Source organism: Diadema antillarum, unplaced genomic scaffold, assembly GCF_040938485.1.
Source record: "Diadema antillarum isolate AM-2024a unplaced genomic scaffold, OU_Dant_1.0 seq00000203_RagTag, whole genome shotgun sequence".
In the NCBI taxonomy this organism is placed as follows: domain Eukaryota; kingdom Metazoa; phylum Echinodermata; class Echinoidea; order Diadematoida; family Diadematidae; genus Diadema; species Diadema antillarum.
The window spans coordinates 537113-681291 of record NW_027271262.1 but is presented as its reverse complement, the minus strand read 5'-3'; the positions used below and the strand labels follow the sequence as shown (position 1 = coordinate 681291).

The 144179-nt window shown below is 38.9% G+C and overlaps 1 protein-coding gene across 1 annotated transcript; it reads right to left on the bottom strand.

Annotated features, from left to right (window-relative positions):
* Positions 1-70266: 70266 nt before the first annotated feature.
* LOC139728822 (synaptotagmin-15-like) lies at positions 70267-130666 on the bottom strand. Its single transcript, XM_071639757.1, has 6 exons — positions 130563-130666; positions 119073-119166; positions 118764-118979; positions 90460-90820; positions 83053-83179; positions 70267-70763 (listed from the first exon to the last, which is right to left on the bottom strand). The coding sequence occupies exons 1-6, from the start codon at positions 130633-130635 to the stop codon at positions 70456-70458; spliced, it is 1179 nt and encodes a 392-aa protein (XP_071495858.1). The 5' UTR covers positions 130636-130666; the 3' UTR covers positions 70267-70455.
* Between the last annotated feature and the right edge of the window lie 13513 nt (positions 130667-144179).

The window sequence follows — 144179 nt, the reverse complement described above, 5'->3', positions numbered from 1 at the left end:
ACTAAATATTACCTGAAACAAGACAAAACAAACCAAAGGCACAAGAACACACATTACAATCTATAAAAAAAACTGTTTGTTTATGTTTGTTGCATAATACAGTAGGTTATTGTTTGTACTTATCTATTTGTGTATTTTTATCGTCCTAATCATTGCACGTATTTCCTTAATTGTGCCTTTGAAATTTGTGTTGAATTCTTATTCTGTTGGAAAGCAGAAATAAACCATACCAAAATAAACCAAAAGAAAGAAAATGTTCACATCATCCGTGGTTTGGAATATAACTGACGATGAATGACAAATAATACTAAACACTTATGACACAGTATTATCTACACGCATCATAAGTTGACATCATGACATCCATTTCATGGTTGCCATTATGGGAAAAAAAAAACACGTCGATTTTCTTTCAGATAACTTTTAGTGAAAAACAAAGAATGATTTATGATAATTTAAACGGTACTTCTTCCTGACAATTAAGATTACGTAAGGAAACATTTCACACAAAAATATGCCAGATTTGAGACAAGCATTAGTTTTACGAAGTTTCGATCAGCTTCACCAGAGCTCTGCGTGTAATTTGACGTAAGGATGGTATATTGTGCAGTCGTAGAATCATTGAGGCTTGTCTGTTCTCTCTTCTCATGTTCTTTCTCATCGGTAAATTTCACCGGGGTTTCAGTAGGATATGTGAAGTCACGACACAGCTCAGGGGGGTTTCACACTGTGGAGCCGAAGAACAGCAGTTGATAGAATAATAGACGTTCATCCAGAAAGCAGCTTGAATATGATCCACTTTATGTTCGAATTGGCTATAAAAGGGTGCCTTTTTGCCACTTTGAAAGCAGTTGATAGACCCCCCTGGATCCGAATCCTTTCCGAGAGAAGCCGTGCAGTGTACCTCTTTCCAGTCTTGCGAATACAGAGATGACACAACATCACACTCAACCGGTAAAGGAGGAATAATTACATACATATAGACATCTATGACATGAAGATGTCTGTCATAATCAGTGCCTTCTGCAACAACCATAAGATATGGCCCTTCGTCTTCTTTCCTCACATCTTTGACACTAAGGATCACCGTCAAGTTATTATTGGTGCTGTGTACTGTCACTTTGAACCGATCCCTCTGTCCTGGTTCCAGGCATTGTTCATCCACCACTGCTCCGTTTTGATAGAATAAACAAGAGAGATACCCAGAATACAATTCATAATCGAACGCTGAACTTTGAAGGGACAAGTGGAAAGTCATATCATTATCCGTTTCCAGGCAGACGTTGTACACCTGTACTCCAACCGTTTCAAGGCCAAGTAACACCATTATCAGTAACAGGTGTCGACCAAAAATCTTGACATAGGCCATGGGGTGAAGCTGAAAAAGAGGCTTAGAAAATGGGTTTCGTTCCAGCAACACTGGCACTACTTTCTGAATGCGGAAATGTGATGTTTTGTACATCCTAAATATACTGTAAAAAGTTCTCCTCGAAATATCCTGCAGTTTTTGCGAAAATCCATATTTTATAAACTGCGACCAGCAGCCCAATACACATATCGTAATGGGGCTGCGGATTGTAGCATTTAGGATCATGACAGGGAAGTATCGCGGACAAATGTCAACCTTAAATCGAACAAAAATTCTTCAATTTGAAGACTTACAAGTAAGGTTGAAGTATTGACAACAGGGTTCGTGCAAGGTTTGGTTCTACATATAGTCATTTTCTGTTCGATTTGATGACTTAATATGACTAGGTCGAGAGGAATCTGGGAGAGCTACGCTGAATTGACGGTCAGCGCAGGCGCACACATCACTGCGCACAAATTTCGTATCCATTGACTGGATATTAGATGTCTGTGTGTGCATGCGCTGGCCGTCAATTCAGTGTAGCTCTCCCAGTTTCCTCTCGACCGAGTCACATTTAGTCATCAATTTGAACAGAAAGGAACTATTTGCAGAAGCAAACCTTGCACGAACTCTGTTATCAATACTTCAAATTTATTAATAAGTCTTCAAATTGAAGATTTTTCCCGATTTTAAGTTGATATTTGTCCGCGATAAAATATCCGTCATGATCCTGTATGCTACAGTTCACAGCCCCATGACCCTATGCGTATGGGGCTGCTGGCCGCAGTTATGCGTATGGGGCTGCTAGCCGCAGTTATGCGTATGGGGCTGCTAGCCGCAGTATAGTTCTCATAGTGTTTCTAAGCTGAAATGCATACTAGTACACATTTGTAAAGCACTGCTTTTAGCCATATACCTAGAAAAAAAAAGTGAAGTTTTGGTTTAATAGTTGCATTATATCTCATGTTTCAGCTTTTCCTGATGCTGGCTATGCAAAGGAGGACAAGAGCAAAGTGGTTCAAGACCATATTATGAGAGAGAGCACTGACTGACCGTCAGAGGTCAAGGCAAATGCCTTATATTCTGTTCAAAGACATGTTATTAATCAAATGACTAATCATTCAAGGCAAAAAAAAATTAAAAAAATCAGTGTGTTTGTTTGTGTGTGTGTCCGCGTGCATGTGGGAGAATCTTATTGTACACACACACACACACACACACACCCTCACATGCACACACACATACGCACACACATAGTTATGAAGATTCAATATACCCAAGTGTATTAAAATATTATTCTTCATGCCTTGGCCATTTATCACATCAGCATCATAAAAAAGATTATCATAAACATGAACACACACAATGATATAATACATGTACTGATCAGTGCATTACACATACACAGGTGCACAAAAACGCTGACATATCTACACTCACACGCACACATACAAACTCATTTACACACATGAGACATTACTATTAAACAGATCATATTGTTTATCAGTAAACATGTTTTTCTTTTCTTCTTCTTCTTAAGAAGCTTTAATATACTTAGATCACATAGCAATCACGTTGTTCATGAAATATTATACATTACTTTAGCACTAGAAAATTTAATCTTCATAAAATTTCCTGAAGTTTTCATTGCTATCATTAGGTTACAACATGGTGGGACACTACCTCCTTTCATGTAAGATAGCTCAAAATGATAATCAGTCAAATTTTCTAGTTTTAATAAATTTCCTGGAACATTCCATGGTCCAAATATCCTTGAAAGGGTGTAAAAGTTTTGAAAAATGCCAATATATAAAATAAAGGCAAAATTATAGTTTACCCATTCATGAGTGAAAACTGTTGGATTCTGCATTGGAGGCAATGTGTACCTGAAAATCTTGGAGAGAATAAAACAGATTTGGCATTAAAAATTATGATAACATTGCAATTGACATCCAATATCAGAGGATCTGTGCAAACCTGACTCAACTTATGCACAATTTTCATTTGGCTGGTGTGTATTAGTTTTAGCAAACTGATTTTGTACTCACACCTACATTGTACTGACCTTTCCACATGAACATTCTGTTTCAGTATTAATAATAGTTACATATTTTTTTCCCCAGAGTGGGAGAAACAAATTTTAATCGTAGTCATTCAGTTTTATGAAAAAAAAAAACACACTTAGGAAAACATCTTTGTTCTTAGAATAATTCAACCCTAATCAAATCATAATAGTGGGCAGAAATGTTTGCTATAGGGCGAACAATCACATACTGAGGCAAGGAGTCAAAACATGTTGCATAAACATTGGCATTCAAAATACAGGAAGCAATCTGTATTACAAAGACACTTTATCATGCACAACTTTGGTAAGATGTCAATTCTTGAATATCAATCACATTGACCAAAGCATTGGTGCATATACAGTACATTCTGTTGTTTCTGAACTTTGCACTGAAGTTCTTTGTGTATGTGTGTGAATGTTTCAGTGGTGTATAGGCCTATATATTGCTCCATTTTATCAAGGACAACTTATAGTAACATGACAATGTTTTCATGCTTCAATATCAATCATATTAACCTATTTCCCTTGGCAAGTAATGAGCAGGTTGACTCTGTTGCAAATGATGCATTTCACAGGCAACACAGCAGAACCTGAAGAGCTTCCAGAAGAAAATCTTGATCTTGATGTGAGCGTCTTAGGGGAGGAAACAGATGCTCCTGCTGACGGACCAGGCTCCTCCTTCAGCTTTCGTTTCCTAGCGAGATTCAGGCGTTTGCTATCTATAAACCTCTTGTAGCACGTTTCATGGAATCCTATTTAATACAATGGAGAAATGAACAGCAATGATTAGCCGTTGGATTTTGTTAGGGGGAAAAAAGGCTAAATGCTAGAGGGAGGGGTTGAACATTACACTCAATATATCATTAAATGTACGGTAGACTATTGACTGCCAATATTTGAATCTTGTAATTACCAATACACAGGCCCTAGTACTATGCCAGGTAATCATTAACACCTCATGATCATTGTCATCATCAACTACTTCAACTTGTACTTGCAGTGCAATTACTGATTTTAAATTACATCTACAGCTTTTAGCACCTGATCACATGCAATATCAATTATCATAATTATGAATACAACTGCCTTATCATCATTAATACTAGTAATCCTTGGCCTTTCACTATCACCACCACCCACTGCTTTATAGTTTGGCACAACATAATGGTAATCATATGTTTTAGGGAGTTTAATTGTTGCAATTATGTTATTGTCATTGTTGGTCTTTTAGATCTATTTATATCAAATATTAATAAGTTAATTTAATGAGATGCTAAATGTGTGTTTTGAGGGAGGATTCGCCAATTTCGGGGTGAGAGAAACAGGATGGATTTTTAATATTAATACTCCATGGCCATGATTATGAAAATATAAATTTACATGCAGTTTAGACCTTTTTCAATCCAGTCCTGTGTGTCAAGACTTTTACAAAACAATATCACCGATCAGCTACATCAACCTAACCTGGGCTGTACATAGAACAACATGTAAAATTACATCTAACGTTAGGCGACATTTTATAACGGCGCTATGCCATGCCAAGGTGAAATTCAAGATAATTTATCTAAGTAACAGACACGCTAACGGCTAAGCTACTGCATTAGCGCCCATTATAACATACACAAGCAACGTTCATAACATAGCTATTAAACGTTGTACAATTGTACTTGTAGTCATCATGGTCATTAACATTATGAGTGAGACTGCACTGCAGTGTCGACTGCTACGACTCGACTGTACGCACGTAAACTAACCTGTAAATTATCCTACTACGTAGGTTGCAGTCAGTCCCCCTGAGCAGCTGAATCACTTCGTTCTGGTCTGCGATTTCACGGTCTCCCCCACTCAATTTGATCCACTCTTTGGCACACAAAATAGGTTTCGTCTATCTTAGGTTTGTCATAGCCGTGAAATTTTCAAACTTCATCGATGTTACATGCATAATAACGCATAATAAGTTTCGGCTGAGCAGACGACGTAGACGCGTCGACAGGCTCACAGGGGGCGGCCATTTTGACTCGTAAACAATAATTCTCGATTCGGATTGGATAACATACATCACATGATCGTTCGCGAATGAATATCGTACACGGCAAAGTGTACATATTCAGCTCCTCAGTGACAAAAAAGTTCACTGTTTCCCCCTAAATTACCAAAATACTGCAGGAGGGTTTGTGTCGAACTTTTTCCTGTAGCCTTTTTGGTTATTTGTTTACACGTAGCTGTGGAGACATTTTAGTGCCGCAGTTGTCGGAACGAAACAAGCGAAAAAACCAGCTCACCCCATGGCCTAACAAGAGACGGCGTATATCTTACAAAGGTAGCCATGTGATTACAATAAATTGACTTTGAGATATCACAGATAACACGACGTTTGACGCAAGAATTGGTTGAAGACAAAACCCAGAATTTCAGGTGCATTGAATCATAAAACCTGCAGGAGTTGTTTCATTTGGCGTGGGGGTTCTCGCGACAGCCTGACAAGTTATAAGGTTCGTTAATGTTTAACAGTTCACCATTAGTCACGCAAGTGTTATTGCTGTATCGGGTACTGGTGGGTTACTCTACATCACATTTGCATTTCACTCTTTGCAGTATTATATTCAAAAGTTTTGCTGGATGTAATGAATAGAGCAAATTCAAACTCAAAGATGGCGGAATTTTGTGTTGATTAAAAAAAATTGAACAAACTTAATGTTTGATAGCGAACAAAGCATGTGAGTTTCTCAGACTTTCGTTTCGATGAAAGAGAGTGACAATTTCTCATTTTTTTTTTAACAAGAGAGTGGCAAATTCCCATCTCTCTCTCTCTTTCTCTCTCTCTCTCTTATAGCTTTACTGTACTGGAGCAGGAACTCAAGGAGCATGAATTAAACGTTGGTATTAAATCCGTCAAACGATGCAAGTTTGTTTTAAATCATTATTTAATTCATTATCAACATTTCGGTTTCTATCTTGACAGTTTAATACACGGTGATGACACAGCGATGATGTGGATATCACATGTAGCCAGTCCTGGTGAAATGTCTATGAAATTATGCATGATGTGAATATCTGCGATATAAAAATGTCAGACAAACAATCAGACAGAATACTCAACATACATCCAAGAAAGCAGCTTGAACGTGATGCATTATACTTTCGGATTGGTTTAAAATCTTAATCTAATCCTAATCTATCCGAATCCTTTCCAAGAGAAGCCGTGCAGTGCACCTCTTTCCATATGCAGCCTTGCAAATACGGAGACGACGCAACAGCACACTCAATCGATAGACACAATGGTATATGCGGTACAATAACAACATCTGAGGAGTGATATGAATAATTATGAATATAAACATCTATGACATTAAGGTGTCTGCCATTATCTGCGTAACAACCAACATATCACGTAGATGTATAGGGGCCTTTGGATTCTTTCCTCACATTTTTTTAAACATTAAGAATCACCGTCAAATCATTTTTTTTTTTGTGCTGTTTACCGACCCAATCGTCCTGGTTTTAAGCATTGGTCATCCACCACTTCTCCATTTCGATAAAAGAAACAAGAAAGGTACCCGGAATACATTTCATATGCAAACTCTGAATAATCAAGAGGCGAAAAGTCAGATGATTGTCCATTTCCGAGCAGGCGTTGGACACCAGTGTTCCTGTTGTTTGATGGTTAACCGACACCAGAACCAACAACATGCGTAGACCCACCATCTTGATAGGAGACAGCGTACTTTTCGCAATGGTCAGTTAATCGACATCGAAATATTATAAGAAACGTATTTTCTATACGAGAATTGTTTGAATAAAAATCCTGGATTTCAGGTCATGGAATTAGAAAATAAATGGCAGTTCGCCCAACGATGGTATTCGTGGTAAGAACATACAATGTACATGCTGGACAGCATAATTTGTTTTGTCTGAATTCACACATGCAAGTTATTCTCTATTTCCTAATGATTTATAAATGGATAAGTTGTAATAATGATTACGCACTGCACTGTTTTTCTACAACTGCTTTTTGGGGAAGAGTAGAATGACCAGGTTTGTATTAGAGGCCGCTTTTCATGTCTTGAAATCCTTTGCACACTCTTCACTTTCAAGTCTAATAACTTTTGAAAGGATGACGCTACTGCTTTGAAAGTTAGGATTAATCATGGGCAGAATGAGCTTATAAGCCATTCTCAATTTTAGCTTCATTTGATAATCCCTTCATTGTTGTTGCTCCTGTGGTTTACGTCCTTTGTTTTGTCCCTTTCAAGGCACAGCTAGCACGGCTTGGTAAAGATTATGTGCTCGAATAGACCGTATACATTAAGAGCCTCTTCTCAGTTCACGCTTTTCCAGAGTGTTTGCTTTCTTTCCAGTCTTTAGGTAGGTTAAGGGAGTCTGTTTGAATTGAGTTATACATCATTTTAAAGCTTAGAGTCTGCTCTTTCAGATCTGCCCTTGACCTGTTAACCGAAAATCCATATCTGGCAACTTTTTGTTGGTTTCGTGGTGTAGGGTCACATATTAAGAAGAGAGATGAAGTTTGAGGTGTGATTTTTTTTTTTCAGTTTGTCTCCCTCTAACAAATTAAATTCATAAGATCGAATTGCTGATCTGTAATGTCAGAAAAAAGGGACCACGGGACTCGAACCTGTCTTGTACTGTTTCCGGGTAGCCACACTACCACCAGTGTTACTTTGTATTACAGTTCACATTATGGTGATAGCCGGTCCTCATGGAGTGATTGTGTAAATGAATATATATATATATATATATATATATATATATATATATATATATACATATATATATATATATATATATATATATATATGTTTAATTCTAAAATCTTAGTGCTGAAAGTGCATTATGCTTCCATCAAATTTGGTCCTGTTTTGTTCGAATAGTTTCCTGTTATAATTGTCAGGAGTAAATTGTCTGGACAAAATAAAACTCAGAATTATAGTAAATCATTTTATTCTTTTTTTTTCTTCATGAAAAGTATATCGAAAGAAGGAGTAACAAAAAAATATTTCCTTTCATTAACAATGACAACTCACTAAAGGAATTAAGATAATCAAACACTGTGCAAGAACGATTTAGATACTAATTGTCATAGGTATCATTTCTCATTGAGTCTTATTTGCCTATAGTGTCGAGCTGTTGGACTGTGTAGCTCGTGGGGTGTATGACTCGTGGACCGTATGACTCGTGGCTACATGGCTCGTGGGCTTTACGATACTCATGAGCTGTATTACTCGTTGGCGTCGGACTTGTGACGTGTACCCATGCATTTCATAATCAATTTGGAATTATTCAGGGGCGAGTAGAAAAGTCATATCATTGCTCGTTTCCAGACAGACGTTGTACATTGTATATCTGGGTGCACTTCACGAGCAGCCTACCTTGCCAGGAGACAGCATATCTCTAACAAAAACAACCATTTGATTTCAATAAAGTGATTTATTGCAGACAAAATCGTAGAAAACAAGTCATGGATTTGTAAAGACAAAAAACATATTTCAGTTTGAATTTTATATGCATGATGGCATGATAAAATACTCTGTTGTTGTCTTTTAAAGTCGGACGATCGTCATCCCTAATGGTACGTTATTGCGTAACTCTTCCGAACGTACGAAATTTGTGCATGCAATTGCGCAATGCCAGACTGCAGTGCTGTCCATAACGTGTGGGACAGTGCTGTCACTGAGACACATGTGTGTGTGTGTGTGTGTGTGTGTGTGTGTGTGTGTGTGTGTACGTATCATACACAAACTTTGTGACCGCGAGCTGCGGTGATTGGAGGAGAGATGCTAGAAGACGCATGGCTCTTTTGGCTTCTCTTCATGCGCATGCGCACTGTGAGTGTGCGTCCATTCGGCACTGATCGGAAGCTCTCGTGGCTCGGACAGCCATTTTGGGTCAGGTGATTTTTTTATCCCAGCGTGTGTTCGCTGACCCATTGAGCCACTTTGGAATTATTGTTCTTTCACCTGAAGCCAGGGCTGATTTTCAAAGGAGTCCTTGCCCTACATAAAAGAACACATTGTGTCAGTGTAGATATAGCACATTATGGTACATAATGACACTCATAAAATCGACATAGTATATACAAAAATGCATTGATGCTTATAACATTCCACACTGAAATCAAAGTACAAATATTTGCTATCATGAATGTGTTACTTTACAAAAAAAAACACCTTAATCATATTATCAACAAGCAAAGCAAAAGCAAACAAAAAGAAAAGAAAGGGAGCTACTACAGAAACATGTTAGAAGAGAGGTGAATCATATCAATAGGTTTCGTTTGGTGTAGGCATTGTTCAAAATATCCTACAAGATTGGACACATTTGATAAATATTTCTTACGAGCAGAATCACCATTCAAAATGGTATTTACATGGTGCAATTGATACAGGCAGATTCATACTCTGGGTTAGCAAGTACATTCGTAAGTTTAGCTCCTCGATAAGTGAGGGCTCTTTTACCATAATCCTCCTCGTTCGTAAGATATAGAATATCCTCAGGCCTGATCGAGTACAGGAACTTTCAAAAACACTTATATATACTGTGAGACGGGCAGAGCATGATTAATTACCCCATACAGTGAACGTACAACGAGTTTAGACCAACGAACCTTAATTTTATCTAACTCTAAAGTGTCATACGTACTCTAAAGTGTCATGGGAGTGATAAAAATACGACATTCATCAATCTTGTCACGTTCAATATTTAAGTGTTGGCTTGTCCCAGTGAACATTACTCAGTATTTATTAGAATTTACCATAAGCTTGTTTTCATAATCAATAATATTATGATAGATTTGATTAAATGTGACCATGCATCACAAACGAACAAAAAGACTTACACCTTGATTTTACGTGAGGATTTAAAAAAGTTGAAATGGTCGACTGATTCAATATTTTCTGAAAAAATACCCTTCTTCTACATTATTCTTAAGTTTGAGATCATAATATGCATCGGAAAGTGCATTTTCAGCAGTTTTTCTACAACCGTCTTTGTTTTTGTAAAGTATTGAGATCAGGTATGTCTTAGAGGCCCCTTTTCATTTCTTGATAACCTTTTGCACACTCTTAACTTTCAAGTCTAGTAACTTTTGAAGGGATAACACTATTACTTTGCAAGTTGGCATTAATCATGGAAAGAATGTGTTGATAGAACATATTTAATTTCAGCTTAATCTGATTATCTCTTTATTGCTGTTACGTCGGTGGTTAACACCCTGTTTTCTGTCCCATTCATCGCACAGATAGCACGGTTTGATGAAGATTAAGCGCTTGAAAAAACCATTTACTTCAGAGGCTCTTTTCTCGGTTCACACTTTCCGAGAGTGTGTGCTTTCTCGCCAATATTTAGAGAGTCCATATTAGGAGAGTCCATTTCAATTGAGCTATACATCATTTAAAGCTTAGACTCTTTCAGTCTCTGCCCTTAACTAAAAATCCATGTCTGACGACTTTTTGTTTGTTTTGTGATGCATGGTCACAAACAATCTTTATTCAGCTTTATTCCAATTCTCTAGGATCTTTTGATGAAATTAATAGATAAGTATCATTTGCACATAATGCTGATTCACATAATTTCACGCTAATTGGTACATGTCTAACAAACAAAGTAAAGTAACAGGGCCTAATGATGACCCTCGTTGGTCTTTTCATCAGATAAATGGTCCCTCATAGAAGTGAATGTCTTTCTCCCCTGAAAATAACTCCTGAACCACTTCAGAGTGGTTTCATTAAAAACACTATTTTTCATATTTTTTCAACAAAATATCTTAGTCAAATGTGTCAAATGTTGTTTTAAAATCGATCATTACTAGACTAACTACCTTCTCATTATTGTTTTTTTTAAGCCATTTTTCACTCACATATTAGAAGGGCGGTTTCTGTTACATGCATAACCCTGAAACCTGATTGACAATCATTTCGATATTTAGATTTAGATCTTTCTGTGAAATGCGTAACCCTGAAACCTGATTGACTATCATTAAGGTATTCATATATATATTTTTTTTTCTGTCAGATATTAGACTACTTGATCAAAAGCGACTATTCCCATTATTTTTGCGAGGATAGGTGTAACAGAAATGGGGCAATGGTTTTCCATGTATGTTTTTTTTCACCCCATCTATGAATGGGGGTTTCTCGTGCCTCAGCTGGACCTTCTAATGAGATTCAAGTACCGGTGAATTGGGATAATGTTTTGCGAAAGAAATCACCGCTACAACTCTGCAAAAAGGTCCTGTGTTAAATAGTGAACATTGAGCTGGTGTTAAATTTTCGGTGCTCATTTATGGTGTTAAATTAACACCTCCGGGTGTCATTTCTAAATTTTAAACTGTTTTTTGAAGAGTTTCTTAGTAGCTGCACTTTTTGTCGATTTTTAATTTAAACAAGACGATCAAGAATTTTACATTAAAATACTAGATTTTTGAAAAAATGTGAAAATGAATTTACGCCAAAGTAACACCAGCTGGTGTGGTCTTTTATTGAAGCTGGACGGGTGTTAAACCAATTATATTAACACCAACAAATATCAAATCAACACCATGTGGTGTCATTTTTTAATTAACACCAGTACAGTGTCAAAATAACATCAGGTACGGTGTCAAATTAACACCACGAAGTGTCAGGTGAACACTTTCCAACACCATCACAGTGCATTTTCAACACCTGTGGGTGTGGTCCTTTATTGAAGTTTGATCGGTGTTAGATTTAACACCCGTGGTGTTAAATCTAACACCGATGTTTTTACAGTGAACAGCTTTTTGGCTTCTCCTGGATTAATTTTTGCATATTGTGAGATATGAGAAAGTAAAAAGAAATCGGTGCGTAGCTTTGACATCATTATTTCCCTCACTGTTCCTCCACTGCGGAAAAGTGCAAGTTGAAAAATTGGTCTCCGCCGGGAATCGAACCCAGGTCTTTAGTATGGAACGCAAACACCTTAAACCGCTCGGCCACGGAGACGTCAAAGCGGTTCTGGCAGACCCAGGCTCGATTACCCGACGGACCAACCCTTCATACATACATACATACATGTATCCCATTGACACGAATGCAGTACGATTTTTTATTTTTCACCAGCACGGCGTCTTCGCTTTGTGAGAAGACTCACGTGCCAAAGAATGGATAGGGTGCATCTCAGAACATGGCTACACTTACAAATTGTACATGTAGTTTTAGAAGAAAATTAGAAGACATGAACTTGGGTGATAGGTCAACCGCGAATTGTAAACTGCTGAAATAATTTGTGACGGATATAAACACATATATAATATCAGGCCATTGTTCGAGGCACTGGTTAAAATATATGCCTTCGGTGACTTTGAATTTTTTACCCTGTTTATTAACTATTTTGTTCACGCAAAAACACACAGATGTACATCACGTAACACAATAATAAAAAAAAAACCAAACAGAATCGTTGAGTCTCTAACAAAGTAAGTTATTAATGTAAATCAACCAACTTGCAATGATACGTGGGGCAAATAGTTTCTGAATCATTCTTGCGCATTGTTCGATTCGCCGAATTCCATCACAGTGTTGTTTGAAGGGCAAACAACGTCATTTTCGTGTTGCTCCGCCAAACGACATAACTTCAACAGCAAACAAACAAACAAACAAACACATAATTTTTAAATGATATTTCATTATGACAATTTAGATTAGGGAAGGAAACTTTTCAACCAAAACAGCACTAAATTTGATATAAGCATTACTTTCACAAGACTGCGACCACTTTCACCAGAGTTCGTTGTGTAAGTTGACGGGAGCACAGCAGTATACTCAGGCATACACTGTGAAGTCGTAGAATCGCTGAGTCTCTTCTCGTGGCCTTTCTCATCGACGACTTTCCCTGTCGTTCCAGTAGAATATGTGAAGTCAAGGCAATGCTCATGTCGTTTCTCACACTGTGGTGCAGAAGAACAGCAGTTGATAGAATAATAGACGTCCATCCAATAAGCAGCTTGAATGTAATCCACTCTATGTTCGGATAGGCTATAAAAGGGCGCCTTTTTGCCATTTTGGAAGCAGTCGATAGACCCCAGTGGATTCGAACCCTTTCCTAGAGAAGCCGTGCAGTGCACCTCCTTCCAGTCTTGCGAATACGGAGATGACACAACAGCACATTCAGCTATTCCAGGAGGAATAATCACATACATATAAGCATCTATGACATGAAGATGTTTGTCATTATCAGTGCCTTCTGCAACAACCAGTAGATAGGGTCCTTCGTCTTCTTTCCTCACATCTTTGACAGTAAAGATCACTGTCAAGTTATTTTTGGTGCTGATTATTGTCACTTTGAACCGATCCCTTTGTCCTGGTTTCAGGCATTGTTCATCCACCACTGCTCCGTTTTGATAGAATAAACAAGAAAGATAACCAGAATACATTTCATAATCGAGCGCTGAACTATTAAGGAACAAGTGGAAATTTATATCATTATTCGTTTCCAGGCAGAAGTTGTACACTTGTACTCCGACCGTTTGAAAGCAAAATAACATCATTGCAGCCAACAGATGTAGAAAGAGAATCTTGACAGGAGACAGATTTCTCACAGAGGTAGCCATCTGATATCAACAAAGTGACTTTGAAATATACAAAAATAGCAGGACTTTTGTTGCAAGAACTGGTTGAAGACAAAATCTGGAATTTTATGTCATGGAGTTGATTATCAGCAGATGTTCCACAGATTTCATTCGTGATCACTACACACTGATCAAACAGTTCGTTATAACGTTCATAAAGACGAAGGGAGTTGGAATGGGGTTTTGCCAAACACTAAGTGTATGGCCGACTGCATCAGAACATGACTATCTCGAAAGCGAGAGCTTTTTTTTTATGGTACCCGTCTAAACTGAGGTTTGTTAATGTTTGACTCATTGCAGCGCCTTACTAATAATTCTTTGGTCCCATAAATGTTAATAATTCATCGATTACCCCCCCCCCAAAAAAAAAAAAAAAAAACAAACAAACAAACAAACAAACAAAACTACAGGATCAAAGTGACTGCATGAGTGTTCTAAAAATCTCTGGTAAACGGAAATGAAGTACTTTTCGAGCTAACGAAATCCGGCCCGAAAATTTATTTAAAAAAAAACAAAAAACGAAACTTCTTTTTTCTTCATCTTCTTCTTTCTGTCAAAGATGTGGAATCCTGAAAAATTTGAAGAGGAGGTAATAAAATATCTTAAAATCATCGAAAAAAAAATGAAATCCGTAGATTGATACTTGGCATTCCTTCAGATGTTAGTTTTGAAAGCTCAATCCTCAATCAAGATTATTTCATCTTGGAAAAGTACCCAGCACCCAGTGGTACCCAGTCTCTCTTTCACTCGATAGTCGATTAAAACGAAAGACCCGGTTGTAAGACGTAAGAAGCCTTTTTTTATTATAACTATGTTGTTGTTTTTTAATCTCTCTGTCCGAATCTCCAAATAAGTGATTCGTTGGAGTTTCGGACCTAGAAAGTCATTGTACTGTGAACCTCGTTTTAGATGGGCAGAAAATAAGTAAGTTCCCTATAATCTACACGATTCCAGGCTCCAACCTTCGCCCACTCCTTTCATTCTGTTTGAACAGATATGACAATCACAGGTAAATCTTAGACACACTAATTCTATAGCATCTTGCAGCTTGACTGTAATTCACTCTTTGATCGGATTGGCTATAAAAGGGCGCCTTTTTGTCATTTTGGAAGCAGTCGATAAACCCTTGTGGATACGAATCCGTTCCCAGAAAAGCCGTGCAGTGTACCTCTTTCCAGTGTTGTGAATACGGAGATGACACAACAGCACACCCAACCGGTACAGGAGGAATAATTACATACATATACATATCTATGACATATAGATCTTTGTCACTATCAATGCCTTTTGCAACAACCAGTAGATAGGAACCTTTGTCTTCTTTCCTCACATCTTTGACAGTTATTATTGGTGCTGCGTACTGTCACTTTAAACCGATCCCTCTGTCCTGGTTTCAGAGTGGCAATTAATCATCTCTCTTGCTCTTTCTCTCTCTCTCTCTCTCTCTCTCTCTCTCTCTCTCTCTTATAGCTCTTGCTGTACTGGAGCAGGAACCCAAGGTGCATATAAATTAGATTGGTATTATGTCCGCCAGACGGAACAAGTTTGTTTTAAGTCATTATTTAAATCATTATTAACATTTTTGTTTCTATCCTGACAGTTATACAATGACACAGCGATGACGCGTATATCACACGTAGCCAGTTCTGGTGAAATGTCTATAAAATTATATATGATGTGAATATCTCCGACATAAAAATGTCAGACAAGCAATCAGACAGAATACTCAACATACATCCAAGAAAGCAGCTTGAACGTGATGCATTCTACTTTCGGATTGGTTTAAAATCTTAATCTAATCCTAATCTATCTGAATCCTTTCCAAGAGAAGCTGTGCAGTGTACCTCTTTCCAGCCTTGCGAATACGGAGACGACACAACAGCACACTCAATTGATAGACACAATGGTATATGCGGTACAATAACAACATCTGAGGAGCGATATGAATAATTATGAAGATAAATATCTATGACATGAAGATGTCTGCCATCATCTTTATCTGCCATTATTGTTGAAAAAGCAACAGCAACAACAACGACAATTCCATACCATAGAGTTAACTTTGAAAGGAAAAAGTTTACTTACTAAAAGGAAAAAATAAGGAATTGTAGAGATTTAATCTATAACAAGAGCCTTTTGAGATCAGCTTTTCGGACGAATATTATAAGACAAAGTGAATAATATGTTTGCAATCGAGCATAGCATGTGATTTTAAAGAAACGAAGTGGAAATTTCTTTTTTTAAAAAACAAAACATGTTTATGTAAGCAGGATAATATTAAGAAGAGAGATGAAGTTTGAGGTGTATTTTTTTTTTCCAGTTTGTCTCCCTCTAACAAATTTAATTCAAAAGATCGAACTGCTGATCTGTAATGTCAGAAAAAGGGACCACGGCACTCGAACCTGTCATATACTGTTTCCGGGTAGCCACACTACCACCAGTGTTACTTTGTATTAGAGTTCACACCAGCCGGTCCTGATGGAGTGATACATACATATATATATATATATATATATATATATATATATATATATATATATATATATTAACACTACCGCCACTGTTACTTTATATTAAAGTTCCCACTATGGGGATAGCCGGTCCAGATGGAGTGATTGTATGAATAAATGAATATATATATATATATATATATATATATATATATATATGCAATATGTTTAATTCTAAAATCTTAGTGCTGAAAGTGCATCATGCTTGCATCAAATTTAGTCCTGTTTTGTTTGAATAGTTTCCTGTTATAATTGTCAGGAGTAAATTGTCAGGAAAAAATAGAACTCCAAATTATAGCAAATCACTTTATTCTTTTTTTTTCTTCATGAAAAGTATATCGAATGAAGGAGTGACAAAAAAATCTTTCCCTTCATTAACAAGGACAACTCACTAAAGGAATTAAGATAATCAAACACTGTGCAAGAACGATTTAGATACTAATTGTCATAGGTATCATTTCTCATTGAGTCTTATTTGCCTATAGTGTCGAGCTGTTAGACTGTGTAGCTCGTGGACTGTGTGGCTCGTGGGCTGTATGACTCGTGGACCGTATGACTCGCGGCTACATGACTCATGGGATGTATGATACTCATGAGCTGTATGACTCGTTGATGTCGGACTAGTGACGTGTACCCTGCATTTCATAATTAATTCGGAATTATTCAGGGACGAGTAGAAAAGTCATATCATTGTTCGTTTCCAGACAGACGTTGTACATTGCACTTCACGAGCCGCCTACCTTGACAGGAGACACCATATCTCTAACAAAAACAACCATATGATTTCAATAAAGTGATTTATTGCAGACAAAATCGTAGAAAACAAGTCATGGATTTGTAAAGACAAAAAACATATTTCAGTTTGAATTTTATATGCATGATGGCATGATAAAATACTATGTTGTTGTCTTTTCAAGCACCTGAAAGCATGTCATTGTTCTGCAAATATTATTCTAAACACTTTGGAGTTATTGTTCTTTCACCTGAAGCCAGGGCTGATTTTCAAAGGGGCCCTTGCCCTACATTAAAAAAAAAATACATTGTGTCAGTGTAGATATAGCACATTATGGTACATAATGACACTCATAAAATCGACATACATACAAAAATGCATTGATGCTTATAACATTCCACACTGAAATCAAAGTACAAATATTTGCTATCATGAATGTGTTACTTTACAAAAAAAAAACCTTAATCATATAATCAACAAGCAAAGTAAAAGCAAACAAAAAGAAAAGAAAGGGAGCTACTACAGAAACATGTTAGAAGAGAGGTGAATCATATCAATAGGTTTCGTTTGGTGTAGGCATTGTTCAAAATATCCTACAAGATTGGACACATTTGATAAATGTTTCATACGAGCAGAATCACCATTCAAAATGGTATTTACATAGTGCAATTGATACAGGCAGATTCATACTCTGGGTAAGCAAGTAGGCCCTACATTCCTAAGTTTAGCTCCTCGAATAGTGAGGGCTCTTTTACCATAATCCTCCTCGTTCGTAAGATATGAAATATCCTCAGGCCAGATCGAGTACAGGAACTTTCAAAAACAGAACACTTATATGCACTGTGAGATGTTTAGAGCATGATTAATTGCCCCATACAGTGTACGTACAACGAGTTTAGACCAACGAACCTTAATTTTATCTAACTCTAAAGTGTAATACAAATTATTCAAAGACAAACTCGCGGTTTACATTAATCTCAATGCTCAATACGAAGGGATTCATTAAACTTTGCTAAACTTTTAGTTCATTGAGACCAAAACGAACCAGATCAAGCGGAACCACAGTCATCAAAATAACATTTATTTATTGATACATGAAATGGTAAGGCAGTATACTGGTTGATGAACTAGCGTAATCACTTCAACAAATGTACACTTGTTATAACTTTCTTCTTGACATGTTCATCATGATTGTTTCATGAAATATTTTGGTCTATTCACTCCTAGACATTTCCAGGAGTGACAAAAATACGAAATTTGTATCAATCTTGTCACATTCAATATTTAAGTGTTGGCTTGTCCCAATGAACATTACTTAGTACTTATTAGAATTTACCATAAGCTTGTTTTCATAATCAATAATATTATGATAGATTTGATAGAATGTGACCATGCATCACAAAACGAACAAAAAGACGCACCCCTTGATTTTACGTGAGGACTCAAAATAGTTGAAATGGTCGACTGATTCAATATTGGGTTTTTCATATTTTCTGAAAAATACCCTTCTTCTACATTATTCTTAAGTTTGAGATTCAAATTCTCTACGATCTTTTGATGACATTGATAAATAAGTATCATTTGCACATAATGCTGATTCACGTGATTTCATGCTAATTGGTACATCGCTAACAAACAAAGTAAAGTAACAGGGCCTAATGATGACCCTCGTTGGTCTTTTCATCAGATAAATGACCCCTCATAGAAGTGAACGTCTTTTCCCCCTGAAAATAACTCCTGAACCATTTCAGAGTGGTTTCATTAAAACCACTATTTTTCATATTTTTTTCAACAAAATATTTTTGTCAAATGTGTCAAATGCTGTTTGAAAATTGATCATAACGAGATTAATTACCTTCTCATTATTGTTTTTTAAGCCATTTTTCACTAGAATATTAAGAAGGGCGGTTCTGTGAAATGCATAGTCCTGAAATCTGATCGACAATCAGTCAGAAATTCATATTCTGTCGGATATTAGACTACTTCATCAAAAGCGACTATTTCCATTATTTTGGCGAGGATAGGTGTAAAAGAAATACGGCAATAGTTTTCCATGTATGATTTATCACCCCCTTTATGAATGGAGTGGGAGTTTCTCGTGGATATTTCCAGTCTTTCGGTACATTGCCAGTTCGGAAAGATTTGTTGAGAAAATGTGTGATCAGGGAGGAATTTGCTGGTGAATTATCGGGACCAGTGGCTTTATTGAGCAGGAGGTCCTTCATAACCGTTTCTACGTCACATGCCAAAACATCCATGAAGACAAAAGGAATTCCATTTTTAAAACGCAACATATTTTTCTGTTCTTAGCACTCTTTAAAGTATTATGTAGAGATCTGCCCATGGTTGGAAAATACTCATTGAAAGCGATCGACATTTCCTGGCAACAAACGTCACTGCCATTCACCATTACAATAGATATGGCGACATTGCATAGGAATTCGTACAGTACATGGAGAATATAAACAGCTGCAGCAGAAGTACCCGGTCAAAACTTTGATGTGAAATCAGCGATTCTTAGAATGACACCAAATATTGCAAATCACCAACATTCCCTCAATATCAAAACTAGAATTTGTATGAATGACACATTATGGCACACTAAATATCTACTCTTGATCTATTCACGACGAAAGAAAGATAATACATGGTCGTGAGTAATGATTCATACATGTAAGTAACTGTATTTGGTGTATGTATGTATTGCACATAACAACTGTACTCTAGCGAGGCGATATAGCTACAGTGGTGATCCTCACCATAGTAGCGACTTGGCGAGGACGAAAGTCATTCTTTGGAGGGATGGTATTTCGAACTTCCTGAGAATATAGCTGATTGCAAGTTTGTTTCTTTGATTTTTTTTTCAAGTGTTCACACTATTAGAGGTGTCGTGGCCGAGTGGATAAGAGCGCATGTTTCTGAATCTCATGAGTGTGATTTTGGTTCGTGGATTCGAGCCCCACAAAGCCAGACACGTTTGCCCTTCAGCAAGGCACTTAAACCACATTGCTGCTCTCCACCCAGGAGTATAAATGGGTGTCTAGTAGAAAGAGAATGTTAATGTTGGTTGATCAGCATGTGTGCGCCTGTAAAATGGCGACCGGCTGGAATGCTCCCCAAGGAGTGGAGAGTGAGCACTGTCAGTGCTGGCGAGAAATGAAAGTATCCAGACACCGGGGTAATAATAGTATGTATGCGCTTTCAACACTCTATAGAGTGGATTTGGCAAAATATAGATTCATATTATTATCATTGTTATTATTACTGCACTGAATTATGAGATATTACATCCTCACAAATTATTTCTCGTCCTGTTATTGGTCGAGGGCAGTGAAAGTGACAAATCGTATTTCCACCATGAAAATCCCTATCCCGTCAGAGTCCTACTACTTCCCTGTGGAAATATGAATATATATACTAGATGTTACCAAAAAAAAAAAAAAAACCATTTCCCACTTTTCATCCTTAATAGTTAAAAATATATATATATATCAGATCACACTGACATTGATATGAGCAATAGCGGAATAGTGTACAATTTTGTTGGAGGTAATTTGAAAATGATAGTGTAAATCTGTTTCATTAAATTCAAGATTTATTTTGAAGTTAAGTTTCAGATTTTGCTCTGTTTTAAATCCTCTGTACAAAATTCTGATTTTGCACAGGGGTCAGTTGGCGTGTACGGCAGTGTGTGATTAACACCTGACAATGATCCTTAACAATGGCCAGGATTGGAATGCTCTATTACAGTAATTAAGACAAATTTCACTGTCACAGCTAGTCTTAATTCATCCTGAAATGTAGTGTATGCGAGCACATGAAAACATGTGCTTATGTTTTTCATGTGCATGTATTTTACCCATTACCATGAATTCAGACTAGCAGTGCCCAGGCAATCCATTATGAATTATTAATAACCCATCCATGCATCTTGCAGCAAGAGCCGAGAAGCCTAGTCAGCAGAGCTCTGAAAAGGTTGTATTCGTTGTATTCATATCTATTGTTCAGGGTCATTGTAAGCACACATTCACATACACATCTTTGTTTCTAGTGTAAAGTTTAATTTTATAAAGAGGGTTCAAATTTGACAAAAATCTGAAACTCAACTTTAAAATCAATCATGAATTCAACGAAACTGATTCATTCTCTCCTATTCAAATCGCCTCCAACTAAATTGTACACTATTCAGCTATTACTCATATCAATGACAGTGTTACCTGATGTATAGTTTTCGAACTATTACGGATCAAACGTGGGAAATGTTTTTGTAACACCAATTACATACTTACATCTCGCTGACGATTTGCTAAACGTACCAATAATACGTCAGATGCGCTTATTTTAGTGTATCCGATTGACACGAATGCATTACGATTTTTCCACTAACACGGCATCTTTCTTTCGCGAGAAGACTCACATGCAAACAAATGGGTATGGTGCATCGCAAACCATACATACACTTACGTGTAGTTTTAGAAGAAAATAATTAGAGGAAATGAACTAAAGCCCCTTTTACACTTTCACGGATCGTCGATCCGGGATCATCCGTACTGTTTCCGGCATGGCCGTGTTGGCTCCGTGAAGTCATCCGGCATTATCCTTGATCATCTGGCATGTCCGGGGAAAAAAATTAAGCTTGCTAAAGCCCCTTTTACACTTTCACGGATTGCATCACGGATGACCACGGATCGTCGATCCGGGTTCATCCGTACTGTATCCGGCATGACCGTGTTGACACCTTGAAGTCATTCGGCATTATCCTTGATCATCCGGCATGTCCGCGGAAAAAATTAAGCTTGCTTAATTTTTCGTCCCGGACATCACGGATGAAAATCAATACAAACTCCTCCTTGTTGGCACCGTCTACTCCGTGTTGCATCCGTATTCCTTCCTTGTAGGCACCTGCTACTCCGTGTTGCCTCCGTGAAAACATCGGGACGTCCGTATTAGCATCCGTGCTCTTCCGTGTTGCCTCCGTATCGTTTCCGCTGTGGTCCGCGTTCATTCCTTGTCTGTCCGTGTAGGCACCCTACTTGTCCTTGTAGCTTCCGTACTTGTCCGTGTAGACACCCAGTTGGGATCGTATTCACACCGGCATGCCGCGGCATTGAGAGGAAAATCGATATTTTGCATGCCGGAACACCACGGATGACGATCCGTAGTCATCCGTGAAGAAATCCGTGAAAGTGTAAAAGGGGCTTAAAGCCCCTTTTACACTTTCACTTATTGCTACACGGATGACCACGGATCGTCGTCCGTGGTGTTCCGGCATGCAAAATATCGATTTTCATCTCAATGACGGTGTGAACACGATCCCAACTGGGTGTATACATGGGCAAGTACGGAGGCTCCACGGACAAGTACGGTGCCTACACGGACAGACAAGGAATGAACGCGGACCACAGCGGAAACGATACGGAGGCAACACGGAAGAGCACGGATGCAACTCGGTCCCTTCACGGTCATTACACGGATATCTCTAAAATGTTGACAGATGGCATTTGCTTTTGCTTTTGATACTTTATCATTCTCGGGCGACATGCCTCATGAGCTAAATATAACAAGCACACCAGAAATCTGCAGCAGCGTACATACTTCTCTGCTAGTCGACACCATTAAGGCATATCTCTTTGTTTCAAACTCTCATTTTTCTGGAAAACCAAGACATAAACAAAGCAAAACAAAACAAATCAAAACACACACACAAAGAAAAAAAACAGCAAGGAGGTATGTGTGGGTCACTTAAGCTTCTCCGTCGACCACTATACGAACAGTGTGAGGGGTTGATGGCTGTACTGATGGGGGAAGATGTGAGCAAGTTTCACGGACTTTATGAGCTTGTATTGGCAAAATACACGAATATTTCATCCCGGATGGCGCCGATGCTAATACGGACGTCCCGATGTCTTCCCGGATTGTCCCAGAATGATTACGGAGGCAACACGGAGTAGCCGATGTCTGCGAGGAAGGAATACGAAGGCAGCACGGAGTAGACGGTGCCAACAAGGAAGAGTTTGTATTGATTTTCATCCGTGATGTCCGGGACGAAAAATTAAGCAAGCTTATTTTTTTCCGCGGACATGCCGGATGATCAAGGATAATGCCGGGTGACTTCACGGAGTCAATACGGTCATGCCGGTAACAGTACGGATGAACCCGGATCGATGATCCGTCGTCATCCGTGATGCGATCCGTGAAAGTGTAAAAGGGGCTTAAATTTTTCATCCCGGACATCACGGATGAAAATCAATACGAACTCTTCCTTGTTGGCACCGTCTACTCCGTGTAGCCTCCGTATTCCTTCCTTGTAGGCATCGGCTACTCCGTGTTGCCTCCGTACTCATTCCGGAACAATCCGTGAAGACATCGGAACGTCCGTATTAGCATCGGCTCCATCTCGGATGAAAAATTCGTGTATTTTGCCAGACAAGCTCATAAAGGTCATGAAATTTGCTCAGATCTTTCCCGATCAGTACAGCCTTCATCCCCTCATACTGTTCGTATAGTGGTCGCCTGAGAAGCGTTAGTTATCCACACACATATCCTCCCTGTTTTGGTTTGTGTGTAAGTGTGTGTGTGTGTGTTTGTGTGTGTGTGTATTTGATTTGTTTGTTTGTTTTTTCCATTTTGTTTATGTCATGATGTTCCCGTAAAATGAGAGTTTACAACAAACGTGACAAAGAGATTTGCCTTTATGATGTCAACAACTAGAGGCGTATGTAGGCTGCTGTAGATATTGTGTGCCTTTTATACTATACTTAGCTGTGGAAGCATGTCATCAAAGAATAATAAAGCATCAAAAGCAAAAGCAAATGTTATCTGTCAACATTTTGAGGATATTTGTGTAAAGACCGCGAAGACACCTAGTTGCATCCGTGCTCAATCCTTGATATCCGTGTAAGCTCCGTATCGTTTCCGCTGTGGTCCGCGCTCATTCCTTGTCTGTCCGTGTAGGTACCGTCCTTGGCCGTGTAGACTCCGTACTTGTCCGTGTAGACACCCAATTGGGCTCGTATTCACACCGGCATTGATTGGGAAATCGATATTTTGCATGCCGGAACACCACGGATGACGATCCGTGGTCACCCGTGAATCAATCCGTGAAAGTGTAAAAGGGGCTTTAGGTATTATCGGTCAACCGCGAACTGTAAATTGTGAGTAAATCCCACTTACTTTGCTGAAATAATTTGTGAGGTATATGAAACAAATATACCAGGCTATTGTTCGAATCAGTGGTTAAAATATGTGACTTTAAAAGTTCGACACTGCTAATGAATTTGTTCAGGCAAAAACATAAAAAAAATCAAATGTACATCCCATAACACAATCAAAAATAAATCCTGTATCAGCCTCATGTATATTAATAGATATCAAGACAGTACCGTCTGCTTCAGATTTCTAGTACACATCATTATAATACAATTGAGTCAAAAGTCTGTGTGTTGAAACTGGATACCGGATACCGGTATGTCTGCAATTCATCAGGTTCCATAACACGCATCTTAGGGGTCTTACTGTACAAACCTACCTACCTATACGACCGTATGGCAAGCCCTTTTTACATTTAAAATTAGTTTCTGATATCACGAATTCCATTTTGTGATATCAAAAATTCGAATTTCTGATATCACAAATTCAATTTTTGATATCACAAATACCCACTGGTTTATCACGTAAAACACATTTTTGATATCACAAAATCGAATTAGTGATATCACAAATTCAATTCGAGATATCACGAAATTACATTTTGTGATATCACTAATTCCAATTTGTGATATCATTAATTTACATGGAATTTCAGCACTTATCTTTCAAAAAAAAATCATTTGATTTCAAGCATTAGTTTTGCGCAGGAAACCACTGTGAATTCGAGCTTTAGTTGAGCGCAGAAATTCACAGGGAATTCGAGCATTAGTTTTGCGCTAAAATTCAACAGTGAATTCGAGCGTTAGTTGAGCGCAGAAATACTCGGGGAATTCGAGCGTTAGTTTTGTGCTGAAAAGCAGCTATGATTTCGAGCGTTAGATAAGCGCAGAAATACACAGGGAATTCGAGATTCAGTTCAGTGCAAAAATCGCTGTGAGTTCGAGCATTAGTTTAGTGCAGAAATACAAAGGGAATTCGAGCATTAGTTTTCCGCTGAAATTCAACTGTGAATTCGAGCGTTAGTTGAGCGCAGAAATACACAGGGAATTCGAGCATTAGTTTGGCGCTGAAATTTAGCCGTGAATTCGAGCGTTAGTTGAGCGCAGAAATACACAGCTAAAGAATTCGAGCGTTAGTTTTGTGCTGAAATTCAACTGTGAATTCGAGCGTTAGTTGAGTGCAGAAATGCACTGTGAATTCGAGCGTTAGTTAAGCGCAGAAATTCCGATGGAATTTCAGGTGTTATCTTTACATAGAATATAACGATAGTAAAAGAAAAAAAAAACTAAGTGAAGAGTTTTGGCAATCCGTGTTTCATTTTATAAATTTCGTTTTTGATGTGTTGTCAATTACGTCAAAGTCATATATTATATTCTCCTTTTTCATCCCCTCATTTCTCGCCGCTGATTTGGCAGAGACTGGTTGACTTATAACTTTTGTTTGCGTTTCTTTTGAGTCTGTGAAAGATACTCTCTCCCGGCCTCCCCCTGTAACTCCTCCAAGTTAATAACAGAAACTTCTCATTGCGCAGATTAACAAAATTGCAATCCTTTGCACCACTACTTTCTTCTCACTACAAATTCTAACTATTAACTGATGAGTTGATTTTCTATACGTGGTTGTTGTCATTTAGAAAGAAACAGAAAAAACAACATATTCTTCTTATTAGGAGGGTATTCGGTGTAATTGCGTTGTTGAATTTACAACAATTCAAAAGGCACTTTGTCTTGACCAAGATTATGACGGTAAAATTTTCAAACAAAACAGCGCGAAATTCGATCATCACTTTTGTATAACTTCTACCCGTTTCACCAGAGCAATGTCTGTAAGCTGAAGTAGGCACAATGGGGTACTGGGCTATCGTAGACTCATTGAGGCTCGAATTTTCTCTCTTCTCGAAGAATTTGTCACTCAAATTGTTCACTGGCGTTCCAGTAGGATATGTAAAGTCATGACAAACCTTATGGCGTTTTCACATTGTGGTGCAGAAGAGCAGCAGTTGATAGAGAACTCGACGTCCATCCAGTAAGCAGTTTGAATGTGATCCACTGTATGTTCAGATTTGCGAAGAAACGGCGCCTTTTTGTCATTCTGGAAACAGTCGATAGACCCCACTGGATCCGAATCCTTTCCTTTACATACATACAAACATCTCTGATATTAAGATGTCTGTCATTATGAATGCCTTCTGCAACAACCAGTAGATAGGGACCTTCGTCTTTTCTCACATCTCTGACTGTAAGGATCACCGTCAAGTTATTCTTGGCGCTGCTTACTATCACTTTGAACCAATATCTCTGTCCTGGTTTCAGGCAATGCTCGTTCACCACTACTCCGTTTTGATGGAATAGACAAGCCTGATTCCCAGAATATAATCTATTATAGAACGCTGAACTATTAAGGGACAAGTGGAAAGTTACATCATTATCCGTTTCCAGGCAGACGTTGTACACTTTTATTCCGGCCGTTTGAAGGCCAACAAACACCATTGCAGCCAACAGGTGTAGAAAGAGAATCTTGACAGGAGACAGCAGATTTCTCACAAAGATAGCCATGTGATTACGATAAAATAACTTTGAGATATCAAGAAATAGCAGGACTTTTTTTGGCAAGAACTGGTTGAAGACAAAATCTGGAATTTAAAGTAATGGAGTTGATTATCAGCAGATGTTCCACAGATTTCATTCGTGATCACTACACACTGATCACACAGTTCGTTATAACGTTCATAAAGAGGAAGGGAGTAAAAATGGGATTTTGCCAAACACTAAGTGTATAGCCGACTGCATCAAACCCAGTGGTACCCAGTCTCTCTTTCACTCAATAGTCGATTATAATGAAAGACCCGGTTGTAAAGGCCCCCTCACACCTGAGCGAATTGCCTGAAATATGACTTGCGATGGCTGGCGAAAGGCATTTTTGGAAAAATCGTTTTCAATGGTAATTGATAGTAAGTCATATTTACCCTTCGTGTTTGGGTTCGTACACCTTCTGAACTAACAGTTGCGATTATTCAAATTCGCACGGGATTTTTGAACATGTTTAAAATTTCCCGACGAATTGAAAAATCGTCTGTCATTCGCATCTCTTATTTAGTCTGCGGTAATCGTTCGTTTATCGTTCGTGTGCTATTGTCACGCATAGTCCCTCATCGCGCTTTTGCCAAGGTGGACCGATCTCGAAAGAACTCTAAACGAAGCAACACGATGAATAAATATGACTTGCGCATAGAAACGAAGATACTATGACAAACGTATTTTCGCTTGCCATCTTCTATGCGAAGGGAAACTAAGATTGACTTTTACTAAGTTTGAAAGGCGATGCATACACGAAGGCAAGTCTAAGAGATACTATGACAAACTATGGATTGCGAAGTGATACGAATACGAGCGAATGACCTGACGAAAAAAAAAATTGGCGAATTGCTGAGCTGCTCTATGTGACCAGCCACTCACCACGCAACTCATATATTTTTATAAACATTCCACCTGAAAGTTTCAAAGTATCTTCAGAAAAGTGGAAGATGCAGCCCGCCTCAGAGTCCAGTATTTACTGGCAATGGCTCAGAATGATATTATACATCAGCAGCTGAACCTACACCAGTTCATCAGAGGCCGCTTCAGATGGAGACGAGGCTTCAGACGACGTCGTATCTGGAGAAGGACGTGGCTGAACCCTGCCAGAAGAAGGGCTTTTGGAATCTACGACCAGCTGTTGGTTGAGCTCCGAAGAGAAGACCCTTCGACTTTAAAGAAATTTCTCTGCATGCCCCCTGAACTCTACGATGAAATCCTGGAGAGGGTCAGAGGAAGAATCAGGAGGCAGTACACCTGGTACAGGGAGCCGCTGGAGGAAGGTCTCAAGTTGGCAGCTACTCTCTGTCATCTTGTGTCTGGCACCAAGTACTCCGACATGCAGTATGAGTGGAGGGTGCCTGAAAACGCCCTATCTGTAGTGGCCAGGGAAGTGTGTCAAGCCATATGTGACGAGTATGCAGATGAAGTCATGACAGCCCCTTCAACCCCTGATGGATGGAAACAACTTGCTGGAGGTGGATTCTACAAGCGGTGGAATTTTCCCCACTGTGTGGCAGCTATTGATGGCAAGCATGTGGCCATCAGAAAGCCTCCTCTGTCCGGCTCGCTATGCTGCAACTACAAGGGCTTTTTAGTGTAATCCTGTTGGCTATAGTGGACAGTGACTACAAATTTATCTGGTGCGATGTTGGTGGTAGGTATGATACAATAGGGGAAAGGGGGTAGGTCGAGTCAATTTAGGTGTACGTCAGATTTGTTATCACCTCACCTCCATTGTTACTGTTTCAATATTTTTTTTTTTTTGCTAAAATGATAGCAATTGGGGCAATTCATTTCAGTTTTTGCTCGATACCCTTTTTTCTTCTTCAAAAACGTGCTTTAAGAATAATTAATAATATTGGATGTTTATTTCACACAAATGATCTTTTGTGTAGAAGCAAAAATCTGAAACTGATTGATTGATTTTATTATTATTATTATTATTATTTTATTTGGCAGAAAACATGCAATACATAATCAATTACAAAGCTCAAAACAATCAATCAATACAATAACACAAAAATACCGTAACACTGAATGCACCTGACAGGGCTGCCAGGCGTTGGGCAAGTTAACTAAATAACTGTAGTCCGCGGACCGCCCTAACCTATATCCCTTCCAGATGCGTCCAGCGTTACAGATTTATGTGCCACTGATTATCATAAAATATTCATAACTGTACTTTTTAAATCTCTTGCAAAAAAAAACACACAAACTATGTAAAAATTTGTTTCATTATAATGTTGGTATTTTTATGTATAAATTTTCAATTGATGAGCTTCCTGACATTTTTGCACTTATGTTCATAAGAAATAACTCTTTTCATATCTACCCAACTCGTCATCGTGATAAATATCACCTTCCACGTACTCGCACAATTTTTGCGAAAAACAAAACATTAATGTTTACAATGCCAAAAATACCTGAATCTTCCGGCTGATTTTACTGTTTATCTTTGACGTCCTTTAAATGTAAATGTTGCGTAGATGATTTCTCTGGTCGCACCGAAATCTGGACTGACCTGGTCGCTTTTATACTCCCCGAGGAGCGCACACACACGTACGAGAACGCCTGATCTATATTCTTTTGTCTTCGTTTCCAATCGCACGCCATATCAAACCATTGCTCATTGTTCGTTCGTGTTATCGGGTCATATCAACCCTTCGCTCGCCTTCGGCCGCAATTTACTCGAAGAAGTGAACCGAAAAATCGCTATCCTTCGCATGTCATATTTATCCTTCGCTTACCGTTCGTTAATCATATTTGACTTTAGTTTATAATCGGATGATTTGAAGGCAATTTTATTTGAAATCGTTGAATTCGCGTGCATTTCGTGCGTTTTTCCCATTCGTCCCCCTTCGTCCCCCTACATTCGCTCAGGTGTGAGGGGGCTTTAAGACGTAAGAAGCCTTTTTTTATTAGGTGATCCGAGTATCCTCTCGGATCACCTTTTGTTTCTGTACGGATTCTTTCTTTAGTCTTTATTTCTTTCTCCTCAAAAGTTGTGCAGAGGTTAGCTCAGAAAGTGCATTGCCTATCAATGTCAAACTTATATCATATATGTGTAGTGTCCCAAAGACGTCAGATCTAGTGAAATCATTGTGATTAGTCGACCGTGACGTTACTATGACGTCATTATATGAAAACACATTTTCATTCATATCTCATTAATGGAATTGAATTTTTCAATCATATTTACGTCATATATATTTCAAGTCATGCGCATTATACTCATATTCTCAAAATTCATCTTTACTCTTAAAACGTGCGCGTACGCGCGCGTTGAAATATTTGTACGCTCCAATCGAGCTCAAATTTCTTTTTGCACGCGTTTCAGACAATTTGGAGCATTTTTGGAAAAAAAAAATTGAAAAATTGGACGGACGCGCATGCGCGCGCGCATATACGCATGCGCAGCTCATATGCAATATAAATTTCCCGTTTTTTTACCCGGATCGGATGTTTGAAATGTCAAGGAATATTTCTACCAAGTTTCAAGTCAATCCGACTCAATATGACGTGATACGGGCCCGTCAAAGTCGAAATTCCGCGCGCGCGTCAATGGAGATATACAGTGCAACTATGCAAAAAAACCGCCAATTTTAAACCCGATTTTACTCGTCAGGATGGAATGTGACCCCCCATTTTCTTTACATATTCTGAAAGTTGATGAGTTGTACATGTCATTTCATGGGGTGGCGATGCTGAAAAAATGATTAAAAGATACCAAATTTCTTAATAAAGTAAAAAAAGTAAATTTTCAAAATGACGTCATCACATTTCAAGTTCACTCGAGCGTATCTCACTAATCCTTTGCCAATTTTCACCCAGAGTTCAGTATATTGTAGCTTATTTAATGTTCTTTCAAACGTAAAATTACAAAATTTTGATTTGATGACGGCCTCGTATTTGATGATCACCTCGTAAAAATGGATTGAAAGTAATCTTGTCAAATTTGACCACTTTACGTGTTATCTCTATGGTAGTGCAGTTTTTCTGGAAACGAAAATTGACATGACCATCTTTTTCGAGCACTAGCTCACTTATGCTTCGGTAAATTTCTCCCAGATTTTAATATGCTGTAGCTGAGACTTTGGGCTATCGCAAGTGTACCCTCCGTTTTTTCATACGACGTCGGCATTACGTAAAAAAACTTGGTTGAAATTAAAGCTTATCTTCGATGTATTGAGATCTATCTTTCTTTCTGCAACTTTCTTTGCAATAACTCAAGATAAACAGCCCCTATTACCCCCATATTTTGCACATGTTTAGTTCATGTCACGTACATTATTTCATAAAATAACAACTACCTGATCGGACACCATCTTGGGTATGTAAATTAGGGTCAAAGGTCATGAATGTTTCATCCTGTATCTTGGTTAATACATGTCCTATCTTTCCCATATTTTGCACACGCAAAGACCATGTTACAAGGATCATTTCACAAAATAACCACTTTTTGCTCGGATGCCATCTTGTCTGTGCAAAGTGGGGTCAAATGTTACATGTACTTCTTTCTGTATCTTCGTTATGACGTGTTATCTCTATGGGAGGGAATTTTTCTAGATGTGAAAATTGATATGATTGTCTTTATCGACAACTAGCTCATCTACCCTTCGGTGAATTTCTCCCAGATTTTAAGATGTTGTAGCTGAGACTTCGTACTACCGAAATTGTGCCCTTCGTTTTTTCATACGATGTCGGGATCACGTAAAAAAACTTGGTTGAAATTAAAGCTTATCTTCAATGTATTGAGATCTATCTTTCTTTCTGCAACTTTCTTTGCAATAACTCAAGAAAAACAGCCCCATCACCCCCATATTTTGCACATGTTTAGTTCATGTCACGTACATTATTTCATAAAATAACAACTACTTGATCGAATACCATCTTGGGTATGTAAATTAGGGTCAAAGGTCATAAATGTTTCATCCTGTATCTTGGTGAATACATGTCCTATCTTTCCCATATTTTGCACACGTATAGACGATGTCGCAAGAATCATTTCACAAAATAACCACTTTTTCCTCAGATGCCATCTTGGGAGTGTAAAAATGGGTCAAAGGTCATATGTACTTGTTGCTGTATCTTCGTTATAGTGTATACAGATTTGGTACAAAAAATGGCAGATATGACTCCCTTTTCTATAAATGAAAATCCAAACATCACATGGCCAATGTTCTTTGAACACAGATGAAACCTGAATGGTTATGCCTATTGCTATCAGGACTCGAATCATTGATTAAAAAAAAAGTCGGATCACCTTAATTTGTCAGTGATGACAAATTACAATCTCTAGTTGTTATTATTATTACTTTGTTGTTGTTTTTTGATCTCTCTGTCCGAGCCCCCAAATATTATGAATCGTTGGAGTTACGGACCTTCAAAGTCATTGTACTGTTGACCTCGTTTTAGATGGAAAGTAAATAAGTAAGTTCCCTATAATCTACACGTTTCCAGACTCCAACCTTCGCCCACTCCTCTCATTCCATTTGAATAGATATGACAATCACAGGTAAATCTTAGACACACTAATTCTATAGCATCTTGCAAATTGAATGTAATTCATTGTATGATCGGAATGGCTATAAAAGGGCGCCTTTTTGTCATTTTGGAAGCAGTTGATAAACCCTTGTGGATCCGAATCATTTCCTGGAGAAGCCGTGCACTGTACCTCTTACCAGTCTTGCGAATACGGAGATGACACAACAGGACATTCAGCCAATCCAGGAGGAATAATTACATACACATAAACATCTATCACATGAAGATCTTTGTCACCATCAGTGCCTTCTGCAACAACCTGTAAATAGAGACCTTCGTCTTCTTTCCTCACATTGATGACACTAAGGATCCTGGTTTCAGGCATTGTTCATTCACCATGCACTACTCCGTTTTGATGGAATAGACAAGCCAGATTCCCAGAATATAATTTATAATCGAACGCTGAACTATCAAGGGACAAGTGGAAAGTTATATCATTATCCGTTTCCAGGCATACGTTGTACACTTGTACTCCAACCGTTTGAAGGCCGACTAACACCATTGCAGCCAACAGGCACTGACCAAGAATCTTGACATGAGACAGCACATTTCTCACGTAGACAGCCATTTGATATCAACAAACTGACTTTGAAATATCAAAGATAGCAGGACTTTTCATGCAAGATCTGGTTGAAGACAAGATCCGAAATTTCAGGGCATGGAATTAGAAAACGTCGAGCAGTTATTCCACAGATTTGATTCGTGCTCATTACACACAGATCATACAGTTCATTATGTCCTTCATTGAGAGAAGGGAGTTAGAATGGGGCTTTGCCCAACAATACGGGTAGGGCCTATTGCAACAACAACACGAACAACAAAACCTCGAGTCGGGAGTTTCATCCTGTTTTTATGATCTACATTGCCTGTCTAACTGAGGTTTGTTAATGTTTCAATCATGGAACGTCATCGGGCATCACCAGTGGTAACATGAATGGAAATGTCTGTGCTGGGAAACTGGCACTTATACATCACGGTTGCACTTCTCTCTTTGCATTGTTATATTCAAGGTGCAATTCACACAACGTTTTATTTGGATGCATTAAATAGAGCAAGATTAAACGCAGTGGTGGGAGAGGGTTGTGATTATTAAACACAACGCGCCGCGGACGAGAGTGGACGTACGCCCACTTACCTCTTCAAAAATTTGGATTGAATTGAATACTGATTTTGATTGACATCACGTTTTTCCATTTGAATAAAGGTCCAACAATAGCGCGCTCTCTGTATTTTCAATAAGTCAGTATTTGTCTCAAGGATGAAAAGACGGACTCAAACGAGAAATTAAAGGAAAAAAACTAAGGGGCTCAATTTCTTTTATCCAAAATGTCTGGCACGCTTTCTGTTTCTTTGGTGCCTGCCGTAACGTCTCCTTCTCCGTCCTCCATCGACAGATTTTAAACTCGGAAACTTGTCCTCCACTTCTCCAGCGTGGCAGTCCCGAAGTTTGAAAGAAGAGATTAATGCCCTGCGAGTTGTTGACATATCGTAGAATACTTGTTATTGTCAGGAATACTCGAAAAGTGGCTATCCGTGAATGGGTCCTCTTCCCTTTCTTTTGAAAATTGTGTCTCCGGAAAGATAAAATGGAAAACTTACTTTCCTCTTTTTAAATTTTCCGCAGTCAACTATAGCGCGACAACCTTATAATCTCTGTTCCCGTCAACAATGGAGCGCAGTTTACTCCAATGTTTCTCCCAGGTCAAATCCCCATTGGTTTAACCATTCAATATTGTCATGCACCAACAAAAACCATGTCATGCACCGACAAAAAAAAATCTGGAACCAACACCGAGACTTGAACCTTCTGAGAGCCAAATTGACCACAGTTAATGTTCACTCCATTTTTGCAACCAACTCTCTCTATATGTCCCGGATGGACACTTTTTATTCCCTTCCCTGGGTTCTCATTGCTGTTCTCCAATAGGTATTTGCCTGAAACTGATTGATGTGTTTTGACAGGTTAAGTAAATGCGTAAACGAAGGAGTTATCCAGTTTTGTCTTTAAAGGAATTGTATTAGACATTAAACCAATGAACATCGGATCTAAGCAATTAGTCTGCAATCGATATTCAAAACTTAGCAAGCAGTTGTCTTGCGTAAGAGAAACTGAATTCGATTTGATTTGATTTGACTTGATTTGATTTCCGTGACCGTTGAGGAAGAGCCATGAGCCATGTGATCAAAGTCTTTAAGTCCCTCGAAGGAATAGGCAATGAACATACCTTGCCTAGGAATATAACCGCTGCATCCAGGAACTAAAACTAGTGACTTCCTAGAGTTTCATATAGTCCGTGGTCATATCCATTAAGCCACATCAGCTCCAGAAGTTTCCGTTTGGTGACGAAAGAAAACTTCGGGATTTGTTCCAGGATTTGTAAGCGATTTGATGACTTTTTTTTTTACACATACGGTGACTACACATCAGTTGATTAGCTATGGTGTTAAACGGAATTTTCCTGTCTCCGCGAAAATGCATCTGTAAATGAAAGCATTGAAATTATGTCTCCCGTAACAACATACCTGATAATAAAAAAAAATAGAAAAATAAATGGAGTTAAATATACTAGAGTAATGTTAAAATACTAAGAATGATGGAACAGATGGTGCTGCAAACTTCTGAAAAAGAAATTCTAAATTGTTTACTTTACAAAAATTAACAGAATCACTTAAAGGCACATGACATTCATCCGTTTATTCGATTGTTCTGTGTGAAACAGCATCATCCCTCAAAAAGTATTACAATTGCTTCTTTTTTTTATAAACTCAGTCATGTAAATCTATTTGTCCATTGTCCATTACCAAAAAAAAAAATGTATCTCCGTGATAACCTCATCCATGACTAATAATCGCACCACGAAATCTTACAAACAGTAGTGCCGGTATTATGAATTCGTTGGGAATCGAGTTCAACAAACTTTTTGAATATAGTTCGAATAGGGAAAATACGAGAATAACACTTAGATCTTCGTACAGCAAAGTGCCATACTAATGTTTGTAGTACTATATGAATTACTCTCCCCTCCTCTTGGAATAAAAGAAATACGAAGAAAAATGTACTTAAATTGAATGGATATCATAGTAAAATCGCCAGGAGAAGAATCCTTTGTATACAGATTAATGTATGGTTGCTTGTTCTACACGCCATATATTTCACCTTGTGAACTCGTTTTACAGCTGAAATTATTCGTCTCTCTGTATTGTACTAACAGTGTTCTGAAGGAATGTTGTATGCTTTGCCATTTGATCTCTCATTTCGTTTCTTTTTCTTTCCTTTTGTTGAGCAATCCTTACTGCTCTGAAATTAGAAATGATTCTTGTAGTTTTGCTTGAATATCAATTTTCGTGTATACTAATTTCGAGTGTATTCTCTTTTAGGGTCGTCATTGCTGATCTATGAAGGAAAGAACAAGAGAGGAACTGACTCACACACATTTTCACAAAGCTATCAGTGGTTTTGTGTTTTGAGTGTTCTACTCACATCCACTTTCCAATCCTATACACTCAAAAGGAGAAAAATTGAAAACAGAAAACTGGGAGCGTTATATCGTACAATGAAAAAGAGAAGTACGACCGAGTCCCATAAAAGAGTCCGAAACTGAAATTCCGTGCATGATTAATCACCTCCATAAAAACCAAGAACGCTAGCACAAAATGACGAAAAGTAAGATAAATGGACAAAACCTGATTGGTGACATATTAAAATATATAACAGGAATATGACCATGGTGAGCGGTTGTTTGTGTCAATTTTTAACCAAGACTGTCATAAATTTCCTGACAAGTCCCTTATGAAGAAGTTCAAGTTGTCAAGACGGAAAAAAAACCATTAATTTGTGTGCACAATATTGGGTGCAAGACGGCATTTAAAATGAGCTTATTCATATACGTATTTGAGAAACGCTGGCAATATTTACATTGAGATATGCGGTAAAAGAGAGATAGTGTTCAAATTAGTTTGGGTATTTGCTTTAACGGACGATGAATGTCATCAATTACGCGCTCATAAAATATATTTTGCATGCAATATGAGTTGCCATAATGATATTTCTTTGAGGTATAAACCTTACCTGATTTACGGATTATTTAAAGAACTTTGTTTGACTTTTGGATTAACGAATCTAGGCTCAGTTTCGTTATCTTTTTTAATAGGAATATTTGGAATAACCAACCTATCGGTTCAGGCAAAATGAAAAAAAAAACATATTTGGTTACTTGAACCTTGTTTTATTTTCAGATCAACAAGACTATGAGATATAGGAATCTTTTACTCGTGTGAGCCTTGGAAAGGGATATTTAGTTTGCTAGCCCCCCCCCCCCCCCCCAAAAAAAAAAGAGTCATTAGGGAATTGCGTAACCCTGAAAAGAGCATAAAAGTTTATTTTTCCTCTGTAATTACTTTAAAAATGAATAGAGCCGAGATTGTCGAAGCGACTAACTCTCCTTGAAGAGTTGAACGGTCGTTGTTCACCACCTATACGGTCTCTCAGCGGAAACCAACCCTGTGGCTACCGGACGTATTTGCGAGAGTAGGTTTGATTGCATAACTACACTGTGTACATACACACATCATAAGATATATATATGTGACCCTGCACCTCAAAACAAACAAAAAGTCGGCAGACATGAATTTTTAGTTAAGACCATATTCTGAAAGAACAGATTTTAAGCTTTAAAATGATGTATAACTCAAATCAAATGGACTCTCCTAACCTATCTAAATATTAGAAAGAAAGCACAAACTCAGGAAAAGTGTGAACTGAGAAAAGAGGCTCTGAAGTACAGTGTCTATTCAATCGCTTAATCTTTACCAAACGGTGCTGGCTGTGCGATGAATGGGACAAAAAACAGGAAGTAAACCACCAGAGTAACAACAATATAGGGATTATCAGATTAAACTGAAATTAAGCATGCCTCATCAACACATTCTGTCCATAATTAATGCCAACCTTCGAAGCAGTAGCGCTATCCTTTCAAAAGTTATTAGAGTTGAAAGTGAAGAGTGTGGACAAGGTTTTTCAGAAATGAAAAAGGGATTCTAAAGACACATCTAATCACACTATTCTGCCAAAAATGTTCGAGATAAACTGCTAAAAAAACACACTTTCCTGCCTGTTTTATGATATCAAATTTTAGCATAACGTAAAAGAAGACCCGCTCGTTCAGAAAATATGAAAAAGTCAAGTTCGGCTAGGTTGACCCATTTCACTTATTTTCAGTCCTCACGCAAAATCAGTGTGTGCGACTTTATGTTCGTTTTGAGGTGCACGGTCACATATATATATATATATATATATATATATACATATACATATATTCATAATGTGATAATAATGTATATGATATGTAATATTATAATGAAGTAAAATACTAGGGACTGAAATAAGAAACTGTGACTTTGTTAATTGTACACTAAAACACATTTGTTGGAAATTGATGGGACTCTGCAGACTTAGTTCTCTGAATAAGGGCTTTTAAGAATATAAATCTTCTGCTATGTATGGTGTGTAAAAATCTTTAGATTACAGATAAAATGTATTTAAACGTAAAGCTTGTTTTATACTGCAAGCAAGAGAATTCAACAATTGGCCAGAAATGGAGAACACAGATTTTTTTAAAAGATGTTGTTAGTCAATGGCAAGTGGAATAAAGCGTGTTTCCGGGTAGGATATAAATGGACAATTTTATTTTGATGAACGTAGAATCAAATACAAGAGAGAGGAAATGGTAAGTTTCTACACAAATTGTTCCACATACAAGTGGTACAAATCATTAATTTTTAGATTGTTAATGTCATGAAATAGATCATCAGTATTTCGTATCCATCAGTCATTTCAAATAATACGAAAGAAGAACATTTTCTGCAATAGTAATATTCTTTCTCTCAACGAGGAGTATGTGTTTCCCTAGGCGAGCATACCATAGTTTAAGCAGAACAAAATAAAAGTTGAATGTTGCATTAAAAGAACTTTTGTGTGAGGACAGAATTTAACTTTATTCATTGCACCAATATTTCTAGAAATAATGCGATATATGGAATCGATGTGTATATTCCATGTGCATTTACTATTTAATCAAAGTGCAAAAATTGCTTGAAGCGACATATTTGACTGTATAATCAAAATAAAGTGTTCTGGGAGAATGTTGTTAAATAAACGTTCTAGGGAGTTACTGAAATGAATGCAAAATATTCATCCAGCTTTCATGAATAAGATAAGTTTGTGTATGTTTTATTTTTAATTAATTCGATTTTTCACCATTAATGTAATTATACAAATTCAGTATCTTAAGTATCATGTGAAGATCGGGGTTAGAAAGGCAACACATACCCCTTTCAGTAACCCTCTTGGCTCGGACCAGGAGCGGACCAGGAGCGGACCAAGTCGAAAATTTTGAGTTTATGAATGGGTGGGGTCCAAAGTGGCCCGCGCCAGGTGCGGACTACTAGTATTTTGACGCTGCTGCAGCTATCACCAGGCGCGGACCAGGCCCGGGCCTAGCGCTGATCGAAGAGTTCATGAACGATAGCAGCGCCAGGCGCGGGCCAAAATTCCTTTCACCGTCAAAGGTCACAGCTAACGCTGCTCACTTCCGCTCTATCCATGAGGTGTTCAGTTACCATGGCAGTTATCCCTTACTTGACCGAGTTTATGAATGGGTCATCGTAAAAGTAGCGCGGCTCTGCTGTTACTGAACGCAATTTTAATGCTTGGCGCGGGCTAATTCAGCTCGGACCAGGAGCGGGCCAAAAATGCATGAGTTACTGAAAGCGGTAGCAGAGTCGCCAACGAATGATGAAAAGAATGACATTATTTTTCTGCATATCATTGATAATATATCATTGATGATATTATTTTTCTGCATATCATTGATTTAAGTAATATTCTTTCCAAAAATACGGGTGTTCTTAATAAACTGAAGAATGTTTTCCAGTCAAATCCTGCTTAATCTTTATTCTACTTTGATTACTCCGTACCTTAATTATGGTATTCTTGTTTGGGGGAATGCACCTAGAAATCTTCTTGACATACTGTTCCGTGTTCAAAAATGCGTCATCAGAAATATCAACCATGTTGGATATTTGTTCGACACGAATGATTTATTTTTCAAAAATAAGATACTGAAAACATCAGATTCATTTAGTTACAACGTCGGCATATTTATGTATAAATTTTCTGCCAAGGAGTTACCGGATGTTTTCACTCGCATGTTCAGGAAAAACTATTTGATTCATAATCATCCTACCCGCCAAAGTGACGCATTTCACCTTCCACGTACTCGAACAATTTTCGCAAAAAAACAAAACAAAAAAAAAACCCGATAATGTATACGGGCCCTACATATTGGAATGACCTCTCCCCCGAAATAACAAGCTGCTCGTCTTTATATTCCTTTAAACGCAAATTAAAAGAGTCTTTATTGAGTGCATATCTTGCAGAAACTAAATAATTGTAATATCTTATGTAATATTATTGTCCGATCAAACATTCTTGTCAACACGCTGCAGATTCCATTTTGGGTCTTGCTGTCAGGCTCTCCGAATTCATCATTCTACATTCTACTTCGCTTCCCTCTCTTCCTCTTTCCCTCTTTCTCTCTCTAACTTCCTATGCAGAGCGTGACGGCGGACACCAAATGGCTTGATAGCTGTACATGTTACTTTTTGTGACTTACTGATCATATCCTGGCTATAGCTTTAATGCAACAACAGTTTATAGTGTGTATACCAAAGTAGGCTTTTTGATTATGCAAATCATGTTGTATTCGTGAAACCAATGATAGCTCGGTCACAGTAATAGTTCACATTTTAGTTTTTTTTAGTTTTTATTTGGCACCCTTACATCATCTGGTCTTATCTACTATCCGTTCTCCGTTTCTTTTTCACAAACACTGATTACTCGGGGCTTACAGCCAAACAAGCTTGCTTTCATGTAGGTCCCGTCATACTTTTCTTTGATCAACCCCATCTCGATTTCGATTTTGACCAGTTATAACATATAATTACTGTGTTATCACCATGTATATTGTTTGTGTTTTGCACATTGTTTACAAGGTGAAAGAACTTGTTTGATTTATGTTATAATGTCCAGAATGAGAAGTATGGAAATAAAATGAATTGAATTGAATTGAATATGAAGAATAAGTAAAAAGGATTTGAACAAGCTTCGATGAGGTACACCACACATATTAGATTATGGTCATTAAAATAAACAAACTGCAATCCCTTATCCACTCCAAGGCCTTTCTCGAATCCCATATAGTGGGATAATCAGTGAAAAAGTATTTTGTGGTCGATGGGTTTAAAGGCCGTGGAGAGGTCCAGGGAGATCCTATACTGATTGATAAAATTTATCAGAGCTTTTACGACTTATCAAGGGAGGCAAGGATTGCGTGGGTGGTATCCTGTTTTTGCTGGAAACAAATTCATCACCATAAATGATTTTAAGAATATTAAAAAAAAAGCAATAGTCTTGAGTGAACAATTCATTTCAAGTAATTTCGAGATACATTGTAGAGGGTAACAACGGTATTGATCTATAACTGCAGCCGTCTCCCTTTCCCCATCTCTTAATGACTAGAATTATCTTAGAAAGTTTCTTCTTTTTTTCGCCTTTACCGTTCTCTATAAAATCATAACATGGAATTTAAATGTAGACATAAAACATAAGGTAATCCAGGTTTCACTGAAAGCAATTACATGGGTATTAATGATTTACGATTATCACCGATAAAAACAGAAGCTATAGATATTGTAGCTGAAACTCCTTACATCAAAATCCATTAATAAATATCTATCACTAATTCCAGTTAAATAGCTAAATTGATTGATTGTATATTACACTGAGCATTGATATTGTTCAATGTTACCCTCACAAAAAGTATATGTATATATATATACATATATATATATATATATATATATATATATATATGTTTAGTCATTAAATCTTAGTCATAAACTGTACGGCACTCTTCATTCGTTGGGTTAATGGTGGCATGTGTTTTCGTATCAGGTTTGAATTTATCATATATTCGTCATTATTATAGTGAATTCAAAGCAAGATGCTCAAAATTGGGCCATCTAAAAATGAAAGATAAATTGTATAACAAGACTCGGCGAGAACCAGCGTACATTAGAGTACACGAGGCAGAGACCAAGAGCGGAGAAGTGAGGAGAGGAAAGGGAAAAAGTGGAAGCATGACAGGAAAAGAAACAAAGTCAAGTAGCAGAAGGGAGAAAGAATGAAGAAAGAATAGAAATAAAAGAACAGGTATTACAAGAGAGCAAAGTACCAAGAACATACTAGAATAACACTGATACAAGCAGTGTGACTATCGTGAAAATGGAATTGTGCTTAAGACTTTTTTCTGCTACGATTATGGTTCCCAATAGGCTTACAAGCAAAAAAAAAAAAACAATACGGTCCTAACTTTTTTTTTTTGCTACGAATTATGGTTCCCAATAGGTTGACAAGCAAAAAAACAAAAAACAAAACAAAACAAAACAAAACAAAACACAAACTGAAACAACCAAGCAAACAAATTGTTTTTTTTTATTCAGTATTTATTGGTAAAAAAGCATATGCCATTTACAAGCAAAGAATAAAAAATCAATCGAATTACAGAATCACATAATAAAAAAGTGCAGCAAAACAAAGTGGATACTTAAAATATCACATTGCGAATATGACAAAAATACCTTGTAGAAAAAAAATACAGTGCAAATTAAATGTCAAACCTCCATTTTTGAAAATGAATACCAAGTTTGCCTTTCTTTTTAGAAATTCTATATTCTATTTCTTTATTATTATTTAAGTAAGCCTGAAAAGATTCGAAAGTAGGGGTTTTATTCTGGAATTTACAGACATATATGAAATACTTTACAGATAAAAAAATATATGATATATAAGAGTCTTCATAGAGACCGAACATTTTCTCAAAATTAGAAAATATACAATTTTTCTTTTCCTTGTGATTTATAATATCTATTATCTTTTGCCATAAAGGTAGTATATGGGGGCATAAAATAAACAAATGTAAAAAAGTTTCAGGCGATTTATTACAAAAGAAACATAATGGGGAATCTTTTCTCTTGATTTTAAATAGAAATTCATTTAAGGCTATTGCCCTATAAAACAGTTTTACAAAAAAGGATCGTAATCGAGTATCAATGGTGCTTGTCAAATTTCTCATAAGGATTTTTTCCCATATGAGAGAATTTAGATTAAATAAGTCATTCCAAAAAGAAAAATGATTAACTGGGATGACCTTTTCCAACATTACATCATATACATACTTGGAAACCTTACGAGTTTGCATAAGTTTACCTACAGTCGTTTCAAAAATAAGATCTTGATTTATTTCTGAATGTGTGAGCCATTCTTGTTGAATATAGCAAACAAATTGTTATGCATTGTTGTGCCCATTCCTCAGATTTTTTTGTTACAAATTGTGGCGCTCAACCAGACACGAATAACAGTTCTTTACAACTTTTTTTATTGTTTACATCGCAAAATCAGTTGAAAACTAACCAAAAAAAAAAAAAGGTGCAACAGTACACAGAACGCATACAGATTTCCTATCTGTAACAATTCTGCTACACTTAGGCTAAAAAAAAAACAAACAAAAAAGAATGTCTCGTATAATGTTAGATGCTGAAGCCTCTAAAATTATGCTAGAAAGCATAAATGTCAACTCTGGCAACACAGCACAGGCACTCGAAAACCCGTGAATATAAGCGCACAAGCACAAAACAGGAGAAACATATGTTTTACATCAACCAGTTTATACTTAAACGAGAAGAAGATACTGAGAGCGTAAAGTAAAGACGGTAAATACTAATGAAGTTCATTCACAGAGAATGCGTGTCTAGAACTGTAGTGGTAAAAATAAGGGTCCAGACGAGCAGTCAGAATATTCTTTTGTGGTCATACTTATGACACTGAAAAATCTTCGTGACGTGCCAAATTGCCTGAAGAAACACTATGCAAGGGCCTGTCACACCATAGTATGTACAACGCTTTTATCTACCTTTCATCTTAAAGTCTCCATTTCCCTCCGGGCGGTCAGGAAAACAAATATTGTGATAAATTGCCCAAGTTTCATTTTTTAAATGAAAAAAAAAAAGGTTCAGTAATGGGATACTCTTTATACCGTATGTCCCAAAAGAGAATTACAACGGGACCCTCCGCAATGATATAAAAATAATGAATCAATCCAAATACATATTGCAGGGTATGAAACTATAACTCATTGCCCACATCTTACAGAAAACCCCATTCCATTTGCTTCAGTGGTCAAAGAGAAATGAGGAATTTTGTAGAGCATGTCAGGAACCTCTTTCCTTCAAGTTCTGTCTATTGTGTTTACACATTAATATGCAGAGCATTCAAGTGCTTAACTTGGAAGATTCAGAGTCATGACATGCTTTACAACAATCCACATTTCTCTGTGACGGCTTAACCAAATTGAATGGGATTTTCTGCAAAATAGAGCTAAGATGTAATAACCTGAAGTAGCATTTGGACAGTTTAATCATATTGGGTTTTATCAATGCGGAAATCCGATTGTATTTTTTTTTTTGTTGGGGGGGGGGACATACTGTATTACAGGGTATCAGTAGCAAAAAGTGATTCTGAAAAAAAAAAAAAACTTCTATCGATAATAGGTAGCAAAGGAGTGGTACTACTTGCATAGTGTAGAATTTGCAAAATGGACAAACAGATTCGCTAACGAAGGTAGCCTGTCAGATTAAGGGATTCCCATTTTAAGGAAAACAAGTAGTTGTTTCCTACTTTTGTATAACAACCCTTTCTGAAGAAATTGTATTTGTGGCAATTCATGTTAAAATTAGTCTTGTCCATGTGTTGAATTCCATTACAAGGTTGTCATTATTAAGAAGGTGAAAGAACACAAATTCTCTTGTTAATCCGCCATGCAGTGCAATTTTTTTTTCATCAAACAAACAAAATCAAAACAAAACAAAACAAAACAAAACATTTACGACGTTCTCAGTCCTGACAATTAATGACTCGGTCACATATACCTTTACGAATTGCTACGAACGTCGTAAGAACGTTTTCAGACCATTTCGTAAAATCTTCTTAAGAAGGCCATACAGAACCAGCGTTCGTATACATTTCTTAAACCGTTCGCAGCCTGCTCGATGGTCTTGTCGAGGATTTCTTTCCAAATCGTGCGAAACCTTTTTTTGTTTTTTGTTTTTTGTTTTTTGTTTTTGTTTTTGTAAGGCGACGGTACAAACGTCGTAAGGACAACGTTAAAACAATGCAAGATTTTTGTCGATTTTGTAGAGTCGCGAGACAATTCTGAAAGCCTCTGGTTCCTAAAGGGGGTATCTCACTGAGCGGCGAATGCTTGGAAACATAGCGATTTGGAGGTTTCGCCAGGGTTCGTAAAATGTTGCAAAAGGTTTGGTGGGGTTTGCGAAAATAGAATTCGCAAACAGTTTTCCTTGTGGCTGACAGTATTCTTTGTCGCAAAGAAGTTTTGAACATGTTTAAAATTTCTTTGCGAATTTATTTTTCCGCAAACAGTTGCGAGCGATTGCAAAACAGTGGTAAGTCTTTGATTGTTACACGGTGCCGTTGAAGTTCTTTCTACTTCGCCAATGATACCGACACATGACCTTATGGTTACTGTATGAAATTAATCCATTGAGAACAATTCGCCATGCATGTCGCCATGCAGAAGAAACAAGGTACTAACAAGTTTTTAAAGCTCTCTACATCTCTATGTAATTACTGAGGAGCTTTTCATTTGACCGAAGTCTGTTCTCTGTAGCAATCACTCTCAGACCCAAACAGTCTTTCTTTTCTTTTCTTTCCTTCGTCCTTTCTTCTTTGTCTTCATCTTCTTTCTTTCTCTTAATTTGCACTGTAGTTGTTGCAGCAACAGCCAGGCAAAGCACTTCTTCAATTGCATTGTGACAACAAAAATCGTCAGATGGCCGTAAGTAGGACATAATGAGAAGTCAAGCCATTCTTGCAAAAATGTCGTACTATAACGCCATTGTTTAAACGAAAATGACTTCATTTCTCAAGAAGGTATGAAGTTGTCTTATTAGTAAATTAAACGGCGTTCGTGCTAATTAAGAAAGAAACTACGTCTCATCAGGGGATTCGTATTTCTTATACGCACCTTTGTGATCGTAGCTTCAGGTCATGGAAGCAAGATTTTCAAACAAACTGGAGCGAAAATTGATACAAGCATTACTTTTACAAAACTTCGACACGTTTCACCAGAACTACGTTGGTTAATTGGCGGAGGCACGATGGTACACTGTCCAGTTGTAGAATGGTCGAGGCTCGAGTTTTCTCCCTTCTCGAAGAATTTGTCACTCAAATTTTTCACTGGCGTTCCAGTAGAATATGTGAAGTCAAGGCAATGCTCAGGTCGTTTATCACACTGTGGTGCAGAAGAACAGCAGTTGATAGAATAATCGACGTCCATCCAATAAGCAGCTTGAATGTAATCCACTCTATGTTCGGATAGGCTATAAAAGGGCGCCTTTTTGCCATTTTGGAAGCAGCCAATAGACCCCAGTGGATTCGAACCCTTTCCTAGAGAAGCTGTGCAGTGCACCTCTTTCCAGTCTTGCGAATACGGAGATGACACAACAGCACATTCAGCTATTCCAGGAGGAATAATCACATACATATAAGCGTCTATGACATGAAGATGTCTGTCATTATCAGTGCCTTCTGCAACAACCAGTAGATAGGGTCCTTCGTCTTCTTTCCTCACATCTTTGACAGTAAGGATCACTGTCAAGTTATTTTTGGTGCTGATTATTGTCACTTTGAACCGATCCCTTTGTCCTGGTTTCAGGCATTGTTCATCCACCACTGCTCCGTTTTGATAGAATAAACAAGAAAGATACCCAGAATGTAATTCGTAATCAAATGCTGAATTATTAAGGGACGAGTGGAAAATTATATTATTATCCATTTTTAGGCAGAAGTTGTACACTTGTACTCCGCTCGTATGAAGGCCAACTAACACAATTGCAGCCAGCAGGTGCAGACTCAGAATCTCAAAAGGAGACAGCACATTTCTCACAGAGGCAGCCATTTGATATCAACAAAGTGACTTTGAAATATCAAAGATAGCACGACTTTTGTTGCAAGAACTGGTTGAAGACTAAGTTCAGAATTTTAGGTCATAAAATATAAAAAAATATTCAGCAATTCTTTCACAGACTTTTATTCCTAATAATTATTTGCCCACAGATAGCACAGTTCGTTATAACCTTCGTAAAGAGGAAGGGAGGTGAAATGGGGTGTGTGTTTGTGTGTGTTTAATGTTGCCCGTCTAATCGAGGTTTGTCTGTAGTCTGGGGGACACGCCCTGACGTCCGGTCACGTGTTCCGTTCCCTCCAAGGCATACGCGCGTATGATGCCTTGGCTCAGCACTCCTGGACTGTGCAAGCACACGGTCAGGTTGTTCTTCGTTCATTATGGCAGAGTGGATATCAGCCCTTGAAGAAAAGGTGGATTCTTAAGCTTCCACACTAGAATTGCGCATTCAGTAATCGAGGTATGTTAAAATTTAACTCACGGAAATTGCAGCACCTTACTATATATTTAGGCAATATACCAGTCGCATGATCCTTGCCTGCGCTCCCCACGTTCACATATTTATTTCGTTATACATACAATGTATATCACTTAGACATATTAATAAGTCTTTCAACGTTACCAGGATCATGAAATTTATGTAATACCTTCAAATATACTACCATGATGTAGACTACCCCTCCCTCCTAGAGTAGTTGGTTTTGTGATGCACGGTCACATATTTGGTCGCACAAATGTTAATACAGAATGTAATGCATTGGATCTCCCCCCCCCCCTCAACTTCGGGATAGGAGTAACCGCATGTGTGGTTCTCTATAAATCTTTGGTAAAGGAGTACTTTTCGAGTCAACGAAATCCAGCCCGAAAATTGTACAGAAAGAAAAAAAACTGAATTTTTGTTATACTTTCTACCCAGAAATTGCTGTCTAAGAGGGGGACTCCTGGGAAATCTAAAAAGGGAACTATGATATATATATAATATCATTTTGAAATCGTATAAAAAAGTATAAAATCCCGGGATTAAATACCTGACATTGCTGCAGATACGACTTTTTAAAGCTCATTCCTAATTCAGGATAATTCTATCTAAAACAAAGTAGAAACATTTGTACCCAGTCCCTCCTTGGCTCGATAGTCGGATATAACTTCTGCCACTATCGGTGCCTTGGAAACAAGATAGGGACCTTCATCTTCATTCCACACATCTTTGACAGGAAGAATCATAGTCATATCATTCGTGGTGATGTTACTGTCATTTTAAGCCGATCCATCTGTTCTGTTTTCAGGCATTGTTCATCTATACCACTACTCTATTTTGATAGAATAGACCATCATGGTATTCAGAATACAATTCGTAATCCAAATCTGAATTTCTGAGGAACAACTGGAAAATTATAGATCATTGTCTGTTTCGAGGAAGACGTTGTACAATAAGGTACTCGTTTGATGGCAAACCAACACCATTATCGCCGGTGAGGACCCAACAGGTTAGGACCCAATATATTGACGGTGTACACTGTGTCTGTCATGAAGGTAACCATAATCATTGTGATTTTAATAAAGTAAATTTGAAGTATTGAAATAAGCGTCTCTGTTGATGCTAGACTAGGTTGAAGAAAAAACTCGGAATTTCAGTTCATGTAAGGATACATACATACAGCAGTTCACGCATAGATTATATTCTTGGTTATTACACAAGGATAGCACAGTTCAATATAGCCTTTAGAAAGAGGAAAGGAATTCGGATGGGATTTTACAGAATGATATGAGTACTGCTACAAGAGAGAAAATAGTTGTCATCGTGATCTATTTCACCCTTCTGGTCTGACAGTTTTTGTTAATGTTTAACTCACCAGTATTTGGTTACATTAGTGTTAATGCATAAACTATTGGTTGCTGGCGACTCATTATGCATCCCACACTCTGCTCTTTTATATTTCAAAAGTGCAATTTCACATCGTAATCTAGCTTGATACATTATTGAATACAGTAAAATCAAACAGAATATTCATTTCAATAAAGTGATTCTGAGACATTGAACATTAAAAAGAAAAACATATTTGATGCAATAATTGAATTGACAAAATTCGGAATTTCAAGTCACAGAATTAAAAACTAACAATACAAATTTGTATGTGGCAGTTCATCCGAAGATGTTCTTTGTTGCAAGCTCAGGAATGCATTTTTAGACATGTTACGAATCAAGTAGGCTATGTTTGTTTTCAGTTAATATTTAACGCAAGTTGTCGTGCGCAACCGATATTGGTTTTTTATGAGTTAATGCTACAAGGGATGTTGGTTTCTCATTCAATGCATTACATGCACACATTGCTCCTTTCTTTGTGATACTGTAGCACAGTATTCCACCCCATATCCTAGGTTTATTAATGTAGTAAGCATAGTCAAAGCAAACGAACAGATTCAACTTAATCAGTTTCAGATTCAACTTTATCAGTATCAGTTATCAGCCAACGACTTGCCCGAAATATTTATGCATATGTTTCAGAAAAACTATGCAGTTCATGCATACCCCACACAAGACAAAGAGATTCATTTCACCTTCCACGTACTCGCACATTCTTTGCTCAAAACACAATTGCTTTCACCGGACACAAATTCTGGAATGATCTTCCCGCAGATTTAGTCAAATGCTTTTCTCTGTTTATTTTCAAACAAAAAAAAATCAAATTAATGTTACTTAATTGCCTGATTAGATTCATGAAACCTGTTATTTTACATCGTTCTCTTTCAAGGCATGGCGAATTAATTTGAAGTGTACGTTTGCTTTACCTCTGGTTTCAGCGTTTGCGTGTTTATGCTCCTATATAATCACTACACTGGCACTCATACTTTGAACTCGTTATGAAACTGATCGTAGGTAGGTCATGTTCGTATACCTGTGTATTTTTTTAATCAATACTTATTCTCTTTCTGTTCTTTCCTTTTTCCTTTTTTTTCTCTTTTCTTTTACTTCTTCTGCTCTTTTTACTTTGCTATTGTAGCTTTCATAAAAGTTTCATCATTAGCACTTTGTGTCCTATCTCCACTGCAAAACGAATTTACATTGATACTTTTTTTTTTCCTGGAACACGCGGTCACAAGTTTTGCTTGTTCCTTCGTATTTCACATTTTAGAGAGAATTGTCTTTTATAGAGAATTGTCTTTTATGTACATATGTACATATGCTGACACACTTTCTTGTCATGACCAACTTTATATATGTGACCGTGCACCTCAAAACGAACATAAAGTCGCACACACTAATTTTGCGTGAGGACTGATAACAAGTGAAATGGGTCAACCTAGCCGAACTTGACTTTTTCATATTTTCTGAAAGAGCGGGTCTTCTTTAACATTATGCTAAAATTTTGTATCATAAAACGGGCGGGAAAGTGTGTTTTTTAGCAGTTTATCTCGAACATTTTTGGTAGAATAGTGTGATTAGGTGTGTCTTTAGAATCCCTTTTTCATTTCTGAAAAACCTTGTCCACACTCTTCACTTTCAACTCTAATAACTTTTGAAAGGATAGTGCTACTGCTTTGAAAGTTGGCATTAATTACGGACAGAATGTGTTAATGAGGCATGCTTAATTTCAGTTTAATCTGATAATCCCTTCATTGTTGTTACTCTGGTGGTTTACTTCCTGTTTTTTGTCCCATTCATCGCACAGCCAGCACGGTTTGGTAAAGATTAAGCGCTTAAATAGACACTGTACTTCAGAGCCTCTTTTCTCAGTTCACACTTTTCCTGAGTTTGTGCTTTCTTTCCATAGGTTAGGAGAGTTACAATTGTATACATCATTTTAAAGCTTAAAGTCTGCTCTTTTATAATATGGTCTTAACTAAAAATTCATGTCTGGCGACTTTTTGTTTGTTTTGAGGTGCAGGGTCACATATTTTTTTTTGTGTGTATTTTGCTAATTGCTTGTTTGTGTTTTTTTTTCTTTTTTGTTAAGTACATGTATAGATGTGAAGTGAAATATCAAAATAAACAGCTGGGACTGTTCACTCTGTCTGGAGTGTAAGACCAGTGCAGTTTCAGTAATTTAATTTAATTGTCCATTTCTTGTATTTTTTCTGATTTGTACAGATTTGAATGATTAAAGCAGTTAGCCTATGCTCACTGGAGAGAGAACAGGATCTGCCTAACCTCATTGTAATGTTTTGAGTTTGCAATATTGCCCCTTTCTACATCGCGTGTACACGTGTACACACTATCCAAATCACTAAATGGAAGAGAACCTTCGCAGAGGGAAAATGTTAATAGCTGTTTATAAAGAAATGCAAATAAAGGGATTGCAAAGTACGATTAGATGCCTAAAAGACAAATTTCTAGTACGAATGTATGGTGGTCACGTATCATTAGTATGTAAAGTCAAGAGCACATACCAGCAGATGGCCTACAGGGACGCATAAATAGATGAAAAAGGAGAAAGGAGTTTTCGAGCAAACTTTCCCTTTAGCTCGTTTGTTTCCTACTTGATACGTATGGCTCTGACCATCACAGGCGAATCCGTTCACGTTACTTCCTATCAATAAAATAAAACAGCATCAGCAACCTTTATCTATTCTCTTCAGTGACCTTCACACAAGGTCGACATATGTATTTTGAGCCTGATGGGAGTGTAGAATCAACTGCCTGAAACCCAAATCAATCACATTAAGGACATCCTTTCCTTCGCCTATGCTACGATAAAAACAAGACTCTCCATAATGACATCTCACAAGTGTTGTCTTTCAGTTCATGGATGCTATAATCGCCTTAGACCAGTGCATGACGTCCTCTTGCGTGGGACGTCCGAGGTAAATTCGTCCCCCTCTTTCAAGAAAGGAAGAAAAGGAGAAGAGTCCCAGAATATCCGCACAGGTGTTTGAACCATTGACCTTTGCTCATCTTGCCTTGAAGAGCGGTAAGAGATCCTATCTAATGCGTGACCTCATGCACATGTTCTCAAGACTTCACGGTAGAGGGATGATGTTGACTGATAAAGAAATAAAAGACAACGTAGTTTAAGGGTGAGGCTTTCTTTAGTAGACGAATGTTACAACTTTCCATTAAAGTCACACCACATTCCTACTAGAGCTTAAACCGTTCAGATCACATTTCCTTAAAGATTAGAAAGATATATTTACTATAGTTTCAAGTCTTTTAGACGGAGGGATGGCGGCAAGTGACGAAGTACTATGTAACACAGTGTTAACTTTGCAAGAAAATAGTTGGATTAATGCTTCCAAGACAAAATCGAGTCGTAGATGCAAGTTTGTTCGTTTTTGTTGGTGGTGATATTCATGATATGGTGAATTCTTCATTTCTATAACTAACGTAACATTTGCTAAAACCATTCCAGAATTGAATGTTCATAGTTATGACATTTTGTAATGTCCAAATATGTCTAAAGCTTTCACGAGTTACCGCTACTTCTACTTCTCCTTTCCATACTACAGCTGGTTATGACGACAAGAGTGAGCTTAGATTAACAGAAACGTATAATCAAAAACCGTGATGGAAATATCGTAACATGGTTGCACAACACAGTAATATCGTTCGTATTCATGATAGAGCCCATGGGCTGTTAGACATTACGATGACGTCATCACCATACTGTCCCCACAGCTCTTCCGTTTTGTTTGTACATAGAAAATGAAGTTTCGTCAATAGTTTAGCTATTCAATTTAATCCACTTTACTTTATGACGTCAACACTGTGACGTCACTGAAATTGCAAAAAAGTTTTGGATCGATCCCGGTCAAGAAAAGGACACTTTAATTCAATTGTTTGCTTAACGTGCCAGGGAATAGAAAACTATTGAAACCATCATCACGTGATTATATATGCATATTGTGTTGCTATGACCGATAGTTTTTCGGTGAAACGTAAATATTATTGCAGTTTAAAGTCCTTTCCTAATCTTCGGTTCTATTCCTGATGAAACTTTCTATGTTTGTGTACTCTATTCGCCAATGTCATTTTGAAATTAGTGCATTATTGTTCATCGACAATCGAATAAGCCTGTGAGGTCGAATTTGAAGACAAGACTTATCGGACAACTAAACATCATGAATATTTGCTGCAGCATCTTATTCTTTTCAGTTGTGCATGTAAGTTTGGTCATTTTATTGTATTTCATTGACTTTAGTGTTATGTTCTTTGTGGATCCTTCCTTGCTTTTGTCTGCTTGAGTTGTATGTTGACGTTGACTGAAAGTTGTAGCCCTTCCATCACAATCAAATTACAAATTACCAATTAACTCCTCACCACCGATGGCGCCCTTCCACCGAAAGCAAAATAAAAGAATGAAGATGACGGATGCACGCTTGTATTCTCGTCTTCGAAAATTACCCCTCCTTTTCGTTGATGTTTTCGTTATAGTTTGTTATCATATTATTCTGATCTTTCCATTTTCATTCAATGAAATACAAATTTCAGCATGTTCTCCCTTATCTATTGGAAACTAGGAAAGAGTATGCAAAATGAGAAAAATAAAAATCTGTTTTGTTTTATGATGTCTGTTGTTAGTGCGCAATATTGTCCAAGGCTCTCTTTCTCACTCACTCTCACACACACACACACACACAAACAAACATGTACATATCCATATACATACAATATCATCATGTTAGAAAGTCCAATATTTGTATTTTTCATTTCATTTTTTTGTTGAAAGAAAAAGTAATCGCCATGCGCCTGCGCACTCCCCAGATACTACGTGGGTACAGAAAAGATGACTGTATTTACACAATTGCGATTAAAAAATACATACCTTTACATTACAATGTAAAAGGAAATACTGAAGAATTGTTGTCACTGCGGAAAATGTGTAAGACTTCGTAATGGTTATGGGTATATTCATGAAAGCAACAAACACCTTTGGAAACACCCATGAATGGAAACTGTCAATAACATAATACTGTCATATCTATCAAAATATCAATTACAAGAAACTCATAGAAGTATAAAAACCTTCAAATGTAAGTCATTTTGGATTTTTTTTCAGCACTTCGCGCGTAGATTTGCTATATGAAGAATAACAGTGCCACAGATCTCTGAATGAAGCACTTGTGATTATAAAGTGGGCTTATTCACACACAAACATCTCTCTGACGTTAGTAATTCTCGTAAGCTGTTGTTGCGAAAACGTTGACGTCTCCACATGAATAAAAGCAAAAAATCGTAGGGGATCTTAACTACAACCCTCATTTCACATCAAACAAGAAAACACGACAACCTAAAGCCAGAGAAAAAACATATAGACAACTTATTTCATGCCAAATAAGGCTGTTGTTGTTGTTGTTGTTGTTGTTTGTCTCTCCTGTTCTAAAAGCACTCGTCCTATACAGAGTAGAGAATATAAGGCGGCCGACAGGCGCAATAACAAAATCAAATGACAACGTCATAAATATGGAAGAATGAGTTTCTTGTTTCCATGGTCAAACCTAAGCTTTGCTCACAGAAACGTAACTTCAAGAGGTTTCAGATTACAGCATTTTCATGTGTATATCTCAAATACATTTACCCCTCATGTTTACAGTTTACGGTAAGAGCTTTGTGTCTGTTCAACGACTATCTGCCAACATACCCGTGTCACATACACCAACTCTCGACACTGTCCATGTACGAGAGCGAATGAATAGTACTATTATGCAAGTACTATTGCGAAACAACATACAATCTCGAGCCAAGTTCCAACTTTATCGATTGTGGTATCATAGTGGTCAAACTTTGTGGATCGCAAAGGTGTAACCATAATGACGCAAAACCCGATTACCCGAAATACCTTCCTACCACTACCCTCAAAATATGATTTGAGAAACGTCTTTATCGAGAAATGAGATTTAATTTACAAAAATGATTTTTAAAAATAGCCTGAAAAACGTGTTTCTGAAGACGTTTATAAACGAACTCTTGTGTAAGTCTGAAGCCTCTCTTGAAAGAGAGCATTTTGACTGTATGTTTAGGGAAGGAGCAAAGAAGAGCCGCAGTGTTGTTGTTTTTTTGTTCTGTTTTTCAATCTGGTATTGGAGAATTTCCCCCCAATGTTTATTCCTCGAGCTTACTATGTTCTCAAAACTTAGTGAGAATTGATACGGCACCGGCAGAATGCATTACATACGTGACATAGTGATCATAGTTTGCCATCATGTGGTTGGTTAAAATGTATGGACATTGTCTTTTTTTTTAAATTCATTTTCTCCGCCGATATTTCTTAATTACTTCTTTAATTTCGAGCACCAGTGAACACATTTGAATTACATATACTTGAGGAATACTCTCAAGGCACACCATTCTGGCACAAGTAAAGACAAACAAATCAAGTTTAATATCAAACGAACTCACTTCTGTTATAAAATTTGAAATCTCTTTAAAAGATGAGTAGTGCAAAAAGAGTGTTAACATTCCTTTGGCCTGTCTTTGATAATTCATTCCTATTCGATACACTGCAATGCTTGACAAAAAGCATTAAGAGGAGGAAAAATCCACTCCATACACTGGAATTGATTGGACAGCAACTTCAGCATAGAGTACTTCACCTTCTCCAACTTCTTTGGCTCTTCCAACAGTATTATTGCTGTCTTTCACTTTTCTCGTGTATAGTTGGAGGAGAATGCACAACACCCGCCATCGGCCACTGTCATTCTATTAGTCCCGGAGCTACCGGACAGCGCTCGTCAGAGATGCCCCTGGTAGATGACAAGCGGTCGAAAATATCTTAATGGAGCATTCTCACTCACAATGACGCTTTCGAGGAGTTAATTTCTAAAAATCCCCCAAGAGAACGGTTGAGGGGGAAAAGGCTTTCAAAACAGACTAATTTTCCATTTCATTCAATTATCGGACCCTTTCAAAATTAAAACGGCCTCCAGATGTTTCCCCGGATGACGTGTCGATCAAGCAAAGAGAGAAACGGGTGAAAAAAAGAGTAACGGTCGAGATTAGGGCGTCCGGGGAGCGACAGTTGGGGAGAGAAATGGGATTCGCAAATTGAGTTACGTCCTCGTTCTGAATCAGGGGGGAACCGAATTAATCAGAACAAAATTGAGCTAATGATGAACGTAACATGATTATCGTTATCCAGTTTCCATTTCATTAAAGAGGGAACTTTGGTCTTTCTAAAAATTGAAAAAATAAATTCGCGCAAAGTCAAACGGAGCGCTGCTAGGTATACCTTCTGCGGGAGTTTCTTTAACAGGCCACAAACTCTTGAACTTTCTTCACAAAAAAAAACAAAAAAAAAATGAATGCCTTCGCGTCGTTGGCCAGGTTACTCTGAGCACATTTCTCTCTTTTCTTTTTTGATTCGATACAAACTCTGATCAATGAGCTGTAAAGATGCGATACCAAAATGTTGTTAACTAGGAAAAAAAGATTAAAAGATGAATTATGAATGTATTATTGCAGCAGCTATAAATGGAGTTGTCAAGCGATTGTGTTCCTTGAACACGCCATAAGAACCCGTTACTGGTAAAACATTACGAATGATGATGCCTTACAAAGATTACTTAATGATAGTTTATACTATGATATATTGTTTCTATTCACCACCAATGAATAATGAAAGAATGAATCTGAATGAGCCAATTCTACACCATCAAGTCATATAAATGAGAGAAAAATACAGGAGATTGCCGATAGAAGCAGAGTTTAAATTCGATTGAAAACAAAGGACAGTTGTACTTCGATAAAAAAAGAAACTCAATATATTTCAATAATCATGCATTTCTAGAAAATGGTAGGACAAGTGCGTGATACTACGACTTCATCTAATCCACCCCAACATGCATCTACCTGCACACGCACGAAAACAAGAAATTATCATCGCACATTTTGTCGTCTTAATAGGAATAAATGCATGGCATAGGAGTGTAACATGTTTTGTCTTCTATCACGGGTGATAATGCCAAGCTCAAGAGATGATCATCCCATTCTTGCATGTAACAGACATCCATCTAGCATGTTTAGCCGCCTCAGTATGGCTAGGATAAGGGTTGTCTGTCATGCTGGATTAAAGGCGACATTTACAGTGGGATGTTGTGGGGGGGGGGGGGTGGTGGGGGCGTTACCGTCACTAGCATTGTCTCACAGCAACGGGACCCAATATAGTTTACCTCTTTTTCCTTCCTGTCTTTTCTTCTTCTTCATTTGATTCAAACGAATGTTGCTTCGAAACGTAATCGTCTGCATTCCGGATAGCTCCGGCGTGTAGGTGCATACGTGCGGCGCGTGTCGCCGTGCTGATAAACGTCATCGTCGCCCATTATGCGGTGCATTTATGTCAGACGCACCGCGGTAAGGCGATTCTCTCCTCTCCAGCACATTATGTCTCACGTGCTCGGTAACCACCTCTTCCCCATACACAGTGGCACGCGTGTTTTTTTGTTTTGTTTTGTTTTTGCAATCCTTATTCTATTCTCCATCGCATTCAGTTACAGAGAAATCATGCAAACAAAGAAACAATTACGCAAAGCGTTGCAAGCATTGCCATGAGGCATGTTCAAAATATTTGTATAATGCTTGCATATCGAAATTACACAGTATGCAGGTAGTAGAGCACGCATATACATCCCACAAGGGCTACTTCAGCTTGATCAACTCTGCGTATGTACACATACCTCATCAGAGAAGAGGACCCAATATGGGGCACTATTCTTATCTTGATTAAACGTAATTGAACGAGCCCCATTAAAAGCCTTGTAACTACAACCACCAACTAACCCCCCCCCCCCACACACACACACTTCTCTCTCCCCCTCTCTCTCTTTTTCCCTCCCTCCCCTTTTCTCTCCCTCTTTCTCTGTTAGCTTCAGGACCCGTTAGCTGTTGTTTTTTTCATGCATAAAATATGGTGAACGGTATACAGTGCACTCCCGTTATAACGAACACGGTTATAACGAAATTTCGGTTACAATGAAGTGAAAGTTCAGACCGCAACGTTATCCACGCTATGTATCTTTATTGTTTATTTGTCCGGTTATAACGAAATTTCGATATAACGAAAGAAAACTGCCGGTCCCGAGGACTTCGTTATAACGGGAGTCCATTGTACCCGAAATAATGCACACAGACAGACAAGAAGACACACACACACACACACACACACACACACACACACACTTACACTTACACTTAGAAAACCAATAGGTTTGCAGGCATTTTATAAAGTTCCACAACTAATGAAGAAAATCAATCCAAAGGTTGGGCCAAATACAGGTCAGGGTATAGGTAGGCTAAACACAAACGATAGGCAGAATAATTATGATGACATGATAGTTGATCTTTTGTTCTGACATCTTCGTGTCAACAAATGGAAAAACGATAGGGAACCGAAACAATATTTTAGGGAAATCAAACGAATTGATGTTGCTGTTCTATGCTATGTTTAAAACTGACCTATAGATAGTTTGCAGCACATGCGTAAATTTGCGCAATTGAAAAAAAACAAAAACAAAACAGATTGCAGTGAATTTGCTGCCCTGGCCATGAATGAATACCCATTATTCCACAAACTGGTTTGCGACTTTTCTGGCCATTTGTCGAACGTCATTTTGGTAAAGTTGCCAATTCAAGAGTCGATATCTTTTTAATGTAACAACTCTTCACTGTTGTAAAAAAAAACACACAATTTTCTCAGTCTAAAAGACATATTTGAGTAATTATGGTCTGCTTCAATACTGATAATGATTAATCATGAGACTACAGGTAATACAATCAGAAAAAAAAATCTACGATCTTCTATTACTAACATTTCTATTACTAACATTGAAATTTTACCAACAGTTTCACGATTCTAGGTTCTTTTTTTTTTCCAATGGTATTTTCATATCATACCTTGTGTTACATTGACTTTTTGTAATCATTGCATTCGAAAGAATTTAAGTTATGCTAAAAACAGAATCTGAATTGAATCAAATTGAATTAAATTTATGTATTATGTATTGAATTACTGAAAGCAATCATCTTTTCTGTTGCATTGATGTAATATATATTTTATTTGATAAGAAAAAACTCTTCTCAAAGGGGTAAAGGTAATTTAAATAAGAAAAAAAAAAAGATGTTTGCCAAATGAGGAGTAACATCAAATCTAAAATATGACTTAGGATTCCTTTTAAATTAGATTATATAACAGTATCTACGCTTTCGTTATTGGCTAATCCCTCGTAACAGATTTGAATTTGAGTGCCAGAACATCGATAAGCCAACAAACAAACTATTACAGAACAGATAGTGAATATCATCATTTTTTTTTCTGATTGCCCTGCACAATGATGCATCATGATAGAGTGTGCTGTAGCTCCATGGATACATGAAGAAAAAATGATACATTTTCACCTTAAAGTATTCGGACCGTTTTGGCTGGTTGAAATACAAGTCAGCTTACAAAGTACCGTTAGGTCTAAAATGACGCACAGAAGAAAAGAACAAGAAGTAAAAAAGGTGGCAGGATGATAATGATACCAGTACAGGGGGCAGAACTTTCAATCTCTCAGAAATGGGGGGTAGAACGCACTTTCGAACCAATGTATCGATGTCCGCTCTTGCAGTCATTGCTCTTTCAGGTTCCACTCTAGTGCGATAGAAACTTATACCCATGACGTATAGGGCATTCTGCTAGCTTCAAATCTCAAAGCAGAAACAAGAAGAACAAGGGAAACAAAAATTATGCATAGAAGGTAGAGCTTGCTAGCACGAAGACTCAACAGTTATATATATATATATATATGATACCTGTAGTCCGCGTGTTAGTACCAGTACAGAAAAGATGACGAAGTAGGGTGGTAATGCATTTCAGTCCAACAGTGCTATTTATTTTATTCAGGTCTGAATGAATAGCACTGTTGGACTGAAATGCATTACCACCTACTTCGTCATATGTATATATATATATATATATATATATATATATATATATATATATATATATATGTATATATATATATATATATATATATATATATATATATATATTATATATGTATATTTATATTAATGCTTATATATATATATATATATATATATATACATTTATAATCATATACGTTTAATGTCGAGTGCAAAGAGTTTAAATAGAAATCAAATGAACGTGCACTCATAGTTTATAACAATATTTTGTTTTAATTGGTTGTTTTGTTTTGTTTTGTTTTCCATCTCTTTTAATTGCATCATTTCAAGGATATTTTGAAGAAAATATAACTGTGGTAACAGACAGGAAAAGAATTTTCCTGAAATGGCAAATTAAAGGGACTGTACAGCACTGGTTGAGGTGAGAATTCAGCTTGTAACGTTTTGCGAGATATTTAGAAACCACTCTAGGAAATGTTAATGAGCTTGCAATTCTAAGGAGAATTAAAAGTTTATTTGATGAAAATCGGTTTTGAAACGGCTGAGATATCGAAAAACAAGGTAAAACAAAGAGATCCTAATAAAAGTCGTGGCATGTCAATTTTATTTAGATCGCTTTTTTTTTTGGATATCTCAACCATTTCAAGGCCAATTTTCATCAAATAAACATTGAATCCTTCTTGAAATTACATGCTCTTTCATTTGTCATAAGAAGTTTCTCATTATCTCACCAAAATAAACAAATGTTACAAACCTAAATCCTCACCTCAACCAGTACTGTACAGTCTCTTAAAAAAAAAATATATATATATATATATATGTATAAATTTGATTTTTTTTTTCAGAAATACGTAGGATCTCATAAGTTATATAGCAAGTGTCCAAATATTCGTTTGGCCACATATCTGATTCTGAGGGTATCATAAATCAACACAAGCTATAACATGCGTTATTTGCATTACATAGTTCCTTTGACAAAATTTGTTTGTTCTGAGTGTTGCCGGTGCCTACGCCAATGAACGAAATGATTTTAATGTGTTTAAATCTAACCACTGAGGGCAACGTATCGGTGTTTTTTCCCCTCCAGAATATCATAACTTTACCGCAATGTCTGATTTTCACTGATCGCATGATTTTGTATCTGATTTTAGATCGTGTAAGCTTTATATTGTTTTTTTTCTTTTACCCATTATGCTGCAGAGCTTCATGTTAAAGAATAGACATCGACTGTGTAATCGAAGGGACAGAGAAGGTGTGCTTAAAGAGTCTTTCAAACAGCAGCCTTCCCAGACTTTTTTTTTTACAGATATTTGTCCTTCCCAGACACTTCTGGTGTAAGTGAGGCAAAGTGGTTGGTGCGCCTCCTCTCGAAGCCGACCAAATCGGTCACGTCACCCGTTCCCTCCCGCAACACAGTCGGGGCGTCAAAGTTGGAGACCGCAGCTCAAGTACGCCGGCCGTTTCTAGCAACATGTTGCTTTCACCTTAACCCCCTAGGGACCACTGTCTCAAAATTCCCCATGCTGTTATGCATTGTCGTCTTGACTGTGGGGTGTGATGGGGCATAATGTCCCATCAACAAGAGCTACAGGTGACCTGTATTGGAAGTGCACTTCACCTACGGGCGAGGAAAACAATGCGGTATATTTCATGATCTTATACCCCTCCATTAACATGCCGTCGAAAAAAAAAGCATGGGGACACTGAAAAATTATAGAACCCCGGAAATGATCTAACTGCCCTTCGGGATGAATGTGGAAGCAACGCGTGATGATGCCAGCTGCATCAGCATTTATCCATATCAATATAGATCAAAACTGCATTTTTGATTCCAGCCAAGTAAAGGAATCTTCCGCTTAACTGCACTTTCGACACTTACAGGCGGGAGAAGACAAAAATATAATCTCTGGAAGCATTATTGAGAGTATCTCAGCAAAACATTATAAGTAACATTGTGACTCGAGTTTATTTCTTTTGACAACATCCAAATATTTTGAGACTAGGGAATTTCATATTCCATTGTGTTTTCCTTTGGACCTGTGATTATATCTTATTGTGGGCGCAATCATGTTGATTAAGTGGTGTTTGTGTGTGTGTGTGTGTGTGTGTGTGTGTGTGTGTGTGTGTGCGTGTGGGCGGGGGTGGGAAAAGGGACAAATACTTCGCCGTTATTGTTTATCTCGTAAGCTTTCATTCACTTCACTATCTTGCATCTTATTTCGAAAAGACCATTCCACTATTGGCTTCTGAACAAAACGCGTAATGTGTAACTCGATCGAAGAAATTTAATTTCGACAGTACTCTGCTTTCCAAGAACAAAATGCGATAATAAAGCTTGACTTTTACATTTTACAAAAGAATGCCTGCATCGTGTGATCTGTTCATTTCCATGTTGTAAACTTGACTGTGGATGAGTGTATATGCGGCATCTGATTCTTTTTTATGCCTTCTTGGGAAATACAACTGATAATGATTAGATCACTGATCATGACGGGAGAGATTTTAATCTATCTCTTGTGCCTGCTCCAACACCTCCGTCATCCGTCATCAACCCGTTCTTGACAAGAAAATATTCACGTCGTTCGTATAATCTATTTACACAAATGGCGAGAAAGAGGTAGAAGTTTCTCCTTTTTTGTTTTGGTTACAGTGAAGATATCCAGTATTGTTGCTCCGTACAAGTCCACGCATCCATAGTAGAATTTGTAAGGGACATTTAATAATCATTGTCTTGTCGTCTTTCATCAGAGAGCGGTAGATGAGTTTGTTATGAGAAGTGACGATCACCTTTTATATCTTTCTTTCTGTAACTTACAATTCTATACGCTTCCGCAATCAATGAGAGACAAAGAGGAAATAAAAGAGGAAAATGATATAAGACGGAAAGTAAGAAAGGCAGGCTTGATGAAAGACGACGATGAAATTCATGGAGGAAGAAGTGTTCGTTATTTTGCAAACGATACAAGCCCCGCGCGATGAAGTGGCACTCGGTGAGGGCGATTGCATTGCGGCCGCGCAGCTAACAGCTACTCTTGTGACCCCCTCAAGTGCACTTTAAACTGACATGTCACACGCATCCCGGCTTCTCTCTCTCCCTCTATCTCTCTCTCTGTAGAAATAGAGTAGAACCAAACGGATGCATTTTTTCTTCTTTTGGCTACACACGAGGTGAGAGAGTTAAAGTGTAAGTGTTGAAGCGACGACGACTCGGTGAATATTGTTGCGAAAGTAATTCTTGAAGAGGGCGATGCAAATGGAAGGGATCTCCAAAATCAGGTCACTATATACCTGCTTTGTTGCCAAACGGCCCGAGGTCGGCTGAATGAGGGAACTTACCTCTGTCTTTCACCCCAACATCTTAACTTATTACGGACAAAAGCAAGCGCCCATACATACGCATACATTCGCCATATATCTCTCCCTCTTCTTCTCAAAATTCTTTCTCTCTCTTTCATTCCCTATCTCGTCCCTTATGTCTATCTGTCTTTCCCTCATCGTCTATTTGTCTCCCCCTCCTCTTTCCAGGATGATCGATTGAAATGCACCCTTCCCCTCCCGTCACTGACACCCTGGTATCCAGCCTATACTTTTGAAGTCGCTGTGAATAACTTACTGAATGTGTGTGGCATATCATGCATATATGGCGAATGTACTGTCACGTGTGGAATATATACATGCGCATGTAAGTGTTCCTATCCTTGCCATTAGACTTTTGTCATATTTATATCATTGAAAAGAAAAAAAGAAAGGAAGAAAGTGGATGTTTAATTCTCGAATCGGGGGGGATGCCATGGCGCTACGGCCCAAGTCGTGAACCAAATGGAATAAAAGGAGCCCGGGAATCCTCGTGGCTCAAACAGAGCAAAGAGCGGGCTGCAAACACTTGTAAATATGTAGAGCGTGTATGATGCGGAAATACAGAGGAGCGATGGTGACATGGGAGAATGATAGTACAGCAGCAGCTGGTAGGAAGAGTCAGAGAGGAAACAGATAGAGAGAAAGAGAGAGAAAAGCAACAGAAAGAGAAGGAGAAGGAGAGATAGATCAAAGATTGGGGAAGGGACAGATAGAGAAAAAGACAGAGCTAAAGAGAGAGGAAGAGAGAGAAAAAGAGAGAGAAAAAAAGAGAAGGAGAGGGAGGGATGAGACACACCAACAAAGATATTAGAGAGTGTGTTTGAATGTCTGTGTGTCCAATCGTCTGTCTCAAGGGCATCCGGCAATAACAACTACGACAAAAAACAGCAAAACCTTGGTTAATGGTTTAGTGTACAGTTTGCATCAGAAACTAGAGACGCCAACTAAGCCAACGGTTTATCTAAATATTCATGACATCAGTCGCCTCAGTTGATGCTTGAATTTAATACCAATTACCACTTCTAGAGAAAATATTCCATTCAATCTATGTCCGTTCTCTCTCCCCCTCCCACACCATCTGCCTCTCTCTCACTCCCCTAACCCCCCCTCTCTCTCTCTCTTTTTAAAACTAAGCGCTATACATTACAAGAAGCGCTCAAAATGATTATTCCGCTAGGAGAAAAACAATACACCTTGGATATTTCCGAGATTATCTGAGGCCTGTACCTGATGTATTTTGACTCCTGTGGTTTAAAACAAGTTCCTGGCTAGAGATCTTTGATTTCATGATAGGATTTGGGTGATGTAATGCGACTTCAATGTGATGTCACGTGTTTTGTCCAAATAATGTGATGGGATGTTTTGTCTCCTTGGTCGGGATGGGGGGGGGGGGGTGAGTCATGTAGCAAGTTTGTATGTTGCATTCCGTGGCAACCGTTCATACTCATTCTTACACTATACCCATTGATAAATGTCATCGGACGCAGTACGGAGAACAACAACTGCTGAATCGTTCACTTGATTTTATTTTTCGTCGACTTTTTTTTTCTTCTCTTTACATCATCCAATTGTACAGCGTGACATGGACAGACGCTTAAAAGCACTCACACACACACACACGCACCAAAGAAAAAAATGTCTAAAAGATATGAATGCTCGCTCTCTCTGAACAAGTGCATAGCAACAGACGGCTTTACACCGAGCGTTTTCAGACAGGTAAACACGGATGAACTACGTACTACGATAATTATAACTCAACACAATGCGCATGATTAACAATCAAAACTAAGTAAAAACGCAACTCAATTAGTTTATATCACCATGAGTGCTGGATTATAATAATTACTCATCGGAACCTCTACGAAGATTGACGTAACGTTATACAACATTGCGCACTTTCAACTCAGATTTTTGCTGCCGTAATAGGGACGAATAATTGCATAAACATCTATGTACAAAAGGAATGACTTAACGATAGGAAAATATCATTTCATATGCAGACTGTCAGTTTCTTTCCAAAGAAACGAAACAAACGAAACAAAGTGGTCACGGCTCCATCTCCGTTTCCATTGTCAAAAATAAAAAAAGAAAGAAATTAAAAAAAAATCACAATTCATAGCTTTCCGTCCATACATGGACGAACTGACTGCAATCAAGTATCTAAAGAGGGCGCTATACCAACTTAGTCGTCGGCACCATTAATGACAGCTGCCCTGCTGCATAGCATTGCCCTTTACTTTCCTGCTCAGGTTGAGAGTCCGCTCGATTTGATAATTAGCGAGTTTTAGATCAGCGACGGGAACATCTGTCTCGCGCATGAGCAAAACATTTTTCTTTTCTTTCTTTGCGCCTAAAAGCCGTGTCGTCTGATTAGCGCCGAAGATCTAAAGCTCGCTAATGTCGCACGACATCGCCACATGCATAGCACAACACAGCCAACCCCCGAACGAATTAGAATCACTGATTTTACATCGAAAGACAGACTTCTGAATGATAATCTCACTCCGCCATTATTATTCCCTACCCGTCCGCCGTATCGACAATGCAGAAATACCCGTCATATCTTCTTCGGCAGTGCTTTAGTCGCAACTGAAAGACGACAATTTTGTTCTTTTGTTTTCCTTGTTTCTTTCTTTGTTTCTCAAAACTTGCCATGAGATTAAAACTTGGCTTTTGTTATTGTTGTTGTTCTGTGAGCATAGGCATACAGAGACAATGTTGAGGAAGAAGGAATCAGTGTTTAAGCGTTGATCGCTCGTCTGAAGTGGCGTAATTTACAGGCACCTCGAAACAATAATTGTTTTGCGTAGGCTACTTTGGTGTCTGTTATGTAACTCTTCACCCGTCGGCCAATTGGCATTTACATCTTGGATCAGTTAATTATACGTAATTTGATGCTTTTTGATACCAAATGTTATAAATATCAATTTATTCAATTTCCTGAAAAAAAAAATCTTCTGTTCAGGTGAATTCCTGTTCCACAATCAATTTGCATTCTATATTTATGTCATTTTTGCAAAGATTGACTGAATGCACAACGCATCATATTCTGCAATGAACCTCTCATACACGTCATTTACCATTTTTTCTCTCTGAACTTTCTAAATTCCCCGCAGAGTTTGCATAGGACCCTTAAGGTTTTAACAGCTAAAGGGTTAAAGACAAACACAAAAAATCAAGATATTGTCTAATTCTTTCTCGGGGTTACTGTAGAGAGAAGATAAAATACACATGGTTATCTAGCAGCCCAGAGTAAGACCTTCTTTCCAATTGGCCGCATTTTCTCTGACCTTCTTCAACAAAATCGTGTCTTCGAAGAACTCAATATTGATTAAGCAACTTTAAAAGAACACAATACGTATAGTAATTTCATATTTACAAGAGATTTGGCGATAATAATAGCGATATTCAAAAGTAATTTTCTCAAGCCTCATCATACAATATCGTACATAAAGAGGTATTTACAGTGTGACTATCATCCGATTCATTGGCACATGTATGTCAGTTTTTGTTGAAATTTGAATCAAGACGATCTTTTAGCATTTTTCGAAATATTATCACGACAAATATCTAACATATTGCAGACACTGTGCTGCGCCAACATAACATGCCATAAACGCTGCTATTAGGCTGCTATTAGGAGACTTATAATATGATAGCAGTTTTTTTTTATCTCGATAAAAATATGGCACATAAAAATCCTTAAAACGAAAGTAGTAAGTGTTCTGATGCCTTGAAGAATAGAACCCATCGGATTGTCATTGCAGCATTCCATACCAACAATCCTTTATTTTTTCTGTCCCTCTCTCAGAAAAGGAAGCTCTCCAACGGCGAATTGAATGACATAATACATGCTAAAACGCTCTAGCGTCACCTACGAGCGTCTGCACATAAGCTCTAGTAGAGATTTCAAGGATCTATTGATAGCTACTGTATGTGTATACCATTAGGATCATCCGCATGCTGAGTTAGGATTCGAATAGGCTTGGTTCACAGAAGTCAGGTTTAAAGGCTTGGGTAGAGAATAAGTGCGATACAATACGTCTGCTATCAAGAAGGAAAAAACAAAGAAAGACAGGGGGAAACAGACCGGAAAAGCATCATATTATGTGTCCTTTACTTTTTTGTGTCATTTCCTGACTTATATTCGACCTTGACAACACTCTAACTCGTCGATATGATGAGTCTGGAACGCATATCCGCATACCGCGATAGGTAGGCAGAGGATGGAGGCGTTTTGACTTGCACGTAGAATGCAACTTTATGTGCGCTCGCATTTCTGAAAACAGCGGAACGTCGTAAAAACTGACAATGAAGATAATAAAAATGGAGCATTCGGCTCCTGTCTTCATGGCAACGTGGCAAATTTACGAGGGAGTGATGTAGATTTCACTTTTATCGGCGATTAGCGGGTAAAGAAAAATGGATGGCTGTGAGAGACTGTATTCCATAACTACGATAAAATGCGATCAAGGGATAATAAAATGTGACTCGTTACCGCGTCAGAGACGCATATACTGACGCCGAGAAAATTGCAAAATAAGGCGATTCGGCTGACAACTAATGAGACATTGAATGTCCGTCAAATTTGCTGTCTCATAATTAACCTTTCGTCCGACTTTCAAAGTCCAAAAATATTTAGCAATACGCAATTTGAGGGGTGTTTTTAAGGTATTTGACTATCACGGTTCTCTGAAAAGGCGTTGCGTTGTTGAAAGTCTAAAAGCCTAATGTGCCGTAATTCCTGACCTCATTACAACCCCATAGCAGATTATCTGAAAACTTTATTCCTCTAGAGATCAGGTTTCATTCCATTTTATAGTAGGTAGATCGTTCTAAAGTTTCAATTCTGGAAAATTTTGAGAAAATACAAATTAAAGGGAAAATGTCCATTACACTACCAAGTTTTTGTGACGACATGCAGATCACAAATGTTTTCCGTATCCCGCACCATTTACTGCATAATATCTTACGCCATGGTACTAGAAAACAAGTTAACAAAAGCAACAAGAAAAATAAGGAGAAGATTATAATTAAAATTCTATAATGAAACTGAGAACCGAGACTTCGATTGTATTACGGATATCATATGACATTTAGAAATCAGCACATTATCTTTAATATTCCACCATCAGTGGTATCACTTGTCATTGCATTGTCCTATTTTGCTGTTTTGATCATAGTTTGTCCTTTGTGCAGGTTGTTTTCCTCAGGTACGGCCCACGCTACGTATGAACCCTCCAACCCCACTCCCCCAACTCACACACATACCTATATCCGCCTTTTATGACTATTCCCCTTTTCCTCTGCTATTCTTTTGGGGAATATCGGAACCCCTGGATAGTTACTCCGGTGTAATTTCAAATACGTCCAACGCTCACCTTGGGTCCAACTCTACTCCCTTCTTGACTATGAAAGACACCAAATATCTAATAACCATTTTAAGGTAATGATACCACTAATTGGGTGATGATAACAAGATCGTGATGAGTGCCAATGCTTTAGTTTCCCGGTGGGTGTAATTATTCAATACTCATGATAATAAAATGATTACTGTTTTGTGCCACAAGTGTTGCTCTATCATACAAACCAAAAACAAGGAAAACACATATACGAGTGACATGGCAAACCACCAGCCAATCTGTTTACTATCTTGCATGGTCTGAGATTGGGCAATTCATGGTTTGGGTATTGCTGTGGTTATGCGTTCATTGTCATGTTCTCTCAATCTTATTTATATGATTATTATGATCAGTATCTATCACGCCTACGATTTGCCAATGGCGATGATAGAGTTAGCAAGCAAGAAAGAAAGAAAGACAGAAGGGAGGAAAGACAGAAAGAAAGAAAGAAAGAAGCAGGAGAATAAGCAGACAGAAAGAGGAAGGACAGAAGGGGAAGGAAGACAAAATATTGAACAAGAGTGAGTAAGGGTAATCTTACAAAGCTGCCCACGCGAATCTGCTTCTCACATACTCTTTTACTCTTCTGGGCGAGATCACTGGAAATGCATTAAGCCTGGAGCATCATCTTTAAGGCTCGACGCATTACCTGCGGCAGTGGACGTTCCAGAGATCATCGGCTGATGGCTCGTACCGCTGTACCCGCGGTGGGACCGAAACCGGCTCCTCTTTAGAATAAACTCTACTGAATGCTCGTTTGAGGATGATAATAGTGTAGACTGAAAGTGACTTTGGCACGCATAGTGAAAAATCTTCACTGTTTGTCCCCCTTGTAATGAGTTCAAAAAGGAGAATATTTGTATCCCTTATGCCAGATTATTCTCTACTTGTGACTCAGTACTAAGTATAAAAAGTAGAATTTATATCCCTTGTAAGCAATTTCATCCTCGACTTGTTATGACTTTATTAGCAATGATGCATCTTTATTTCAAGTAGAGTTACAGACACATGATTACTACAAAGAAAACAAATGATTTGTGTTATATTGCAATGAACAGACCAATGGAATACCCGTGTTGCCATGACATCACTACCTCGTTTGATTTTCGTATGTGTTTATGACTGATACCATCACGGGTTCAAGAAAGTTCTGGAATGTTCTCACTCTTCATCTGGTAGTAATATTTTGTATGCCATTATCCTGTTCATTAGATTGATGCTAAATATATATAGTCGAGTTTGCCTTTCACACAGCAAAGAAGTGGTCAGGAGATAAAACTCCATCGATCGATCACCAATTGGCAACCGGTCTCTACTGGAGGTTTGACAGTTCATGCCAAATTGGTCCTAACGCTTTCCATTGAGATCTTCAGGATTACAATCACCATGCTTTTCCCCCTCTCTACAGTGCTCTTAGTTCATCTGCTGACGGGGTTAAGTGATGTTGACTCCTTGAAAATTGCGTAGAAAATGTTGTGCCATTGAGATTTGAGAGTGCGTATTGTGTGCTGACACTTGGAATCTCTCGATATCCTTTTGTGTAGGTGGATTGTGGTGTGAAGAGAAGACGCCGTTTCGCCGAACTCGCAATTTTTCGGAGCGGAATTAACGTAATCTTATTTGGCGCGCGCGCACTTGAGGCAATGACAATAATCACAGACTGACAAAAGTCTAGCTATTGAGGACTCTGCGGAATATTGAACGAGTGCCTATAACTACCATCAACGTCATGGCTGCTGTATAGACTCTGCGAAGACCACATAATGCTTAAAAAAAGTAAATCCATCGACCCTTTTACAATCCTGAAGAAACTTCAGATGAGGCAAGCTGCATGGAACTCTCAGCAATGATGGGCAAAAGGAATTCTTTCGTGACCTGCACTTTTCATTTAATGGAAATAAGAAGGGAGAACAGCGACGGAAGAAGTACTTGGTAACGCAAGACTTCACATATCCTGGGCGGTTTAGGCGGTCGTGTGTGTGTCAAGCCGCGCAATTTCTGCTCTCTTGAATTGAGAGACTCTTCTGTCACAAGCTGAAATGCTACGCAGGTGTACCCATCGACACGAATATTACTCGAGGTAAAATTATGCACAACGCGGTTACAAGCTTGCTATCGCTGCGGTAATCTAATCCCAAAGCGACAAGCGAAACAATGGGACGCGCGCAACGATTTCCATTCTCTATAATGTATAGCCGAGAGTTCCATGGCCCGCCGCCAGACGACGCAACCCCGCCCTACAAATACAAATTATGCCATTGCTTTGCCGCCTCCCTCCGCGCCAGCATCTTCCCCCAATGGCTGATGGCACTGCCTTGCGTGTAGATGTAGGGCCCAAGTATCACTTGTCCCAGGATCCTGTCCTTCTTGAGCTGGGCCCGTTGGACCACCTGTATGACAAGCGATGTCTCGTCGATGTAAGCCATGGGGACCACGAAGCACAGGGACTCGGTGTAAACGGGGCTGTCCGTGCCGCGGATGATGGCAGTTTTGCGGGATTTCACTTTGTCCACGCCGCACATCAGGGTGACTTTCACGTAGGTTTCTGCGAGAACAGGACAATGCAAAACAATTCCAAAATGCTGAGTGCTTGAGGATGATAATATGCGAAAGATTAACATTTACTTCATTTAATTATTTTCTTATAAAGAAAAAAATTGCATCTCTATCAAGAAAATCTCTGTGATCTGAATTTTTTATGAAACAAAACAAAACCTTTTATATCCAAGTAGGCACAACACAAGACTAAACATGACAGAACAAAACAAAAGCAGTGCCTGAAGTAAGATTGGATCATATTCAGATAAAAACAGAAAGCCCACATATATACGCTCTCCCTTTCTCTTATGCGTCTCCTGATGACGAAAGTTTAATACCTCTTAAAAAGTAAATAAACGCGGCTCCAAAAATACAAAGAGGTAGATATACATCGTGTGGATTTGTTTTTCATATTGTCTTAGAAAAATCTCTCATGATTACTCTTAGATAATCCTTATCCAATAGTGCACACTATCACTAAACAAACATTGTTCTTAAGCTGTTAAGATGATATTGCCTCTTGTCAATTGTAACTTCGAGTCTTTAGTGAAATGTCTTCCTCTCTTTATGCGATCTGTAATAAGTGGATAATCTCCCTATACACTCAAATAAAACACTTCACTTTTTTTCTTTTCTTCTTTTCTTCTACTGAGCACAAGCCCGACGCCGCGAGGAGGAGACAAATTTGCATTCAGTGGGCTTTCGTTGACTCCTGCTCCATCGATCTTTGTTTCCCACCATCCGAATGTTTCTTTATTCACGTCGAATAGACTGCCATGGGGGGAATGTTCACCCGACAAGACGGCTAAAATTCCGACGCAAAAGCCCTTGAGTAACGCTCTCTCGACTTGTTCCCGTTCAGACAAGAATCTCCTCATTTTGACAATGAGGGCGTTCACACACATCATCGCGCAAAGACAGACTCATTTAAGCATTCAAATCGTCGTTGGGTCATACGTCGAATATGAATTTCAGTATCATAAGACGCATTGTCAAGCGACGTGTGGTATACGAGCATTCAGATTAGTCTGACTTAACTTTGTTCCCTATCCCCCCCCCCCCCACCCCTGTAATGTTTGACTAGGATGGAAGACAAATACAATCATGTTTTTCTTTCTTTTTTTCTGAGTACCAACAAGGTGTAGCCAAAACCTTGTACTCGGCAGAACAGGCGCGCTAAACTCTCTTTCAAGCTGTTGGAGGTGTGTCCTGGATAACCGAAGAGTCAGACTCCTGTATACGGGGTTTAAGCCGGGTGCGGGGTTCTGTTTAGACATACAGACGAGGCTCATTCACAGCGCACGCTGAGTTGATTCCGACGTCTTTCTTCGAAACTGATGCAAAGGAGCAGACGTCGACATCCCAGTGCGCGAAACTTTCCTAAAGAAGATACTGCGTCAGAATGACAAACGTATTTGCTGATTTCGGCCCAAGTCCCACTTGGTCTGGCCCCTTGTCGAACATCAAGGGATATGTCGTCTCAACAGTCTGAATGGTCTCATAATGTTGTGTGATAAGGTCCTGACACACCACAGCGCAAAGAGGTAACGTATACGTGTTTAAATCTGGCAAACCTATTATTCATTTGTCATTTGTTCTTGACTAGTGTGAAATACGATTTAGAGTCTGCAGTCGGGTTCTCAGAGGTACGGTGGGGACCCCGTAACATTTCGAACAGGTCAAAAACTTTGAGCGTGTGACAGCGTACTAATCAACACGCTGTGCTTACGCTGACCATTCGCTCTATGATCGATTCAACGCATCTGAAACTTTGTCATATTGAATACACAACATGGTGTAATGCTTGGCCTGGGTTTGGAACTGGAAGTCTAGAAGAAATGAAAAAACGGAGATTTGGTGAACGTGATGTTTTGGGTCAGCCGACAAGACACATTACGTGACCGGCCGCCGGGCGTTAAACATACTTTGGACACTCACTAACCACAAGTTGCATTTGTTCAGCATTCTTTTTTTTTCTTTTTTTTGTCCTTTTTTTTTGGGCGGGGGTGATGGATCCTACTCTCACGTATGCATTGTTATTCGGTATTATGGTTATACAGTTATATAATGTAGTTACAGGATAAACTTAAATAATCGTTCCTCATATTGGGCAATCGTCTCCTACACCAAGACTCATAAACAGGTTTCGACTGGGAATTCCATAGAATTTGAATGAATAATGTCGAATTTCGATGGGGAATATAATATGTACGGTAAGAACTAGTTCTGCTCTAAACGCTGTAAAGTGAGAGCGGTGTGCCCAATACTTATAATAGTCATTCGTCATTTTCGACTACACTTACAGGTCGCTGAACAGCAGTGAAGCTTGGCGGATCAGCCTATCAAAAGCCAACATGACGTGTGTTCATGACAAGGGCTTATCAGAGAGATCTGTACTTACAGTATCCAAACAGTGATATTAGTGGTGAAGGAGAGATGAGAGCTCGTTGAGATCGAAATTAAACCCTCTGGAGAAAAGGATGGAGATGGCTGCATGTTATCGAGTATGCTCCCCAAGCGAATAATGCAATGTGTGGGCGTTAAAGTTTGCATAAATGAATGAATATCACTGTGTGTCTTTAATGGGCATTGTGACGAAAATACACACCAAGGGTTTAAGTATCTCTTGTGAAACAATCACATTTCCGTACATACACCAAATACACAGTAATAATTTTGTTCTCTATATATGTCTATATTCTGTGTGTGTGTTTGCACACAATCCTAATGACAGAGTAATTCTACGCTTGCGATCTGTATAATCTACCAATCTGAAAGATTTTGTACATTTGTCTTTCTTGGGAGCAAAGTTTCTCGGCAGAATCTTGTTTTTGACTCTCTCTCTCTCTCTCTCTCTCTCTTCTTAAACTGCCTTTACTTATTGTAGTATCTCCTGAGAACATGATGTGTTTTGATAGACACTGCGCCGATCTAGCACGACCACATACACATTTTAAATGAATGTAATTAAATGTTAAGTAATTCATGTCACTGTAACTCGATACGTGGACAAACAACGTTGACGTTTCGGGAATAAATCAGCAAAATATCGACCTTTTCCAGTTACCTATGTCGTTCACGAGAGAGTGGGCGTGTGGCATACAAGAATGTTTAATTCCGTTCGATGGAAAGGAGCTCTCTCTCTTCATGCTCATACAACTTTTATTTGCAATGTTCTCGAAACAAACAATAAAAAACACCACGAAACGAACAGCACATTGCCTATCCCCATTCACCTATCACAAAAAAAGTTTTGTGGTGGACTTTTGCTGCATTCAAACTTTTCACGCTCGTGATTTTGCCCCGCATTGAATACGACATTGATTTTATGTTTGTTTCACATGAACATTTATGTCCGATAGATATTTCATATTATTTGTTGTGAATTGTCTTGTGCTACGCACGGTCTTTACAAGTTTACCGACGGACTGTTGTAACACTTTGAATGTGATAGCAAACTTTAATAATTGCAATTACTGCTTCTTTACATTTTGGAGTCGTCATCAATACAAACCCGAGAAGATCAGAAACTTTTTTTTTTTTGTGATCGAGTGAGAAAGGTTCAATTTTTCTTAGCCGATCCTAGTGTGTCGGGTAGATTTGGTTATACTTTGGACTCTCTTGTTATGGTTAGGACACAACACTCGTGTATAAAGTCAATCGATAAAATGTTCACGTTCGGTGTAAAAAGTACTTCCAAGGTAAGAAGGAAACAATAGGTTGTACGGCTTTTGTGACGTTTATGAACTTACCAAAACGTCAAAGTAATCATGCGACAAAACTGTCCTAATCATCAAACAGTAACCTCACCGCCAAAGAAGATGTTACTGAGTCGCTGTAATGAAAAAAAAAATACAGACACAGGTATCGCCAAAAATTCTGTTTTTTTATATACTTGACACGTTGTTTTTGTTGGGTTTTTTTTTTGTGTGTGTTTTGATATTATTTTTTTTTGAGAGAGAGAGAGATAGAGAGAGCGCGATAGTTTGTAATGCAGACGAACTCTGGATTTCCTGCTCAATCCCAACATGCACCGGGATGTCAACGTATGTGATGACGCATGCACAACACCCTTATGTCATGTTTCACTTGCAGACAAGTCATCTACATAGGAGGTAAGTATTGTGCATACTTACTTGGCCCTATTTCATGTGTGCAGTCCTTCCGATAATGACTTTAAACACATCAAAGGAAAGCGGAATTGAAAAGACAGCAACTTTGTTTGCAGATGTTAGATTGATCGATCAGCTCACTGGCTTCATAGAGCTGTATATTTGCTAAGGATTCCGGTTCGGAACACTTTGCACAGAACTCCAAAACTTTACGCCAATCTCAAGTGTGTCGTCTAGACTGATGCAACCGGATACTAGTATATGAACGTGATATTGCATAATTCATATCTTTCAATTTTGGCCGAAAGTTCAACTTCTGGCAGCGTCGACTTATAACAAAGACTCATCAATTTAGCAGCTTGCCGAACACACGTACCACTTTGATAAGCCTTAACATTTAGAAGGAGACACTGAATATAAAAATGGCTTGTTTAGGGTTATATTATCCACGTTTACAGTTAAATGGTTCATCGCTAAAATTATGTTCAAACTCAGTAGGCCCTACTAGTACATAATGTATAATTTTGATGGAAAAGTGGGTTAATGAAAAGAGTGCGTGATATGCGATATTCATTTTTTTTCGCGAAAAGAGATGAGAATTTCTGTCGATCTCTGCTGCTCCGTCCCATAACTTCAGTGCTACACCAGGCAAGGCAAAATACTGTTGGGGAACCCTGACGTCATACTACTTGATGACGACACGAATGACGAGAATATGACAATGGAAATGAGTCATCGGCGCTAAGGGCTGTTATCATGAATGTACGTTTCTTTCCTACCGCCATCAAGCGTTCACTTTTTTGACTCGCTCTCGCCTTACTTTCCACAAATTATCGAGTATCGCACTTGCACATGAAATCACCTGGAGGTTTAGCTATTAAAATCAAAGTCCTCATTTGTTTTCAAAAAGTGAAACCTATGATGATGACGAGTTCAATCGACATGCTGACTCTTAATACTGAATATAGATGTGAGACCATAAAGACAAAAAGAGAATCAAGACACTGGAGGAGCTATATGTATAGATTCTAGAATCTACACTGATGATAATAACACCTGACGAAACTGGTGAAATAATGTCAAATGGTGATGAAGAATGGGACAATGATTTAGGCGAAGAAACTTGATAGTGAAAACTTCTTCAATGGTGGTGTTATTAATGTTGCATTCGTAAAACGCCCTAAACGCGGGGACTCGTTTCCGTTCTTGTCACGTGGTGTAGTCATCCAGGAAAAAAGAAAAGAAAGGAAAATGTCATTAATTTCTTCACTCAGAGCTGTTCCGGAACTTTTACATCTCCGACTTATGACTACCTCAAGAAAACTCAAGAAAACGAGTGAGGCACGCGCGCGCACACACACACACACACACTCTCTCTCTCTCTCTCTCTCTCACACACTCTCTCTCTCTCTCTCTTTTCTCTGTCTCCCAAGTTTCATCATTCCATTCTGAGCTGTGAATTATTTTGAGGATCTGTTAATCCTCCGAGAGAGTTAGCGAGCGAGGCGTTTATTTTGCCGATTCGACTGCGAAGAAGTGCGTAAATTATTACTCCATTTGTTTTCCAATGAATGTCGCTGAGCATCACTGAAAACAAAAATCAGTGGAGCGGGACACACGTTCATAAATCCGATAATAGTCACTATTTTGTTATATTCGTCTTTCGCAGTATCTACATGATATTTCGGAAAGTGCTTCGAAGGAAAGAGGATTAGAAGTGTCAAAGTCACCGCCCACGAGTTTTCGGAGAGAGAGAGAAAAAAAAAACAGTGTATAGTTCATCCGTCACATGCTAACACGTTTCCATCCTCGGAGTATTGATACTTTAATGGATTTTTGAGCAGCCAAGTAAATTTGAAATGCTGTGTATAAAGACACGCATTAATTTGATTCTAAGCAGTCTGACGTTATTTCTTCTTTGTCTGTTCTTTCATCTTTTTCTTCTTCTTAGATTAGGCTAACGTAGTTGCCCGTTAGTTTGGGTTTTAAAGATGGAAGGCTAGATCCCCGTGATTACACCTTATTGCATTCTCAACATTTTGCTAGCAGATGAGACGGTCGTTATTGAAATCCGCGAATGCAGAATACGTCTTGTTTTCAGTTACATTCTTATGTTTGTGATTGTAATATTCTGTCAGTTTTGAGCAGCTTACGCAAATAATACGCGCAGCGATATTATTCTTGACAACTGTACTCATGCCGGATTCGATAAACCTGGGATGATAATGAAGATAACAATATCATATGGTCCATATGTATGTATCTGTGATGTGTCTCATGATACAGGGTGAAGGATCACAATTTCTGACTGTATAAGTGTTATTCCATTCGACATGTTGCATTTTGTCTTATTGACAGTTTCTATTAAGTTTGCATAGAAGCAAACTGAATGCCTACCCCCTCTGTGTACACGCGGGAGAGAGCTGGGGTAGAATACCATCTAGACGCTCAGATGTTTGCCCTGTTAACAATGTTCCCGTCTTGACTCTTCTCGAAACTTGTTCAGCTCGTCTTTAATGCGCGGGAAATGTCACGTGACTCGCTGTTTGGCGTCCTGTCACCGCCTGCTCAGTACGGAAAGAAAGCAAAACTGAAAATGCATTTCCCGCACTGACTGCTCCCCCTTATGCACGGACATCAGACTGTAATTCCCGAGTAAACCGTCTGATGGAACACTCGGCAAAGAAACCATCGACACGCTTCGTCATTATGTTCAAGCTTGTTAGGAAAAAGAGGTAGGGGCCGACAGACAGGAACAGAGAGAGGAAAAGGAAAGTAAAAGTTGAGTGTTTTTCATGTCGTGAAGCGCCCCCAACCGCTGTGCACAACATCTTGTGAAGATTGCTCGCCTTTATATAAATTGATTTCCATTTCAACGCGGGCACCACGGTAACCATGTACCTCTATACTGCGGCAGGGCAAATAGCAAAAAAAAAAACAAAAAAAAAACTACTAGATTACATGTAAATGTGTTAAAAGAAGAGCCGTGATAGAAATATTTAGACAAAGATGTTTCTCTAGGAGGCTAAGCTTTTTGTTCAACCGACTCTTCAAGGAGGAGAGATGAGTCAAATATCTCCTTGAAACCAAAACAAAAAAGTATCGTCTTTATCAATATTTGAGCTCGCATTGAATCGAACGAGTAACGTGATAGAATGATGTTATGTTTAAAGAGTTTGAGCTTAGGATGTGGTGTGATATTCAATGAAAAACTTTCTGTTGTATCAAATTTTGCAAACCCTTTATCATGCTTCCTGACAGATTGGAAGGGGAGTAAAAAAAACGACAACATACACACTTAATATGTCAGAGGCCTTTTTTTTTCTTGCGTAATGAAACTTGTGAACTCATCGTTTTGATCCGAATTCCTTATCTGTTTGTCAGCTCGAGTAGGATCATCCTAGGTGGCAGCCATTACCAGAATGGACTGAGTGCCGGAGAAATAATCTCTGTGTGGGCCGGTTGGAAAGACGACCGGATCAAAATACGCATTTCCCGCGTGGTTTTGTGAGGAGGATGGTTTTTGAAATCGATTCTTCGAGTTGCTTATATACTCCTGGACTGGGAATATGATGGGTGCAACCATAGAAGCCTTGTCGGCCACAGTCGTGGAGTGCAAACACTATTTTCCCCTCGGATCAGGCTATTGAATCTCGGGGAATTGTTCCCGAATTCGTGCTGTCGTGCTATACGGCAGCTGCACTGAGGTGCACGATATCTGCATCTGAGATCTGGAGAAGTGCCTCGTCGTGTGTAAACAGAATATGAAATGTCGTTCCCCTTAGGGCATTAGCCTTCCTTAAGCCGTCTCTATTTCTACCGAAAAACCACAAACACAGAGTCACAATTTCTGCAGGAGCTATTATTTGCACTTCTTGTTATATCGAGTTAAAACGTCTTGCAGTTTCCATATTATGAGGGAGAAACGTCTATTTAAAACATTTTCTTGATTTGTGCTACTTGCCATGCATGCTTGCACTGCAGAGAATTTCACTTCCACACGTGCTAAACTTCCACTGACGACTAAATCTCAACACTTTGATTAGAATTATCCGCTCCAGACTAACAAGTCAAAACAAAAACGAAAAGAACCAGGTCGGCTGATCATGATTTATTTTTCTATTCCATTAAGGAAAAAAAAAAGAGTGAGATGAAAAAAAAATGTTATCATTAGTAGGTTGGCTGGAAAAAACAAGATGCTGCTTTGCCATTGTATTGTCACAACCTTTCAAAGCGAAACACCCCCACCCCTAAAAAAAAAACTATAACTATAAATAAGTTATACTGAGGACAGAGTTTCAGAATTTATGATAATTGGGACGAAGAAAAAGAATGTTTTAAAACTTAGAACAAATTGCAATGAACAAGGATGATGACATGGCAGAGTCACCATAAGAATGCATGAGTTGGGGCTCAAGGAAGCAGAACAAAAGAAGGTATGCATATATTATACACAGGTGAACTCGCAAGCAAGCGGTATCTTATTGGAATTACACTGCTACATTTCTGAAATATGTGAACCTCCTATGTCATCACCCTTGTTCAGTGTAATTTGTTTAAGGTTTTCAAACTATTGTTTCTCTGCTCTAGAACCACAATAAATTCCACAAATCTATACATAGAGTTGTCTATATTATGTACTGCATGATGTGAAAAAATAAAAATCGTCTGGAATGTCCCTTTAAAGGGACATCTATCTGGTGTCTATAGAGAAACCTCGACCAGGAATCTTCATGTTTCTTAATGACTCTTCTTCATTCATGGCCGCTGTGTGTGTGTTGAGAGCGCAGTGCGTACCTTCTGGAGGCTATGTCCCCTCTTAATCAATAAAATGTCCCAGTTACAGAATACGGGATCGATCTGATGGGGACTTGCTTACGTCGTTTCAAAGAAATTGGCAATGCAGTTTCTTCTGGGTGAACGGCGAAGTCAAGGATTGGTGTATCATTTTCTTCTGTCCCACATCATCATTGTGTGTTTGTGTCTGTGTGTGTAAGTCTATGAAGTAAATATATTGATGATGATGATGATGATAGTGATGATGATGATAATGAGGGTTTGTTTGTTTGTTTGTTTGTTTATTTGTTTGTTTCATTTTCCATCTCACAAAATGGGTGGATGGCACATATTCAGCTGCACTAGCTAATCTTCCATGGGGTCCAGTTGGACGTTAGACGGGACCACTTCACCGGTTTATTCACCCGGTTGACTGCTCTTTGCGATGAAAGAATAAAGTGGGATCTTTTACGTGCATAACTTGTGACTCTCTCACATACTGGACCTCCATTTTATGCCCTATCCGATGGACAGAGTGTTTTGCATCTTACTAGAGGAGATGATATCATTACACACAACATTGCTCAGTGGAACTTGGGAATCGAACCTGGGGCCTTTCGATCTGGAGGCAGACGCGCTACCAACTGAGCCTACACTTAAAAATCTCGGAGCAAGCTAAGGTTACACCGTGTAACAGACACATAGAAGGACTACAAAAGAGGGCAAATGGAACACAAAGGCGGACAGAAAGCCACGGTTACTTTAACACCTCCTTTTTTAAAGGAGAATGTGGTTTGATCAAAATAATGTGGGGCAAAGAGATACGATCGCCGTCTACGTTTTGTGCAAATTCGTATGAATTGGTGACTATAGAAAATGCCTGTTTCACCTGTCACACATGGCGCACTTCAAACGAGACGGAGGCCTACACTAGGATGAAACGGAGAGGGCCGCGCGCAAAAAGAACGGTCTTGTGACGCCATACCCAGTATACTGCACGCTACTCATCAGCTGCACTCCTTTAAGGTGGCCTGTGGAGAAAAAAAAAGTTCTTAACGGCGCGACTCGCAAAGCGGGTTGCAGGCTCTCGATATCTAATTCATTTGGATTCAAAGGTTTTCCGAGCTGGGGAAAATGTAACTAAATGCCGGCTTAATTCGATATACGATCCCTCCCCAGGTGCCTGACACTTAACATCGGATTGAACGCGACGATAACGATTCAATGAAAGGCGTAATTCTTAAATGAAAGTAGAACGAGGGAGAGGAGGAGAGACAGAGAAAGAGAGAGAGATAAGGAAAAGAGTAAAGATTCTGGATTGCAGTTGAAATTACACGCGGAGCGAGGCTTTGGAAATATACAACGTAAATGCGTCGAATTATCGTAACGATGTTAAAGTGCACCTGTAATGTGGAGCAAGTTTCATTTCCGAAAAAAAAGTCAACGGGCCTGTTCTAACCTGATTATAGGGGAAGTGAACATTGTAGATCAGGTACCGGTAACGAAACCGTCGCTAGGGCATTCCGTAATAAAGTTTTGAGCACTTCGTGGAGAAACAACATCAACGTTTAATGGCAGGAGACCCAAACTGCTGGGAAAGGTGATATGAAATGTCTGTAAGACACCCATATTTGATTTTTAATGTTACTCCTTTAAACTGGTGCATGGATATCGATACTGAAGTACAATCAAGTTAAAGCATTTTCATCATAAAAAGACTAGCAAAATGAAATTAAATATGAAACTAAAAACGCCATGGCCCATATCCGGGGATAACTAAAGAAGGACTATAAAATTAAAAGGTTTTGTTTGTTTGTTTGTTTGTTTGTTTGTTTGTTTGTTTTTGCTTTCGAGTATTATGTCGCGAGCTGAAATAAAGGAATAAAAATAAAAAGACGTTAAATGTTTTCATTTGCTTTATTGCTTTATTTTGTTTTAAAACGAGGATGGAAACGCTTCTCCTTTTAACTGCATTAGAAGGCCAATAAAGATGAATAAAACCAAATAAATGAAAAAAACGGGTACGGAAATCAAAACAGTCTACTACAGGGCACATACGAAAGCGAATACAGTTGAGAGAACCTAGTGCGAGAACAGAGTGAAACTGGTTAGACATTGTGTGTGTGTGTGTGTATGTGTGTGTGTGTGTGTGTATGTGTGTGTGTGTGTGTATGTGTGTGTGTGTGTGTGTATTTCCCCTTTTCCCTTTTGACTGAGCGTGCTCAGAAGGGAATTTGTCGCCGTCAGATACATCAGTTGTGGTATCGATCTTCGCCGTGTTATTACAACGACCAGTAATGTCCAGGCTTGGCTCATCATTATCGATTCCATCGTCGCACCATGAATAAACATGACACAACCCCCCCGCGAGAAAAAGTGACGATGTGTTGGCAAACGTTTCATGCAGTGACAACACGCGTTTCCGCAATCATTCCTTGCTTTGAAGGAAAAAAAATGAGGGGTTTGCTTTGCTGTTCTTAAAAACAGCCAGGAGATGATTTAGGAAGACGAGAGATAACCATGGAAACCACTGACCACACCCCGCATCCAAACCTAATGACATCATGGTGATGTCTTCTCACACTTTGATCTCTTGACTCGTTGCAGTTTAATACAAGAAATAAAAAAAAAATAGATGCAAACTTAGCGTCTGTCTTTTACGTTGGAGGCAGTGGATGATTTAGGAAGAAGACGATTGTGCACCATAGGAACCATTGACCACACACCGCACATCCTAAGCTATGTGAACCAATGCTAGGATCGTTTTCTGCGCGTGATCGCCAGTACAATCATGACATGGTTTACCATGATTATGAAAAAAAAAACCACCTGCACACACACACACACACACACACACACACACAAAATGTAAGGTTCACTATTTCTTTAATAGGCAGTGTCTAATAGGAAGACGATGGATAACCCTCTGGGCCACATTTCATAAAATGTTGCTATGATAGCAGCTCTTGCTGGAATGACAAGTGTCAGTCTTAACGACAAGAATCCAGCTTCATGATTGGCTGTTGCTATGGGAACTTGCCATTCTAGCAAGAGTTGAAATCCTAACATTTTTTTTATGAAAGAGTACAATCTTATGGGCACAATGATGACAATTTAGACAGAAATATGTATATGTTACTTATACAGCAGAAACATTCATTTTTATCAATTTTTGGTCCACAGTCAGTGGAATACTGACATACGCAAAAATTATTCCTTTCAACAGTTCGAAAATTGTTGTGCCGAAATTAGCGAAACTTCACGAAAGTTCACAACTTCCTTAATCTTTATCCGCTTTTGATCAAATTTCAATTGTTGTGCTTACAAGATTTGACTGTTTCCTTTTCAGACTAACTTTAAACAGGGCTGGAATACCCCTTTAACCACACCCCTCTCCGCCATCCTCACCTAGTGATGCCACAGTGGCGCCCTTCTCACACTTGATCTCCTTGGCTCGTAATATGACGCAGGACAGTCGCTCCAGCGAGGGTAGGTAGGCCAGAGAGACGAGTAGGCGCCCGAGGTTTCCCGTTATCTGTCATGGATGGAGAATAAGAAGAGAAAAAATGGATAGATTGAAGATCCTCAGACTTGTGTTTTGTGTCTTGCAACACTTCCAATATCTCAAGCTCCTTGCCAAGTTGCACTTTAAGGTCATATCATTATCATCAGATGCCGTGGATTGTGTCGTTCAAGTGTTATCGATATCATGAAACCAACGCAGCTAAGTGTTTACGTACCTCAAAATCTTCACTTCAATTCACTTTAATTTGAATTGATGATATTTTCTTCCAGACGCTCATAAAAGTGTCCAAAGTTGATTCTTGGAGTAAGGTAGTGGTAACATCTTCATCATCATTCTGTATTTTGTTCGTTTCTCTTTAAAAAAACAACAACAACACGAATAACCTGTCTCGAGAAAAATAGCATGGGACTATGAGGAACGAATGCTTAATGATTTAAATGATGGGGGAGGAGGAGTGAGGAGGTGACGGCTTGACGTTCTTACTTCAAGTATCCATTAAAGATGATGCCTTTTCTATTCTGTTGCTAGTTCATAACTGGAAGGGGCGGGGTACTCTATTGCTAACGTTGTTTGACACAGCCACTCTAAGTGCAGGTGGATATGGATTAATGGAAGTATCAATGTATCAAAGTATCTTCAGATTGTATCGTTGGAAGATTCTGTTGATTGTGCTGAATGAAAGATTACGTCACAGGGTCACGTGATTATCTTTCCCCTAGGGATCGCGTCTTTGCGTGCTATGATCACGCAACTCCTATCAGGAGCTTTTTTCTTTTTTTTTGTCTTTCTTTTGTATTTGCTTGAGCTCTGCTTCGAATCGAAACTAATTTTCGTCGATGGATCATTGCCTTTACGCCCCTGGCAACTCATTTCCTTCCGGTTTCATTTATTCTATTGTTGTTGTTTTTTCTTGGTGATTCCTTGCCTTCATTTTTGCTATCATAATCAAGCCGGATTACATTTCACCCAACAATCACTCAACTCAACTCTGCCCTGGTATGACTGTCGTAAAGTCGACATTTACATTTTCAAACGCCTGGGGAAGTGCATGAAGTTTTTTTTTTCTTTGTCGGGTACATTTCTTTGTTTTATGTCTGACTATATGTTATACCCTTTTCATCTAAATGGAGAAAAAAAAATGTGTTTGGAGGAATGCAGGGAATTTCGAAGGCATAGAAAATAACACCGTCGGATCCAACGCTAAAGGTCATTCCCTTTGCCTCGGTGTAAGGAGTCAAAAGTTGGCTTTCTTGGCAAGAGATGGTATCTTTCGAAATGGACGGATTGCCGACGCATCTCTTCCATCACTTCATCACATCTCACTGAGCTATCTTTATAGCCGTCTTCGAGCCTTCATCCGAAAGAAAAACACATGATGCAGCTTTTATTTGTTTACTGAAAGAGCCGAACTCATGTAACTCTCCCTCTTTCCCTGTCCGTCTCTCTCTGTCTCCATCTATATCATGTAAATATATATAAATTTATATAGTAATCTATCATGTTGTACGCTATCATACACGCACATATGTTTATATTTATGTACATGTGTACACGTTAAAAATATAACTATGATATAGATACATAACAATACTACAGCGTACATCCAAATATATATATATACATATATATATATATATATATATATATATATGTCTATGTGTGTATGTGTACGTTTGTTTGTTTGATTGATTTATTATGTGCGTGTGTATGTGAGTGTGTGTGTGTGTGTAATAGCCTGTCACGTACCTGTCCAGATAGGCCCACTGATGATACGAAAAAATTGGAATTGAAAGGGAAAAAAATTACAGTCAAGCGTGCAGGAGATTACCCGTATTTCAAAAGTAATAATACGCAAAGTAAAATGTGTTCTTGATTGCCCAAGAAATAATATTGAATCTGAAGCATTTCCCTCTGAAACACTCATAATCTACTACACGCTAGTCTGTATCTTTTTTTGACGAAGTCTTTCTCATGAATCGTCGTTCATTATGTGCGTTTTCTACGACTTACTGCACCCAGGGCAGTGAGACGCGTACGTGTCATTCATAAGCACGTGTTGTACATTCATTTATAGATCGATCACAGTTTCTTTTCTTCTTTTCTTTTTTTTTGGGGGGGGGGGTGTTTGTGAGGGTGTGTGTGTGTGTGTGTGTGTGTGTGTGTGTATGAGATTGTATTATTGTGTTTAGATGATCACTGATTTTGTCAGTCGTCGTGGGCTAAAATATTAGGGAGCTTTAGATTTTGACGTTTGAGACGACAAGTGCGCTGGACGATTTCCTCTCCCCTGCGTCGAGTTGAAAAGTAGCTTTAGATTGCGCTGGGACGCAACGTATAAAAAAGAAAACCGCGCCCCCATAAGATCGGTGCATGAAGTAGTTCTCTACGTTGCAAACTGTGCGGACGTAAAAATAGCCCAGTACGCGTAGTGAAAAACTCAGGCGACGCAAGCTAAAAATAGATCGAATTGACGCGCGCTTCTGCCCACGCTCAGAATGTTTTTTTCTCTCTGAATGTCCGCGCGTCTAAAATCTAAAGCTCCCTATTATAGCGAGCTTTAAATCTGCGACGCGAACACTAAGACGCCGCTTTTATTTAAAAATCGGTCTTCTGCACATGCGCAATACAACTGTTTCCCATGTCCAACCTGGGAGGAGGCGCGTCGCAGATCTGAAGCTCGCTAATAACACTTTACAGAAAGCTAAAACAGTGAAATGGTCGGATGATTTGCCACACTAACGAATCCGCTTACGCACAAATTTCAACTACATACCTCCACCGAAATTTCGACTGGCACAAAAGAGATTGAGATGAATAAGACCGGAAGTAAGCGACAAAAAGGAAAAAGAGAGAGAGAAAGAGAGGCAGTGAGGTGGTGGGGGAGGGGGACGGGGAGGGGGAGGGGTAGAGCATGGGGGAGAAGCAAGATTAAAAATGACAGTCTTTCAAACTTCTCTCTCCTATTACCTTACTGCCTGGTTCTCATTGCAGTTGATTCAGGCTTGTAAAGGCAGCCTTGACAGATAGTAATTACGCTGTATCATGACAGTGATATCTACATCCAAAGGTATCTACTTCCGTGTCTGCAAACTGTAGACAGTGCATCCGAGACAGCTTTATAACTGATAATGATATACTAGCAGTCGACCAGTCACTTTGGTGCTCCTGAGCGGTCTCAACAATTTGCGGCTGTGTGTCCAAGAATTTGGTAAAGCGCATGCTTCTCCCAAAATGGACGCGAATGGAAAAGCTGTAAAACCAAGGAAAGCAAGATATGTCTCTTTGGCACGTTTTTGTATGCACTCGTACGTGCCTTATCTTTCTTTATATTCACTTTTCCTCCAATTCCCGCACCCACACTCCAAATCAGATCCACAGTAATCTCTCTTTCCCGGCTCCGGTTTTTCCCTCCATTTTTTTTTTTTTTTTTTTTTTTTGCATATGCCTGCTTCTTTTCCTGCTTTATCTCTGAATCCCGCGTTAACTCTGATGTCAAACTTAGCACTTTTCCTCACAAAATCCATCATCAGGCATCAGATATTCCGATGCACGTGCATGCACGCGCCAAGATAATAAAAGTCTCGGAGAAGTCGTTTTACACTATCAGGTCAAATCCCTCTGGAGCAATTCTATCTGAGGTCGAAGGAAATTCCACCTGTAGTATACAGAAAAATTCAGGTCACGATGTATTCGGTTGAAAATGAACAAAGCACACTTCTTGATAATTATAGTGTCCATCTATCATACCCCTCCCCCACCCCGTCCATATGCCGAACTTTCGAATAACACTAGAGTACCACAAAGTAATGTTACTGGCAAATCAAATAAGTTAATCCCTTTGTTATGACAGATAACATACTCTCAAAAGACGTTAATACGAGTGAGTTTTACAAATTTTTGATAAAAAAGAAAAACAGCAACAAAAGAAGAAGAAATAAATGGAATTCAACATCAAAATCTCTTGAAATGTTACCCACTGCTTGTGGCACGGAGAGGCACTGGTTCAGTTCCGTGAATCCTGTAATATTCGATACAATTTTCCCCATTGCTAACAAGGTATTAGCTCCTGTTTTAGACCTAGCAATTACTTGACAATGCAGAAATCAGAAGCAAAAACTCCAAGGGGGGGGGGGGGAGGATGGACAATGTTGACCAGAGTATCGGATGTATTCGTGATTCTGTTTGGAATTAATCACCGAGGTATAGAGTGGAATAATTTGTTTCGTTTATTCTTCTCTTAACTGCTTTATACCATGAACGACTTTCTTTAATTAGCGTTGTGTTTTTTATTCCCCGGGATATGCTCGGCGAAATGGCTTTCAATGCGTTCCCTACGAGACTCTAATTATCGCGCAGACTTCAAACAACAACCAACCTGATTTCTATAGGCAGTGGCTAAATATAATAGAGAATTGCGACAGAATCACATCTTTGTAGACACTGCAACATCAGCAATCCCTCGTCGAATTACTAACCCCAAAATGCCCCCCCCCCTCCTCCTCCCCTCCATCCCTTCCCCGCTTTCTACCCATTACCGTGACGCGTTAACCACGTCAGAACCGTAATTACCTCGATAGCGAAACCAACAAAATACTTAAATGCGAGGAATCGGGGGTAATTCGTCACAATGGCAGGCCACTCTTGAGGCGAGAGGGAGAGTACTTGATTTCAACGCCTCGCTGGAAGCAACTGTGTCAATGGCTTAGTTGTATTTTTAAGGTGTCGGCGGTTGTTTGTTGGCTTTGGACTACATGTCAGTCCTAAAAACGTTGCTTTTCCTCCTTTTTGCATTCTTTCATTTTATTTTATTTTTTTGGGGGGAGGGGGGGGGGGGGTAGGTGGCGGTTGTGAATCGGATATGTGAGAAGGTAATAAATTGCATTGCCTCAAATGATGTTCAACCTAAGACTAGCCATGACTTTTTAAAGTTTTATTTTTGCTTTTCTAAAACAAAACAAAACAACACAAAACAAAACAAAACACAACACAACACAACACAACACAACACAAGGGGAATATAGTGACATTTCACATAAATAAAGCTATAAAAGAGAAACGGGCAAGCGTCGCCAGTCCCCTGACTACGAGGGCTATTGAAGTCAGTGCAGTGATACAATTGAAGTCAAGTACCCATGGGACGCCACCTACGTTGACTTACTGACATCCAATGGTCATGATCCCACTCAATATCAGCCTGATTTTAGAGCGAACTTTCACCAAGCTTGTTGCGTTGGACACATGACACTCTCATCTATACCTCGAAGCATCTGTTGGGACAGATTCATACATGCAATAAAAGCCACTGGGAGCGTTAGAATCGGGAATGTCAGATTATGTGAAAATAATGACGTCATCAATGACGTTACTTCACCCCGGTCCTCATTAACCTATCTCTCTTCACCTATTTCCCCCTTTTTCTTGCTGTCTCTATTTTTTTCTTTTCCACTCTTTCTTTGTTCCTCGTTATCTCTATAATGCCTTTCTATTTTTTCTCTCTCTTTCATACCTTTCGTCTGCCTATATTCTTTAAACATGATGATTTTAGAGAGATAATAGCTCTTCTACTGATGCGTTTGTTTATGCCGGTGAAGTGTTTGATAAAATGCAATTTAATTGAAGTTGTGATTCAGCAAGCCTTCATCATTTGATATGTAGTTCTTTGATGATAAATAAGTCGGCCTACGTTGATATATCTTCCACTTTCAAATCGGGGAAAAGTGGACATTTTTCTGTATTTTTTTTCTAAGCGTATCCAAGGACGTCGACAATCAAAGACGTATATAGTTGTGTCTGTGAGGTTGAGATTAATTCAGTGAAGATCAACAGAATGTTATGCAGATCTACCACGTCATAATGCTCCGTGTAAGTATAAGTAGTGAGAACCCTTCCCTAGGTCAAAGGTGAAGATTTGAAAGTGTGTTTTGTTGTCTTTTTTTTTACCTATACCCTTTCTGTTCTGCCAACTCTCTCAATATTTCTTTCCTCTTTCTTTCCATTCCAACCCTCACTCCCCCCCCCCGCCTTTCATGGCACACGATGAATAGCCTTTCCGTTATATTTATTTTTGTTTTGTTCTCACTATCCATGTTCATTAAATTCAAATCATATTCATTTTCATGAGGATCATGACCTGTTCATATCTACCGCTGATAAGAAAATGAAGAATCCTAATGCTTTGCTCCTGCTGCTCACTGTAGGAAAATAAAAAGAAGTCCCGCGCACTTGATGCACTGTTTTATCCCACCTTCATCTCATCACTTGTATGGGTTGAACTGGAAATGTCGATAAGTTGTTCATTAGATATGTAAGTAGTATCTCAGCGAGGCAATGGCAATCAGCTTCGCTATCCCAACACCTATTGGGGGAAAAAAGACATCCACGTTCGAAATGCAGGAGGTTTTGGACGCAGATACAAGAATCCGGATGTTACATAACATCGCTAACAGCTGCTTTAGTTCGGGTAATGAAGAGTTTTGATGACCGTGGTGTCATTGGCCAAGTGTGCCCGACTTTTTTCAGCATTTTTCTTATCATATCCACGGTGTAAGCCAGTTCACAGTTAGCTCATGGGCACATTGGTACAAATGACCTTTCTTTTTTCTCAATTGGTTAGGCACTTCACTCGTTTTTAAAGCAGCATGATGCATTAGCATGCCCACAATTTATGGAATTCACGTTCAAACAAAGAATGAACTTGCTCAGAGCAGGTGACAAGAATGGTCTGTCAATCGACACTCCAGCAAGCATTCATTTTACTGGTTTGTGTTGAATGCATAAACAAACTTTTTCTACCAACATTGCTAAATACCAGGCTTGCTGTCAGGTGGATGTGATAGCAACACCATTTATAAGGGTTACATGAATAATCATTTCATCAGGGATGCTTATCACAGTAAATTAAAAAACCAACATGCCTGATTGTACAAATGACCTTTTTCTGCTCATGCGCAAAGTGGAACTGTAAACTGGCTTATTGCCAGAAACCCTTTCACACACACGGACCATAAGAGCGTCACATTCCGTTAAACGCCTACGTTCAGAAATAATTGCACCGGTCATGACTCTGTTACAGGGTCTCCTGTACGCCTTTTGCCCCCAAATTAAGCTTTGATCTGTGATTGACCAAAATACTTGATTGTAATTGACTAATCGCTTGATTTTCTCAGCCTGATTTAATTATTGATAGATAATTTTTATAGTGATTTTTATCATCATCATTATACTTTCATCATCATAATAACAACCATCAGTAGAGGTTGTCGTTTCATCATCGAAACATCTCTGCCTACCGTCGATCTCCTTCCGACTCTCCTCCTGAACTCCCTGGCGTTGTCGTTCGGCGTCAGGCAGTCGACCACGGGCAGGAGGACGTGTCCGATGGCACTTGTGGTGCAGGCCCCGTTGTTGCACAGGTCGTCCGACTCGTAGACGGAGATCCGGACGGCCACGTTCTCGGCGCTCTTCGTCCGGTCGAGCGGGAAGACGACCGTGTCGTCGAAGACGGGATTGAGCGAGGGCTTGGCGGCTTTCGACTTGTGCATGTGCTTGCAGTCGGGAAGAAGGCAGGACACGACCACGGGGTCGTAGGAGACATTTTCGCGCTGTCCCTTCGAAGGCAGATCCTCAATCGACTGGAGGTGAAGGTACAACCTGATGAGAGACGAGAAATTGAGGTATACGTGTATCATACACGAGCTGTGCAGAACGTGTGTGGTTTTTTTTTTTTTTTTTTGGTGCGAAGTTTTACTTTACCTTACAACTTTCATAAAACGTGCCGTCAAATGCATTATCGCAAATAGTCGTGTAAGAGTTAAAATGACATTATAGCGCCTGTAACCCAGGGCCAAACAAATTTACGCTTCAGAAGAGCCGATTTTTTTTTCTCTCTCTCCCTGTGCTTTCTACACAGAAACCACCTGCGGGGGGAAATATGAAATGTCAACATTCAGCTCCGGTTAAAATGTAAACCCTTGCCGTGATGACTGCTTGAGCATATGATGGAAAGTTCCCTTACGACTAGGAATATTAGATTTTTACATATTTTTTTTTTTGTTGCAAAGACAGAGAGCCGTGTAAATTTCACACCACGTCTTGTCATCCATTAACATCAAAAACCAGACCCGCAGAGTATACTACAAATGTAACATATGACAGAGAGAGAGAGAGAGAGAGAGAGAGAGAGACAAACACACAGACAAAGAGAGACAAAGAGAGACAAAGAGAGACAAAGAGACAAACAAGTACCACAACGCTGTATAACATGTGACGCACAAGATTTCTGATCGAACTCCAAACATCTCTCAACTTTATTTTCAAATTGAACAGTCTGTGTGATCATAATTATAATGTTTTCACATAAACCCGATGGCAGTGGGTTAAATGAAGATATATTTACATTTCACGCCTTAAAGGGATGGTATAGTTTGGGTTGAGATGGGGATTCAGGTTTTAATTTTCTACAAGATGAGAAACTACGTATACTAAATATAAAGGAGCATACAATTCTAAGAGGAATTCAAAGTTCACTTGATGAGAGTTGGTTTGGAAATGGCTGAAATATCCAGAAACAAAGAGGTTCTAATAATAGGTGGGTCCCACCATTTGTTAGGACCACTTTATTTTACTTTGTTTTTTTGGATATTTCAGCTATTTCAAAACCGATTTTCATCAAACAATCTTTCACTTCCTATTAGAATTATATTATGCTCTTTCGTATTTCATATAAGTGGTTTCTAATATACCTCGTGAAAAGTTAAAACCTGAAGCCCCATCTCAACCAAATCTATACCATCCCTTTAAAGCTAACAGACATCGCAATTCGAGCTGCAGGGATGACGCCAGGCGCGGTAACTGAGTTCGGTACATCAAAATTTATGCTAAATGAATAAAGTGGGGAGGCGGGTGCTAGAAACAACAATAACAACAACAGTACCAGTAAATAAACAAAAGTGGAGGTGTTTTTTTTTTTCATCCATTTAAAGTCATCGTTACTATGCACTGTGACTGTACATTTATATCCAGGCACCGAACTAACGGGCATAAGACGCGTTACATCACCACTGTTTGACAGGAAAATTATTTCCGCGTGTGAGTCAGAAGAGGCGTAAACAAGTTCAAGAAGAAAAACCAAACAGACAAATAAACAAAAAACCCTCGATGCAATGGCAAACTATGCAAGCACCCATCAAAAAAGGAGAGATAAACCTTGCAAAACAGACAAAATCAAACAAGAAAATATTCACAAATCATGACTGCTCAACTGATCAATAGTCACTCCATTATACCTGCTTTGAGAGAACGAAAGTATGGCTCTTTAGTCACGTAATTCTGATTTAATTTTTCTGCCGTCTCCCTTACCCGAGAAACTTCTCCTATCTCTTACCGCATAAAGGCATTTTATTCCCTCCTAAAATTCATAGGAGGGAATGCACTCATTCTCGATGAAAAAAAAAAGAAAGGGATGAGTTATCAACTTCAATACTTTTAACAACAGCGATTGTGACCTAAGGATGTAATAACTATGCAAATTGAAGACGCCTAAAATATTTAAAAAAAAAGAATGTTAGATCTGATCGCCCACTAGCTCATGCGCAAATGTGTAACATGAAGTGTGTGTAGCACCTTTCGGAGGGGAGCTCTTCAATTATTGATCTGCCCATCACTGATGTGTCAAGATTAAGAGAGAGCGAGATACATCGAGAGAAGAGACATAGTCACCAAGGAATGTTATTACCTAGCAAGCGTGAAGTCAATGGCAAAACACCCACATAACAGTTGAAGTGAAGCGCTGCAATGATATTGGACTCTACGCAGGACGACATCGTGTGATTCTTCATGTGAGTACAAAAACAACAACAGCAACAACCCGAGAAGTTTAATAAAACGTGTTCATCCGGGACACAAGAAGTGGTAATGACCATGTAAATTGACATTGACTATGCATGCATATAAAAAGTGTCATTAAGGAACAGTTTTGGTCCAGTGGTTAAGACCATGAACTCCCAGGCGCGAGGTCACTGGTTCGAGTCTTCTGGCAGCGGTAGTTATGCCCCTGTGTAATGCTGGGTTTCCACCAGCGTGCGATCCGCAGCTATACGCACGCCATGAATTGGCCGTTGGCAGCTGATCGTAGAACTTTTCCGTATGGCTATCACATCTTGTGCCACTTTCGAAATCGTGAATTTAATCGTTGGGTAGTCGTGGTGATCTTTTTTTTTTTTGTCAGATCTTGAAGTGAGTGGTGGCAATCGCGTTGATCGTATAGTCAAGTTTTGGACGGTTCAAAAATTGTCAATCGATCAATGCGACTAAGACTTGCTACCACTGACTTCGATATCTAATAAGATTACCCCGCTACTCCACGATTTGGACCACGAATTCAAAAGTGGCCCAAATTGTGATAGACATACACAAAAATTCTGTACTTTCAGCTACTAATGGTCAATTGTGACACGCGAAGCAGATCGCGCGTCAGTGGGAACCCAGCATTATTAGCAAGGAACTTCATCCTTTGGTCTCGTTCTTCGGAGGCGACTCGAAGTCGCCGGTCCCGGGGTACTATCTGTCCAAACACAAACGCACAGGTTACAAGAATGACGCAGTGAGAAGCATGGGCCATTTTGACTTTCCAGGTAAAAGTCAGAGTTTGGTCGTTTTCCGGATCGTTCGTCGGTGTATGGCCCCTCATGATGATAACTGATATTTCAAAACTATTTTCTGTGATGCAGACTGTTTTCGCTCAAACTTTCGTGGGCATGTTCCTCTTCTCTGTTTCCATGGCCCCCTTTTTAATGGGGGACACTTTTTTAAAGGTACTTATTGAGGTGCAAGGTTTCTGTTTATTCAGTTTTGTCTTTGACACATCTTAGTACCAAGAAAGAAGGTTCAAGATTAGCCTAATTTCATTGAACATGCTATCAATACTGTGAACGTAAAGAATCAACTAGCAAAAAAAAAGTTTTACGCAAGTTCAGTTATCATAATCATGTTCCATTGCCTATACTGAAACATGCACAGTATGCCTCATTGAATTGTGTATAAGGGGCTGTAGGATGACATGGTCTGTTCGCATCATTGCATGTGCAGCAAAACCGACCCGAATGTAGTCTCTATGAGTTTACGAGACGTGTTCACAGCGTAATAAGGGCATCGTGATGGCAGCGTGAAAACATGGACGTCATTTCAAAATTCTCTTCGGTGGTGCGGTAACTCTCAGGGTCTCAGCCTAATCACAGGTTGCACTACGTGGCTAAATCTGCCGGACCAACAAGCCAATATCTGTCCGGGAACCACGGCGCAGTTGGTCACTAATGAGTAGGGGGTGGCATCCTTGAGTTTGTGGTTCCGGCCTAAATATTACCAGCTTGACCTATATTAAGCCAATGTCGGCGATAAACTCAAAAAGGAAGTAGGCCGCCATCTTCCGCTGTAGGCGGACAAGACTGTCTAGCTTTGTGATGTAACTAAATGTTAATGCTAACAACTAAAATAATTGACAGTCATAATGATGACAGTGATGATGATAATAAAAAGTATTGATACTCCTCCCGAAATCGATGACAATAATGATAAAAATTATAAAGCTATGAATGAAAATGACAATAATAACAATGATGATGTTGTTATCACTTCGAAACAACATGATATGTCAGAATTCTTACAATACATTCTGATAGGTGTATTCAATCCATTGTAAGTATCATCTGATTTGAAAGTCATCTTATTATACGCAAGAAATGCACTAATTTGCGGGACAGTAAATTGATATGTCTTATTGTATAAAGTGTATCTCATCGGATATCAAACTATCCCGATATTCTGCAACAAATTTTAGTGTGAGGTGTAATTTCAAACTTTTTTAAACACCACTCATTCATTCATTAAGAAAAAAACATCGTTACACTTTTTTTTTGTCGTTGAGCGATCGTAAATCTATCTTATTTGCATTGCATTTTTTTTTCAGATAACAATGTCAAATTGTCATTCAGCGTTGTCCAGCTTCTGATTGATATGGAAGATAAATGTTCGGCGAGTGTGTGCGTGTTTTCCTTTGCCATACATCATTCCCTCTTGATCATACTATACCCCTAGTATGTCTGCCTCGCGGCTCCGGTGTTGAAAGCATCTTATCTCGCCAATTTGAGCCGGCTAGTCATCATAATTCATATTCGCAGACGAGTGAACCAGATAACGTCGTATATCCGCTCTCTGGTGAAGCTGGCAACACGCTGAACAGCCCTACACATGTCGCGTCCTCGGGCCATGAAGAGGCGAGGCAGAAGGGTATTAGACGTAAGCATATCAGGGACTGCAAAACGTGGGCAAGAGAGATATAGATAGAGGAATGGGTATAGATCATACAAAAAAAGAAAGAAATGTAGGGGCGAGGGAGGGAGCGAAGGAGGAGCGAGGGAAAGAGGGCCATATGTGGAGGTGAGGATTGTGGTGAAAAAGAGAACTTGGTGTAATGTTTGGTTCACAAAAAACGCGAAAATACTACAAAGTTGGAAGGCGAGGGATTACATCACATACTACTGCTGGAGTATAGTGACCAAAAACGAGAGGACAGGACAGGTAAAAGCGGATATGGAGATTGAATGAAATATATGAATGCAGGGGCAAATTGAGAGGAAAGCACGAAACACGAAACACGAGCCGGAAATCGCTGTAAGAAATGGGAACATGTAGTTCATATTCAATTGGAAATTGATTAAAGGCTGCATGTCCCAATAAACTCTTCTCTCTTTGAAGTTGGTGAATGAAAGGAGAAACATATGTTTCGTTTCGTAATTTCCAAACAGCCTATATCAGTATGTGGTGGTTTTCTTATACCTTTATTTCATCGGTCCTTAAGGAACAACTTATGGTAATATTCTATCGCAGTTGCTATAGCCTCTGGCATGTTTACTTTTCCATTACGTAAAAAGCTATTCATGTATTCCCTATAATGATTAATATTCATATTGTTGTTGCCATTAACACATGTACGATACAAGAGATATATGACAATGTTACCCCGTGTAGAGGGAGCTTGGGGAAGATCGGACTTTTCACTTTAGATCTGGTGAAACTGTGACCCTTAATAAAAGTGAGCTTAGTTTCTCAAACATATTGGCGAGAATGTGCGATAAAGTCAAGTTTAAGTTCATTTCAATGAAAGAACACATTCAGGTTTTATTGACATTACTTTCATTCTTTGCTTTTATTCTTAACTTGCACATAGAATAACTTGAAGATTAACCACGGTCGATTCCTGAAATGCAAATATGACAGAAATAAAACTGAAGTATTCTGTTTATCCAACTGTATACATTTTCGTTAATCCGATAACGTTGTAATGTGCATTGAGCCTGTTAAGAAAAGAAACCACTAAGACATGGGGACGGGGGAGGGGATGAAGGAGCTATAGAAGATAAAGTAGGAACAGAAAAGGAGATACGATATACATGTTTAAACAGTTACGTATAAAGCAACCCCAACGGGTGTCATAACCATCTCCATTAACGGCCACGTGCCTGTGTTCTCCAGAAATTGAATGTGAGCAAGGGAAGAAGACAGGGACAGAAGAAAATGTAGAAGAGGTAGAGAAAAAAAAATTATACATGGAAATAATAACAGAAGGGGCGATAGAAACAGAGTGAGAAAGAGCGAGATAGGAAGGGAAGGAGAGAGAGGGAGGGAGGGAGGGATGGAAGGAGGGAGGGAGGGGGAGGGAGCACTATAAAACTTTGAAGATGAAGATGGTGGGTGATCAAGAGCGTAATGAAATATCTACGTCACCGCTATCATCCGCTCTGCTCACTGTGGGGGAAACGAAAACAACTCCGCATCAACGGGCATAGCCGCGTATATATACTCGAAAAACCTGATCGTCCAGTTCTCGCGGCCCTTCCAATTCTCGTATACACTTCATATGCCCGCTAGTCTTATCACGTTTCACATTATGTTGTAAATCTCCACATTTCATCATTTACTTTTCTTCTATTTCTCTTCTTCTACTCTTCTTCTTCCTCCTTCTTTTCCTCCTCGTCCTCTTCTTACTCATCCTCCTCCTTCCGATTCTTCTTCGACTCCTCTCCCTTTTCCTTTTTGACTCTGTGTTTGTCTGTCTCTGCGTCCGTTAAACTACCAAATTGTTTGTTTTTAACACATCAGATGCAAAGTTCGACCAACTCGGGGGCTCTTTTAGAGGCGGAGACAAACTCAACACCGATAACATCTGTCTTTGAGACTTGTCGTCGATATTCACTTGTTTTTTTCGCTTCTATCATCTGAGATAATGTAAAATGCTGGCTATGCAATCAAATTGTGATAAGTTTGCTCCTCTTCGAAATTCAACCTGACATTTAAGTGTTCGGCGGAAAGTATAAACAGCTCCCTGGGTTGGCTTGTTTGTTTGTTTATACATTTTTTTCTTCGACAAAAATAGTCATCATGGATATAATCACGGTGAAATTGAGTGCACATGCATACGTCACACGTGCATACGTGTGATACTAAGCTGTGGTCCTTTCGTAATCAAGTACTCTGCACAGACCATGCAGACAATGAAATAAAACTTTAAGCGTGAAATATAAACATCTACGGTGGGGGGGGGGGGGAGATTCATGGCCACGGTTATCTCTATTCCTTTGGGATTCTTACCGTTTCTATTTAAGCTGAATTCAATCAATACGGACAATCAGCATAAGTTAGAGACCGAATCTGGCATATTTTTACAATCTTTATTGGGTTACCCCAGATGTATCACCGGCGGGATAGCGCGTAACGGGGAGAGCTGATGTTTGCTACAGACAAACATTCGCCAAAGACACAAGGTAATCGAACACCATTCTCAATACAAGGGACTATGAGCGGGTACGATGAACTCTTTCGATCAGGTTGTTTTGCAACAGGTATACCCAGCGAAGTCGCCGAAGATTTAGATCTTTAATTCTTTGAATAATCATTGACATAGCCAGCGGCGGGGGAGGGAGGGGGATACGAGGCGGGTGGGTTAAGAGGTACTGCGTAAAATGGTTAGGCGATCACACAGTCGTCATCATGAATAATCCTCCACTGCGCCGAAATTTAGAGCTGAATTTCATCGTGTTGTTGCAGTTGCAGTTGCTGCTGTTGTTGTTTTGTTGATGATAATCAGCTCTCAGAAATGGCAGGATTCTAATGATCTTCTGTCTTGCATTTCTTTCACACTTTACGTGTTCTCAACTCAGAATGCGTATCGTAAACGTTGAGATATTTTCCAGGAAAATTTTACCGGTTGATTTGTCCCCCATTGGTGACTATTCTTAGTGCAGACAACAACATCGGATTTAAGATCGCAAAATCAAACTTGGGTGAATTAACCTTTTGATCTGTTCAAGGTGACTTCTATAGGTAATCCTTATCGTCAATTGGTGATGGAAAAGCATGCGGAATCGTCACTTTACCCTCCCCCCTTCCCGGAATGATGAGACACAATGACTGAAAGAAAAGGAGCAGCTACCTAATTATATATGTACTTGCTGAACATGCCATGTTCAATTTGCGCTTGGTACATCAGCGTCACCCGGAATCTCTAAGGACGGACGTGGTTCATTCAACCTACCGTGTCCAGAGTGCTCAATTCTGGCGTGAGCGTAAATTTAGGGTGGGTCGCAATTTTAGGAAACATTTCTCTCTTTTCTTAAATATTCTTTTTTGTATTTTTTTTTTTTTTTTGGGGGGGGGGGGCAAACGTCAAGCAAAAACGAAGAATCGTAATCATTGGAAGGCGTCCACGACCAGGAAAAGCAGGGAACGCCCTCTACGACGGCTATCACTAACAGGGTTCGATACACGGCAGGCATTTGTGGGTGACCTCCGATATGTCACTAGTTTAAGTGAAACTTGACATATCATGTCGAGAGAAAATAAAGCATATCCTGAAAAATGAATTGGATGTGAGATTTATACAAATTTCTTCAATGTATTGCTGGAAGGAAATGCAGTGCGTACACGACGAATGAGACAATGCGACAATTGCCTTTCCCCCAGCGCCGTATGTTTTTATATAAATTGTTGTTCTCGGCAGCCAAAATACCGGGTATTTTGCCATACATTTCCTGCCATACAAACATCAAGATGTTCTCGCGTGATTTCGCTCTAATCCATTAAATTGTATTTGTTATAAGAATAAATAAATCAAATAGCGCACAAACAGCTGGGGGGGGGGGGGGGGAGGTGACATTGAACTCATTGGACCCGTTGGCTTTTGCAATCATTATTTGATTCACGAGAAATTCTTCTTGTTTAGAATGGTGGGATTGTGTGAAGTTGAAACACTTTCAAGGAAACATGCTCCCCGTGGAATGAGTTGTCTACCTCACGAGGAGAGATGTAACGACCGTAAGACGTTCGCGTCACCCTGCAGGTTGCAAGGCGAAGGTTCGTTTGATGATACACAGTGGCAATGGAGCGTGTCGGGTAATTAAGAATGGTAGAATGACGGCGGGACGAATGAGCACGGCCCCGCTTCCCGCCTTGCCTTCCTCATGCGACCGGCTATCAAGGCACGCTTGACGTGGTCGCGTAATGGCAAGGGACTTATTTTATGCCTGCTCCTTCACGGACCGCGAGCACAACATAAGTGATGTGTACGCATGACTTGGCTTCCCTTGCGAAATAACAGCATGAAAGAAAAAAAAAACGAAAGAAAAAAAAAACTCTCTTGAGGTATGGGGAGGCAGACAGCACCAATAATATTGAAGTTTTATATTTTGATGAATTGCATTCATATTTGATGCCGGCCGTGTGACGCGTTATCGCTTTTGACAGGCGCGCCTGTGGAGAATTAGGCACAGAAATGTCAAACGGATGCGCTGAGTACCTAGACAAGCGATTTTTAATGCGTCCGACTCGGAAACATTGCCATCATAACGTCACTTATACTCTCCTCAACTAATCGACTGTAGGACCAACGAACAGCTACTTACAAGTTCTTTCAGAATCCATCTCCCTCTCTATCTTTCTTTCTCTCTCACTCTCTCTGTCTGTCTGTCTGTTTATATGATATATATAATAATAGGGATTATGTATGTATATATATATATATATATATATATATATATATATATATATATATACATATGTATAACGAAGAATCAAGAAATAAACTAGTAATGCATTATTTTGCCAATAAAGAATGAGTTTAGTACTCAAATTTTCGGTGGCCTCCACCTTCTTCAGGAGTCTCGACGGGGAAACTCCTGAAGAAGGTGGAGGCCACCGAAAATTTGAGTACAATAAACTCATTCTTTATTGGCAAAATAATGCATTACTGGTTTATTTCTTGATTCTTCGTTATATTGGAGCCAATACGTGGATTCGCAACATGTTTATATATATATATATATATATATATATATATATATATATATATATATATATATATACATATATATATATATATTCTCTCTCGTTCATAATTCTTTCTCTTTTTTTATCTCTCTCTCAAGCCTTGGGTTGTTTCTTTTCTATCTTTTTTTTTTGGGGGGGGGGGAACCGCACTCAAAGATGAATGACATGGTGTTATTGTGGGTTTTTTTTTTTTGAGAGAGAGAGAGAGAGAGAGAGAGATAAAGAGAAAGGTGAGAGATGGAGGCAGTTATGACAGCAGATACAAACAGCAGTGAGGATGCGTAGAAAAATAAAGCAAACAAACAGACAAACTGAACAAGAGTCGAGACAGCTGTGCCCTAATTGTAATTCGTATGATATGTGTGGATTTGTTTGAATATAATTTTTCGTGATTTTTGTTTCTGGGCACATAACCAATAGAATGCAATGAATTTCAACGGCGAACAAAAGTGGTTAACATAAATACAAAGTAGAAAAGAATCAGCTCATTCTAAGAGATAGTTACTGCTTTCGCTAATATAGCAAAACAGCGACATCGCAAATACAAGCAAGGAACTAACGTAATTACGATATAATGTAATCCTTCGTCAATGAAATCCTGTCCGCTGATCGATCTTCATAGCGTCATGTGACCAAATATAGCATTGCGATGTTGAAAACAAAATTTCAGTTGAGTAAAAATGATTAATGTGCCATACTATTACGTCATATCCATTGTATAGTGCACTACACGATAAAATATGACGTCATATTCATGGTAAAGTCATCGATAGCGTGTGTAAAGTGCTATCGGTATCGGCCCCATCCACCACTAATCACGTCCACTGCGCGCTGTACACTGATCTATGTGCTGCAATTTTACAATCATATGCATGTAAACAATCACCCAAACTAGATTGCCATTGTAAGTAAAAACATGTTTGTTTGTTTGTTTGTTTGTTTGTTTGTTTGTTTGTTTGTTTGTTGTTGTTGTTTTTTTTTTTTTTGGGGGGGTCAAATATTTGTTTAAGGACATAGAAATTATAACAAATATATCACACATTATTTCGAACCTCCAGCAAAACTATAGATTCCCCTGTGACGGGACGAGCACCATCTTCTTCGGGGCCATGCCCTCAGAAAGTACTGTTATTCCTGTCATCGGGATATGAAAAATATCAACTAGAGGCTCTCAGTGCATAGTATATCATTTTGTTTATATGCATTTCCATTTCAATACCGCGAGTATGACCAAAAGGGAAAGACTGAAAATAATCGTGCGATGATAATATTTTTCTTTACGTGATTGTGGAGAACGTTTTAAGCTGTGTAGGTAATAGTTTTTACAAAGGCGAAAGATAAGAAGAACACAACACTCCTGTTAAACTTGTAATTTGCATAGGCATTTCAGGAAGCTGTATTGCAAGTTGGAAAATCGACAGGATTCGTAATATGCGCGCAGTAAATTTGATGCACATTATCACTGACACCGACAAATTATGCACGGTTGTGGTTGTTGTTGTCTTTTTTGGGGGGCCATTGTCTTTTTCTTCTTCGCTCTTCCTCGCTCAAGCAGTGAGAGACAGAAAAAAAAAGCACAAAACAAAACAAAACAACATACAGAAACGGGATATAGTCGTCTACAGAATGGAGGTCATATTGCGTCTCGGCAATATCGTTGGAAGTTTCATAATGACTGTCTACTATGGGCGTCATATTCGTGGGCTGCGAGGATAATCAATTTTGGCGCGCGGAAGCTTTTCCTCGGGGAGAAATATTACACAGGTCGACACGGTGGCTTGGGCGAAAAACCGCTATTTATAATCATCGCGGAGAGAGTCTAATTTCGACCAGTTATACAACAGGCACAATAAACAAGGCAATCGGGATAATCAGTTGAGAACAACAGTGGTGGTGTTTTCTAATCGCATTATTATGTTTTTTTCTAGCTGTGTAGTTATTTTCATAGATTGGACCCTCGTATTATTCTACCTACGGCAACCTCGTTCCCTTTCATCATTCACTTCACCCACGATTTCCGTCCTCCCTCTCTACCTATCCATCCATCTATCTATCTATCTATCTATCTATCTATCTATCTATCTATCCATTTATCTATCTATCTATCTGTCTATGTACTTATCTATCAGTATATATATCTATCTGTCTATCCATCTTTCTATTTATCTATCTATTATACCTATCTATCTATCCATCCATCTATCCATCTATTTATCTATCCATCTAACTATCTATCTATCTATCTATCTATATATATATATATATATATATATATATATATAATTTTCTATCTATCCATCTATGTATCTATGTATCTATTTATCTATCTATCTATCTATCTATCTATCTATCTATCTATCTATCTCTCCCATTATGTCCCTTTGTTATTGTCTGTGTGTTACTTAGTCTGGCTGAATCTCCAGTCTCTAAGCATCCCCCTCCAATTTCCAATACTAATCGTTTCTACGTTTGAAGATAGCCATCTCTGTTTAATTGAAGTCGAGTCCATGCGCATAGAATATCACTATAATATACCTCATGTATTATACAGCTACCCCCCCCTCTTTCTCTCTATTCCTTGCACTCTTTCCGTAATATACAAACGAATACATCCAAAACAAAAACTAAAAATAACGCATCGAATCAAGCACATTCATGAAGTATTAGCATTCATCGGTACCTTTGCATACCCCTGTCCTCCTCTTCCTGCCCCTTTTCTGACCTTTTACCTCCTGTTTATTCTTTCAACGAGTATGTAAGAGAGCTGCTTTGTTTCTGTTTGTGTGTGCGTTTGTGTGTGTATGATTTGTTTTTAATGCAATATGTTCCCTCTGTTTCCCTTGCAATACGTCTCATTGTTTCGTTTGACTATTACTAGATTACTCACGAGGGGACTGTATTCTAGGCTTTTTAGCAGTTTCGTCCATTTCCGACATCTTTTCCTTGATACGATTCAGTTACAGTTTGCCCATGTATTTCTTTAAACTACATGTATGTTTTGTCTTATTGTAAACAAAAAAAATATCTGCATTAATTTCATTTGGACATGCAAAAGTCACATTGTACTCATTTTCTTATTTATGTAAATGTCATTTGTATTGTATACTTTTATCGGAAATGAAAATAAAATGAAATAAATACTAGTAAACACATAGTACCCAGACATTAACTATTCATTCTATCTCCATCATGTCCAATCATGTCTGATCTATTTCTTATTTGCTGGACTTCTGCCCATCTCGTAGGCGTATTCATCCAAATCCTGCTATTACGTGAGCAATGGAAGGTCATACAAATTCTAAGGACTATTGTCTTCAAATCAAAGCAGATTCTCCAAGGTTGCCGAAAGGAGAAACGTCTACCACAGACAACCCGTCACCTTAATAATGATTTAAAGTCGTGTTGGAAAACACGGCAAGAAGAACCATACACAACATGGAATGATTCTAGAGATCAAATACATTGTTGTTTACACCGGCCCTTTGATATCTGTTCGGTATGGTACAGTGAAATTTGCCAAACGGCATAATCAAGTTAAAGACTTTCTTCGTGCTCTTCGCTTTTCGTACCCTCAATCGCCACGCAGTATAGTTATTTATAGTTGAACAACAGGTCACATTGTCATTTGCGTGCGCCTCCTCTTTTCCCTTGCCAGCTCAAAAAGTGAATATCTGGAGAATTCATAATCGTAGATGATTAAATGGCTGAATACACTGTATTTCTTTCAAAATCTTAGCGCTCGTCTGGCCCGCAGCTGCGTTGAAATTAAGAATAACATTTTAGAATAGTTCAGAATACTTTTCGCAAAAATAGGGGGGGGGGGGCTGGAAAGACGTGTTTATTCATGAAGTTATTGCCACGACGTTTGATTCAAGTAAATGGGGATCAGTCAACTCGGTAAATCAGATCCTCGGCAACGTAACCACTGAGATAGGAAATACAGGAAATAAAAAAATAATCACGAAAAAAAGAGAACGACAGCATATTATTAAAGTACATGGAGTGGAAGATCGGATCTGACTCCTTCAAAACCACACCGGGAAAACAAAACTTGCAAGTCTCATCAACTCATCATCAGAGCTAATGCCATAGCGTTGTGGGTCTGAATGAGTTAGCGAAAGAAAGTCTGGGAATTGAGTGATTTGACCAAGAAAAAAGGGGTGTTGTTTTCTTGAGATTGTTACCTCAAGATGAATGATGGTATGGATGGTTATAAAACTGGAAGGGATGGGGAGAAAGTAAAAGTTCATTACACTGATCTCTATAGCATGGGGGCGTCATTTTGGAGAATGCTATGTTTGCGTAGCCATGGTTACTGGTTTTGAACTGCTCACTATTTAATTGTTGTTTTATTTTTTTCATGGAACAAGTTGATAATGAACGATCATACGCATACCAAACTTAAAAAACAACAACAATATACCAACGTTCTTAATTCCCGGGGGTGGTACATGAAGCACAACGGTTGATTGTTGTCGTTTGTTTGTTTGCTTGTTTGTTTGTTGTTGTTGTTGTTGTCGTCGTCGTCGTCGTCGTCGTCGTCGTCGTCGTCGTCGTCGTTGTTGTCGTCGTAGTCGTTGTCTTGGTGGTGGTGGTGTTAACGAGTTCTTAGCAGCAGCGGGAAGTCATGAAGAGCACTTCGATTTCAGTGAAATATTTGCCATCAGTTTCAAATAAGAGATTCTTTAATCTGTTTGCAAAGGACCACTGGGTTGCCGTGTTACATTAGTCAATGGATTTGATCATGGCGAGGAAGTTGTACAAATTTAAATATAAACATATCTTAAATATTTCTGCCTTAAAGGAAGAGCACTAATCGGAAAATCCATTATGGTAGAAAATCACACAGTAGGAATGATAAAAAAAGGAACAGGGAGGAAAACAAAGAAAACCAATACATTAACATCATAGGCATCGTTTCACTTGGATGTTATTCTCAGCAAATCCATTAATATGATTTTTATAAAGCATACATTTTCTCTATCCGCACGGTATACACCTACGCCTGGAAGTAGTATGATGATTTACTCAATGCTGTGCGACGAAATCCCGAATATAGAGACTCGAGCAGTGTTCAATACATCCACCCTATTTCCAGCATTTTGCAGAGATGAAAAACATGCACAATTTGCAAGGTGGCTATTTCATACTTAGAATCTGTGCTGTATGATATCACCCTAATCGAAAAATTTGCATGTAGGGCATACTCTATATAAAAATACAACTATACTCAATGACAGAGAGGATCAATGCAGTGCCCTTTGGCCTTCTGGAGAAATCCTTCATAAAAGCCTACGGTAGCGAATCTCCATAGAGATGCGACTTGTAATTAACGATGGAAATGGTAATAACATGATTTCCGCTCGACGTCCATCGCTCTGTTCCCGACCACTCGTTGACGAGCGATGTGCTACATATTCTTCTTTACCAGACAGTGTTGCGTCAATAATCAAGTATATTGTGCGTCTTGACTGTGTAATGTGTATTAAACTGCAGGTGTATTTATGCAAAGGGAGGGGGGGGGGTGGGTGGGATGGTGAAGGTTAGTGGGAAGGGAAGGGCGTCCAGTGTAACATCGGTTTGTTAAGACAACCTTTCTTAACAGCAAAATTAATGCCTAAGGGTAAGTTCGATTTGTGCAAATAATTATGCACAAACCATCGAAAATGAAAATCTCTTTCAAGAGCAAAACTCCACACCGTAGTCCAATTGACTCTGACAACGAAAGCCAGAATGGTTGAGGTGTGTGTCAAAATTGACCAAACGGTAGCGACCTATATAAAATTTCGGTGACAAACGTGGGAAACTTTACAAAATTCCAAAATTTGCTTATTGTGATGTCTGATACTGAGGACATTTGTATTATTCAATTCATCTGATTTCACTTTATCTATGGCGGGCGACTTGGAAATGCAGTGGAACAGCGCTTTCAACGGTTCTCTCAGTTTGTAATGTAGGGGAAAAGAAGCACGAGGCATTATGCCCTTTTCTTTCATCTGTGTGTGTAATATTCATAGTTGGGAGAGACACACAAACGCTCTTTTAATCAAGGGATGTATTTTTGTAATCACGTGGATGATTTTATTATATTTGTGTGTGTGTGTGTGTGTGTGTGTGTCCCATGGCGCCAACAGCGCAATATAAATTTACGATCAATATCTAGGTACAGTTTTGTTTGTTTGTTTGTTTTTTTGTTTCTATTTTTTTTTTTTGGGGGGGGTCTATTTTGATTGGAGACATTCTAGTTCAAAGCCCTTTACTATTGTTGATTCTCGATCGACTTGCTGTGTGAACAGGCTTCACTGCACCGTTAACCCTGTCAATAAGTCTGAAAGCCCACCAAGTTAGTTTAATATCGAAATGGACAATTCATTTTATCAGGTCTTTATTCGTTTCAATTACTTGCACCGCTGCTTCCAGAGTACCAATAGGAAAGATCTCGGTTCAACATAATCGTCAATAAGTTCTAGTCCAATACCAACCCATACATTACCTCATGCACACTTTCTTCTTTATTTTTTCAGGTATCTTGTACTATTGGCACTTCCCTAGCGAGTTCATTTTTACATTGTGCTAAAGATTCTCAACTCAAAATACGCCTACACGCCGTCTAAAAACACATACTCAAACACACATGGCATGATCGAGTACACGAATACTACACTTAATACTGATATTCATTATGATTATATCGATGTCACAAAATAGAATGGTAATGATCAATTTTATATTCTATTGACCATCCCTTAAAATCGATTTGTATCTCTTCGTATATCCGCACTTTCGTTTCATTCGTTGTTTGGCGAGAAAGAAGGAAAACAGATGATGGAAAAATGCCACCAGACAAAAGTTAGAATAGAAATGGAAAATAAAATGGTTTGAATGGGGAATTTCTTCTATTTCACTGTATTTTGTGTGCTTCTAAGACCAGAATTGTATGAGTATCTAAGATAATGAGAACAATTAGAAAGAAGAATGAGATTGAGAAATTAAAAAGAAGAACAATGAGTAAACATGTTCTTTTCGCTGTCAAGTACTTAACAAGTATACTTATGAGGTGTAGTAATGCTTTATTTTCCCCGTTTGGTAGCAGTCTTTGCTTACTTTTGTCAAAATAACGATGTTTCAATTGCGTCCAGACGTTGCTGTCATGTCAGAAAAGCAATGAAAATCATCCAAGCTGGATGACTACATTCCTTCATTGCTATCAACTCATTTACCGCTTGACTGGATGTAATGCTTGTTTCGCATTTGCTGAAGAATATTTTTCTTCGTTGATGATAAAATGAACTAAAGTATATCCCTGCCACCGATGATGTCAGTGAAAACAGCAAACTGTTCTGTTGTGCAAATCAGAACCAAATCCTCGGGATGAATTCTCGTGTTGCTAAATATACATGCAGGACAACAACACATTAACTAACAAGGAGAACCGATGCACGACCCACGTACGACACGACATAATCGAAAGAATTCGGCATACATTCCAGGCTCGAACAAATACAGTATACACTAATGGGAAGGATCTCCCTCTAGAAAAACAAAAAGAGCAATACCAATATCTTATTTTGGATACCACCCCCTCCCACCTCCACTTATCCCTGATAATGGCACGACCATCAATGGCACCGAAAATGGAGTACGGTCAAGGGAAAAACGCTTTCTCCACTACTCGTCAATGCTGACCTGTATCAAACAGAATGCATGCAAAATCCGTAATATGTTTTTGCAAAAGGAAGCAGGGGAAAAAAGGACACAAAAGTGCACTTAGCTCTAAGATTGTCAGTACCTTATGATTTGCTTTCATTCTTTCTTCGCCATTCAGCGACTGATAGTCAAAACCTATTTCATCTGTGCTTTAAGTGGCGATGCGCTTGTGTCTACGCGAATTCTCAACGTCTAGTGCTGGAGAAGGGCGATGAAGGCGGGGGGGGGGGGATAGAGATGACACTGCGTCTATAACCGGTCTGGCATTGAGCAGTCATATACACAATTAGGAAGGAAAGCACCAGGAATATTATTGACTCTATAGTCAAAGACGGCCCACACAAAGCGACCGCCATCAGCCAAGGTTGGGCGAACTACGCAATCCATAATGACGTTCCGTCAATACGGCACAATGTTGCACAATAAGCTGAGAATTCCCAGCCCCTGAAAGTCTGTCATTTGTAAATTTCTTTTTATATGTCTGTGTGCTTTTGTGGTCTCCTTTATTCCACCGCTGGCACTAAAAACATGGCATCACTCCTTTAGGGAACAATTGCGAGATATGAATTAGGCTGCTAAGTAACACTTGTACCATTCATTTTCATTATTTTCGGGAGGTTAGATGTGAAAGACTTCAACATCTAAGTGAGATGAAGAGTTGACATCTTTTTTCCACACATGAAAACATTTCACTGCAATGCTACAGAAACTTTATCAAACGATAATCATGATCACCCTATTACTTGAAGCCTTATATTCCTTGTTCTTTTGCTCAACCCAACCCTAAACGTGATGTCCCGGTGAAATTAGTCGTCATTTTCTGTTGGAAAGTATTCTAGCTCACGGCTTAGATGTGAATGATAACGGAACGGCAACATACTTGACTGACGAAAAAGATTTTTATGGAGTTTACCAAAGAAGCAGCATTATAAGCATTACGTGCACAAGTTGACAGTCAATGATTTCGTTAACGCTGAACACTATATTGCTTGATGTTTCAACTGTAGGATAATTTTTTGTTTGATTTCATTTCGTGCACAGTGACACAAGGGTACTAGGGTTCGCACTATAGGCCAGAACATTTGAACTACCGACCACTATATGAATAAGCGACAATTATGGCGTAACACGTGATTCATATGGCAGCCATAATCAGAGAAAAAAAAATGTATAGCGCAAAATGTAATTTGCTCTCAAATAGAAAGAAAAGATTGAGACAAAAATGACTAGAATTGAGAATGTCAATGTTTTGCCACAGGAAAATGACATTATTGTACCCTAAGCAAACTTCTCAGTAGGTGCTGATCTTAGATGTGGCTTTTGGCATCTGTCGAGAGAGGGAAAGAGAGGGGAAAAAGGTGGGAGAGTATTTAAGAGAGGGAGAGGGAGGGAGGGAGGGAGGGAGGGAGAGAGTGAGTGAGAGAGAGAGAGAGGGGGAGAGGGAGGACAATGAAATATTTTCTTTCCTTCATTCTTTCTCTCAAAGGACAATCACGGTCAATTAGATATGTTCGTCGCCACGAGTGATCGAGTGTCCTTCCCCAATGCAAGCACAAGTACTGTCTTTTGAAGTCGAATCAATGCGGGGTATGTATACTGACACGAGAAAAGGTACAAATGGAAAGAAAGATATAGATAAATAGATAGATCTCTCATTGTCATACAGGACTGTAGAGCAACCGCGATAGATAGATAGATAGATAGATAGATAGATAGATAGATAGATAGATAGATAGATAGACAGATAGATAGATAGATGATAGATGGATAGATAAATAGATGGATATATAGAAAAATAGATGGATAGATAAATACACACATACATACATACATACATACATACATACACACATACATACATACATACATACATACAAAGAGAGAGAGAAAGAGGAAAGAGGATGATGAGGTGTGTGAGAGGGAAGAGAAAGAGAGACGTATATCTTGATTTACCCGTAATAATCGAGCGAGTTGAAGCAAAGAATATCATTTGGCAGTCTCTGTACCGTGCAGTGTTGTTATGAATCTGCTCATCTTTACCTATTTTCTCTGGCATGTTCTTTTGATGAGTGTTTCCATTTATATGTTACGTAATCGTTCAGACTGCAATGTTTAAAGGACATTTTATTTTTCAGATGATTTTATACAGACTTTTGCATCTGAACTATCTACATATTGGTATTAATATATAGGTACAGAGTTTTAAGTGATGGGGATGAGATAAAAGAATGTTTTCAAAATCATAACAAATCACAAGGAACATGGATAATAAAATAGCAGCTTCACATGGGAATGCATTATTTGGTTCTCAAGGAAGCAAAACAAAAGAAGAAAGCATGCGTAAATTCTACACAAGTGATCCCTGTTAATATCCAAGTGGTAATTGTAATGTAATGATATAGCTACATTACAGGAATATGTGAACCTGCTATGTCATCATCCTCGTTCTGTGTATCATATTTTGGGTTTTTCAGAGTATTGGTTCATCTGCTCAAGGACCACAATAAATTCTACAAATGTATACATGGCACTATCGAATTATGTACTACATGATGTGACATTATATAAATTGTCTGTACTGATCCTTTAAACATGATTTGTCGTAGATAATGTCTGATTGCTGATTATGTGTATGTCTTCGTGACACTGGCAGCTTGTATTTTTATAATTTCTCATGAAGTGTCGTCCATATGTATTTTTTTCCGTCGGTGGTCTGTTTCCATCATTTGTTTTGCTATGATTTCGAAATGTATAAAGGAGAAAATGACATATTATATGCACCTCGACTGTTGATGCTCGTTTTTTTTTTCTCTCTTGCACTGACTGCAGTATAGTGCATTATCGACCAGGCTGTGATTCATATCATTTTACGGACTTATGGAAACCTAGGAGAAGCTTGAAACAGTATGAAACAATGAACAGAGACACTAGTGATCACTAGCTCAATAATGCTCAATGCTCAATAAAATTAGCATACCTCGTCTCCGTATTCTGTATTAAGCGCCTAATAAATTATTGTGTTATTACTATTATTATTATTATTATCATTATTATTATTATTATTATCATCATTATAGTTATTATCATTACCATTATTATCATCATTCCCTTTTCAGTTAAAGGGATGGTACAGTATTGGTGGAGATGAGAATTGGGCTTTTAACTATTTGATGAAAATCGGGTTTGGAATGACTGAAACATCCAAACACAAAGTAAAACGAAGCAATCGTAATAAAAGGTGAGTCCCACTCTTTATTATGAATCGCTCTGTTTTGGATATCTCAGCCATTTCAAAATTGATTTTCATCAAATAAACGTTGAATTCCTCATGGAATTACATGCACTTTCATATTTCATAAGAGGTTTCTCATTATCTCACCGAAAAATGTTAGGAACCTGAAATTAGGTCTCAACCAAAACTATACAATCCCTTTAACCCTCGGACAATTGCCTAGTATAGACAACCACTGAAGTGGAGTTGGATGGAGTCCTGACAAATTATTCCACGACTTTTCCTCTGTGAGATGATTCTATGCCCTCAGATATTTTTTTTTTTGACGTTACGATTGTCATATGAGACTTTTACAGATCTATTGTCTAACTATTGTACTTATCCAAACAGACAGTGCCCAAAGTGCTTATATATATAATGAGGATGAATGATGAATCTCACAAACTCACAAATATCTTGTCATAATTATGCCTGATCGGTTTAGACAAAAAGTAGGTTATTTGAGGATTCCCTACTTCTTCAAAGAAGATCGTATATAATAGAAACAAGGAAGATTTCGTCACACATAATTTTTGTCAGCACATTATTCGCAAAATGTATTCTGATTTGCTCCTTCCAAAGAAGACCGCTTTTGTAGCTGTTTCTATACAGCACATCTCACGACGTAGAAAAAAATCTCGTGAATTGAGCTCCTTTATCGAAGTTACTCAGGTATCATAATTTGATGGAGGTATGTAGGATGGGAGAAAAAAAAAGAGGAGGTATGTAATATATACTATGTGCCTAGAAAGTCAAGGTCGTTGCTAATAATAATAACGCCATTGCATAGCTTTTCGCGTTTGGGCAGAGGCGTTGAAAATGTCACTGGCGAAATGAAGTGTCGCCCCTCGTCTATATTGAGGGATGGCTGTACACAAAATGTGTACACATCTCCATGAACACATATTTACATACAAACGCATGAATGTATAAACATATATATATATATATATATATATATATATATATATAATATCTTTATATATATATATAATAGCTTTATATTTATATTTTTATAATATATTTATATATATATGTATATATATATATATATATATATATACATATATATATATATATATATGTGTGTGTGTGTGTGTGTGTGAGGTCACCTATGCGTACAGCACTGGCTTCTCCTAAATGATTGTAATTCTAATAATGTGAGATATACTGAGGAAAGAGAAAGTCATGAGTACCTTTGAAATTACCACTCCTTTTTTTCTTTCTTTCTTTTTTGGGAAAAATGCCGCGACTCAGACTTAAATATTAAGAATATTGGAACATAATACAAGTGAATGATTTGCAATTTTACCAAATTCCCCGGGGAAAATGCGTCTGTAGATATCATTCGAAAACATTACTTAACAAACCCTTAAAAAACAAACATGAAAAGTAGATAACTGCGCTTAATTTGTCATAAAGAAATGATGACCTTTCGGAATCATGTTTTCACCATTATGGGAGGGGGGGGGGCTGGTTTAAAGAATCAGAGAAATGTAATTCATAAATAAATTGTTTACTTGAGTGAGATAAATCAAGCTGATTAGGGTTCGGTTGCCTAATTAACAATATCAATTCGTTTGCATGTTGCGCCACGATAGTTACAAATGTACGTGGAATAAATCGCGGACAAATCTTTGTATATTCCCGTCGATTCATTGGTTCATGTTCATACCACCTCTGCGGCCTCCCATGAATTACCCAATTTATGTTCAGCCGGATAATTCAATTTGTCTGGCGGATAAGGGGTATTTTTTCTGTTCGAATACCGGTGACGTTCACATTCACGGTATCATTCACACAACACGTAATGACCCCCCACCCCCCCCCCCATCTCCCCTCCTTTTGCCTTGGATCTTGTGTCCGGGCGCATGCTGAAGTTCTACTAAGACTGGAAGCGAGAAAGAGCGATAGATAGACAGACAGACAGACAGACAGGGAGAAGGTGTGGGAGAGAGAGTGAAATGTTACAGTTATTAAAGATTTAAACTCTGCGAGCTTGTTTAACATTGGGTATGATGAACGCCTATAATTCTCGTGCTGGGGTTGCGGTATTGGGAGGGGTGTCCTCACTGTGAATGCGATTGAATCTGTCAATCGTCTTACGAAAATACACGATTCTGAAATTCTTCCTCTATTTCCCCCCATGCTCTCTACATCACTCATCCTCTTCTCGAGAAGTGAAAAAAAAAACACGGAGAAACGGAATTGAATTAACAGCACTCTGTTCTTCTGTGTTAGCCGAGAATACCCATAAAATGATGACTCCATAGGGGATAATGGTAGTCACCCTGCCATGATGGCAGTGTACAGGAAACTGGGTCGCCCTTGTTTATGGGTTGCTTGCAAATGGAACTTGTATTTACCCTCCACTTTCCGGAAGACACGTGAATAATTTAATGCTTGGGAGAGGCACCTTTTTTTGAGGAAGTGCTATTTTGATGTTGAACGCTTTAAGGAAGCCTTAAAGTCTTTGCCTTTTGCTTCCATAACGCGGCTTGGAATGATTGGAAGGGTCTTGTAAGCTGTTCAAGAACTAACTGTTGAGAAAGCGTAACTGCAACAACCCTTACAACGAGCAGCAGTCCTGACAGTTGTACTGACTGTTTACTGTGGCAGTTTCTAATGTATTGGATTAGTATCGTAGCTAGCTAGAATCATGTCACGGAGACTTAGCGCATTCAATTGCAACGGCCGCGAACGGGTTGGGCAGCGAGCGCACGGCTATGACGTTGTGACTGTGACGACGCCGTGGTTTCACTATCATGCATCATTATATCGAAATGCTGATCACCTTTGACTCGTGATAACTAACTCTGGTCACGTTCTGTTTGGCTACTTGGCCACCGTTTACACACGTGATTGATGATCAGCACACAATCATATATCACCGCCATGCGTTCAGAAACCGCTCGATGCATCACTCTCGTGGCGGAACGAACACGTTCACACACGACCAAGCGCCACTACATTGAATGAACAGTCACATGTTTTTCACGAAAGCAACATAAAATGTTGAGAGGACATCAGCCGCCGTGTGGCGATCAGTTGTGTATGAGGTAAAATACCTCATGTCTACACTGTAAAAACATCGGTGTTAGATTCAACACCATGGGTGTTAAATCTAACACCGGTCAAACTTCAATAGAGGACCACACCCACAGGTGTAGAAAATGTATTGTGATGGTGTTAAAAAGTGTTCACCTGGCACTTCGTGGTGTTAATTTGACACTGTGGCTGGTGATATTTTTTTACACTGGCCTAGAGTTAATTCAATAATGACACCGCATGGTGTTGATTTGATATTTGTGGTGTTAATTTCAATGGTATAACACCCGTCCAGCTTCAATAGGAGACCACACCACCCGGTGTTACTTTGGTGTAAATGTGTTTTCACATTTTTTCGAAAATCAAATACTTTATCGGAAAATTCTTTATCGTCTTGTTCAGTTCAGTTCAGTTCAAATTTATTTCATATTTCCATTTTCTCAATGATGGCATTACAAAATTATTGACAACAAAACAAGAGTACAAAATATATACAATCATGTCTTTTGATTGTAGAAGAAAAAGAAAAAGAAAATATACTTGACACAAATGTACCTGGTCACATCGTATGAAAATGTCACTAGTAAGTATAAGAAATATGATGGGGCCTACATAAAAGCTTTAAAGCTTGTAAAACTGTAGGTTCCCGAGTTCATAGGCATATAATTTTACACGGAGAACGGATATGTTTGTCTTGACCAACTAAAATTACACCAGTACAAAAAAATAGATGAGTAATAAACTAATGAACCACATAGATATCGCACAAACCAGACTGCATACAAATCTCGCAGTGTTTGAATAACAAAAATGCTGTATTATTAAAAGATATATCGGTACCATGAAATAACTTAAGTAACTTGGTGCTGCGGACAAGGACAAAAGACTGGGAGCATAAAAAGGTTGCTAAAGGCTTGGTAGTGTGTATCCACTAAGTAATAACTGTTTTAATTTGCGTTTGAAGGTGAATAAAGATAAGGAAGAAGTTGAAGTTCAAAATTAACAAGAAGTGCAGTAACTAAGAAACTGTTAAAAAAAAACAATTCTATATTTTGAAATGACACCTCTAACACCAAGAATGAGCACCGGAAATTTAACACCAGCTCGGTGTTTCATATTTAACACCGGACTTTTCGCAGTGTAAGATGTTGGCTACAAAAGCTACGAACTGTGTACCTGTTTCCCTTGTATCGTTGGGAAGGGTCGTTTTAAAAATATCATTCTGTGCAATATATGGTTCGATACTTCGATTGCACTGATTGCAGACTAATTGAACAAAGACAACTTAGACTGGAAAAGTGCTTGCTTTAAAGTTCGTGTTTCAATTTTGCAACTCTGGAAATAAGATTCTTTTTAATTCCTACATCATAGAAGTATAGGTAGTTCAGACCTTTCCTCAGAACAGTAAATCTAGAAATGTCTTTATGATGGAGGGGGAAACAACATTGCAGATTTCCAGTGAATACATTCGGACCCCGAAAAAGAATACCCAACCGTTATTTCAGTTCAAAGGGGAGCGTATTCTCAAGTGCATTGGGGTAAGTTTTCATGACTTTGAAAAAAAAAAGACAAAACAAAAACTCCGGGGTGTATTACCGCAAGATTCCATACATATTGTCGGGGGACATTATTCTTCAACCATGCGAAAATGTTGTGATATTTGCAAAAGGGATATACGACCTTTAAACTTGAGATTAGAACGTCAGCTGCGTTCAGGCTACTAATTGGCCAATTATGGTATTTCAAACTAGTGATTTGATGGCCGTGATGATAGTCATTGAACGGACACTTTGAGAGAAGTAGATACTCGAGGCATAATTTCAAGGGTACGGACGTCAAGAGAAGTGTTCTCCGGATGTGGAATATTCTTGGGGTAGCACGGCAATGTATGAATACGTTAAACGTGTTGGAGAAACGCCTAGCACGTTTTCGTTGGCCTTGAAACTATAAAGTTAGGGCGGTATACTCAGGAGATGTGTATATGTCATGGCGAGTGATTTGGTTGAACGAAATAGTGTACGTGTACTGTATGTGTGCGCGCGCACGTGTGAGTACGATTAAGGAAATGTTAATGAGTTTGATCAAGTTGATCAAGGTGAATTCGTATTTTAAGACTTATGTCTAGTGTTGTATTGTGAGACTGTTGCATGCATAGGCCTCTTTGTAGTTTTTGTATGAAGTCACATTGTTTGTTTGTATGAGTCTGCATAAATTATTGTTTGTTTGTATTCGTTTAATATTGGTGATACTGTCGAACGAAATGCGAATAAAAAATATCTTTAAAAAAGCGTCTGTGCGTGTTCGCGTGTCTTTGCGCATGCGTTGGTGTACATACTTATTACAAATCTAGGTCCAGATGTAATCGTAATCCTCCGGTTCGGCAATCATGCATTAATTCTCATCCATCTTTGTTTTAAAATGTGACACCCACTTTGGTGTGGATTTAATATGGTGATAGTTAACAACGGTTTAGATGAGTTGGTATCTAATTTCCAAATGTTGTCGTACTAAAAAGAAATACAATTCTGCTTATGTGTGCAAAATATGCAGATATTCAGAATGTATCCATTACCCTGTACTATACCTCTCATATGAAATGATTAGATTTCATCAATATTCATGTCCCTCTTATGCGTCTCCTTTCGTTTTCAAAACAAAGTTTCTCTTATATAGGTCAAATGAAGATGGCATCTGTTCGGACTTTGATCCAGCATCTGCTAGTTTTTGACTGATAACATCTCTGAGATGTCGTAGAAATTCACATTTTTATCACATGAAACAAAAAGTGACGGTTAAAAAGGGGAATGTTAGACTGTTCTTCCCTCGTAATGTGTTTCATGATTCCTTCCGCTCAATTATGTCATTCTAGTATCAGAATTGACAGTGGCTAGTCGTCCTTGACTTCCTAAATGCGCTGCCGGAAACAAAGTGAATATACTGATGTGCAGGGCACGCATACGATTTCTTTTTATGATTATTGTAATCTTAATTTTGCCTGTCTATTTATGTTTATTATTTAATGGTATTATGAATAATTTGAGCTGAGTCTGTCATTTTCTTTTCGTTCATTTTGTCTTTGTGCTTCATACACTCGAGATGAGTTTTCCCGAGACATTGTTTCCTGATTTACTTATGCCTATTATTTTTGGAATTCTGATTAATTTGAGCTGATTCTGTCATTTTTATTTTCGTTGTTTTTCATTGCGTTTCATACACTCAGGAGTTTTGAGTTTTCCCGAGACATTGTTTTCATGACGGACACCATAAAAAGCTATGGATACTGACCCTGTCGTGAATTAATGTACGTGTTGGTGTGTGTAAGAGTGTGTGTGTGTCCGTATGTGTGTATGTATATGTTTATTCCTGTTGCTGTTTTTTATGTCCCCCGGTAATCTGTACGTTGTCAGATAACGGGTGCTTAAAGTGTAGCTTGCACCGTTTAAATTCATATACAGTTCTAGTCTGTCGCACTATTCAATAATCCCGTGGGAACGAGATTAACCACATAGCTGTTCGTCAGAATTTTGTATCAAGTCAGTAAAACGTTTGTCGTAATTGGCCGATATCCTACATCGCGCGTTCGCCCTTGACGATCATTAAACGTGGGGATGTACCGTGGGGGAAAAAATCATTCTTTTGACAAAGTATTAATCAAGTGAAATTAATTTTAACCCTCCCTCCACTCTCAAAACACTGACAAAATAATTGGTTTTACTCGATTCAAATTACATGGTATTTATACTCGATTCAATTTTTTTTTTCTTCTTATGGTACAACGTGAATAGTTTGTTGACTATTGCCGGCCACGTAGGACAAACTTCGAGAGGTAGCATTATTATCCCGTATCTGTTGTGAATGTGTGTAAGAGGGAGGAAGAAATTCATAAAGTTTGCCCCCCCCCCCTTTCTGCTATGTCTATGCAAGAAGTGAAGTGTACGTGCTTGAATTGTGACCTTTTCACACATGACACCTCCACTTTTTATCCTTCCCAATGAGTATTTTGCCTTCTTCAAGAAGGAACGGCATAAAAAAACACAGTGTTATTCAGCTGAATTTACTTGGCCTCGAACCTAGTCGTTTTCATGCAAGGCATACGCGAAACCCACCGAGCTACTTCTCTGCCCTTTATGGCTGAAAAGACACGTACGCACAACACGACGTTAAAAGCCAATGTAAAGAACGCACACAAACCTTTGCGTATTTTCTTCATATCGGACGCTGAAGGAAAGAATACCATAAGCCTCTTCGTTCGCGTCGTCTTTTGAAGGCGACTGCGTCTTATCCAGCGTCGTCTGAGCGTCTTCCATGACGTAGAGTTCCGGTCTGATCTCGCCAAGATCGCACATCCGAAAGTTCTCGAAGCTGCGCCTCCTTCGGGAGTCTATGGGGGAAGGCACTGTGAGTGTACTCGGGCTAGCTCCGGACATGCTCGAGGCGCGCTTACGGCCTTCTTCGGTCGGGTTCGGCACCTGCTCGTCAGGTCTCGGCCTTCGCATCGACGCGGCTCGTTTGATCGGGCTGGTCCCTTCCGCGAGTTTGGCGCTGCCTTCCGAGGAGGTGCTTGCATCATCGTCACTGTAGTACGGGTCAAGACCTGCAGGATGATCAATGATTATGGTGGGAAAAAATGAATAACAACGAAGTAAAATCAACGAGCGAGTTTCATTCCCAAGACACCCAACGTTGGTGTTTTGTTTTTTATATTCCTAAAGTGATAATCACTAAAACGTGCAAAATGTTATATGACACTACGCACTGAAGACACTCCACATAAACTTACAAATTCTGTCTTCAGTTACTCTGGATGTCCATGGAAATGAGACGCCCATTTTATTTCAGTTTAGGCTGTGTTATAGGATCTAATTACCGTATCTTCTTTTTTTTCTAAATTGATCGAGTATGACAAGTGCTGTGACGTTGACAGTTGAAGCGATGTCTGAGTTGCAGATTGTGTTGCGATGTTTGCGTGGATTCTGAGCTTAGTTGTATGTGAGCAGTGCGAGGTCGTCTGTTTTCAATTCAGTTTATAACTACGGATGCTATAATCGCATTGGTGTGTGTTTCTGTGTGTGGGTATTGTACATTAGTATCATAATTATCAATGTAGCCTACATTGACATTCAGTTGTTGAAGTCTTTGTGACAAGTACCATGATCCGTTCGTTTATTTACCAATACAATATTGGCAGACGGATGTGCTGTATAGCATGTACTGTAAGGTAAGTGTTGTGTGTGTGTGGGGGGGGGGGGGCAATCTTATGAACAAGGATGTGTAATTCACTCACTCGTTCACATGACCTCGTAATCCAGGCATAATTCAATGCGCAAGGTTGTACAAGGCGAAGATGTGTACATGTATTTACGCAATATGACTTGACGAAAAAATACAAAATAATTTCATCCATTGACTTAATAATGGAATATGCCTTATGTGCTTATTGAATTTTAAGATATGGATTGCAGTTCTTGTGTTTCCCTTTACATAAGAAATTATCAGCTAGTTATTTCACACTATCAGCACACGCAGAACAGAATGGGATCTACGGAGATCGACTGGTGACCTTCCTGGCAGGTTAAACATTCCAGAAATCCCTGCGATGTTTAATGTAAGATGATTTATCCACATACACAAGTAGTATAATAATAACAACAACATCATACCATCCCATCTCCATAAAGCACATTGTGTGACACTCACAAAATTTGCATTCCTTTTTAATGTCCAAAAAGCCAACGGGGTGATCCCCTTCCCCCACTTTTTATATTAATTTTCTTCACTGCATAATGTTATATATTATGTTATCTATGTCGTTGGCACAATCGTTACTCTAGTCGAAACAAACACATACTTTTATTCAAATTTTGTTAAAAACACAAAGAACGTAATCGAGGTACCATGCTTTCTTGCTTAAAATATATATTGTCAGATGGTGTGTAAGTGCAGTGGCAGTATAAGTGTGGATATTCCATGCTGCGAGATAAAATTGGGTGCCGGAAAACGTCAAAGATAATAAATTTCAGGTCAGAAACTACGATGAACTGTTTTTTGTTGCTAAAAAAAAATTCTCGGTATAGTGAAAAGAGTGGTGAAACATCCCAGGCATTCTACGGCTGTATATTTCTCTCACCTCTGCCCTTTTTTATTTAATGTGATTAACCTTATTCGTGATTCTTCAATTACGAGCAGAGGGAGCTGCGATGTGTCAGTTTGAAAAAACGGATACTTGTGGATTGATTCGAGGTTTTACAGGAGCACTCTCTTGAGCACCTTTTACTCTCTCTTTCACTCTTTTACTCTTTATCTTTCATTCCCTCCCCCTCCCCCTCTCTTTGTTACTTGGGGAAACAGTCAGAAGAGCAGCCACGCCATCTTGCGTTTTCGCGCAACAAGTGTTTGTCGTGGACTTGCAAATGCACAAAATGTAGCGCTGTTCAAATTTGCATTCTGTCTGCAGCGCGTATCAAGCACTCGCCTAGGCCTAGAGTCACCGTTACCATGCCAACAACAACTACAACAACAACAACAACAAAATTTGAAAGAACGCTGCAAAGTGATTTGATATAAAAAAATGACAGATTTTTTAGATCGTTCACTTTTTTTTCAGCACAATTGATGGTCGTGGAGTTATATTTAAACAGTTCTTGTGCAGCAACGACAGGAGCAATAGACCTATAACTATTATCAGCGAAATAATTGTCACTTGTTAATCAATGCTGCAAGAGAAAAATGAATGTGCTTTTTTCACCAACTTCAAATATTTTAGACCAAAGGGGGAATTGATTAATGGATAGTACAATCAATCAATCAATCAATCAATCAATCAATCATGCAGTAATAAACTTGTACCGCTTATACCAAAATCATTTTTTCTTACTTCATTCAGGTTATACTTTTATAACCAAACAGAATTTAAATAAAACACTAATATCTCTGCCATTTAACTCTTTATGTGCCATGGTGTAAACTCCCTGTGTGCCATATTTTTCTGAGACAGCAACGTAATCATGCTGTGGAAAAACATTCTGTTTTTTTTTAATCTATGCAACTTTTATAGATTTTTGTTAACGTGGACGTGTAATGAGCATAGTTGTAGAGAAAATGCCTTTAGCTTTGCTTTGACGTAAATTGCATGCAAAATCTGTGATTGTTCTCTTTCAAATTGTCGACAAGTACATTATTGTAGATGCATGACTTTTGCACATAGAACAGTGACTTAAACTTGAAATTTATTCGCCAATTCTGTGTATTCATTGTACTGTGGCATTTGGCGAGTAATCGATTGGTTTGGGCGGGTCTGTGCGTTTGAGCAGGATATGGGAAGTTGGCATGCGGTCGACTGAGTCGGACGTGCGAACGTGGCAAATAAAGAGTTAAAAACTGATTTTCATCAAATAGACTTTTGATACCTCTTAGAATTGCATGTTCTTTAATATTTTGTATAAGTGGTTTCTAATTATCTTGCTTCAAGTTAAAAACTGAATTCCCGTCTCAACCAAAACAATACCATTACTTTGAAAGTATACCTGGGATTATTTCTAAAACAATTGTTATTATTTCTATGCTGCGTATGCAACACCACACACGGTTTGTCAGGCCTCCTGAGTAAGAAGTACATCTCTGAGCAGCATGGAATACATATTTTTCCACATAATGTAGATCAAACTGGAATTGCAGACACTGCAGACGGTAGCACGATTTAGATTCGATGTCGTTGCCCCTCTCCCCTCTACCTTCCGCCTCCCCCCCCCCCCCCGCTTCGCTCCCCTCATCCCCCTACCCATTCCATTACGTCCACCGCTACTACAGCTCCATCACAATGCCAGAGATATTCCTCCTCGCGTCGCACTGTTTACGGCGGCATCATCCAGCACTATACGAATTGCGTTGAAACAGGAAGGATGTCGGGAAAGTATCTTTTGGGGCAGAGCGCATCTCAGAGCGAGCAATCAATCTCCCTCCGGCCCGCCCTCATTCCACAGGGAAGTTTTTCCTGATGTCTTGGTATTTTCCATCTCTCATTTTCAGACAGGACTGTTAAAGAGCAACCGCAAGGGATAGATAGATAGATAGATAGATAGATAGATAGATAGATAAAAATGTAGATAGATAGATAGATAGATAGAATGTAGATAGATAGATACAAATGTAGATAGATACAAATATAGATAGATAGATAGATAGTGAAAAGTGGCACGATGGTTAGGGTGAAGGAAAGAGTTTGTGTGTGTGTTGTGTGTGTGTATTGTATGTGTGTGTGCACGCGCGTGCGTGTGTGTGTGCGTGTGTGTATGTGTGTGCGTGTGTGTGTGCGTGCATGTGTGTGTAGAGGAATAGTACCAACTTGTGTGTAAATGGATTTCGGCAGGTTCAGAGGTCAAGCGAAAGTGGCTGTTAAGGCACGCATTTCCGTTCCTCCAGGTTGCGGATTCCGCAGGTCGCTCTTTGTGCTGTCGCCAAGAAGGTGGAATTCCGATTAGCGAGACAAAATCGTCTGCCAGAAGTGGGTCGGAAAATCGACACATTGCGTTGCTGAGGGCAGCCCGCGTCTGGTCCTATGTTTTTCTTGAATACGTGAGCTGCGTGCTGCATGCACAGAAACCATTTTTTTGTTTCTTTTTATTGGGCGCTATAAAGTATTCATGTGCGTGTTAATGTGTCAGTGTGTTAATGTGTGTGTGTGCGTGTGTGTGCGTGTCTGTGTGTATTGTGTACTTATGTGTGTATGTGTGTTGTGTTTATGTGTGGTGTAGCTGGGTGATCATAATGTAGAAATCTCCTGTTCCTAACTAGGCTTGAGCTCCGAATGTTCGCCAAAAGACATCGTGTGGCTGGCAAATGTCACAAAGTCTCTAGCAAAGTGCGAATTCCCTCATGAGGCGCTCAAGCTACAGAGACATCACACGTCATAAGTTAGGTATATTGATGGAATGCTCATAGCCATGTAAACTGTGTGTTTGTGTGTTTACGCGTGTGTGTATGAGAGAGTATTCGTGCACAAAAGTGCATGTGCGGCCATAGGTATGTGTGTGTGTTGTGCGTGCGTTCACCTATGAGTGATTGTATATGAATATGCTAAAGTGGATAAGTATTCTTGTATGGAACCGTTAGCACTAAGAATTCGTTTACTCCTTTTTATTAACACCTTGCGCTCACTGTGTTTGCGCATTATGGCCTAATATCTACGTTATTCATATCTAACGTAGATATCAACTTACCGTACCAAAGACATCTCTTCTTGTTTTCTCTTTATGATGTGATACCATCTTAATATGTGTGTGTGTTTGTGTGTGTGTGTGTGTGTGTGTGCGTGCGTGCGTGCATGTGCGTGTGTGTGAGAGCTTTATTGGTAATCTTTATAGTGAAAACGCAATTACAGCTCTTTATATGCATATCGTAACTATTGCAACAGTGAAAATCCTCTCTATATGAATGTCTGAAATACTACACTATTCGACTGACTGGCACAAAACTGCTCTATCGGCAGAGGCAACACGCCAACCCACCCACGCGAAAACAACTCGTATTGCATTTAGTTGTAATATGTTTTGTTACATTTTGTTGTGAAAAGGTCTCAGATAAAAACTTTGACTTATTTCGTACACACACACACACACACACACACACATGACGCGGAACTTGCACGCATTATGCTCGGGGTATAGAAATGTCAATGTCATTGCATTTCGCCCCTCCCTCTCCCCCCCCCCCCCCCCTCCGATGTATTGCACTCACACAAAATTACGGCGTGATGCACGCTGTATGGTTCAGTGTGAATGGTCATATAGGCACCAATGCAATGTACAGACCAGAAATAATGCGATATTAATAACTAACGTATTTCCATGGCACCGTTCTCATAAAGCAGAAATGACGCGATATTGCCGTATAGCGCGGTGTCGGTATGATGTCTACGTTACGGTAATACCTCGCGCTCTGCAGGCAGATAACACATTAGAGGTCAATACACGTACCCCTCTGCGAATGACTTTCAAGGAAACATACAAGACTCTCCCATCCTATACTCTTCAGTGTGGTAGCAGGCGTAGTGTAGTTGCACCCCCACCCCCCCCCCCCCCTCTCTCTCTCTTTCTCTGCACTTCGGTCGATTGTAGCTAAACTTTGAAAGTTATGCTCATGTCATACTTAGAATGAGCATACTTTAACCAACTCGATCGCTTAAGGAAATAAACAATGCATAGATATTAGTGCACATGAATCATGTGCTAACTAACCTAACTGCCGTTAGGCATATAAAGAGAGAGAGACAGACAGACAGACAGAGACACGTGTGTATTATGTTTGTCGGTGTTACAATGTCCCTGTTTCATTATGACGTCATTTGATGTGAGAGAGTAAACTCATCCACTATACTCTGCTAGTATTGAATGCGATTGAAACAAAAATGATATATTCCCCGGTATTCATGCTATATTCCCCAGTAGCATAGCAAGGATATAAGCATTGCTACACCTTTTGCAAAATCATAACATATTGTATGTTGTTGTTGTTTTTATTGTTATTGTTGTTGTTGTTGTTGTTGTTGTTTTGCCTATGCCTTTTTTTCTCCCGCTCATTATTCATACCCCGTGGCAAGCACCGGTAATTTGAATCCACTTTTCTTCCGGGGAAATTATTAAGCGTCGAATGGATGGAAAATTGGCAGAATGTATTTCCCTCTGAATGACTGATGTGTATACTGTTTGTGCGTGTTTGTGTGTGTGTGTGTGTGTGTGTGTGTGTGTGTGTGTGTGTGTGATACACGATGCATCTTCTTTTTACCATTTCTTGGCTTCCCCTGTGATTCATACGACGGTAAAGTGATTGTTACAGTGTTCAAATATTTTATTTCATTGGATTCTGCTAAAAGGGAAAGCCCCTTTTCGTTCATATCCTACTATCAACAACCATTCCCTTTCCTCACCTCCCCCCCCCCCAAAAAAAAAAAAAAACAAGTAGGCGGAAAAGAGACATAAGGTATGCATTTTACCATCGGAGAGAGAAATTATTCACAATAATATGTTTATCCAATTTTTATAAAATTATACATATAAAAACACTCAGATCTATATCAACAAGAATGCCTTTCCTGCTCTTCTCCCTTTTCCCCTTCCTCCACGCACAAACGCTCTATGGAATCGATGCGCAATATGCAATTTACACTGCAGTGGTTACTATGACTACGCATGTATTTGCGTCTTCTAAAGAGGTGAACATGATACAGAATGCGTGCACTTTTTATGAAATGTGTGTGTGTGTGTGTGTTTATTATGGTAGTATATTTGCGTGGTTCCTGTGTGAATGAGAAGCTTAAGTGTTATCATTACGACAAACGAAGAAGTTTTAACAATAGTTCTTCTGATCAACACACTATCAAGGGTACAAGAAATGGGTTGCATTACAGACTACAGAATCGATATACCGTCTTTGCTAGTTAGCATAGAATCGTCAAGCCTTATTTTTTTCGTTTTCCGATGGATAACTGAAAGATAATTACCTAATTATTTCCTTATTAGTACCTTCTTATTGTCATAGAATTATTGTCCATGGTCGGACTCTTCGTTATTATTCACGTACTTAGTAATGAAAATTTCAAAAGACTACTGTATAAGACTTTTTTTCGAGTTTTACCTTTTTTTTTTATTGAGAAGACAGAAAGTAGATCGATGGTGGGTGGGAAAATGGAGATAGATCATCCGAGCCCCTTTTCGACCCTTTCTCATTCTCCTCTTTCTCTCTCTCTCTCTCTCTCTGTCTGTCTGACAGTCTGTCTCTCTCTCACACACACAGCTTCAGACACAAACACACACACACACACACACACACACACACACGCACACGCATACACGCTCATTGTCGTTTTATGCAAATGAACTGTTCACTCTCGATCGGATCACCGAAAAAAAAATTGTATACGACTCGGAGGACTGCTCTTCATGGTTCACTCCCGCGTTCGCTTATATCACGACAATACGTCATCAGCAATATTACAAAATGCTATTCACATTTTCAGTTCTGTCCTTTTTTGTTTGTATGTTGTTGTTTTTTTTGCATAGCTTACGTATTATCTTTTTTTTTGTCGTCCAGTTCCCACAGAGTAAAGACCCTTTTTATTTTGCCTGTGTCTTTATTTCCCTCTTTCAGTGTACATTTTTAGGCCAGTTAGTGAATTCTAAGCACTCTATAGGAACTGCGCTATTCTACTTTATTCCACACATATCCTTAGTTTTGTATAATTATACATGTAAATATAGACAGATAAATAGATAGATAGCTAATAGCTATATATATGCACATGCGTGTCCTGTCTACTGTCGTGTTACTATAAGAACACTATTTGAACACTTTGGAGATAACAGCGGTATTCAGTCATTTTTAGAGATATTTGTGTTTGATAAATCAAAGAAAAGTGTGTAGTCGCAGATTCTTGAAACGAAAAATATCGCCGGCTACTCCTTTCTCTTCTTCGTTCAGGCTTTGCAACACACGAATCGTCAGAGCCTATGAAAGTGCGCTTACTTTTCGTCTAAGGTAGACGACACAATCTTCCCAACTAAGTCGTTTCTCTCCGCCTGGCCACAGCATTTTGCCTCCCTGCCTCTACTCAAACGAATTAAATTCGATTCAAGCCGCTGCCATAAAAAGAAGTATTCATCTTCACTGAGAGCGATGAGGGATTTTGTCTGCAGGTATGTTCACAGCCCCTTGGGCCCCTTCGTTAATACCGCTTTTATCGAGAAAGAAAGAAAGCAAGCAAGTAAGCAAAAAAAAAAAAGAATAAGAAAAGAGGAAAAAGTTAGTAGAGAGTCTCGCAGAACAGCCCTGCTTCGAGCGGTAGTATGACAGGGTGCTCGTTCAGCTCGGTGCAGCGAAACGTAGTATGCAGTAATTAAGCCATGAGGCAGAATTTCTTCAAGCTTACCGCTAACCCACCGCCCATCGCAACCACCCACTTCCCTACCCCACCCCCATCCACAAATCTTCCTCCTCCTCCACCTCCTCCCTAAACAACCACCTCTCGGTCAATAGCCGAACTCGACCTTGCTTTGCATTCGAACCCCCGACAGCACAACGTGCGAAACTGTCAATAATACATACACTACACAAATGATTGATCTGTACAACAAGCAAATGTCGTAATCATCCAGAGATTATCCCCGTAGAGAGCCATACATAACCTGCACAGAAGAAAAAACAACAACCAAAACAAAACAGAGAGAAAAAAAGACATAAAGGGTGGGAGGGCGTTTGGGAGACCTTCCCTATGCAATATAATATGCCTGAAGTGTAAAACGAGAACGAAGGGATACCCGCGTGGACGCAAACATTTTATTCCTACTCTTACATCACGTAATAACATCGGCAGCAGACGCTCAGCTCTGGCAGGAGGTCAAAGCGAGCACTATAGGCCATGGGGGAGGACGAGCTTTACACAACAACCAAAGTTGTGTTATTACAAGTGTCTCCGCGTTTCCGCGCGAGCGACTTCGAACGCGGCTCAATGGACACGGAGACTCGCTGACAAGAATTATGCAACGGTTCGGGGGTAAAAAACGACGAATAAGAGACATTTTCAGCAAGGATCGTCTTCGTGTATATGTAAAGGGAAAGAACACATGTACGCACACCCGCAAACCAACATATGCACACACAACCACTCCCTTACAAATTCCTAAACTTTACGTTTACTGCTTTCATCAGTGATTGTTTTCATTTCACTCCCAACATGGCTAAAAACTGTCAGTCTGGTGAAACTATTTTTCCTGCTTTTCACACACACGCTGGCAAAACTATCGCGAAATTCCGCGTAGCGCACATCATGATGGCTAGATTGCCAATTGGCCACTGATTTTTGCGGGTAAATGTATTAGAGTACTGCCTCCTTGGTACTTCCTTTTTTATTTCTTTTTTGTTAAGGAAGTTTAATCTCGCCGTTGTAATTATAATATGAATCGATTTTTTTTTTTTGAGACATCAAATTTGACTTTGTAGCAATACTTTACCGGTAGATACCGCTGAAAGAATGATCAATCATACCCTGGATGAGAATGCAGAATTCATGACTGACGAACTCTTCGCTCCTGGGCATCGGGAGAGCCATTCATTGACTATAGATGTGGGGAAATTGCATTTCCTCGGAGGCAATATTAACAGTGTAATTGATTTTAAAATGCTTTTGAACGTTTGAGTTCAGACATCGCAATGTGGAGGGGCCCCAGAGCCTACAGGTTGCGATATCCATACGATAGTATCAGCAGATGGCGTCGAGTTGGTTGAAATTTAACCGTTTCAGCACCACTATCTCAAAAAGCCATAGACATTGTACTCAAGTAAGTTGGCTAGGGTATTACGAAGGTTAAACAGGCACATACGTTCACACACAGATAGACAGACAGACACACACACACACTCACACACCCACACCCACACACACACAAATGTACACACGCACAGGCCTCAAAGCCTCAAAACTTTAAGATTCTTTAGGATCGGGGGAATGGAGTATCTCGAATCACAAATACAGGTGTTATACCGGGTTAACAAATGGCTCGACGACTGACACTCGTACGTCACCCGGGCAGTATTCTTATCCTAGTTACCAATCAACCTCAGGCTATACTATATGAGCAGTATCGTGCTACGCCTTCGTGATATGACTATAACAAAAGGCTGGTATAAGACACACGAACACACATACACACAGACATCCAAATAGCAGCAGCAGCAACAACAACGACAACAATAGCAACCAAAAAATCCACTCATATACCTGGTCTGTTCATTTTGTTCTCTCTCTCTCTCTCTCTCTCTCTCTCTCTCTTGCGGTTGTTGTTGTCTTGGACGAATGACATTTTCTACTTAATGCATTGCCTATTTTGGCTGACGGTTTAAAGGGAAAATTACATTGCCCGTATTTCTTGCAGTAATTGTTGTCGTGCTTGTTTTGCATATACCCGTCGTGATTTCTTTACTAGCAACCTCAGGGAGCATAATTTCTTGAGGAAATCAAACAATCGAGGGGAATAGGCTTTGAGGCTTCCGTCAAGGAAAACAAATGGCGTTGACCTTTAAGGACTGCTTGACTGAGAATTGCATTTCTTATTTTTACCGCCAAAACATTTACCCCAGCGATTGGCCCGGTGGGACCGAGAAGCAATCGTCTCGAAAATACCCTGTCACAGCGGGGACGCTGCCTCGAGACGGCTGGAGCAATTAGTAGTACTTGACGAGAATCCATAATCACAATATACCCACAATTTCTTTTTCTCTCCAGCTTGTGTGAGTGTTAATTCCTGCAGGACCAGCATCTCAAAGAGACCATTGCCATTGTGTACAAAACACGTCTTCAGCGGAATTGATGCAGTTAATGCCAGTCTTGATACGCGGAGTTTCATCCTAATCTATTAGTCCATTCGCGACACACGCACGAATAAACCCCAAAACTACCATACACATTGGAGTACGATCAGTCGATGATATTTCTGAAAAGTTATCATTTAGGAAATTTTAATTGTGATCACTATATAGTTGTTATTGAAGTGAACTTGCACATAGCATTTCTTATTCTTCACTCTGATAAAATAATAAACACTTACAGAGTATAACCGTACTTCGCGGGTAATTTACGTCAAACCACATCGCAGCATGAAAGAAAAACAACAACAATCAAACAAGTAAAATAAAATGCATATACCATGAAGCTCACATTATTCACACAGCACATCTACAGAGACGACGGAGTCGTTCTAAGAAACATTCGTTCCGAGCCAAATATATATATAGGGGCATTCAAGGTCACTGTGATCTGTTTCTTCAGACAAGCGCAATAAGAAGCATCGTAAACATTCACCTCTTCGCCTCACACAGAAACAAGTAAAAGCCACCGACTAATGTTTTCCTGGCTCGGAGTTGGAAAGCAGAAACTGGCGCTTAGCCTTCACTTCATCACAGCGATCCAAGAAAACATTCATTTTTGGTAATGACATTACTCACCGAGACCCCTCATCACATGTGACACTATGGATCCCGCTCGCGATTTCACCGCTGGTAACGATTTTAAGTCCATATGGCCGGCCCAGTCCTTGCACTAAACTTCTCTCAACGATGGGGCACATTGTAAATAACAGGTACCTCACTGAAGGCAACGCTACGCCGCAACTTCGTCGGCTCGGCGAGTGGACGCGATAGTACGAGCAGAGGGAAGAAGAGACGGTGAGAGACAGGGGGAGAGAAAGAGATGGAGAGTCGTGGCTGAAGAGTCGACACGTGCGGAAGAAGGTGAGAGAGAGAGAGATGGAGGGTGGAAGAGAGAGAGGGGGAGAGAGAACAGCTCACAATGAGAGGAAGGAATAGGCGTGCGCGTATGAACACGTTACTGATTACAATATTCCGGCAAAATGCGTGCAGCATCGATATCCACGTTGTGACAGCAACACAACCATGAACAACACACTCACCAATTTTGTCATTGACTGACTGATTCTAAGCATCGAGCCTATCTAGTGCCTATCGACAAGCATGATCACTCCATTATCTTGTCTCTAATGCGATGTTATCATTTTGAGATGTTGGCAATTATTGCGATGATATTGGTATTCTATTTCCGTCAGCGGAATCTCTTTGGTCACCGATATTAAACGATTTCGGCAGACAAGGGGGCGTAGAGGAAAATTGCCTTTCTTTGTGAAAAAAAAGACAGGTAGAACATAAAAACAACATCTACCATTTTCCTTAATAAGGAAACATTGATTATTCCATTGTTTAGGAAATCAGGCTAATTGTGATAAAGGTTCTATATGCAACATGATTGGCCACGAGGGAGCAATGCTGGAGGGGAAATTCAATCATTATAGTTATGAGACCAAGATGAAAGAAGACAAAACGCCTTGTTTACTGGAAGGATAACAATTTTCTCTAGCGTTGTTATCAATTCCAATTTTGATGCGTCGATATATGCATACTCCTTTGTCCCTTTTATAATATAGTTACCAATATTGGGTCCATTTTATAGCTCTCACGGTTGTACTCTGATCATTCATGTATTATTTTCTTCTTCTTTTTCTTTTTTTTTGGGGGGGGGGTGGTGGGGAGGTGATGGGGAAGGGCGTCATTTTCAGGTGTCATGTTTGAACCTGCTCTTCATTGCATGTCGATTTCTCCTAGCGACAACTCAGATCTGGATTTTGCTGTGATGTTCAGATACCGAGGAACACGAGTGGAGACCAACCATCGCGTCTCGTGTCGATCGAGCCGTGATCGATTGCCACCATGGCCGTTGTGTCATCCTCACTGCGATAGCTTAATCGAGAGGGCTGTCGATTCATGTTTGCTTGTATATGCATTGTACGCATTTCTCTGTGTGTGTATGTAGTGGGTAGGGGAGGGGGTACCCTGGGAAGACCATATTTAAGAGGACAGTGTTTGTCGCTGCTGTTATTGTTGTTGTAGATGTTGTTGTCATGAGTTTTAAAGTTGATGTATAGCACCTTGTACGTCAATTTCCGCGAATGTCACTATCCATTCCGTTCCCCCAAGGATCTCGATTGCATCTTTCTGTGTCGACGCTGCATGGCAGTTTTCGTCATGACTTCCTTCGATCATTTCTTCAATCGGATTCTGTCATTTCAGTGGGCGAAGGTAGTCGAAGCTGCGCAAACCTTAAAAAACCAACGCTGACTATCCTATATACCAACCACGACACGGACACTTGTTGGAAAGAACGAGTGAAAGGGTAGACACCAATGATGCCTTCAAGTTTACTCTCGAGTGAGGCTAAGCAAGAGAGATGTGTTTGTTAAGCACAACCTACGTTTATCAAAATACAATGTACGATTGCCTTGAACTTTATGGGAGAAAAGCAAATCGTCCTTCACAATACGAAGAGTTAGTGTAACCTTGGCGACAGAGAAAATCGTGCCGTTCTACAGGCATTCATCGCCCAGGGTTGCAAATCATACATTCACTGTTGACCTACAAAATAAATGGACGATGTGAATTATGATCAGAGTTTCCAAGGCAGATTTATCTTATTTTTTTTTCTTTGGTCATTATGAACGCATAATATACACAGAGAGAATACAAAAGTGCGCAAGAAGACAGGGCAGAAGGACAAGAAAAACAAAAACAAAGATGTGGCATAGAAGAAGAGCAAGTTGAAGACAAGAAAGCTGACAGCGAAAACGAAGTTATATACAGAGGATCATGGTGGGAAGGAAAATATCAATTTTGTTCTCTTTTTTTTTTGGGGGGGGGAGGGGTCAAATTTGGACGTTTTGACAATTGTCATTTTTTTTCCTATGATTAGCAGCGTATCACAGAATGCTTCTGTCTGTGACATGCTCTTGCTTTTAAAAGTAGTACATTTAGTCCAAAAATGAACGAAAAGAGAAGAGCACAAAGACAGAAAGAAGTGGAGTAAGCTGAAATGGTGGAAAAGGAAACAAGAAAAGAAGAAAAATGTGGACAAATTGAAAAACGAGAAAATGATTTGGTGTAATGTTAGTATTAAAATGAGACGTTAAGAGAAAAAGAGACAACAAAAACAGGAAGAGAGAGAGAGAGGGAGGAGGGGGAACATACTATCGTCTTTGAATCTTATGTCTATGAAAATCCAAAGATTATGATTATTGGCGATTAGTTACTATATTGAAAAGGGATCCTAAAATCACATATTGTATTCTTCTGTAAACATCAATATCTTGGCATGGTGTCCTTGGTAATGCACACAAAATACTGACAGAAGCTGTTATAGTATAGTCGACTACCAAACCGGAGGAGGGGGGGGGGGGGCTGGGGGAGGGGAAATCCCTAAAACGTCGTGTATGCAACTCAATCACGTTCTTAAACCCTTTCCCTGCCAGGGATTTTGGCAGGGTGTACAACGCTGTAGGGGTTTCTATACCAATCTTCACTCAAAACACACAAATGGTTAATTGCAATAGACAGGTGCATAGGTGTGTAAAGCTTATTTTTAAAAAATCTGTTTTTGAAGTTTTAGGCATTGAAAAACACTCCAGTTTAAGCGTAAACCTAAATTCACCTTCTTGCACTTTATCTTGAAAATAGGGGTGGTACACAATGTAAGTCTCCTCATAAGATCAATATCTCGTCAGAACCCCTCACCCACACACAAACATTATTGTTGGTTAAAGCATATGTCATATTATGTGATTGCGTTCAAGACCAAAGAAAAAAGAAAAACAACACGGAATAATGTATATTGCATTCATTATATCACAGGCCATGTGTTTGATGTGCGCATATGGTGTAATTCGTTACTTTCCGGCGTGCAAGCTAACTTGAATACATTCTATGGCTTTAGAGTTATGTGATCATTATTTTACGATACACTCCTTGAACAAAGCTAAAAAACAAAATTTCTACTGACTCGATGTACTTGGATTGTAGTTAATCATGCCTCAGTTGTAAACCATGCATCCTCTTTTCACGAAAACAGGAGTCAGTGACGAGTTTCCCTTTTGTGTTCGTGGCTGGTTATTTACAGGGTGATGTTCGTTATTCCGAAGGTTCGTTATTATAAGGATTTGTTCCGAAGGTTCGTTATTCCGAGTGTTTGTCATTCCGAAACACACACATTCCGTATACCTTGATGTTCGCTAATCCGAAAAATTGAATAGGGGTCGTGAATACTAACATTCGTAGCGTTATAACCAAGGTTCGTCATTGCAGAGGTTCGTTTAAATTAATAGTCCAAAAATGAAATATGCTTCGTTATTCCAAAGTGTTGTTATTCCACAAAAGAAAAAGAGAATGTTCGTTAATCCGGATTTGACCACAAAAAAAAAAGAAAAAAGAAAGGTGCATACTTCGAGATTACGAACTTAATCGTTTCGGGAATAACGGAACTTTTTTTTTTCACTTTTGGAATTACGAACCTTCGGAGTATAAACGAACCTTTGGAATAGCGAACTGTGATCACTTTTGTTTGAAATGTGAACGTTTGATATATCATTACGTAACATAAGTTTTTTTGGTCTTTCTATTCGAGTCATCACTATGATGAAGTTGCTGCGACTGACACATGAACTGAAGTGTTCCCCCAAAAAATCCCGCTGGAAAGAAGGTTTCATAGGCGTTTGAAAATAATCAAAACATAGATATATGTAGTACTATGTATGTACACAATCATGTATGAGTGTATGTATATGTGTACAATTATGTATGCTGGTAAAATATATCTATATATCTATATATAAGCTGTATATACATATACATATACATATATAATGAATAAGAGAGACAGCTGAATCGCACAATTGCGTATTTATGCATGTATCATATTTGCAATGTGCTGTCCAAAAGCTTTGCTGTATAATGCTCTTAAGGCAGACAAAATATTAAAGGATATCATTTTAATATGTCTATAATATTTATGTACATACAAACATAAATGTATAATTTAGTTTAGAATGTCCACATTACTGCAGCACAAGTGAGGATGAGCAATAGGTACAAGGATAATATTAGATTTGAACAAATTGCCCTAGAACGCCGATACGAGGACGTGTTTTTGTCTTTGCGGAACACGTGTTTTTCACTTGCAACTGCAAGGCTCGGATCGATACAGGAAATGCTTGCTTATTCACAAACACCACTCGCAATTTCCACAAGGGCTCGGAGTCATGTTAACGGGCTGAGAGCGAGCGAGAGATCCGAGAGAAGAAGGAGCAAAAACAAAAATAGATAGATGGATAGATGGAAAGATCGCTGGATAGATTAATAGAGATGTCTGAGAAAAGAGGAGAGAGGAGGGAATGAGAGGGAGATTGAGCAGAACTTTCCTTCCCTTTCGCAATAGTGATCAACACCACGAGTTTAAGGTGACTAGTCCGACGAAATGTGGTTCACCTTTAGCAAGTTGAAAACATCTGCTCTGCGGTGCATAACCGGTGGTAACCAAAAATAGTATCGACAGACTTGGAGCATGCCAGAGTAACATTCTGCCTTATCGTTCTAGATAGAGTTTCCATGAATGTGAAAAAATGCATCTGTCATTCCCATTCGCATCAGTGCAATGCTATAAAGTCTTATAAAAACCAGATATCTCTCACAGAGTGTATTGATTCTGCTCAAAACCTCGTATGGAACTGAGCGATGTTAGTATCTTGCATACAATCACTTCATCTTGACAATTATTTGTCTGTTGCTCCATTTTGAATTCAAGAATCATAATTGTCATCAAGGGAGACATCCAGGTGATATTTCAGACTTTTCCTATGAATTGGTTTATTGTTCTGGGTACAGAGTTTCAGAATGCACAGTGATTGGGATGAGGAATAAAAAGGCTTTCAAACTTCTTAACAAATCGCATTGAACAAGGATGATGACATAGCGGACCAGATAAACGAGAATCTGAAAAGAAAGACTACATAACATCGCGTAAGCACAGCAGTGAAAATCTTATCAAAATAAAAATTATGACAGTTATGAAAGTGTGAGGTTTCTCTCATTTTCACGGAAACAGTTCTTGAAAGGTCAATCCATATGCGAAAAAGTGACTTGATGGTATCATTCTGTCACAACTTGCCGTATAGTTGGTACATAAAATCTTGGAATTCTTTTTTTTTTTCCAAACGCTTCTAAGCCTCAGTTTCAAATCCAAATATATCTGACTGATCATCATTTTGAAATTACTCGGAAGGAATGCCAGGAATAACATTATATTTAATACTTTGTTAGCAGAAGAGTTGAATTTTCGTCATGTTTTGTGTATAAGGCAAAAATTGTGAGGTGGCGACATTATCAGCTCACTCATTAGCATAATTCATGTCGATTATTGTTCAAGAACTGCAACTGATTGACAAATTGCCCTACATATATATATATATATATATATATATATATATATATATATATATATATATATATACATTTGTATTGATGAGGTTGTCCACGTGTTGGCAAGATAAAAAGATAAGTAACAAAACTGGAACAAAGTTCATGTTGTATTCACCAACGGTTTATTTCTGCACACAAATTTTCGAGCGTCTCGCCGCCCTTTCCCAAGTGTTGATACAGAGAGAACAATTAGAAAATTCACTTGAATTTAAATTTCGTTATTATATATATATATATATATATATATATATATATATATATATATATATATATAAATGTTTTGCAGAAATGAGCGAATCTTTACAATTTCATAACTTCCTTACTTTTAATCTGGTTTTGATTAAATTTTCACTCTTGTGCTTGCAAAATGTTTCTCTTTCTTTTCAGACTAACTTTCAACTGGTCCGGATTTTTTAATCGTTTTTTTGTAAAGAATTGTAGGTTGTTAAAAGTTCCTTTCCAGGTCAATGATGAGAAGGTGCTTGGTCATTTTTTGCTTCTTGTTGTTGTTGTTGATCTTTCTGTTGATTTTGTGCTTGTATATAGGGGAGGGGTTGACGTATTCTGTGTTCCTTCTTTCTACACGTCTAGATTAAAGAAAGTATTGCGGTCCGCTCTTTACACACGGTTGCAGATAACCATGTACCACGAATGACTGCTTTCATGCCTTCTTCACTTTGCTGTTTAACAAAAGTTCGCAGACGATATTCTCTCAATCGCAACGTTATTTGATAAGAGAGGAGACAATTCAAGTGATGGTACAATAATGGAAAATAGACCCGACCTGCACGACATAATCGCCTTTTTTTTTACGAGTGACAATGAGATTGAAACACTTGAGTCCACCTTAATGGTTCGCCACTCGCCCATGCAAGATCGAATAACTGACCAATACTCATGTCTAGATTTAATGCATTATCATTCGCACCACTATCCACTGTTTTAATGGAAACTGTGATGTACAGGCTGTATGCTTGTTGTCGCTGAAAAACGGTGTTACTCTATTATGAAACACCAAAAGAAAGAATAAAAAAGGGTCTTAAAAGAAGTGTATCCGATTACAGTTATCGAGAAGTCAGTATATTAATGTACGCTGTCGTATGAAGCAAGGAATCTGATGCATTCATTTCGCTTTCAACAACCAGGTAGAGACGGAGCAGGTTTGAGAAATGTCAGACGAGTTGCAATAAGTCACGGCGCGGCAAAGCTTAACGTGCCGCCTGAAATTCAAGCGGCCACTAATGCATGGCAAAGGCTGCGTTTCGACGTGATAGTTTTGAGCTATACTCTCTGTATAGAGTATGCATGTAACACCGTATAAAGAGAAAATTTACAACCGCAGTTAAAGGAACATCAATCCCTTTGTATATGTACAACGGGTTGGATGTCTTTTTCTATACTTATTTCGTGGCGTAAAACCTCACTAAGATTTTTGAAAGCACCTGGAAAAAATTGATTTAGTATTTCGTATCCGCTTCGATCATTTAAAAAAAAAAATGAAGATCTCTCATCGTGCTAAATCGTGCTTGTATACGAGCGAGGCCTTAACGAGAAATTCACTGTACGAGATTAACTTACTTACCTGTTAGTAGATTTTTTTTTGTTCTCTTTTTGAATTCTGAACCCGTTTCTTAAAATATTGATTTTGATTAGGAAAACCGTACATTATTTACACTGCATAACTGTACTTTAATACAGATATTATAACGAAGATCGCAAAACACTCCGGGTTGTCATAATCACCGTAAAATGCTTTTTAATACAGTCAAGCGTGTCTTTAGCGACCACCAAAGGGAGACAAAAAAGTGGCGGTACAGCTGTAAAAGACAGGTGGCCGCTGTGGGCAGGTTCGTTGACGTTGCTTTTCTCTCAGTGGTACTGGTTTTAGTCGCCGTATATGGCAGGTGTCCGCTATAGACAGATGGAGAAAACGCCACAAATTTTTGGATATTAAAAACAAATCCTATTCCACCTTCGGATGGATGAACATCTAGGTATATGGAATGAGTGTGTTTAAGAACCTTGCTTCATTTTCGAATTCAACGAACCTTCGGAATAACTTACATCAACCGATGTGTTTTATGTGGGATGTGAATCTTTCTTGCTGCTGTGTCTGTGTTTTCAGTGCACAGGTGAATACTCTGCCCTTTGTGCACTCAGAATTGGTCGCTATACATTATGCTATACATCGTTTTTCGTAGTAATATCAGAAAATACGAGCAAAATAACACCTATTAGGATAAGAAATTATGTTGTTGTACTTTATTGTTAATCTGTCAAATATCCGTCTTATCATTATATTTTTGTTGCTGCTAGTATCCTCAATATCATTATTATGACCACTTCCAGTATTGTTAACACCATTACTATCAGTACAGTGTAGTAGTAGTAGTAGTAGTAGTAGTAGTAGTAGTAGTAGTAATAATGATAGTAGTAGTAGTAGTAGTAGTAGTAGTAGTAGTAGTAATATTAGCAGTAGCAGTAGTTTCAATAGTAGTAGTAGTAGTAGCAGGAGTAGAAGTAGCAGTAGTTGTAGTAGTAGTATTGATCATCATCATCATCATCATTGTTATGTGTCTCTACAGAATAATCTGTATCACCTTGATTTTGTATGCTAAGCGTTATTAGTTAAGTGCCACGTTCTGGAGGTCCGCCATTGTTCGTCACCGTTCCCTTGAAATCGACTATTCAGTATACAGTCAAACCTGCCTTCTATAACGGACACTTGTCTTTAGCGGACACCTGCCGTATACGGCCATTAAAAACAAAACAAACACAGACAAAAGCAACGTTTAACCAACCTAGAGCTGCTACCTGTCTTTAACGGCCGTTTTTGTCTCCCTTTGGTGGCCGCTATGGACAGACTTGACTGTATATTATTATTCCCCTTCTTGTTTCCACTTAGAAAAGAATAGTATCATCGATAGCCTACTGACTTTCTTATTCTCAATTGTCACAGGCCATGATAGCGATGTCGTCCATATTAATCGTATGAAAAAATTCAATATTAAACCAGAAACTGGAAAATGGAGAACCAGACGAGGGTAAACTAGTTCTTGCGCTGTATCGAAATAATAACGACGGGGAAAATGAATTTCATTCACTGGAGGATATTCGGTGCTTTCAATCCACTGCAAGCGCCCTTCCCGTTTCTTTCCAGACGATTCCCTTGTTGTCCGCATCAAATCCTAGACAGAGCCGCTAAAAATACCATTATGATGATAATGACATTTGTCATAAAAGTGCCCAAAGCTTTTGACAGAATATGCATCAGTGAAGCCGAGCATAATGCAGCTGAAAGCCATCTACTGCCTAACACACTATATGTGGGACTCTCACATTATCTTAGAAATGTTGACTAGCTTGAAATGTTGCATTATCTCCCTACCTACGGTTACAAAACGTAAGAACCATTACAAAAAAAGTGAAATATTTTTCACTGAACAATGGCTCATGGCTCACAGGAGAGAACAAAAAATTTCATCAGGGGAAAATAAAGTTCGTTTTTGTTTTCCTGATCCTTTGCCAGTTTTCGAAACGATGATTGTTTTGATGCCACAAGAAACGTTTTATCCAGTGATGTCTACAGTAAAATATTATGCCGTCATTTTATCATTAGAGTAAAGATGACAAGGAAATTCAGACGTTTGTTTTTGCTGAAAAGAGGAGACAGGAATTACCCTTGATAAATGTTCTTCCTCTTTCTTTTCAACGACTTGATCGTCTTCATGCGTAAGCATTAAATGACTTGTCAATTATATGGCTTCAGTGATAGTCACCAGTAGGTTGTTGTAAAGGGGACAAAATGCTCATTACTGGATAGCTTTGTAAGAAATTCGGAAATAACTCTTCGACAACTTTATTAGAAATTCGTCTCTTAAAGAACTCGGAGCAGCAAGACTTTTGAACAATATGTAGATATATCTTAAATTCTCTTCGTATAATTAATTATTCCGAGGAAAACAGAGCATAAGAGATTTCCTGCAAGTGTGTATAATGAATTATAATTCAATATTCATGTAATCTTTGTTGACGTCACTCTTTATTTCAAGATGCAGGGATTTTCAACTTTCAATTTTTAGCAGTTGTTAGAATTACCAATCATTGACGAAAAAGTAACGTCAGATATCTAAGGATGATAAGATATACCGTTCATGCTAGTGTTACACACAAGTCTTACAGTAATTTTCGTATCTTCCAAACCAAAAGTCGTGTGCGCAGTCCGTCTGTTAAATACCGAAGTAAAGCAAAATAGTAGTGCAACGAGTATAGGTCTATAAGATTGACTACACGAATATCTTGAGCGATAAAAAAAGGATTATTATGGCATACAACATTAACATCGGTCGCAGTAATCAGGTGATATCATTTACCATTATGTCGCCTGCTGTGACTTTCACCTTCTGAGCGACGTCATTCCTATAGAGGCGTGTTCTTAGTCACTCTTAACAAAACGCCCTTTGCATTTAAACGGCCAGCATTCCTCACACGTGAAGTTTTATTAGATTTTTAGAGATTCAGCTTGCGTAGGTTTTTCTTTCTTTTTTTCATGTTACATCGTGGCTAATACATGGCTTCAGATAGTTGTCATCACTAAACTATTCGTAATCTTCCTCAATGATAAGAATGCTTTTTTATCATCAAGACAACAATGAGGATGAGTGCACAATGGCAATATAAATGATGCACATGAGACTGAATAAGATTTAGGTGTTTTAGGTTGTTAATACTGTAAAAGTTGGTGTGTGTGTTTTGGTGTTTTTTTTTTTATAGATTTTTTGAAGACTCGGCATCTGATGCAGCTTTCAGAATGTATGCAGATAAGTGTGCTACTAATTTAAACTAAGTTTAAACGTCATGGCGACAACCTCTGCAGGTCCGTGATAGAGGCCATTACTTTAAATTATGTGACATCATTTTCGGCATTTTGGGGCAAAATCCTACACAGCCATAATTGTTGAACAGATTGCGAGCCAATGTTCGTTACACCGTAACTCCCATCATCTAAAATGGGATCCAATTAAGTCCAAATATAACGAGACTCTCTTTCTTTCTCTCCTGCATTATATCCGAAGGACAGGTTGATCTACTTGGAGAATATTCTAAGGGTTCTCAAAGAGGCCAGATGTTCATTTTCAAATTATCACCGGTGATATTACAACATGCATGCAATGTCGACTAATTGTGAAGGTCCTTAACATAATAGTCAAAAAGTGTAACGTCCAATGCGTGCACGCTTAAGTTTTGTGGCATCGAACTAGTTTTCCCTTCGGTAATTATCATCTAAGGTACAGGATAACACGGAAGGATTCCAAATCGATACATCTATCATGTATATCATGTTATCAAAACTTTAAAAACACACAAGTATAATGTCCAAAAATTGTCTCTAAAGAATGATTTTCTTTTGATATCAAATAATGACAGAGCACGAAATCAACGTATACTTTCAAAACAGAAATCTCATGAGATACACTGCAGGCAATGGCAGTTTATATTCTTCTTTCCGTATCACTTCATGCTTTTGGTCTCAGTGAAAGCACACGATGAATCTTTACTTCGTATCACCCAGTCTTGTTTATTTCCAATGGTAGCGATGTAAATAGACTTATCTTTTCCCCTTGTCACTGAAGATTGTCAGATAATTTTACTCTACTTGAAACTGAGACGGTATATCAGCAGAGCTTCTACTTTATACCGCATTTGCGTTGCAAGTCTATTTCTTTCGCATGATGTTATCGATATCTGAAGCTCAGCAAAAATAGCCCGCTATTGCGAATTGGAGGTGAATGGACAAGCTCGCTCTCTCGACCGTAATGGAGCACGGACCTACTGGAGCAAGAGAGGGAATTTGAGATGATAAGAAGCAATGGACGCAGGTGCGTTATACCTCTCGTTGAGAGCTCCTATTTTAAGCATTCTTTCTCGCAAGCCCCTATTTATCATCTCTGATTAAGCAAATTTCGGCTCCGGGATGGGTTTCAGGGGAATAGGTTAATACCTAGATTGCCGTCATTAGGTGCTAATGTTGATGCAGCTCACGTGTCTGTTTGGACAGTATGATCACTCTTCCCCCCACAACAAATGAAGGAAGATCCGTGCCGTCGACTACACCACTAGTAGAGGAAATTAAACCAGCCTGCGCGTATACACACCCTCTACACCAATCCTCGCTGGCACGTTCCGCGTGGAGATGCGCGTTCGGCGCTGACAGAACCCAACGCTCAACTCACTCCGCGATATAGACGGGGGAAAAGAGCGTGATAATTTCTCAGCCATTCCGACTACCGTTGCCCCATTTATACTTTCTCTCCATTAGCCTATTAGAGTGCGTTCTCTCTCCCTCCCTCTTTATTTCTCGTTTCTATCTATCTACGGCTATTCATAGCCATGGGAGACATGATCTCGAAGAGTTTCTTTCTTTCCTTCATCTGATAGTGTCACTCTAAGGAGACAGGCCCTTGTAGCCGGGGGAGAGAACGAGTTTTCTTCCAAAACATGCTCATCTCGATTAGCGTTGAGCAATGGTCAGGTCTTGCCCTGCACATTTCTCATTAACGAGAAGACTCCCCGGGACGATGTACGGTGTAGGTCTTTACTGTTATTGCAAAAATGACACTAATAGCTTCTTCGTGTCTCCCCCAACCTAGTCCCTCATCCCCTTCCTAAAATAGGAGTCAACACAGGAAGTTACCCGTTTGATGAGATGGCGTGATATTACCCCTACTTTCCTTTTATTTCATATTTCCTCTCTACGTCAGCATAGTTGCAGGCCAATTTTTGTTGACAAAAATCATATCGCCGAGACGTTAGTTGCAGGCCAATATTTTGTTGACAAAAATCATATCTCCGAGACGTGTCGATTTTAATGCTCTTAGCTACAACGAAAAGCAGTTTTTTCTTTGTTTTCCCTAGTAATGAAGTAGCTTCAAAACACTGTGTGGTGGTTTGTTTATTTATTTGTTTGTATTATTTTCCTGTTTGAAATCCTTTTTAATGTTTCTTTCCAGAAATGGCGATGACACCTCAGAAAGAATATCATCTTCAGTTAGTCTCTTTCAAGTCTGTCTTGTGCGTATGTGTGTGTGTGTGTGTGTGTGTGTGCGTGCGTGCGTGTAATAGGCCTAATTTTTTTACTCACCGGGTTGGACTCGGAGAAGTTCGGCCGATCCAAGCGGACTAGGGGGCGACGAGGCCGTCGCCCTCCGACCCGACGACAACCGCTTCCACCTCGTGTCCTCGGGTGGTGCTTTGACCCGGGGCACGATGGCCGTGGCCGAGTCGGTGTGTCGCAGCCTCTCGCACCAGTTCGCGCAGCAGCATCCACACAGCTTGTCCATGACCGCGTTGACCGTGCCGCCAAAGTTCATATTTTCGTCTCCGACTTACCCGTTGCTTGTTACAGTACCTGAAAAGATAGGCACAATAATGAAACGTGGTCATCTAACTTGTTTCACACTTTTGGCTTCGAAAGGTGTACATTATCCAAAGTTTGTTTTACATCTATTGTAGTTGGTCAGTGGATGTTATTCCCGTCGAGAAAACACCAACTCTGAGCATATCTAATCAAGTAAGAGAGCCAGAGCGTTTAAATGGGGTTGATCTTAATTCGTCCAGTCAGTAAGGTTTTGGTCAATTATTCCGAGTGAATTTTATTTCTTCGGACCCAGTAAGACCGAAACGCATATGATTCTTAGAGAATATTACTCGTCGGAAATAACGCAAAATATGCACACAATAGCAACAAGAAAA

What these genes read in the sequence shown, in the direction of transcription:
- LOC139728822 (XM_071639757.1), bottom strand. Translation starts at nt 130,635, where the DNA reads ATGGACTTAAAATCGTTACCAGCGGTGAAATCGCGAGCGGGATCCATA. An exon ending in ACATGTGATGAGGGGTCTCG is followed by an intron (nt 119,167 to 130,562) that starts GTGAGTAATGTC and finishes ATCATCCTGCAG; the next exon opens with GTCTTGACCCGTACTACAGT. An exon ending in GAGTCGGAAGGAGATCGACG is followed by an intron (nt 83,180 to 90,459) that starts GTAGGCAGAGAT and finishes CATCCATGACAG; the next exon opens with ATAACGGGAAACCTCGGGCG.